At 39.1% G+C, this 143,472-nt stretch overlaps 2 protein-coding genes across 2 annotated transcripts; both read left to right on the forward strand.

Annotated features, from left to right (window-relative positions):
* Window positions 1-23,226: 23,226 nt before the first annotated feature.
* LOC142719269 (histone H2B-like) lies at window positions 23,227-23,583 on the forward strand. Its single transcript, XM_075848766.1, has one exon. The coding sequence runs from the start codon at window positions 23,227-23,229 to the stop codon at window positions 23,581-23,583; it is 357 nt and encodes a 118-aa protein (XP_075704881.1).
* A 9,104-nt stretch (window positions 23,584-32,687) lies between these two features.
* LOC142719270 (voltage-dependent L-type calcium channel subunit alpha-1C-like) lies at window positions 32,688-118,419 on the forward strand (the record flags this gene model as incomplete). Its single annotated transcript, XM_075848767.1, has 3 exons — window positions 32,688-33,614; window positions 110,963-111,278; window positions 118,314-118,419. Coding segments are annotated over exons 1-3 (471 nt in total), but the record flags the coding sequence as incomplete, so codon positions are not given.
* Window positions 118,420-143,472: the final 25,053 nt, after the last annotated feature.

Raw genomic sequence — 143,472 nt, forward strand, 5'->3', positions numbered from 1 at the left:
TTCTCATTTTTTGGGATGGTGACACTGACTTATTTAATGATTTCGTTCTGACACTTAACAACAATGACATTGGCATGAGATTTACTCATGAAATACATAAGAGCGAGATTGATTTTCTTGACCTTACGATCTCCTTGGACCCTGGCGGCAGTGTCCATACCGACATATTTCGAAAAGCCACTGCCACAAATAGCCTTTTACATTGGCAGAGCCATCATCCATTACCTCTGAAAAGAGGAATACCAATAGGGCAATATCTGAGAGCCAAAAGAAATTGTTCTGACGAACAATCTTTTCAGATCGAATGTGATACTTTATCCAACAAATTTGTGGCTCGGGGTTATCCAAAAAATGGCTGCACAGGGCCTATGCTAGGGCTAGGGCTACCGATAGACAGAATTTGATCCAGAATAACGGGACTAACCCTGCTAGAACTGAGTCATCCAGTGCCATACGCTGCATTGGAACATATGATGTTTGCTCCTCTCAAGTTGTGGACATCCTTAAAAAACATTGGCCAATACTCACCAGTGACCCTGATCTTAAAAAGGTCATCTCTGCAACTCCAAGTATTACGTATCGTAGGGGTAAAAACCTACGAGAATTTCTGGTGCATAGTCACTATTCTACCAGACGCAAGTCCCAACAAACCTGGCTAAAATCTCCAGTTAGGGGCTCCCATCCATGTGGTCGTTGCTCCTTCTGTCCTCTTATGCCTATGACAAAAGCCTTTACTAATCCCTCTGATGGGAAAGTGTATACGATCAAGCAGTTTATTAACTGCCAGAGTAGCGGGGTAATATATATTGCGAAATGCCCCTGTCCCAAGATATACGTGGGTAAAACCGTACAGGAACTGAGAAGGAGAATTTCTAGACATCTCAGTACTATCAACCATAAAGAAGATACTACATTATCCAGACACATGCACCAGCTACATGGTGGCGATACTAAGCTGCTTCAATTCTGGGGGGTTGCCCAGATGAAATTGGGACCAAGAGCTGGCAATTTAGACCGCATGTTATTGCAAGAGGAAGCACGATGGATTCATCGTTTGCATTCTCTTACTCCTTTGGGTCTCAACGAAGGTTTTACATTTGCGGCTTTTCTCTGAGATTGTTATATCAATACATTAAGTTCAGTGCTGCTAAATGCAGCGGCACTTATACATAATATGATTCTGTCCACTTTTAGCATGAGACACTGTACAGAATTACAGACAACATTCAACTATTGAGTTCTGGCGGACTCCTATTCTCATTATTTTATCTTGGGTATCCCCAAATCTAAAATCCAATGGATAAAGAACCATCCATATAAGTTTTGAGAAGTATTTATTTGTGCTTTTGAGTATCATGTAGTATACTGTATATGAATCTCTTCCCTTTATTATGTGCCTGCTTGAAATCATTTCACATGTAGATATTATAATCATGTTTACAGTGTCGTTTACTATAATGGCATATATATTTTACTGTACTTTTTGTATAGTTCTCATATCCCCGCCCTGAATAATCTGCGGTATGTGAGGATGCATCGGCATCCCTCATCCGTTCCGCAACAGTCTATTTTCAGACATTGATAACAGCATGGATCGGCACATAGATTGGTTTATTCACATCTCTCTACTCATACATTGGTCTCTAGCACAATAATATAAGCAACTTCACATTTTTAATAAGATGTGAACAGAAACTACTACTCACACATCTTCACTCCTATGGGTGGTTTACTAATAGAAGAGTCATTAAAGTCCTAGTGCGCATGCGTGGGCGTTCTTATCTGGACGTTCGTACCACTGAGCTGTTCATTTGCAGCTATAGCTGCCACTCAAGTGGTGGGCGGATAGTTCCCACCCATCTTCATTGCCATTGGTCCAATTTACTTACACACCCCTCGAACACGTCATTGGGGATTCCCATAACACTGAGAGTTTCTCGGCGCGCCGCCAGTAGCCCCATGAACCCCTGAGGACGCTACATCTGTAGCGAAACATGTCGGGGGGGCTCTCTGTTCTATTTTAACACATGCTGGAATTAGGGCAATACTAATTAACAATTTAAAATTTAAAAATCTAACTGCCTAGCAATCCGTTGTTGGTCTCAGTGACCGCTGAACCTGTCTGGATGTGAATACAGACGATAGATACATGTGTTCACTGGTATAGCTATTGTTTATTCAGACGGTACACTGCTACCACGGACTATACAGACGGCAGACACAGATGCGTATTAGCATAGCCACGCACGGCTATTATCCCTATCCATGCATTGAAAATTTTAACCTTATGTGTTGGTTTTGTCTGTATGTCTGTTTGCTTTAATAGCACAATAAAGATTATTAACCAATTTAACGGTAGTTGGGAAATAGGGTTTTCTCTGCCTTTGGCATTTGTTCTCAATTTTGTATATCAGACCTGCCAACTACCAAGGGCCCAACCCTCTCTATTTTTTTACCAACCAGGGCTAAGCCCTTCTCTCCAGGGGCCACAGAGCAGCCGCTTGGCCCCTTCTTATTGGCGGGGGGTCCCATTGATGGCGGACGGATAGGAGATCAATGTTTTTCCTGGAAAAGCCAACGGACATTGTAATCACTTGGTCTGTTATTGGTTGAAGCCGTGTCTGGAAAACGTATTAGACGCTTACTATACTAGTAAGAGGGCAAGTGGTGCGGCAATAAAGAGACCGCGCCGTGCCAGCTGCACCAGACGTGGAACATAATGTACCGCTGCGGCCATTAGAGTTCCTTTGTTTTAAAGGGCAATAAAACAATATGGCCGCCATTCTAGTCATCACCCAGGCAACACTGACGGTGGCCATATTGGTTGTGACCCAGCTTTCCCGGGGGGCAAATCAGCTTAGGTATGTAGCAGTGGTGGCGGCCATATTTATTGTCACTCGTTATTTCTTCGGGGGGATGTTTGCAGACCCATTCAGGTGTCCATTCCTGGTCGGGGGTAATGAATCAGCCATGTTGTATTTTTTATCACTTCACTCTCACTAATAAGTAATTTATGTTTGGTCCATTGCCTAGCAACAGAATTCATGGCCAGTGGGTGACAACAACTGATCTCAATGCTCTTTTGGAGATCTGAAGTTGTCACTCACATTCTCCCAGATGAGCAGGCAAATGGTCTGGGGTCTGTTTTAGTTTAGGGGTCTGGTCTGGGGTCTGTATTAGTTTAGGGGTCTGGTCTGGGGTCTGTATTAGTTTAGGGGTCTGGTCTGGGGTCTGTATTAGTTTAGGGGTCTGGTCTGGGGGTCGGTATTAGTTTAGGGGTCTGGTCTGGGGTCTATTAGTTTAGGGGTCTGGTCTGGGGTCTGTATTAGTTTAGGGGTCCGGTCTGGGGACTGTATTAGTTTAGGGGTCTGGTCTGGGGTCTGTATTAGTTTAGGGGTCTGGTCTGGGGTCGGTATTAGTTTAGGGGTCTGGTCTGGGGTCTGTATTAGTTTAGGGGTCTGGTCTGGGGTCTGTATTAGTTTAGGGGTCTGGTCTGGGGTCTATATTAGTGTAGGGGTCTGGTCTGGGGTCTGTATTAGTTTAGGGGTCCGGTCTGGGGTCTGTATTGGTGTAGTGGTCCGGTCTGGGGTCTGTATTAGTTTAGGGTTCTGCTTTTGGGTCTGTATTAGTTTAGGGGGTCTGGTATCGGGTCTGTATTTGTTTATCTGGTCTGGGGTCTGTATTAGTTTAGGGGTCTGGTCTGGGGTCTGTATTTAGGGGTCTGGTCTGGGGTCTGTATTAGTTTAGGGGTCTGGTCCAGGGGCTGTATTAGATTAGGGGTCTGTTCTGGGGTCTGTATTAGTTTAGGGGTCTGGTCTGGGGTCTGTATTAGATTAGGGGTCTGGTCTGGGTGTGTATTACTTTAGGGGTCTGGTCTGGGGTCTGTATTAGTTTAGGGGTCTGGTCTGGGGTCTGTATTAGTTTAGGGGTCTGGTCTGGGGTCTGTATTAGTTTAGGGGTCTGGTCTGGGGTCTGTATTAGTTTAGGGGTCTGGTCTGGGGTCTGTGTTAGTTTAGGGGTCTGGTCTGGGGTCTGTATTAGTTTAGGGCTTTGGTCTGGGGTCTGTATTAGTTTAGGGGTCTGGTCTGGGGTCTGTATTAGTTTAGGTGTCTGGTCTGGGGACTGTATTAGTTTAGGGGTCTGGTCTGGGGTCTGTATTAGTTTAGGGGTCTGGTCTGGGGTCGGTATTAGTTTAGGGGTCTGGTCTGGGGTCTGTTTTAGTTTAGGGGTCTGGTCTGGGGTCTGTATTAGTTTAGGGGTCTGGTCTGGGGTCTGTATTAGTTTTGGGGTCTGGTCTGGGGGTCGGTATTAGTTTAGGGGTCTGGTCTGGGGTCTGTATTAGTTTAGGGGTCTGGTCTGGGGTCTGTATTAGTTTAGGGGTCTGGTCTGGGGACTGTATTAGTTTAGGGGTCTGGTCTGGGGTCTGTATTAGTTTAGGGGTCTGGTCTGGGGTCGGTATTAGTTTAGGGGTCTGGTCTGGGGTCTGTATTAGTTTAGGGGTCTGGTCTGGGGTCTGTATTAGTTTAGGGGTCTGGTCTGGGGACTGTATTAGTTTAGGGGTCTGGTCTGGGGTCTGTATTAGTTTAGGGGTCTGGTCTGGGGTCTGTATTAGTTTAGGGGTCTGGTCTGGGGTCTGTATTAGTTTAGGGGTCTGGTCTGGGGTCTGTATTAGTTTAGGGGTCTGGTCTGGGGTCTATATTAGTGTAGGGGTCTGGTCTGGGGTCTGTATTAGTTTAGGGGTCCGGTCTGGGGTCTGTATTGGTGTAGTGGTCCGGTCTGGGGTCTGTATTAGTTTAGGGGTCTGCTTTTGGGTCTGTATTAGTTTAGGGGGTCTGGTATGGGGTCTGTATTTGTTTATCTGGTCTGGGGTCTGTATTAGTTTAGGGGTCTGGTCTGGGGTCTGGTCTGGGGTCTGTATTAGTTTAGGGGTCTGGTCCAGGGGCTGTATTAGATTAGGGGTCTGGTCTGGGGGCTGTATTAGTTTAAGGGTCTGGTCTGGGGTCTGTATTAGATTAGGGGTCTGGTCTGGGTCTGTATTACTTTAGGGGTCTGGTCTGGGGTCTGTATTAGTTTAGGGGTCTGGTCTGGGGTCTGTATTAGTTTAGGGGTCTGGTCTGGGTTCTGTATTAGTTTAGGGGTCTGGTCTGGGGTCTGTGTTAGTTTAGGGGTCTGGTCTGGGGTCTGTATTAGTTTAGGGGTCTGGTCTGGGGTCTGTATTAGTTTAGGGGACTGGTCTGGGGTCTGTATTAGTTTAGGGGTCTGGTCCGGGGGCTGTATTAGATTAGGGGTCTGGTCTGGGGTCTATTAGTTTAGGGCTCTGGTCTGGGGTCTGTGTTAGTTTAGGGGTCTGGTCTGGGCTCTGTATTAGTTTAGGGCTTTGGTCTGGGGTCTGTATTAGTTTAGGGGTCTGGTCTGGGGTCTGTATTAGTTTAGGGGTCTGGTCTGGGGTCTGTATTAGTTTAGGGCTCTGGTCTGGGGTCTGTATTAGTTTAGGGGTCTGGTCTGGGGACTTTATTAGTTTAGGGGTCTGGTCTGGGGTCTGTATTAGTTTAGGGGTCCGGTCTGGGGTCTGTATTAGTTTAGGGGTCTGGTCTGGGGTCTATATTAGTGTAGGGGTCTGGTCTGGGGTCTGTATTAGTTTAGGGGTCCGGTCTGGGGTCTGTATTGGTGTAGTGGTCCGGTCTGGGGTCTGTATTAGTTTAGGGGTCTGCTTTTGGGTCTGTATTAGTTTAGGGGGTCTGGTATGGGGTCTGTATTTGTTTATCTGGTCTGGGGTCTGTATTAGTTTAGGGGTCTGGTCTGGGGTCTGTATTTAGGGGTCTGGTCTGGGGTCTGTATTAGATTAGGGGTCTGGTCTGGGGTCTGTATTAGTTTACGGGTCCGGTCTGGGGTCTGTATTAGTTTAGGGGTCTGGTCTGGGGTCTATATTAGTGTAGGGGTCTGGTCTGGGGTCTGTATTAGTTTAGGGGTCCGGTCTGGGGTCTGTATTGGTGTAGTGGTCCGGTCTGGGGTCTGTATTAGTTTAGGGGTCTGCTTTTGGGTCTGTATTAGTTTAGGGGGTCTGGTATGGGGTCTGTATTTGTTTATCTGGTCTGGGGTCTGTATTAGTTTAGGGGTCTGGTCTGGGGTCTGTATTAGTTTAGGGGTCTTGTCTGGGGTCTGTATTAGATTAGGGGTCTGGTCTGGGCTCTGTATTAGTTTAGGGCTTTGGTCTGGGGTCTGTATTAGTTTAGGGGTCTGGTCTGGGGTCCGTATTAGTTTAGGGGTCTGGTCTGGGGTCTGTATTACTTTAGGGGTCTGGTCTGGGCTCTGTATTAGTTTAGGGATATGGTCTGGGGTCTGTATTTGTTTAGGGGGTTGGGTCTGGTCTGGGTCTGTATTAGTTTAAAAGACAGTATCTATTTAGGGGGTCTTGGCTCTTTATTAATTTTGGGGTGTGATTAAGGGGGTCCTATGAACTATTAATGCTGTAGTTTGCCGCTTCGTGCAACGCTTTTCAGAATTATGCAGACTGGTCTCCCAGTATCCCCTGCTTGTTCAGTGTCTGCACAGAGCTTGCATTGGGGATTTGCATTGTGGGAAGTTTTTACAGCGGGCTCTATATGGTCACACTCTCTCTTATACAGCCTACAGATACGGTTGGGGGATTATACCGCCCCCTCTCGGCATCGCTAGGTCTTGTGTAATAATAGTAAAGATGACGATAAGCGACAACCACGAATAAAACCACAGCGGTTTTGGCGTCCAGAGTGATCGTGAGTGAGCGGCCTATACTGGGGGTGAATGCTGGGACGGCAGCGCTCTGAGTCTACGTGATTCAGGCGAGCAGACAGACATCTTGGCATGAGGATAAAGGACGATTTCACAACACACGTTTGTTACAAAAATAACAGGAAAAAGTACAAAAAATCCATACAAATGACCCTATAAACTAAAATGGAAGGAGGCGCAAATCTGAAATCGAACGATCATTGAAGGGGAGGAGCTAATTTCATCACGTTAGAAGGCGGAGCAAAAACAAAGTCTTGTGATCAGAGGAATTTGGCGCAAATATAATAATGGATGACGGAAGTCATGTGATTATAAAAGAGCAAAAGTGAATAGGAAGTCACATGACCATGGAAGGGGCGGAGCAAATCTGAAGTCACACGATCATTTAAAGGGCAATTCTTCCAGGGCTGTAAATCCTGGTTACAATGGCGCTGTGCGGGGACGGGGACGGGTGACTACCTCTGGGGGAGTTGTTATGTAACCACATCGGTTATCACCCAGATTTCCTAGAAATAACTTTCCAGAAGGAGACGACTGCAGGACTTCTGGTTACTGGGAATTTTTGTGACTTTATGAGAGAAATTTCCTTTTAATAACTGATAGAAATCATATGTTCAGCCCCTAGAATGGTTGTAATAGTCCTTTATATCCGGCAGCTGCAATATTCTGCCGAAATATTCTGTGATCTGTTCTGTGCTGAGCCGTGTATCTAATCCTGTCATGTGTGATACTGGCTGCTGGGCTGTGTATCTAATCCTATCATGTGTGATACTGTCTGCTGAGCTGTGTATCTAATCCTATCATGTGTGATACTGTCTGCTGAGCTGTGTATCTAATCCTATCATGTGTGATACTGGCTGCTGAGCTGTGTATCTAATCCTCTCATGTGTGATACTGTCTGCTGAGCCACTGTATCTTATCCTATCATGTGTGATACTGTCTGCTGAGCTGTGTATCTAATCCTATCATGTGTGATACTGTCTGCTGAGCCGCTGTATCTAATCCTATCATGTGTGATACTGTCTGCTGAGCTGTGTATCTAATCCTATCATGTGTGATACTGTCTGCTGAGCTGTGTATCTAATCCTATCGTGTGATACTGTGCTGCTCAGCTGGTATATCTAAGCCTATCATGTGTGATACTGTCTGCTGAGCTGGTGTATCTAATCCTATCGTGTGATACTGTGCTGCTCAGCTGGTATATCTAAGCCTATCATGTGTGATACTGTCTGCTGAGCTGGTGTATCTAATCCTATCGTGTGATACTGTGCTGCTCAGCTGGTATATCTAAGCCTATCATGTGTGATACTGTGCTGCTCAGCCGGTGTATCTAAGCCAATTGTGTGATACTGTGCTGATCAGTCGGTGTATCTAAGCCTATAATGTGTGATACTGTGCTGATCAGTCGGTGTATCTAAGCCTATAATGTGTGATACTGTGCTGATCAGTTGGTGTATCTAAGCCTATAATGTGTTATACAGTGCTGATCAGTCGGTGTATCTAAGTCTGTCATGTGTGATATTGTGCTGATCAGTCAGTGTATCTAATCCTCTCATATGTGATACTGTGCTTGGTGTATCTAAGACTCTCATGTGTGATACTGTGCTGATCAGTCAGTGTATCTAATCCTCTCATATGTGATACTGTGCTTGGTGTATCTAAGCCTATCATGTGTGATACTGTGCTGCTCGGTGTATCTAAGACTCTCATGTGTGATACTGTGCTGCTCGGTGTATCTAAGACTCTCATGTGTGATACTGTGCTGATCAGTCAGTGTATCTAATCCTCTCTTATGTGATACTGTGCTTGGTGTATCTAAGCCTATCATGTGTGATACTGTGCTGCTCGGTGTATCTAAGACTCTCATGTGTGATACTGTGCTGCTCGGTGTATCTAAGCCTATTATGGCCACTTTTATGTCTTTTCCACACCGCTTCTCCAGCTTGAAGCGTCAGGACTGATCACACAGATTCTTTCCGGAGTCTACACGAGGACCTCAGGTTTTGGGGGGCTGCTCCCCTCCCGTTCCCAGGGCTGCACTTTGCTCTGCAGAATTATAAAGATTTTTCCTGAGTGATCCAGGGATTTAAGTAAGTGAACCCCTGGCAGACGATCAGAATGATATAATGCCACCCAGGCCGGGCTCTATACATCACTGCCGGCATTACAAACCATCGCAGGGATTAACCTCTCGTCTCCCGGAAATCCTGAGCAGCCTGGAATCCTTAGGGAACAGTCACACGTGGCGTCCATTGTATTTCTGCAGAATAAACCATAGGCAATGTATGCCTATGGGAAAAAATATTCCGCAACGCAAGTACTAGAGAAATCAGTTTGAGTTGCAGAATATTTTGCCCATTGGCATACATTGTAGATTCAAATAAATAAATACACACACACACACACACACTGCCCACATAACACTGCCATATAAAGCCCACATACAATACTGTACAGCCCATATAATACTGCCACATAACACCACCATACACATAGTGCCCACATAACACCGCCATATAACGCCCACATACAATACTGTACAGCCCATATAATACTGCCACATAACACCACCATACATATAGTGCCCACATAACACTGCCATATAACGCCCACATACAATACTGTGCAGCCCATATAATACTGCCACATAACACCACCATACATATAGTGCCCACATAACACCGCCATATCATATAGTGCCCACATAACACCACCATACATATAGTGCCCACATAACACCGCCATATCATATAGTGCCCACATAACACCACCATACATATAGTGCCCACATAACACCACCATACATATAGTGCCCACATAACACCGCCATATAATGCCCACATACAATACTCTACAGCCCATATAATACTGCCACATAACACCACCATACACATAGTGCCCACATACAATACTGTGCAGCCCATATAATACTGCCACATAACACCACCATACATATAGTGCCCACATAACACCGCCATATCATATAGTGCCCACATAACACCACCATACATATAGTGCCCACATAACACCACCATACATATAGTGCCCACATAACACCGCCATATAATGCCCACATACAATACTCTACAGCCCATATAATACTGCCACATAACACCACCATACATATAGTGCCCACATAACACTGCCATATAACGCCCACATACAATACTGTGCAGCCCATATAATACTGCCACATAACACCACCATACATATAGTGCCCACATAACACCGCCATATCATATAGTGCCCACATAACACCACCATACATATAGTGCCCACATAACACCGCCATATGATGCCCACATACAATACTCTACAGCCCATATAATACTGCCACATAACACCACCATACACATAGTGCCCACATAACACCGCCATATAACGCCCACATACAATACTGTACAGCCCATATAATACTGCCACATAACACCACCATACACATAGTGCCCACATAACACTGCCATATAACGCCCACATACAATACTGTACAGCCCATATAATACTGCCACATAACACTACCATACATATAGTGCCCACATAACACTGCCATATAATGCCCACATACAATACTGTACAGCCCATATAATGCTGCCACATAACACCACCATACACATAGTGCCCACATAACACTGCCATATAATGCCCACATCCAATACTCTACAGCCCATATAATACTGCCACATAACACCACCATACACATAGTGCCCACATCCAATACTCTACAGCCCATATAATACTGCCACATAACACCACCATACACATAGTGCCCACATAACACTGCCATACATATAGTGCCCACATAACACTGCCATACATATAGTGCCCACATAACACCGCCATATAATGCCCACATACAATACTCTACAGCCCATATAATACTGCCACATAACACCACCATACACATAGTGCCCACATACAATACTCTACAGCCCATATAATACTGCCACATAACACCACCATACATATAGTGCCCACATACAATACTGTGCAGCCCATATAATACTGCCACATAACACCACCATACATATAGTGCCCACATAACACCGCCATATCATATAGTGCCCACATAACACCACCATACATATAGTGCCCACATAACACCACCATACATATAGTGCCCACATAACACCGCCATATAATGCCCACATACAATACTCTACAGCCCATATAATACTGCCACATAACACCACCATACACATAGTGCCCACATAACACCGCCATATAATGCCCACATACAATACTCTACAGCCCATATAATACTGCCACATAACACCACCATACATATAGTGCCCACATACAATACTGTGCAGCCCATATAATACTGCCACATAACACCACCATACATATAGTGCCTACATAACACCGCCATATCATATAGTGCCCACATAACACCACCATACATATAGTGCCCACATAACACCGCCATATAATGCCCACATACAATACTCTACAGCCCATATAATGCTGCCACATAACACCACCATACACATAGTGCCCACATAACACCACCATACACATAGTGCCCACATAACACTGCCATATAACGCCCACATACAATACTGTACAGCCCATATAATACTGCCACATAACACCACCATACACATAGTGCCCACATAACACCACCATACATATAGTGCCCACATAACACCACCATACATATAGTGCCCACATAACACTGCCATATAACGCCCACATACAATACTCTACAGCCCATATAATACTGCCACATAACACCACCATACACATAGTGCCCACATACAATACTGTACAGCCCATATAATACTGCCACATAACACCACCATACACATAGTGCCCACATAACACTGCCATATAGTGCCCACATACAATACTGTACAGCCCATATAATACTGCCACATAACACCACCATACACATAGTACCACCATACACATAGTGCCCACATAACACTGCCATATAATGCCCACATACAATACTGTACAGCCCATATAATACTGCCACATAACACCACCATACACATAGTGCCCACATAACACTGCCATATAACGCCCACATACAATACTGTACAGCCCATATAATACTGCCACATAACACCACCATACATATAGTGCCCACATAACACTGCCATATAATGGCCACATACAATACTGTACAGCCCATATAATGCTGCCACATAACACCACCATACACATAGTGCCCACATAACACTGCCATATAATGCCCACATCCAATACTCTACAGCCCATATAATACTGCCACATAACACCACCATACACATAGTGCCCACATAACACTGCCATACATATAGTGCCCACATAACACTGCCATATAACGCCCACATACAATACTGAACAGCCCATATAATGCTGCCACATAACACCACCATACACATAGTGCCCACATAACACTGCCATATAATGCCCACATACAATACTGTACAGCCCATATAATACTGCCACATAACACCACCATACACATAGTGCCCACATAACACTGCCATACATATAGTGCCCACATAACACCACCATACACATAGTGCCCACATAACACCGCCATATAACGCCCACATACAATACTGTACAGCCCATATAATGCTGCCACATAACACCACCATACATATAGTGCCCACATAACACCGCCATATAATGCCCACATACAATACTGTACAGCCCATATAATGCTGCCACATAACACCACCATACACATAGTGCCCACATAACACCACCATACATATAGTGCCCACATAACACTGCCATACATATAGTGCCCACATAACACTGCCATACATATAGTGCCCACATAACACCGCCATATAATGCCCACATACAATACTGTACAGCCCATATAAATACTGCCACATAACACCACCATACACATAGTGCCCACATAACACTGCCATATAACGCCCACATACAATACTGTACAGCCCATATAATACTGCCACATAACACCACCATACATATAGTGCCCACATAACACTGCCATATAATGGCCACATACAATACTGTACAGCCCATATAATGCTGCCACATAACACCACCATACACATAGTGCCCACATAACACTGCCATATAATGCCCACATCCAATACTCTACAGCCCATATAATACTGCCACATAACACCACCATACACATAGTGCCCACATAACACTGCCATACATATAGTGCCCACATAACACTGCCATATAACGCCCACATACAATACTGAACAGCCCATATAATGCTGCCACATAACACCACCATACACATAGTGCCCACATAACACTGCCATATAATGCCCACATACAATACTGTACAGCCCATATAATACTGCCACATAACACCACCATACACATAGTGCCCACATAACACTGCCATACATATAGTGCCCACATAACACCACCATACACATAGTGCCCACATAACACCGCCATATAACGCCCACATACAATACTGTACAGCCCATATAATGCTGCCACATAACACCACCATACACATAGTGCCCACATAACACCGCCATATAATGCCCACATACAATACTGTACAGCCCATATAATGCTGCCACATAACACTGCCATACATATAGTGCCCACATAACACTGCCATACATATAGTGCCCACATAACACTGCCATACATATAGTGCCCACATAACACTGCCATACATATAGTGCCCACATAACACCGCCATATAATGCCCACATACAATACTGTACAGCCCATATAAATACTGCCACATAACACCACCATACACATAGTGCCCACATAATACAGCAAATCAATTGCTAAATAATTGTGGGTGGTTTTCAGTTGCTCGTAGGTTTTCTCCTGAGAATTGGGGGCCCTGGGTAATTAGTCGATCCACCACCCCCTGAAACTGCTCTGGTCACTCAGCTTTCCCCGAAACTGATATAACTAAGAAAATATGATATTAAGAGACTTCACAATTAAAATGCAAATGTTATTTTTTTCCTCGGTGACTCCTTTACATTATAACACGTCATTTGATTAGCTGATCTTATACCCCCAGTTTTCATTGCCCCCCCCTGTCCATGGAGCCCCCGCGGTGACATCAGTAACTTCCTGGAGGGGTCTTCTGACTCCGTCCTGTTATTATGTAATGTGTGTGCGTAACACTCACTCAGCTCTGCATTATCTCAGGCCCTGCTGGAAACTTAAACATGGCCAATCCTGTGTAAATACCAGCGCATGTAATTTATGGGGTTCCACCACGAATCCTACGCCAACAGATCCTGAATGTACTTTTATTCCAAAAATACCTGGTCATGGACGCCTGGAGTAAATAAAATATAATGTTTCCCAGACCCCTAAGCGCTGCGGACAGTGGGAGGTACTGGGAATGTAACAACCACAAGGAAAAGTGCCCTGGGCCCCCGAGCTCAGAACAGTCACATCACTTAAAGGGCCGGTCCAGTCTTATGTAAATGACATTACTTATCCTGTACTGATCCTGAGTTACATCCTGTATTATACTCCAGAGCTGCACTCACTATTCTGCTGGTGGAGTCACTGTGTACATACATTACATTACTTATCCTGTACTGATCCTGAGTTACATCCTGTATTATACTCCAGAGCTGCACTCACTATTCTGCTGGTGGAATCACTGTGTACATACATTACATTATTTATCCTGTACTGATCCTGAGTAACATCCTGTATTATACTCCAGAGCTGCGCTCACTATTCTGCTGGTGGAGTCACTGTGTACATACATTACATTACTTATCCTGTACTGATCCTGAGTTATATCCTGTATTATACTCCAGAGCTGCACTCACTATTCTGCTGGTGGAGTCACTGTACATACATTACATTACTTATCCTGTACTGATCCTGAGTTATATCCTGTATTATACTCCAGAGCTGCACTCACTATTCTGCTGGTGGAGTCACTGTACATACATTACATTACTTATCCTGTACTGATCCTGAGTTACATCCTGTATTATACTCCAGAGCTGCACTCACTATTCTGCTGGTGGAATCACTGTGTACATACATTACATTATTTATCCTGTACTGCTCCTGAGTAACATCCTGTATTATACTCCAGAGCTGCACTCACTATTCTTCAAGTGGAGGCACTGTGGGATACATTCCATATCTGGAAACAGTCAGCAAGCTTGTTGTCAGACACACCTCTGTACTCTAGCTCAGTTAGCGGAGGCTCCTATGCTCCAGGTTGAGCTCCTATACCCTGCAGACGTTTCCTCATTTCCACAGTCCAGTGTCCCGTCTCCTCCGCACAGTCCTCTCAGCCCGGCTCATGTGGTTTTTGGTGGACGTCTAACATTCCTCAGGATTTCTGAGATTCTTTTGCCAAGTTTTTCTCTGGGACACGATGCAGCCGCGTATAAATAAACAGCGGATTTTACTCCATTCAGGGTCAGCCGAGAGAGACTCTGCTCTGTATACAAAATATCCATCTCCTTCACTGGGACACGCGCCTTTTATATAAACCTATCCCACATGTTCGAAAGATGCTTTGTCTCCAAAAGACAAAGGCCAGCAACATGGCCGCCACCTCCGAGCAGAAACGCAAGTCACACGCAAGATTCGTCGTCTCAGGGGAAGAATCATCTCACGTCACTGAGGTCGGGGAGATGATATTTTAGATTTCATTTTGGTCGCGTTTCGTAAATTGAAACATTTAATATTAACATCTTATCCCTTTCAATTGTCCGGAAATACCAGCCAATATATATGGCTACCATAGGGAATAATATTGCAGAGCCCTGAGATACTATCTCCACTTACAATGATGGGCGTAGTAGTCAATCTCCCAGCTTTATACCCATCGGATCCTACAGAAAGAAGATAAGAGACCTGACGGACATTATCCTAGAGCTCATTGTCCTGCATCAGTTCTTCTCCGCAGATCCAGATTGCAATGTGGTCAATTCCTCGACCAACCTATTTAAGGAGCAACCCCGGCCCATCCTCCGTGGATTACAACCCCTGTTGGAGCTGTAATGGTGTCCATATTGGTTGTCACCCAGCTGTCCCAGAATCTTAATTCACTAGAAAACGTGATACTATATATTCATTAGGATTTTATATTTTCTATATATTGATGTAATACCTGTATAAAGATGATGACGACGTATATAGACGGCGAGGAATACAGCGTTGTACCTTAAATAACGTAATATCACACAATAGCATCCCATCTGTCATCTATAAGACAAAAGAGGAAAGATCCCTGGATAATGCATCAGCGGCAGCGCGGCCCATTCAATCTCCATTTTCCTATTGATCCCAGTAATTTCATTCCCATCTATTCAGGGTTGGAGGCCGCGGAAGATGCAATTATTGGATTTTTTTCATTGCGTTTGTATCAATCGTTGTTGAGTTGACACATCACTCACTGCGCTCCCTGGAATCTAAACTTGACCTCTCCATGTCGTGAAATTTCTAGTTTCTTCTCAGCCGTGTCTAAAGTGAAAAAAAGCTCCCATTGAATATAGACACGTCTCAAAGGTTTTTAAAGGGCAACTCCAGAATCAGCCCATATTAGCAGAACTAGCAAAGTAATAGACAAGAATATAACTACTATAATACTGCCCCCTATATACAAGAATATAACTACTATAATACTGCCCCCTATATACAAGAATATAACTACTATAATACTGCCCCTATATACAATAATATAACTACTATAATACTGCTCCTATATACAAGAATATAACTACTATAATACTGCCCCCTATATACAAGAATATAACTACTATAATACTGCTCCTATATACAAGAATATAACTACTATAATACTGCCCCCTATATACAAGAATATAACTACTATAATACTGCCCCCTATATACAAGAATATAACTACTATAATACTGCCCCTATATACAATAATATAACTACTATAATACTGCTCCTATATACAAGAATATAACTACTATAATACTGCCCCCTATATATAAGAATATAACTACTATAATACTGCTCCTATATACAAGAATATAACCACTATAATACTGCCCCTATATACAAGAATATAACTACTATAATATTGCTCCCTATATACAAGAATATAACTACTATAATACTGCCCCTATATACAATAATATAACTACTATAATACTGCCCCTATATACAAGAATATAACTACTATAATACTGCCCCTATATACAAGAATATAACTACTATAATACTGCCTCCTATATACAAGAATATAACTACTATAATACTACCCCTATATACAAGAATATAACTACTATAATACTGGCCCTATATACAAGAATATAACTACTATAATACTGCCCCTATATACAAGAATATAACTACTATAATACTGCCCCTATATACAAGAATATAACTACTATAATACTGCCCCTATATACAAGAATATAACTACTATAATACTGCCCCCTATATACAAGAATATAACTACTATAATACTGCTCCTATAAACAAGAATATAACTGCTATAATACTTCTCCTATATACAAGAATATAACTACTATAATACTGCCCCCTATATACAAGAATATAACTACTATAATACTGCCCCCTATATACAAGAATATAACTACTATAATACTGCCCCTATATACAAGAATATAACTACTATAATACTGCCCCTATATACAAGAATATAACTACTATAATACTGCTCCTATATACAAGAATATAACTACTATAATATTGCCCCCTATATACAAGAATATAAATACTATAATATTGCTCCCTATATACAAGAATATAACTACTGTAATACTGCCCCCTATATACAAGAATATAACTACTATAATACTGCCCCCTATATACAAGAATATAATTACTATAATACTGCCCCTATATACAAGAATATAACTACTATAATACTGCCCCTATGTACAAGAATATAACTACTATAATACTGCCCCCGGTGTACAAGAATATAACTACTATAATACTGCTCCTATATACAAGAATATACCTAGTATAATACTGCTCCTATATACAAGAATATAACTACTATAATACTGCCCCCTATATACAAGAATATAACTGCTATAATACTGCCCCTATATACAAGAATATAACTACTATAATACTGCTCCTCTATACAAGAATATAACTACTATAATACTGCCCCCTATATACAAGAATATAACTACTATAATACTGCCTCCTCTATACAAGAATATAACTACTATAATACTGCCTCCTATATACAAGAATATAACTACTATAATACTGCCCCCCTATATACAAGAATATAACTACTATAATACTGCCCCCTATATACAGGAATATAACTACTATAATACTGCCTCCTCTATACAAGAATATAACTACTATAATACTGCCTCCTATATACAAGAATATAACTACTATAATACTGCCTCCTATATACAAGAATATAACTACTATTATACTGCCCCGTATATACAAGAATATAACTACTATAATACTGCCCCGTATATACAAGAATATAACTACTATAATACTGCCCCCTATATACAAGAATATAACTACTATAATACTGCCCCCTATATACAGGAATATAACTACTATAATACTGCCTCCTCTATACAAGAATATAACTACTATAATACTGCCTCCTATATACAAGAATATAACTACTATAATACTGCCTCCTATATACAAGAATATAACTACTATTATACTGCCCCGTATATACAAGAATATAACTACTATAATACTGCCCCGTATATACAAGAATATAACTACTATAATACTGCCCCCTATATACAAGAATATAACTACTATAATACTGCCCCCTATATACAGGAATATAACTACTATAATACTGCCTCCTCTATACAAGAATATAACTACTATAATACTGCTCCTATATACAAGAATATAACTACTATAATACTGCCTCCTATATACAAGAATATAACTACTATAATACTGCCCCGTATATACAAGAATATAACTACTATAATACTGCCCCTATATACAAGAATATAACTACTATAATTCTGCCCCTATATACAAGAATATAACTACTATAATACTGCTCCTATATACAAGAATATAACTACTATAATACTGCTCCTATATACAAGAATATAACTACTATAATACTGCTCCTATATACAAGAATATAACTACTATAAGGGCATGACCACACATGGCGGAATTCCTCCGCAACTGTCCGCATCGATGCCGCACAGAATCTGCGTTGCAGATTCTGCAGCGGATCTGCACAAAATGTGCAGTACATTGATGCGGACTAGCTGCTGCAGACTGCGGGAAAAGTGCTTCCCTTCTCCCTATCAGTGCAGGATAGAGAGAAGGGACAGCACTTTCCCTAGTGAAAGGAAACGATTTTCATACTTACCGGCCCTTGTCTTGGTGACGCGTCCCTCTTTCGGCATCCAGCCCGACCTCCCTGGATGACGCGCCAGTCCATGTGACCGCTGCAGCCTGTGCTTTGCCTGTGATTGGCTGCAGCCGTCACTTACACTGAAACGTCATCCTGGGAGGCCGGACTGGAGACAGACGCAGGGAGTTCTCGGTAAGTATGAACTTATATGTTTTTTTACAGATACATGTATATTGGGATCGGTAGTCACTGTCCCGGGTGCAGAAACAGTTACTGCCGATCGCTTAACTCTTTCAGCACCCTGGACAGTGACTATTTACAGACGTCTCCTAGCAACGCTCCCGTCATTACGGGAGCCCCATTGACTTCCTCAGTCTGGCTGTAGACCTAGAAATACATAGGTCCAGCCAGAATGAAGAAATGTCAAGTTAAAAAAGCAAGACGTATCCGCAGCACACATGACATGTGCATGACAGCTGCGGACTTCATTGCGGAACTTTGAATCTCCATTGAAGTCAATGGAGAAATTCCGCCATGAGTCCGCCACTGCTCCGCAACAGACAGAGCATGCTGCGGACACCAAATTCCGCTCCGCAGCCTATGCTCCGCAGCGGAATTGTACGCATCGTGTAAACGAACACTGCTAATTTAAAGTGAAAGTCAATGGAGAAACGGCTCCGCTGCGGATTAACGCTGCGGAGTGTCCGCAGCGGAATTTAAGTGGAATTCCGCCATGTGTGAACCCGCCCTAATACTGCTCCTATATACAAGAATATAACTACTATAATACTGCCCCTACATACAAGAATATAACTACTATAATACTGCTCCTATATACAAGAATATAACTACTATAATACTGCTCCTATATACAAGAATATAACTACTATAATACTGCCCCTACATACAAGAATATAACTACTATAATACTGCCCTCTATGTACAAGAATATAACTACTATAATACTGCTCCTATATACAAGAATATAACTACTATAATACTGCTCCTATATACAAGAATATAACTACTATAATACTGCCCCCTATATACAAGAATATAACTACTATAATACTGCCCCCTACATACAAGAATATAACTACTATAATACTGCCCCCTATATACAAGAATATAACTACTATAATACTGCCCCCTATATACAAGAATATAACTACTATAATACTGCTCCTATATATACAAGAATATAACTACTATAATACTGCCCCCTATATACAAGAATATAACTACTATAATACTGCCCCCTATATACAAGAATATAACTACTATAATACTGCCCCCTATATACAAGAATATAACTACTATAATACTGCCCCCTATATACAAGAATATAACTGCTATAATACTGCCCCTATATACAAGAATATAACTACTATAATACTGCCCCTATATACAAGAATATAACTACTATAATACTGCCACTATATACAAGAATATAACTACTATAATACTGCCCCCTATATACAAGAATATAACTACTATAATACTGCCCCCTATATACAAGAATATAACTACTATAATACTGCCCCCAATATACAAGAATATAACTACTATAATACTGCCCCCTATATACAAGAATATAACTACTATAATACTGCCCCCTATATACAAGAATATAACTACTATAATACTGCCCCCTATATACAAGAATATAACTACTATAATACTGCCCCCTATATACAAGAATATAACTACTGTAATACTGCTCCCTATATACAAGAATATAACTACTATAATACTGCCCCTATATACAAGAATATAACTACTATAATACTGCTCCTATATACAAGAATATAACTACTATAATACTGCCCCCTATGTACAAGAATATAACTACTATAATACTGCTCCTATATACAAGAATATAACTACTATAATACTGCCCAATATATACAAGAATATAACTGCTATAATACTGTTCCCCATGGATGTGGAGAATGTAAAATGATTTGTATTATGCAGGTCTTCATGTGTGATTATATAAGCATTGTCAGAGCGTTTTGTTCCTGCGTTGCGCTCCATTATCTCGCTGGTATCAGGTGATAGGATTTTGCTCTCCGTCTTGTATACTTCTGATCATTCTTTCTACTTGATTTATTAATAATGACTCAGTTGTCAGCTGAATATTTGTACATAGTTTGGGAGGTGTTTGTGGAGGGAGTCGTGGGAATTTCAGCACGCAAAGAAGTTCATAAAAGTAAAGCGTGAACCTCATTTATGAAAGGTAAATTCAAACGCAGTTTGATGATTGTCACTTTGTATTATTAATATATATCATTTTGATTTCTGCCTAAACCACATGAATTTAAGGAGCAAAATGGCGCCATCTACAGTGGTGCAGGAGGTGAAGTTTAAATTGGACATGGAGAGGTTTTTGGTCCAGCTGCACCTTTAGCAGTGACCAGTACAGGGAATGTCAGGTATACTCAGATGCACCTTGTAAGAACATAACATGCAGTCCCATTGATTCCCCTTTAGAAGAAGACCTAACCGCAGCTACAAGCCCTGGACGGGTGTGCCTGCCACAATGACTCCTTTATGCTCCGGAGCTGCACTCCCTATTCTGCTGGTGGAGTCACTGTGTACATACATTACATTACTGATCCTGTACTGATCCTGAGTTATATCCTGTATTATACTCCAGAGCTGCACTCAATATTCTGCTGGTGGAGTCGCTGTGTACATACATTACATTACTGATCCTGTACTGATCCTGAGTTATATCCTGTATTATACTCCAGAGCTGCACTCACTATTCTGCTGGTGGAGTCACATTGTACATACATTACATATCCTGTACTGATCCTGAGTTACATCCTGTATTATACTCCAGAGCTGCACTCACTATTCTGCTGGTGGAGTCGCTGTGTACATACATTACATTACTGATCCTGTACTGATCCTGAGTTATATCCTGTATTATACTCCAGAGCTGCACTCACTATTCTGCTGGTGGAGTCACTGTGTACATACATTACTGATCCTGTACTGATCCTGAGTTATATCCTGTATTATACTCCAGAGCAGCACTCACTATTCTGCTGGTGGAGTCCCTGTGTACATACATTACATTACTTATCCTGTACTGATCCTGAGTTACATCCTGTATTATACTCCAGGGCTGCACTCACTATTCTGCTGGTGGAGTCACTGTGTACATACATTACATTACTTATCCTGTACTGATCCTGAGTTACATCCTGTATTATACTCCAGAGCTGCACTCACTATTCTGCTGGTGGAGTCACTGTGTACATACATTACATTACTTATCCTGTACTGATCCTGAGTTACATCCTGTATTATACTCCGGAGCTGCACTCACTATTCTGCTGGTGGAGTCACTGTGTACATACATTACATTACTTATCCTGTACTGATCCTGAGTTACATCCTGTATTATACTCCAGAGCTGCACTCACTATTCTGCTGGTGGAGTCACTGTGTACATACATTACATTACTTATCCTGTACTGATCCTGAGTTACATCCTGTATTATACTCCAGAGCTGCACTCACTATTCTGCTGGTGGAGTCACTGTGTACATACATTACATTACTTATCCTGTACTGATCCTGAGTTACATCCTGTATTATACTCCAGAGCTGCACTCACTATTCTGCTGGTGGAGTCACTGTGTACATACATTACATTACTTATCCTGTACTGATCCTGAGTTACATCCTGTATTATACTCCAGAGCTGCACTCACTATTCTGCTGGTGGAGTCACTGTGTACATACATTACATTACTTATCCTGTACTGATCCTGAGTTATATCCTGTATTATACTCCAGAGCTGCACTCACTATTCTGCTGGTGGAGTCACTGTGTACATACATTACATTACTTATCCTGTACTGATCCTGAGTTACATCCTGTATTATACTCCAGAGCTGCACTCACTATTCTGCTGGTGGAGTCTCTGTGTACATACATTACATTACTGATCCTGAGTTACATCCTGTATATACAGCAAATTATAAACTGGACACAGGCATTTTATTTTACTGTCTCTTCAAAACTGGGATTGAATGTTTAGCGGCTCGCCATTTGATTGGACAGCCCATTAATCAATGTAAGCAATCACAGGCCACCGTATTACAGCTCATTAGGGGCGGGGCTTAGCAACGGTTTCAGCAGCCTGTGACAGTTGACAGTTGACAACATGGCGAGAGGTTCTGCACAGCGGCGTAGAGGTGGGAGGAGAAGACCCTCGACTTTCACGGATCACCGTCCTGCCTCGTTTAATTCCTACATTATAAAAATACTGAAGGACGTTCAGCCCAGCAGCCAGATATCCGCGCAGGCCGTGGACGCCATGTCTTCCCTCGTTAACGTTCTACTGGAGAAGATCGCAACCGAAGCCGGGCAACTGGTGCACAGCAGCCGGAGACGCACGCTATCCCAGAGGGACATCCAGACCGCCACCCGCCTGCTGCTTCCGGACGCCCTGTCCACCTATGCGATGTCTGCCGCCGACCAAGCCGTGGCCGCGTACAATTTACGAAGTCGCCGTCAGTGACCGGCCGGATATGTTGGATTTGTTTGCTGTCGATGTTAATTCAGCCATTTCTTGAGGAAAACTTGTTAAAAATAAATAAAAAGTCATCATCACATTAAAGTCGACGCGTTTTGTTGTGATTTTGCCCATAGACATAAAGGGGATTCTGTACTATAGTGAAATGGCGCCCCTCGGAGGTTGGTACTGAGTGCAATTTAGGGATGCGGACCCAATTCTGTCATTAAACCCCACGGGTGTTGTGGGAGGGGCCCGAGGAGATGTGTAAAACAATTCTATAAGAAAATGCCTTCTTATGTTATTGGTGCCGATTTGATATAATATCCCCTAAATTGCGCTATAATGGATTATTGTTTTTTATTCGTCTTCACTTTTAGGGATCTGTTTTTATTTTTTTCTTAAAGGGCATGCCTGGTTTAGAAAACCGGCAACTTTAAAGAGCGTCTCTCTCTCTGGAGGACCCGACACGTCCGCATATTACACGGACACCCCATTGATTTCAATGAGAACTGTGTAATGCATCATTTCTCCTGTGGTGGCGCTGCAGGGAAATTGAACACTTGCTGATTACAGCTTCGTGGTTTAATTTGTCACCATTTTTAAGATCTCTGGTTTACAGACAGTGAATGGGAACATTCTTGTTTATATTCTGTAGGGAGGTGAGGGTATGTTACAATTGTATCCGGACTGATACATTGTAACAAACTATCAGGACAGGAGGGAGATTTGTGCTGATGAGGTGTTCACCTCACAGAGGATTGTCTGCTTTGATACAGTGTAACAAACCCTCTGCTGTGAGAAGTATTAGGGCTGTACAAGTTTTCAGCCTCTGGATCTAAACAGGAATGTTTCCATTCACTGACAGCAATTTGACTGGGGCTATACACAGCAGTCCGTGGCAACACATAGGGTTGTGCAACAGTTATACATGGATATGAAAAAGTGGAATTCCCCTTTAAGGACAAACCTAAGAATCGACCCTGTAACCTTGTATCAGTTATGGACAATAGTCTTCCCCTCCCCCCTCCATTCATTACAGCAGAACGTGGTTATTGTTACTTTTTGTTACATTGTTGCACCTATGTGTTATCAAGTCGGGTCATATCGATTATGGTCGCCGTTACAGTACACACAGGGGTTGTCACCAGGGTCAGGCTACAGGGTGAGCAAAAGGGGCAAATGAACCTGGACCCACAACAAGCCCTGTGCTATTATTTAGGAAATGTAAAGTTATTACTTGAACAAAGCAGGACACTATGATATTGTCACTAATGGGACTGTTATATGTTCAATATATGGCAGCATTATGTGTGCACTGTATGGCAGTATTATATAGACACTGTATGGCAGTATTATGTAGGCACTGTATGGCACTATTATGTAGGCACTGTATGGCAGTATTATGTAGGCACTGTATGGCAGTATTATGTAGACACTGTATGGAAGTATTATGTAGGCACTGTATGGCAGTATTATGTAGGCACTGTATGGCAGTATTATGTAGGCACTGTATGGCAGTATTATGTAGGCACTGTATGGCAGTATTATGTAGGCACTATATGGCAGTATTATGTAGACACTGTATGGCAATTTTATTTAGACACTGTATGGCAGCATTATGTGGGCGCTGTATGGCAGTATTATGTAGGCACTGTATGGCAGTATTATGTAGGCACTGTATGGCAGTATTATGTAGGCACTGTATGGCAGTATTATGAATGGTGTGTCACTGTGCACAGAAGCTGTCCGCTGGTTACAGACTTGTGTTCTTCCCTGATATATGATGGAAGGGAAATTTATAATTATACTAAAACCCCTTTTATAAAGTGACTCCGAAATGTCCTGCACCAGTCATGTTATTATGGACCTGGAGTCGCTCCTTGTATGAGACATTTTCACGCTGTAGAGTCCCACTCAGTAGGTCCTATGTTCTGGCAGGAATAGAAACGTGAAGTTCCCTGCTACAGAAAGCTAAAAATACTGACCAATATATACACAGGAAAATGGCCGACATTAAGGTAGCGAAAAACCCATGAAGCGCGTAGTTTGAAGCACAGAATATTAAGCAGCAATTCTCCCCCAGGCGACGCTTTATGGCGAGTAATTCTATTTACATTACTGAACATGGTGGCCGATCAGGTGTCAGAACTGACAGAGGTATCATTAGCGCGCAGGCTTCCATATAACTGCCTGAGCAGAGCCGTTCACTGTCAGATAGCGCAGGAGGGAGGCCGCCCCTCTGCTCCCATATATCCCCAGCTGTAAGACCTAAGTGCAGGCTCCATCGTCTGTGGGCCAAGTATTTATCTTATTCCCAAATAGTTCAATCTGGAGTCAGAGAAAGGGTTAAATCTACATAAAATGTGTAAATACTCTACTTTTAGTGACGTTGTCCAGATCAGGAGTTAAAACGTGAATTATACTCCAGTCACATCCAGAGCTGCATTCACAATTCTGCTGGCTTTTTGTTAGGCACCTTCAGCACTGCATTTACAGATCTCACCACCAACAACTTAGCCGACATTGTATAATCATTGCACTGTGCAGATATATGAACAATACTTCTCCCACAATGCACCATAACCGGATATGCCCTGTATTGCCACTAAACCAGGGGTAACAGCGAGATGTTAGGTTTTGTGGCTTGAAAGCTATTTGAGAGCCTGCAGTCTGAGAGCTAACAGGAAAGCAGCAGCGGGAAAAAATAGGTGTGCAGCCCTAGAGACTCAGAGCTAACGGGAAACCAGCAGGGGGCAGCTGAGAGATGTCAGAGCCTGCAGTCTGAGAGCTATCAGGAAACCATCAGAGGGCAGGAAAGAGAGGTGAAGTCCTGCAACCTGAGAGGTAACAGCAAACCAGCAGTGGGCATCAGATGTGTACGGCCCTACAGTTAGAGCGCTATTAGGAAACCAGCAGGGGGCAACAAAGAGAGGTGAAGTCCTACAACCTGAGAGGTAACAGGAAACCAGCAGCGGGCATCAGAGGTGCGCGGCCCTGCAGTCTGAGGGTATGTGCACACACACTAATTACGTCCGTGATTGACGGACGTATTTCGGCCGCAAGTTCCGGACCGAACACAGTGCAGGGAGCCGGGCTCCTAGCATCATAGTTATATACGATGCTAGGAGTCCCTGCCTCGCTGCAGGACAACTGTCCCGTACTGTAATCATGTTTTCAGTACGGGACAGTAGTTCCACGGAGAGGCAGGGACTCCTAGCATCGTACATAAGTATGATGCTAGGAGCCCGGCTCCCTGCACTGTGTTCGGTTCGGGACTTGCGGCCGAAATACGTCCGTCAATCACGGACGTAATTAGTGTGTGTGCACATACCCTGAGAGCTATCAGGAAACCATCAGAGGGCAGGAAAGAGAGGTGAAGTCCTGCAACCTGAGAGGTAACAGCAAACCAGCAGTGGGCATCAGATGTGTACGGCCCTGCAGTTAGAGAGCTATTAGGAAACCAGCAGGGGGCAACAAAGAGAGGTGAAGTCCTACAACCTGAGAGGTAACTGGAAACCAGCAGCGGGCATCAGAGTTGTGCAGCACTGCAGTCTGAGAGCTATCAGGAAAAAAGCAGGGGACAGCAAAGAGAGGTGAAGTCCTACAACCTGAGAGGTAACAGGGAACCAGCAGCGGGCATCAGAGGTGTGCAGCCCTGCAGCCTGAGAGCTATCAGGAAAACAGCAGGGGGCAGCAAAGAGAGGTGAAGTCCTACAACTTGAGAGTTAACAGGAAGCCAGCAGAGGGCAACAGAATTGTACAGTCCTGAAGTCTGATAAATAACAGGAAACCAGCAAGGGGCAGCCGAGAGACGTGAGAGCCTGCAGTCTGTGAGCTAACAAAAAACCAGCAGGGGGAGCACAGAGATGTGAGGGACTAAAGTCTCAGAGCTAACAGGAAACCAGCAGTGAGATGTGAAGTTCTGCAGCCTGAGAGCTAACAGGAAACCAGCAGCGGACAGCAGGTGTGCAGTCCTTCTGTCTAATAGATAACAGGAAACAGCAGAATTTTGAATGCAGCTCTGGATGTGTAATTTTTGTATTTCTTGAGTCCTGTACCCCCCTGGTCAGGACTTTCCCAGCATTCCTATTTACATCTGTGGCCCGTGCAGGAGAAGATTAATCCCCTTGAACCTCGGTCACAGTGCAGGCCGCTGCGGTACCCGGCTAATAGCTGGATGACTCTGATTTCATTAACCCCGTAGCTATTCATGTTCATACAGAGATTGATAAGTCATCCGTCAAATGCCTGTGAAGCCTCCTATACATCAGACGAGACGCATGGATGTTCTGCCAGGCACACGCGGCCAATTATACCAACGCAAAAGATTTAATTGTCGACGGCGCTCCCGTTCCCTGTCACAATACATTTAGGATACAGAGCGGGAAAAGCCGTACATCATCCCATGCAGCCGGCAACGTTCATCGCTACAGTCACATGTGCAACAAGGCGAATCTGACAAATATGTTTAAGGGTCCCGGTTATCGTGCAACATTAACTCCCAAATGATGCAGAACCCATAGAGGACCCGTAATATCCAGGGACATGACTGAGAAGGGACTGAATAGGATAATGTAAGGCCGAGTACACACCGCAGGTAAAGGGTCTGTCACCCCTCAACTGAATTACTGTGTATATTACATTACTGATCCTGCGTTATATCCTGTATTATACTCCAGAGCTGTACTCACTATTCTGCTGGTGGAGTCACTGTGTACATACATTACTTATCCTGTACTGATCCTGAGTTATATCCTGTATTATACTCCAGAGCTGCACTCACTATTCTGCTGGTGGAGTCACTGTGTACATACATTACATTACTGAACCTGTAGTGATCCTGAGTTACATCCTGTATTATACTCCAGAGCTGCACTCACTATTCTGCTGGTGGAGTCACTGTGTACATACATTACATTACTTATCCTGTACTGATCCTGAGTTACATCCTGTATTATACTCCGGAGCTGCACTCACTATTCTGCTGGTGGAGTCACTGTGTACATACATTACATTACTTATCCTGTACTGATCCTGAGTTACATCCTGTATTATACTCCAGAGCTGCACTCACTATTCTGCTGGTGGAGTCACTGTGTACATACATTACATTACTTATCCTGAGTTATATCCTGTATTATACTCCAGAGCTGCACTCACTATTCTGCTGGTGGAGTCACTGTGTACATACATTACTTATCCTGTACTGATCCTGAGTTACATCCTGTATTATACTCCAGAGCTGCACTCACTATTCTGCTGGTGGAGTCACTGTGTACATACATTACATTACTTATCCTGCACTGATCCTGAGTTACATCCTGTATTATACTCCAGAGCTGCACTCACTATTCTGCTGGTGGAGTCACTGTGTACATACATTACTTATCCTGTACTGATCCCGAGTTACATCCTCTATTATACTCCAGAGCTGCATTCACTATTCTGCTGGTGGAGTCACTGTGTACATACATTACATTACATATCCTGTACTGATCCTGAGTTATATCCTGTATTATACTCCAGAGCTGCACTCACTATTCTGCTGGTGGAGTCACTGTGTACATACATTACATTACTTATCCTGTACTGATCCTGAGTTACATCCTGTATTATACTCCAGAGCTGCACTCACTATTCTGCTGGTGGAGTCACTGTGTACATACATTACATTACTTATCCTGTACTGATCCTGAGTTACATCCGGTATTATACTCCAGAGCTGCAGTCACTATTCTGCTGGTGGAGTCACTGTGTACATACATTACATTACTTATCCTGTACTGATCCTGAGTTACATCCGGTATTATACTCCAGAGCTGCACTCACTATTCTGCTGGTGGAGTCACTGTGTACATACATTACATTACTTATCCTGTACTGATCCTGAGTTACATCCGGTATTATACTCCAGAGCTGCACTCACTATTCTGCTGGTGGGGTCACTGTGTACATACATTACTTGTCCTGTACTGATCCTGAGTTATATCCTGTATTATACTCCAGAGCTGCACTCACTATTCTGCTGGTGGAGTTACTGTGTACATACATTACATTACTTATCCTGCACTGATCCTGAGTTACATCCTGTATTATACTCCAGAGCTGCACTCACTATTCTGCTGGTGGAGTCACTGTGTACATACATTACTTATCCTGTACTGATCCCGAGTTACATCCTCTATTATACTCCAGAGCTGCATTCACTATTCTGCTGGTGGAGTCACTGTGTACATACATTACATTACATATCCTGTACTGATCCTGAGTTATATCCTGTATTATACTCCAGAGCTGCACTCACTATTCTGCTGGTGGAGTCACTGTGTACATACATTACATTACTTATCCTGTACTGATCCTGAGTTATATCCTGTATTATACTCCAGAGCTGCACTCACTATTCTGCTGGTGGAGTCACTGTGTACATACATTACATTACTTATCCTGTACTGATCCCGAGTTACATCCTCTATTATACTCCAGAGCTGCATTCACTATTCTGCTGGTGGAGTCACTGTGTACATACATTACATTACTTATCCTGTACTGATCCTGAGTTACATCCGGTATTATACTCCAGAGCTGCACTCACTATTCTGCTGGTGGGGTCACTGTGTACATACATTACTTGTCCTGTACTGATCCTGAGTTATATCCTGTATTATACTCCAGAGCTGCACTCACTATTCTGCTGGTGGAGTCACTGTGTACATACATTACATTACTTATCCTGTACTGATCCTGAGTTACATCCGGTATTATACTCCAGAGCTGCACTCACTATTCTGCTGGTGGAGTCACTGTGTACATACATTACATTATTTATCCTGTACTGATCCTGAGTTACATCCTGTATTATACTCCAGAGCTGCACTCACTATTCTGCTGGTGGAGTCACTGTGTACATACATTACATTATTTATCCTGTACTGATCCTGAGTTACATCCTGTATTATACTCCAGAGCTGCACTCACTATTCTGCTGGTGGAGTCACTGTGTACATACATTACATTATTTATCCTGTACTGATCCTGAGTTACATCCTGTATTATACTCCAGAGCTGCACTCACTATTCTGCTGGTGGAGTCACTGTGTACATACATTACATTATTTATCCTGTACTGATCCTGAGTTACATCCTGTATTATACTCCAGAGCTGCACTCACTATTCTGCTGGTGGAGTCCATGTGAGGCTGGATTTACACATATCATTTACTTCTGTTTTCTGTGGTGTTTTTTGTAAGATTTTTTTTATTTGTCCGGAATCGTTGCGACCAGATGTTACTTTACAGTCTATAGTAAAATATGAGGACGTCTACATTTACAGCGTTTTAGTTTGTGGCGTTTTCATAGCATTTTTGGGGTAATTTGCTGTTTTTTTTCAATCGCAGCATGCTCTGGGTGTTGTTAATACCGCGTCCCCTATATTGCCGCCAGCGTGGAGCGGGCTCTGTATCTGGCGCTCCATGGCTGGTTGCTTTGCTGATATCACAGGAGATGGCATTCAGGAGTCGCGCGGTGCCAGCTGGCAGAGGACGACGATCTGCAGCACTCGGGTCCGGCCATCGCCGGTTCTGTCATTTTTCTTAATTGCAGACTGCAGTTATATTCCTTGATCAATAAGAAAAAAATCCCTGGGGAGTCTGAGAGTAGGGGGGGGGGGGGGGGGGATAAATATCATATCTGTAGACCACCAGTAGATGGCAGCACGTGTCACAGCCAATATAAATTTACTGGTGATACATTATACTCTAGTCACATCCAGAGCTGCATCTAAGACTCTATGTCAGATCTCCCACAATGCACCACAGCAGAGCATGCCTTGTACAGACACTGAAACGCCATCATGCTTTATACTCTAGTTACACCCGGAGCTGCATCAACAATTCTCCTATCCGTCAGATCTCCCACAATGCACCACAGCAGAGCATGCCTTGTGCAGATGCAGAAACAGTAGAGGGCGGCAGTGAGAGGTGATTTCCTGTAGGAGCAACACGGAAGACAGCAGAATTGTGCACGCAGCTCTGGGTGTGACTAGAGTATAAGGAGCTGATGTTTGTTGCATAAGCTGCAAATGAGACAAAGACCAAGGTTTATGGGGCTCATCCTGAGTTACATCCAGAGCTGCATTTACAATGCAAAATGTGGGGCTGCTTGAATTATAACCCATATTGTACCATGGGGGGGGGGGGATGTAGTAGAAGAAATGGGGGGGTGCAATATTTTGGGGACTAAAAGGCTGCAAAGTGGGGTTCATCCTGTCCTATTAGCCCATATAATAAGGTAACGGTGCTTCAGGGACCCCATGGTTTAACTAGTGATGTCACGCTATAGTTTGGGGTCTTCGCTGGGTGGGAATGGGGTACAAGCTGTGGGTGGTGCTATATCAGGGGCTCTGCACTGAAGGGAGGGGGTCTCCAGTGCACCAGGGTGGGGCTGTATATTGGGGGGCTGAGGGAAGGCTGGGTAAGGGGGATGTAATATATTAGGGGGCACTAAGGGGAGGGTTTTCCTGTGTCTGGACAGGGGATACTGCAATAGTTTGGGGGTGCACCCACACAGGCAATTATATGAGGGGTTGTATCAATGATGGGGACCCCTGTGTCTTGATAGGGGGCACTGCAGTAGTTTTGGGGTCTCCAACAGATGTATACTAGGCCCCCCACGTATCCATACGTCTTGTACTATGGGGGGGGGGGGGCGCTTAGCATTGGAGACTTGGGGGCTCCGGTTTGTGAGGGGGGGGGGGTTCTCGGTGGAGGGGAGGCAGTGTTCGGTGGAGGGGTCTCACCGGTTTGGGGGGGGGCAGTGTTCGGTGGAGGGGGGGCAGTGTTCGGTGGAGGGGGGCAGTGTTCGGTGTGGGGGGGGACAGTGTTCGGAGGAGGGGGGGGGTCTCCCCGGTGTGAGGGGGGGCAGTGTTCGGTGGAGGGGGGGTGACTCCCCGGTGTGGGGGGGGCAGTGTTCGGTGGAGGGGGGGTCTCCCCGGTGTGAGGGGGGGCAGTGTTCGGTGGAGGGGGTCTCCCCGGTGTGGGGGGGCAGTGTTCGGGGGCCCCGGGATGCTGGGACTTGTGGGGGAGTATCCGCTGCTGGGGGAGGAGGAGGAGGAGGACGGCGCTCTCAGTCTCTCTCTCTCCTCTGCAGAAACGGCTGCTGCCAGCAGAGAGGACGGTGCGGCTTCATCATGTCTCCTCCCGGCTCCAGCACCGCCGCCACTCCAGCCTGGGGGGCCCAGAGCCCACCCTACTGACCCGACAAGGACTGCCATACAATAATGGGGATCAGGTAATAGCCCCCCAAGAACAACGAGGATCAGGGGGAGGATACAGAGACCCCCAGAATCCCTGGAGACAGAGCCCCCCACCACTGGAGACTGCACTCCCTATCATCCTTGGAAACAGAGCCCCCCCATCACTGGAGACTGCACCCCCATCATCCCTGGAGACAGAGACCCCCATCACTGGAGACAGAGACCCCCATCACTGGAGACAGAGCCCCCATCATCCAAACACTGGACGGCCCCCTTATCTCTGGTCACATACCCCCTATAACAGGAGAGAGCCCCCCACCCATCATCATTGTAAACAGACCCCCAATCCCTGGGGAGAAGCCCCCTAGTTGTATTACAGAGACAACCCCCATCACATAGAAGACATCTCAATCACTGAAGACAGCCCCCCATCATTATAGACTGCCCCCATCATTCTAGACAGCCCCCCATCATTCTAGACAGCCCCCCTGTACTAGAGACAGTCCTTCACTGTAGAGGGAACCCCGAAATCACTAGAGATCACCCCCCACCTTCACAGCACATAGACCCCCATCCTCGTCTTCCCAACTCGACATAGACTCATCTCCTAAACTGGGCTCCCAACCCGTCTCTGGACAAGACCCCCGTCTCCGGACCCGGCGCGGACCCCCATCTCGGGTGGACGAGGCCTTCTCTAGAGGATTAACCTGGAACCTTTATTTCTGGTCTTAAATGGTCAATGAAAGTCAGAGGATGTATATCCCCGAGGGAGACCACCAAGGTGAGCGGTCCGAGACCACCCCGACCCATGATCAGTCCTAGAGGTGTCCGTCACCATCTTATGTGTCGTGTCTCCTGATCTGTCCCTGTGTTGTCATCATCATCCTCATCATCTTCTTCATTGGGGGTTGTTGTTCTGTGTGTTGAATCCACAGGTCCTGGAGGTCCCTGAGTGACGTGGTCCCCGGTGTTGGGGGTGCGTTGGGTTATTTTGGGCAGATCTTACAGATTTAGGTTGATGTTTGATGCTGCGGTCCCCACCCTACACAGGAGTCAGTGTTTTGGAGGCCACCTCAAAAGGGCCCGGTGCTCGGTCAGGGTGGAGGATGGTTTCGGCCCGGTTGCTAGGAGAAGAGGCGGTCACCTCGCCGCCTCTTATAATGTACGGAAATCTACGCGGCCGTGGAGTTGTCCCTTCCATATGGTGGACGCTATAGACGTCTTGTAATGGGCATCACCCTTTGTATTGTGGGGCCAGACCCATAACCCCCCTCATTGTGCCCCTGAATTACCCCTCAAGTGTAATGCCCAGGATCAGGGTTTGGGGGGCACCTCGGGTGGGTAGTGAGTGATCGGTGGAGGATAATGCTGATCATATTATACAGATCGCCGTCTTCATCCTGTTTGCGCAAAACATAAACCTCGTTGCTTTCATCCAGCTGACGGGGGCAGAGTAACCCCTTAGTGCCAGCACCCCCTCCCCCGGTGTGTATATATATATATAGGGAGGGAGGAAAGTGTGCGGATAGTTGGGGGGGGGGGGATAACATTATCCAGAGACACCTGGGGGATTTCCAGATTTGGAAATACTGACCCTCAGCTATGAAGACACAGAGCGGCTTTAACCCCTTCCTGCGCAGCGTTCCCCTCATCCCACCTTCACCCCCTTCCGCTTCAGTTCCGATCGGCGAGTATTTGCCCCCTTGTCGGGATGCAATTTGATCGATTTGTTATTTTTGCCATTCTTATGTGTCTGAATCGTTGGGCCGGAGTGTCGTCATCTTTTCGCTTTCTGATTTTCCTCGGCAGACGTGAGAGGCAGCGGCAGGGTGAAGGTTTCGTGTACGGTTCCTTGCCGGGGGTCGGTGACCTCATGTCTGTTTTGTAAGCGGCTCATAATACGGAGAGGGGGAAATAAATCTTACAGTCACCGGCGTCGGAGCATCGATATGTGGTATGGTGAAAAAATGGCGCCACAAAATATGCGCTAGATTTACGAATGTAACGGCAACAATACTTACGAAGGAGGCGTGACCTGGTAGTTGTAATACCGCGAGCAATTATGTATAAAATGGCGCACGTTTACTACAGGCCGGGACTGGCACGCCGGCGTATCTTAGACAAATTGTATAAGTAGGTTGCGCCGCGTCACGACTTGCGCCAAGATCATCTGCGTCCCGAGCCCCGATGTGTCCGTATCTCAGGAGTCACTGGATGGGTCGGTCATTTTTCCTCGCAATTAGCACAGATTTATCTGACGGGGAAACGCGCAGCTAACGGCGCCGCCGCCAGTCCGTGAATTTATTACCTCAATTTCAGATCTTGCAGTAGAAAATTCTGACCTGGGAGTTTTGCGTATCTTGCGAGTATTAAGTAAGGTCAAGTGAGTTCCATACATGAGGCTACAAATATCATTATAGATATTTTTGAATTTAGCGATATAGAAAAATTTTGCACGGAAAGTAAAAAAAATTCTTACAAAATTCTTACAAAATTAAAATTATTACAAAATTAAAAAACAAAAAATTTGGTTCGATTTTATGAACAGAAATAAAGTAGTCAGAAGAGAAGGAATGAAGGAAAATAATAATGAGCTGGTTTTATCGCCGTCAATATCGTTGCTATGGAATGGCGTCAAATTTTTGAAAATGACAGCAAAAAAGGCTAAAGGGCTTATTATCAATTATAGGACGGAAGAAAGTGCAAGTAAACATCTTCACGTGTAGCGGATTCTGTAAAACGAAATAAAAAATAAATATAAAAAAAAAATTCTGCAGACCCTTTAAGTGTTAAAATAATAATAAAATGGTTGCGATATTTTCCACGCTCGTCCTGTACGTTGTCATCTTTTTTGAGCTATAATGAGGGGTTCGGATAGAAGTGACAGCTTTTTTCCCTCCGTCGTTAGCAGTTCGGGATTGAACGCCGGAACGCTGAAACTTTTTGCGCTCTAATGAGTGAGCGTTACCTTGGTAACTGATATAGTTAATATCGCAGGGTTAAGATGACGTAACCTTAAACTGCGCTAACGTGGTTAACCAATGCGGAAAAAAAAGTGCCGAACGTATTGATGAGAAGAGATGAAAGGAAAAGTTTTTATTTCGTCGTATCAATTTTTTCAAATTTTTATTCAAAAAGAAATGTAACATTTTTTATTTTCAAGTTTTAAAATTCTTTTTTTCTTAGTATTTCTAATAGACCGTAAGTGGCATTGTACGGCGGCCCACCTGTTACCGTCGCTCGTGTCCCGGAGGGGTCATTTATCATGTGCCATGTTTTGTTTTGTTTTTCCGTAATAAAAAGAAAGCCTCAGGTACGAATCAGCTGCAAAACCTACGTAAGCGAACGATGCGGGAAGATTCGTCACGTCAAATCCAAAGGGAATTTTTGTAATTAGTTTTTTTCAATGATGGGTTAAGTACAGACCCTATAGATACCATAGGAGACATCACCCCCAGTAAGATTCCCTTTCCTTTCGGAAATGAACATTTTTTTTTCCTTTTCACACCCCCGGTGTTGCTTGGATACACAGATCCCTCGGAGCAAGAATAGAATCGCGCTGAAACAAAAAGTTCTAGAATGATTGAAATCCTATATTGTTACGGGTTACGTAATGGGGGCGACGAATCAATCTTTGGCTTTACACTATGTTTAGATTTACGTATGACGTGGGGTGTAAGTCACCATGGGGTGATATGTGACGTGCCCCTTTAAATGTATCATATCTTACCATTGCCCTAATCATTATAAACCTGGTCACATGTGCTATTACGCTCCTGGATCCGTTCAGCAGAGCCGAGGGGGTCACAGGACACTTTCCTGGGGCACGGGGCCTACTATTCCAGCCTCTGGGGTCAGCATTTTGTGGATGCAATTCCGCTTGTCACTAGGAGCCTGGCCCTTTAAAGTGTAACTCCACCCATTCTGCATGGACTCATCCCATAATAGATCTTTATAGGCGATGGAGCGGTTTTCCTAGTACACAGCTCCAAATCCCCTGCAGAACGGGCGTAGAAAAAAATTGCAAAAGTCGCAATTTGCAAAAAAAAATTAGACTTTTGATGCATTTATGCTGCCTACTGCAATTTCCCAGAAAGTGGGTGGGGCTTAATAAAAGGGGCGTGACCTGCCGAACAAATTTACTATCATTTCTGCCAAAAGCTGGCATAAATTACAGCAGAAGTGTATGAGCTGGCGTAGATTTCCCTTTCAGGAGCACAGCCAGCCAGAGATGCGCCTCTTAATAAATTAGGGTCCAGCGCTCATCATTGTGTCATAGGAATCGCCATTCTTAATAAATCTCCCCCATAGAGTGACGTGATTCAATTCTATAGTCACCACTAGAGGGAGCTCACTGCATACATATTTATACAGGCACCACTAGGGGGAGCTCACTGCATACATATTTATACAGCCACCACTAGGGGGAGCTCATGGCATAATGATTTGTGCAGCCACCACTAGGGGGAGCTCACTACATACATATTCATACAGCCACCACTAGTGGGAGCTCACTGCATGTAAGATTTATACAGTCACCACTAGGGGGAGCTCACTACATACTGATTTATACATCTCCCATTGTACTCAATAATATCACAGTATGCAGTGAGCTCCCTCTAGTGGTGACTGCAGGAAAACTGAATTTTAGCATATAGCTCTATATCTATGCTGGGCATTTGGAGCTCTGTATCAGAAAAAAACAGCTGTGACCGCTACAATGATATATTATGAAACTGATCAGCAATTTCAAGGGTGGACAATCACTCTAAGTAGTTTGGTGCCCCCACCCCCGCATTACATTGTAGGTTGATCATCCTCTGCTGCACCCACTAAATGAGCCCTGACCGGGGGGCGCCAGGATTATGTGCAGATTATTATAAATGAGGAATAAATGGAAAAAGGGAACTGTCCATTATGGCGACTTCTATATAAGGGATATGGGCATGTTAAAGATGCGTTCAATAAACCACGCGCTTCGTTCTGTTTGACATCGGCGTTTTTTGGAGCGGTTCCTGTATGAGATTCTGATAGCCGGGCAGGAGGGGTAATGATTCGCCGGTGATTAATTAGGGATATTTACTAAACATGACATCGCGGCAGAGGACACAGATTGGGAGCCGTTATATTCGTCCGCGCAGGGGGCGGGAGTGACAGTCACTATGGGGCGACCAGATGTTTTCTGTGATGCATGAAAGTGGTCGTGTCTGAAGGATTACTCATTAGTGCCTCCTGTCAGAGTGAAGGTCTGTATATCCTATATGCTCCATGGTGGGAGCCAACCAATTGTACCGAGCTGCAGGTTGTCTTCTTTCTATATGCTGTGCAGGTAAATGCAGTCTATTGCTCCCTGTTATCAGTCATTTCAGGATGGCCAGAGATATCAGCCGCTCCTCTTATAACACTCCAGTACTATTATATCCTCCAGAGACATTACATCATATGTGACTGATATCAGCCGCTCCTCTTATATCACTCCAGTACTATTATATCCTCCAGAGACATTACATCATATGTGTGACTGATATCAGCCGCTCCTCTTATAACACTCCAGCACTATTATATCCTCCAGAGACATTACATCATATGTGTGACTGATATCAGCCGCCCCTCTTATATCACTCCAGCACTATTATATCCTCCAGAGACATTACATCATATGTGTGACTGATATCAGCCGCTCCTCTTATATCACTCCAGCACTATTATATCCTCCAGAGACATTACATCATATGTGACTGATATCAGCCGCTCCCCTTATATCACTCCAGCACTATTATATCCTCCAGAGACATTACATCATATGTGTGACTGATATCAGCCGCTCCTCTTATATCACTCCAGCACTATTATATCCTCCAGAGACATTACATCATATGTGTGACTGATATCAGCCGCTCCTCTTATATCACTCCAGTACTATTATATCCTCCAGAGACATTACATCATATGTGTGACTGATATCAGCCGCTCCTCTTATATCACTCCAGCACTATTATATCCTCCAGAGACATTACATCATATATGTGACTGATATCAGCCGCTCCTCTTATAACACTCCAGCACTATTATATCCTCCAGAGACATTACATCATATGTGACTGATATCAGCCTCTCCTCTTATATCACTCCAGCACTATTATATCCTCCAGAGACATTACATCATATATGTGACTGATATCAGCCGCTCCTCTTATAACACTCCAGCACTATTATATCCTCCAGAGACATTACATCATATGTGACTGATATCAGCCGCTCCTCTTATATTACTCCAGCACTATTATATCCTCCAGAGACATTACATCATATATGTGACTGATATCAGCCGCTCCTCTTATAACACTCCAGTACTATTATATCCTCCAGAGACATTACATCATATGTGTGACTGATATCAGCCGCTCCTCTTATATCACTCCAGTACTATTATATCCTCCAGAGACATTACATCATATGTGTGACTGATATCAGCCGCTCCTCTTATATCACTCCAGTACTATTATATCCTCCAGAGACATTACATCATATGTGACTGATATCAGCCGCTCCTCTTATATCACTCCAGCACTATTATATCCTCCAGAGACATTACATCATATGTGACTGATATCAGCCGCCCCTCTTATATCACTCCAGCACTATTATATCCTCCAGAGACATTACATCATATGTGTGACTGATATCAGCCGCTCCTCTTATATCACTCCAGTACTATTATATCCTCCAGAGACATTACATCATATGTGACTGATATCAGCCGCTCCTCTTATATCACTCCAGCACTATTATATCCTCCAGAGACATTACATCATATGTGTGACTGATATCAGCCGCTCCCCTTATATCACTCCAGCACTATTATATCCTCCAGAGACATTACATCATATGTGTGACTGATATCAGCCGCTCCCCTTATATCACTCCAGCACTATTATATCCTCCAGAGACATTACATCATATGTGACTGATATCAGCCGCCCCTCTTATATCACTCCAGCACTATTATATCCTCCAGAGACATTACATCATATGTGTGACTGATATCAGCCGCTCCTCTTATATCACTCCAGTACTATTATATCCTCCAGAGACATTACATCATATGTGTGACTGATATCAGCCGCTCCTCTTATATCACTCCAGTACTATTATATCCTCCAGAGACATTACATCATATGTGTGACTGATATCAGCCGCTCCTCTTATATCACTCCAGCACTATTATATCCTCCAGAGACATTACATCATATATGTGACTGATATCAGCCGCTCCTCTTATATCACTCCAGTACTATTATATCCTCCAGAGACATTACATCATATGTGTGACTGATCTCAGCCGCTCCTCTTATAACACTCCAGCACTATTATATCCTCCAGAGACATTACATCATATGTGACTGATATCAGCCGCTCCTCTTATATCACTCCAGTACTATTATATCCTCCAGAGACATTACATCATGTGTGACTGATATCAGCCGCTCCTCTTATATCACTCCAGTACTATTATATCCTCCAGAGACATTACATCATATGTGTGACTGATATCAGCCGCTCCTCTTATATCACTCCAGTACTATTATATCCTCCAGAGACATTACATCATATGTGACTGATATCAGCCGCTCCTCTTATATCACTCCAGTACTATTATATCCTCCAGAGACATTACATCATGTGTGTGACTGATATCAGCCGCTCCTCTTATAACACTCCAGCACTATTATATTCTCCAGAGACATTACATAATATATGTGTGACTGATATCAGCCGCTCCTCTTATATCACTCCAGTACTATTATATCCTCCAGAGACATTACATCATATGTGACTGATATCAGCCGCTCCTCTTATATCACTCCAGCACTATTATATCCTCCAGAGACATTACATCATATATGTGACTGATATCAGCCGCTCCTCTTATATCACTCCAGCACTATTATATCCTCCAGAGACATTACATCATATATGTGACTGATATCAGCCGCTCCTCTTATAACACTCCAGCACTATTATATCCTCCAGAGACATTACATCATATGTGACTGATATCAGCCTCTCCTCTTATATCACTCCAGCACTATTATATCCTCCAGAGACATTACATCATATATGTGACTGATATCAGCCGCTCCTCTTATAACACTCCAGCACTATTATATCCTCCAGAGACATTACATCATATGTGACTGATATCAGCCGCTCCTCCTATATCACTCCAGTACTATTATATCCTCCAAAGACATTACATCATATGTGTGACTGATATCAGCCGCTCCTCTTATATCACTCCAGTACTATTATATCCTCCAGAGACATTACATCATATGTGTGACTGATATCAGCCGCTCCTCTTATATCACTCCAGCACTATTATATCCTCCAGAGACATTACATCATATGTGTGACTGATATCAGCCGCTCCCCTTATATCACTCCAGCACTATTATATCCTCCAGAGACATTACATCATATGTGTGACTGATATCAGCCGCTCCCCTTATATCACTCCAGCACTATTATATCCTCCAGAGACATTACATCATATGTGACTGATATCAGCCGCCCCTCTTATATCACTCCAGCACTATTATATCCTCCAGAGACATTACATCATATGTGTGACTGATATCAGCCGCTCCTCTTATATCACTCCAGTACTATTATATCCTCCAGAGACATTACATCATATGTGTGACTGATATCAGCCGCTCCTCTTATATCACTCCAGTACTATTATATCCTCCAGAGACATTACATCATATGTGACTGATATCAGCCGCTCCTCTTATCACTCCAGCACTATTATATCCTCCAGAGACATTACATCATATGTGTGACTGATATCAGCCGCTCCCCTTATATCACTCCAGCACTATTATATCCTCCAGAGACATTACATCATATGTGACTGATATCAGCCGCCCCTCTTATATCACTCCAGCACTATTATATCCTCCAGAGACATTACATCATATGTGACTGATATCAGCCGCTCCTCTTATATCACTCCAGTACTATTATATCCTCCAGAGACATTACATCATATGTGTGACTGATATCAGCCGCTCCTCTTATATCACTCCAGTACTATTATATCCTCCAGAGACATTACATCATATGTGTGACTGATATCAGCCGCTCCTCTTATATCACTCCAGCACTATTATATCCTCCAGAGACATTACATCATATATGTGACTGATATCAGCCGCTCCTCTTATATCACTCCAGTACTATTATATCCTCCAGAGACATTACATCATATGTGTGACTGATCTCAGCCGCTCCTCTTATAACACTCCAGCACTATTATATCCTCCAGAGACATTACATCATATGTGACTGATATCAGCCGCTCCTCTTATATCACTCCAGCACTATTATATCCTCCAGAGACATTACATCATATGTGACTGATATCAGCCGCTCCTCTTATATCACTCCAGCACTATTATATCCTCCAGAGACATTACATCATGTGTGACTGATATCAGCCGCTCCTCTTATATCACTCCAGTACTATTATATCCTCCAGACATTACATCATATGTGTGACTGATATCTGCCGCTCCTCTTATATCACTCCAGTACTATTATATCCTCCAGACATTACATCATATGTGTGACTGATATCAGCCGCTCCTCTTATATCACTCCGGTACTATTATATCCTCCAGAGACATTACATCATATGTGTGACTGATATCAGCCGCTCCTCTTATATCACTCCAGTACTATTATATCCTCCAGAGACATTACATCATATGTGTGACTGATATCAGCCGCTCCTCTTATATCACTCCAGCACTATTATATCCTCCAGAGACATTACATCATATGTGACTGATATCAGCCGCTCCTCTTATATCACTCCAGCACTATTATATCCTCCAGAGACATTACATCATATGTGTGACTGATATCAGCCGCTCCTCTTATATCACTCCAGTACTATTATATCCTCCAGAGACATTACATCATATGTGTGACTGATATCAGCCGCTCCTCTTATATCACTCCAGTACTATTATATCCTCCAGAGACATTACATCATATATGTGACTGATATCAGCCGCTCCTCTTATATCACTCCAGCACTATTATATCCTCCAGAGACATTACATCATATGTGACTGATATCAGCCGCTCCTCTTATATCACTCCAGCACTATTATATCCTCCAGACATTACATCATATGTGTGACTGATATCAGCCGCTCCTCTTATATCACTCCAGTACTATTATATCCTCCAGAGACATTACATCATATGTGTGACTGATATCAGCCGCTCCTCTTATATCACTCCAGTACTATTATATCCTCCAGAGACATTACATCATATGTGTGACTGATATCAGCGGCTCCTCTTATTACACTCCAGCACTATTATATCCTCCAGAGACATTACATCATATGTGTGACTGATATCAGCCGCTCCTCTTATAACACTCCAGTACTATTATATCCTCCAGACATTACATCATATGTGTGACTGATATCAGCCGCTCCTCTTATAACACTCCAGTACTATTATATCCTCCAGACATTACATCATATGTGTGACTGATATCAGCCGCTCCTCTTATAACACTCCAGTACTATTATATCCTCCAGAGACATTACATCATATGTGTGACTGATATCAGCCGCTCCTCTTATAACACTCCAGCACTATTATATCCTCCAGACATTACATCATATGTGTGACTGATATCAGCCGCTCCTCTTATATCACTCCAGTACTATTATATCCTCCAGAGACATTACATCATATGTGACTGATATCAGCCGCTCCTCTTATATCACTCCAGCACTATTATATCCTCCAGAGACATTACATCATATGTGTGACTGATATCAGCCGCTCCTCTTATATCACTCCAGTACTATTATATCCTCCAGAGACATTACATCATATGTGTGACTGATATCAGCCGCTCCTCTTATATCACTCCAGCACTATTATATCCTCCAGAGACATTACATCATATATGTGACTGATATCAGCCGCTCCTCTTATATCACTCCAGCACTATTATATCCTCCAGAGACATTACATCATGTGTGACTGATATCAGCCGCTCCTCTTATATCACTCCAGTACTATTATATCCTCCAGAGACATTACATCATATGTGTGACTGATATCAGCCGCTCCACTTATATCACTCCAGCACTATTATATCCTCCAGAGACATTACATCATATGTGTGACTGATATCAGCAGCTCCTCTTATAACACTCCAGTACTATTATATCCTCCAGAGACATTATATCATATGTGTGACTGATATCAGCCGCTCCTCTTATATCACTCCAGCACTATTATATCCTCCAGAGACATTACATCATGTGACTGATATCAGCCGCTCCTCTTATATCACTCCAGTACTATTATATCCTCCAGAGACATTACATCATATGTGACTGATATCAGCCGCTTCTCCTATATCACTCTAGTACTATTATATCCTCCAGAGACATTACATCATATGTGTGACTGATATCAGCCGCTCCTCTTATAACACTCCAGTACTATTATATCCTCCAGACATTACATCATATGTGTGACTGATATCAGCCGCTCCTCTTATAACACTCCAGTACTATTATATCCTCCAGAGACATTACACCATATGTGACTGATATCAGCCGCTCCTCTTATAACACTCCAGTACTATTATATCCTCCAGAGACATGACATCATATGTGACTGATATCAGCAGCTCCTCTTATAACACTCCAGTACTATTATATCCTCCAGAGACATTATATCATATGTGTGACTGATATCAGCCGCTCCTCTTATATCACTCCAGTACTATTATATCCTCCAGAGACATTACATCATATGTGTGACTGATATCAGCCGCTCCTCTTATAACACTCCAGTACTATTATATCCTCCAGAGACATTACATCATATGTGTGACTGATATCAGCCGCTCCTCTTATATCACTCCAGTACTATTATATCCTCCAGAGACATTACATCATATATGTGACTGATATCAGCCGCTCCTCTTATATCACTCCAGTACTATTATATCCTCTAGAGACATTACATCATATATGTGACTGATATCAGCCGCTCCTCTTATATCACTCCAGCACTATTATATCCTCCAGAGACATTACATCATATGTGACTGATATCAGCCGCTCCTCTTCTATTACTCCAGCACTATTATATCCTCCAGAGACATTACATCATATGTGTGACTGATATCAGCCGCTCCTCTTATATCACTCCAGTACTATTATATCCTCCAGAGACATTACATCATATATGTGACTGATATCAGCCGCTCCTCTTATAACACTCCAGCACTATTATATCCTCCAGAGACATTACATCATATGTGACTGATATCAGCCGCTCCTCTTATATCACTCCAGTACTATTATATCCTCCAGAGACATTACATCATATGTGACTGATTTCAGCCGCTCCTCTTATAACACTCCAGTACTATTATATCCTCCAGAGACATTACATTATATGTGTGACTGATATCAGCCGCTCCTCTTATATCACTCCAGTACTATTATATCCTCCAGAGACATTACATCATATGTGACTGATATCAGCCGCTCCTCTTATATCACTCCAGTACTATTATATCCTCCAGAGACATTACATCATATGTTTGACTGATATCAGCCGCTCCTCTTATATCACTCCAGTACTATTATATCCTCCAGAGACCTTACATCATATGTGTGACTGATATCAGCCGCTCCTCTTATATCACTCCAGTACTATTATATCCTCCAGAGACATTACATCATATGTGTGACTGATATCAGCTGCTCCTCGTATAACACTCCAGTACTATTATATCCTCCAGACATTACATCATATATGTGACTGATATCAGCCGCTCCTCTTATATCACTCCAGCACTATTATATCCTCCAGAGACATTACATCATATGTGTGACTGATATCAGCCGCTCCTCTTATATCACTCCAGCACTATTATATCCTCCAGACATTACATCATATGTGTGACTGATATCAGCCGCTCCTCTTATATCACTCCAGTACTATTATATCCTCCAGAGACATTACATCATATGTGTGACTGATATCAGCCGCTCCTCCTATTACACTCCAGCACTATTATATCCTTCAGAGACATTACATCATATGTGACTGATATCAGCCGCTCCTCTTATATCACTCCAGTACTATTATATCCTCCAGAGACATTACATCATATGTGTGACTGATATCAACCGCTCCTCTTATATCACTCCAGCACTATTATATCCTCCAGACATTACATCATATGTGTGACTGATATCAGCCGCTCCTCTTATATCACTCCAGTACTATTATATCCTCCAGAGACATTACATCATATGTGTGACTGATATCAGCCGCTCCTCCTATTACACTCCAGCACTATTATATCCTTCAGAGACATTACATCATATGTGACTGATATCAGCCGCTCCTCTTATATCACTCCAGTACTATTATATCCTCCAGAGACATTACATCATATGTGTGACTGATATCAGCCGCTCCTCTTATATCACTCCAGTACTATTATATCCTCCAGAGACATTACATCACATGTGTGACTGATATCAGCCGCTCCTCTTATATCACTCCAGCACTATTATATCCTCCAGAGACATTACATCATATGTGTGACTGATATCAGCCGCTCCTCTTATAACACTCCAGCACTATTATATCCTCCAGAGACATTACATCCTATATGTGACTGATATCAGCCGCTCCTCTTATATCACTCCAGTACTATTATATCCTCCAGAGACATTACATCATATGTGACTGATATCAGCCGCTCCTCTTATATCACTCCAGTACTATTATATCCTCCAGAGACATTACATCATATGTGTGACTGATATTAGCCGCTCCTCTTATATCACTCCAGCACTATTATATCCTCCAGAGACATTACATCATATGTGTGACTGATATCAGCCGCTCCTCTTATATCACTCCAGCACTATTATATCCTCCAGAGACATTACATCATATGTGACTGATATCAGCCGCTCCTCTTATATCACTCCAGTACTATTATATCCTCCAGAGACATTACATCATATGTGACTGATATCAGCCGCTCCTCTTATAACACTCCAGCACTATTATATCCTCCAGAGACATTACATCATATGTGACTGATATCAGCCGCTCCTCTTATATCACTCCAGTACTATTATATCCTCCAGAGACATTACATCATATGTGACTGATATCAGCCGCTCCTCTTATATCACTCCAGCACTATTATATCCTCCAGAGACATTACATCATATGTGACTGATATCAGCCGCTCCTCTTATATCACTCCAGTACTATTATATCCTCCAGAGACATTACATCATATGTGACTGATATCAGCCGCTCCTCTTATATCACTCCAGTACTATTATATCCTCCAGAGACATTACATCATATGTGTGACTGATATCAGCCGCTCCCCTTATATAACTCCAGCACTATTATATCCTCCAGAGACATTACATCATATGTGTGACTGATATCAGCCGCTCCTCTTATATCACTCCAGTACTATTATATCCTCCAGAGACATTACATCATATGTGTGACTGATATCAGCCGCTCCTCTTATATCACTCCAGTACTATTATATCCTCCAGAGACATTACATCATATGTGACTGATATCAGCCGCTCCCCTTATATCACTCCAGCACTATTATATCCTCCAGAGACATTACATCATATGTGACTGATATCAGCCGCCCCTCTTATATCACTCCAGCACTATTATATCCTCCAGAGACATTACATCATATGTGACTGATATCAGCCGCTCCTCTTATATCACTCCAGTACTATTATATCCTCCAGAGACATTACATCATATGTGTGACTGATATCAGCCGCTCCTCTTATATCACTCCAGCACTATTATATCCTCCAGAGACATTACATCATATGTGACTGATATCAGCCGCTCCTCTTATATCACTCCAGTACTATTATATCCTCCAGAGACATTACATCATATATGTGACTGATATCAGCCGCTCCTCTTATATCACTCCAGCACTATTATATCCTCCAGAGACATTACATCATATGTGTGACTGATATTAGCCGCTCCTCTTATATCACTCCAGCACTATTATATCCTCCAGAGACATTACATCATATGTGTGACTGATATCAGCCGCTCCTCTTATATCACTCCAGCACTATTATATCCTCCAGAGACATTACATCATATGTGTGACTGATATTAGCCGCTCCTCTTATATCACTCCAGCACTATTATATCCTCCAGAGACATTACATCATATGTGTGACTGATATCAGCCGCTCCTCTTATATCACTCCAGCACTATTATATCCTCCAGAGACATTACATCATATGTGACTGATATCAGCCGCTCCTCTTATATCACTCCAGTACTATTATATCCTCCAGAGACATTACATCATATGTGACTGATATCAGCCGCTCCTCTTATATCACTCCAGCACTATTATATCCTCCAGAGACATTACATCATATGTGTGACTGATATCAGCCGCTCCCCTTATATCACTCCAGCACTATTATATCCTCCAGAGACATTACATCATATGTGACTGATATCAGCCGCCCCTCTTATATCACTCCAGCACTATTATATACTCCAGAGACATTACATCATATGTGACTGATATCAGCCGCTCCTCTTATATCACTCCAGTACTATTATATCCTCCAGAGACATTACATCATATGTGACTGATATCAGCCGCTCCTCTTATATTAGCCAATGTAAAGTTTCCTGTTGGTGGCCCTTTAAGTATACATATAGATCCACATTGAAGTTTATAATGTATGTTGATGTATACACTTTCTCTCCCGTTGCTACTATTATAAGAACTACAGGGCACAATTTTAGCCACTACAAAGTCCCAGTCAGGGGCAGTAAAATATCTTCAACCCTCTCAGCCATTCACAAGAGCTGGAAGTGGTCACATGACATTTTCCTGCCTATAAAACAAGATGAGCCCAAATTCCAAGTTAGGAGGGAGGAGCTAATTCCTCCTGACTGGCACTGTAGGGGGGACATTTAGGGCATGCTGGGAGTTGTAGTTTTGCAAAAAGGAAATGATTTCCCACGTGCTAAAAACTATTTTCTCTGTAATGTCGGCTCGTTGACCATTAGAAGAAGCTCAGAGCTGTTGTCACGGCCCCTCCCCCCGCGCCCCTTGATCGCTCATACTCTACATTTCTAAACTAATGAAATCTGTTGCATGATGGGAAGGAGATAAAAGTGCTATGTTATAAAATGTCTTCCCAGTAACTCAGGAAGGATTCCCGCACCAGCTTGGTAATATTAGGCGTGAGTGGAGTTGCCCTTTAAGGCAGTAGTCATCCAGGTGTGAGTAATTATCCATATCCAGGCCGTAAAATGGAATCCGGTCGTCGAGACGGTACAAACCCCATAAGGTCGTAACTGTAAGAATCCCGCGGTCGTCATCTGGTCAGTACATATGGCTGCCTCGTGGTTTGTTTACCGGAGCTTTTCTTTACTCAGTGTCAGAAAGATTTACAGTAAAGTGACGGGTACAATGTCCGCCAGATGTAGGGGGTAGTACCGCATTACTGCCGATCCTATAGAGTTAACCCTCGACCGTCATTGCAGTATATGACAGGAGATGAGGAGCGAGCGGGTAGATCATCTTGTTGGTATCTTGTTGCTAGGTAACAAGACAGAAGATATAGGCAAAGTTCAAACATGGCGGCACTGGTAACCACCATGTCGTAATAATCCTGAGTACCACAATCTGAGGTAAAATATGGCGGCGGCCAGAACACGACTATATGCTACCTCATGATCAGAAAGGTCGACCTTGTGGCGCCATATATGAACCTCGCCGTGTGGTGGTGTTTATTTACAGACGTGCGGTTTCTTCAGGTGTGTGGTGATGTTTTTGTTTTTTACAGGTTGCCATGCAGTTGTTTGCATAGCAACCATCACTGAGCGTGAGTACTGTTCTAAGAGAAAATGTCAGCGTTGCCCATAGCAACCAATCAGATCACTTCAAACCAGCAAGGGGAAAATGAAAGCTGTCATCTGATTGGTTGTTATGATTAACACTGGTTACTATGGGCAACAGGCTTCATGGGGTTTTTACTCGAGGTGGACGATCGTTCTCCATTATAAAATGGCGCTTGCGCGGTTTATCGTGTGGTAAAAACGTCGCCTTCTCTACATCACGTCCTTTTTTTCGGTACATTGGTTGTCTGAGGGCGGGCAGGGGTCTCACTACCATGGACATCAGGCTTCAGCTGGGATTTAGTGCATGGACATGGTCCCTAAAAGGCTGACTCCATATTAAACCCGAAACCCCACTATCCCCTCCCTCCATTTTGTCCTCCGGAAGCTGAGATACGAGGAGCTGTTTGCAGGGTCCTCCTTAAACATGGAGGGATGAAGGTCGTCACCGAGGATTTTCTGTCGCTATTGATTGATTTGGCGTTACGTATATTTATTTGTACCGATTCTTGGTGCGATCGGAACGTTATTTATGGGATTTCATCCGTTTGTGTATGGTGTTCAGGGATAGACGCTGTGGTTGGGCAGTCGGACCGCGCACAGTTGTCCTGGGGGTCTATCACCTGAATATTTCTTCCCCACAGTTATCATGTGATGGTCAGTAAACATGGAGTCGCGCCTCCGCCTTCACCCGTGAACAGTCCTATAAACACATTTTCAGTCTTTTTTTTTTTTTTTCCCTCGGTGGCCCTTTAAGAATTAAAGGCGTATACCCGTGCTAATTGATACCCCTTTTTGACGCTGCGCAGATGCTGCAGAAGCTCTTAGCAATGATTAACCGCTACGTTGGTGTTGATTGACGGCTCTTTTTTTTTACCCTGAGATAATTCCGCGCCTCAGTTTGATGGATCTGTGTGATTATCAGACTCGCCATTGTGTGTATAGGAGACTTGCTGAGACATCTGTGCAGGCGAGAATTAATTGGCTCGCAGTGGGAAGCGTCGAAAATTCACACGCTGCAGTGCGGCCGGCGAGCAGAACATGTGTCCTGAGTGAAGTGGGTCACGCTCCGAGCGCTGCATGTTCTATGGCTGCATTGCAGTCGGCTACCCTGTCCACCGGGGGACGGGCGGCGCATCTGCATTTAATCCAATGCCGACCGTAGAAGCCCCCCTGTGCTAAATACACCCCCCCCCCTATATATAATTGCCCCATTATATCTCTTCCTGTCGCTGTCAGGGGTAATTATTATTGATGCTGCACGGTACATTAGCGGTCTGGCCCTTTAAGAACCGCCGCTGTGAGATATTGGAGCATCCGACACTGCGCTCGTCGATAGTAACATCCAAGCTCTATGGTAACCTGGAGTCCGTGCCTCCTCTGGATCTGCAGTGGTTATGTAATTCTCAGGCTCTGGGTATATACAGTGTATCAGGGCAGCGTTACAATCGGCGCCTGAAAAAAACCGCCGTGCAGCCGTGTCCCCCCCCTCCCCCCTCATTTCCGGAATCTGTAGGAATTATTTCCGTTATTAAAAATATATATTTTTTTATCTTTTATTTTTTATTTTTTTTATAAATATAAATCTCCTTTTTTTTTTTCCGTTACAATTGCGGCTGATTGCGTTGTGGTAATTGAGACGAGAGCCGGGAAATGTCATCTTCATGAGTCACTGGAAAGTGGAGAAGGAATCTTAAATTCTTCTGACCTTGGAAAGGTCGTCATAGGCGGCGATGTGAACCTCACCAGGAGAGCCGAGGGCAAGGCCACTGCTGGACTACCACTCCCAGCCTCCCCTGCGGAGCCCCGCAGCTCCCCATAATCTGCAGCATCGTCATCTCCTTCTGTCACGTTGTTACATATTGTATTAAGCTGTTTCTTGGTTTTATCTGTTTCTGGGAAAGTTGGGTGGAAACCAATATGGCCACCATTTCATCTCCCACAGGGGTTGTCACCCAGCTTTTCAAGACTCCTGAATGACAAATGGTCCTAGTTATCTCCCCACCCTTTTATTGCTTTATATCTTGGCAGCTTTGTTGTTCAGGGGTCTGGAAAAGCTGGGTGATAACCCCCGAAGGAGCTGTAATATTCCTTCCCAGACTGCTATCCTCCACTACATATTGTTCTACAGATTTGCCATTCAGGAGACTGGTAAAGCTGGGTGACAAGCCCTGTGGGTGGCAATCATATTAGTTAGCTCTCTATACTCATTGATCTATAATACGGCAGATTTGCCATTCATTAGTCTGGGAAAGCTGGGTGAATCCTCTATAAGGCCGTGTTCCCGAGTAGCGTAAACGGAATTCTGTGCGGAAATTCTGCAGCATTTGGATGAGATTCAGAAATTCTTATGCCCACGTTGCGGTAAAAACCGCACGAATCCGCGACGTGTGAACTCAGCCTAATAATATTGGTTGTCATCCAGCGTAGCAGTGCTGTAATCTATCCGCGACCAAGGTGCCATTCTGGGGTTTGGGAAAGCTGGGTGACAACATTGGTTGACACTCTGCTTTCCCAGACCCAGATATAACGGCTAAACAGAAAATGAGTTGAGATTTTTTTTTTCTTTGTGGCTAATTTGACTTTATTATTTTCAAGATCTCTACATGCTGTCAGTGAAAGGGGACATTCCTTTTTACATCCAGTGGCTAAAAACACCTACAGACCTAAGAACTTCTCACTGCTGAGGGTTTGTTACAATTGTATCCAACCTAGGCAATGCTGTGTGTGCAGCAGCACAAATCTCTTTCCTGCCCCCGAAAGTTTGTTACAATGTATCAGCGCAGGGGAAATGGAGCATGGTCTAGTCTGGTGAGATTGTAACTCAATCCTCAGCTGTGAGGAGTATTAGGCTGGGTTGAATGCGTTTTTTTTGTCGTCAACCGCGGCAAAACCGCACAATTTCGTCTCGATCCGTGGCAAAAAAACGCATTTAAACAGGGACGTAAAAACGCAGCATCAGCTCTGTACAGGTTTTTAGCTTCTGGAGGTTTCACGAACGTTCTGATAGATTTAGGCTGTCCCTTCTTATTGTCTGTCAGGGAAGACACTGGGAATTTCCTCCCCTGCATTTTCACTGTTCTCTTTTGGGATTCCTCCTGCTCATAAAGGGAGCGATTCTAAAAATAATTGACAGAACCGCACGAGTTCTCAGGCAGCAGTTGTGGACAATACGGCGGAATCAGTGCAGCATGAAGGTAATTATCCCACGTACTCATCCAGGGGCCGGAGACGGGTGAAAAACCGTCATGTACCAAACATAGCGATCATTGCGTCAGATCTGCCGCGCGGCCTAAATAAGACCTCATAGTGCAGGAAATAGAGGAGCAGATCCGAAACAAGACGGCTGGACATCTGTCCACTATTAGTATATATCAGAGAATCAGGGAGGCCGTGTGTTGTATACAGTGCTGGCGAGCTTCTGGTCCCTAACTGGGACTTATTATAGGGGTCAGTGCACCTGGACCCACTAAATAGCCGTATTAATTCATCTTACATATGGCCACATTTAACGTATATGTCTACTTTGGATCATGTTATAGTTTCTATACAGATATAATCCACATGGACAGCGGCATCACTGTGTAAATACATTACATACATGAGTTACATCCTGTATAATCCTTCAGAGCTGTACTCACTATTCTGCTGGTGGAGTCACTGTATACATACATTACTTATCCTGTACTGATCCTGAGTTACATCCTGCATTATACTCCAGAGCTGCAGTCACTATTCTGCTGGTGGAGTCACTGTATACATACATAATTATCCTGTACTGATCCTGAGTTACATCCTGCATTATACTCCAGAGCTGCACTCACTATTCTGCTGGTGGAGTCACTGTGTACATACATTACATTACTTATCCTGTACTGATCCTGAGTTACATCCTGTATTATACTCCAGAGCTGCACTCACTATTCTGCTGGTGGAGTCACTGTGTACATACATTACATTACTTATCCTGTACTGACCCTGAGTTACATCCTGTATTATACTGCAGAGCTGAACTCACTATTCTGCTGGTGGAGTCACTGTGTACATACATTACATTACTTATCCTGTACTGATCCTCAGTTACATCCTGTATTATACTCCAGAGCTGCACTCACTATTCTGCTGGTGGAGTCACTGTGTACATACATTACATTACTTATCCTGTACTGATCCTGAGTTACATCCTGTATAATCCTTCAGAGCTGTACTCACTATTCTGCTGGTGGAGTCACTGTATACATACATTACTTATCCTGTACTGATCCTGAGTTACATCCTGCATTATACTCCAGAGCTGCAGTCACTATTCTGCTGGTGGAGTCACTGTATACATACATAATTATCCTGTACTGATCCTGAGTTACATCCTGCATTATACTCCAGAGCTGCACTCACTATTCTGCTGGTGGAGTCACTGTGTACATACATTACATTACTTATCCTGTACTGATCCTGAGTTACATCCTGTATTATACTCCAGAGCTGCACTCACTATTCTGCTGGTGGAGTCACTGTGTACATACATTACATTACTTATCCTGTACTGACCCTGAGTTACATCCTGTATTATACTGCAGAGCTGAACTCACTATTCTGCTGGTGGAGTCACTGTGTACATACATTACATTACTTATCCTGTACTGATCCTCAGTTACATCCTGTATTATACTCCAGAGCTGCACTCACTATTCTGCTGGTGGAGTCACTGTGTACATACATTACATTACTTATCCTGTACTGATCCTGAGTTACATCCTGTATTATACTCCAGAGCTGCACTCACTATTCTGCTGGTGGAGTCACTGTGTACATACATTACATTACTTATCCTGTACTGATCCTGAGTTATTATACTCCAGAGCTGTACAGATTCTATTTTGCCCTATTGGCGACAATCATCCTCTATATCATGATAGAGAACCCCGGCCCCTGACAACGCTGAATATAATATTATAGTGTATAAGTAAAACACGGCGCCCTGTCTTCATTACAGCCTCCAGGTCACATTTCCGGAATCTCAACATGATGCTGAGAAGTTCAATATTCGGCAGCCTTTAATATAAAACAAACTGCTCTGAACATGGTTTACTGTATACATTACTTATCCTATACTGATCCTGAGTTATATCCTGTGTTTTACTCCAGAGCTGCACTCACTATTCTGCTGGTGGAGTCAGTGTACATACATTACATTACTTATCCTGTACTGATCCTGAGTTACATCCTGTATTATACCCCAGAGCTGCACTCACTATTCTGCTGGTGGAGTCACTGTGTACATACATTACATTACTTATCCTGTACTGATCCTGAGTTACATCCTCTATTATACTCCAGAGCTGCACTCACTATTCTGCTGGTGGAGTCACTGTGTACATACATTACATTACTTATCCTGTACTGATCCTGAGTTACATCCTGTATTATACTCCAGAGCTGCACTCACTATTCTGCTGGTGGAGTCACTGTGTACATACATTACATTACTTATCCTGTACTGATCCTGAGTTACATCCTGTATTATACTCCAGAGCTGCACTCACTATTCTGCTGGTGGAGTCACTGTGTACATACATTACATTACTTATCCTGTACTGATCCTGAGTTACATCCTGTATTATACTCCAGAGCTACACTCACTATTCTGCTGGTGGAATCACTGTGTACATACATTACATTACTTATCCTGTACTGATCCTGAGTTATATCCTGTATTATACTCCAGAGCTGCACTCACTATTCTGCTGGTGGAGTCACTGTGTACATACATTACATTACTTATCCTGTACTGACCCTGAGTTACATCCTGTATTATACTGCAGAGCTGAACTCACTATTCTGCTGGTGGAGTCACTGTGTACATACATTACATTACTTATCCTGTACTGATCCTGAGTTATATCCTGTATTATACTCCAGAGCTGCACTCACTATTCTGCTGGTGGAGTCACTGTGTACATACATTACATTACTTATCCTGTACTGATCCTGAGTTACATCCTGTATTATACTCCAGAGCTGCACTCACTATTCTGCTGGTGGAGTCACTGTGTACATACATTACATTACTTATCCTGTACTGATCCTGAGTTACATCCTGTATTATACTCCGGAGCTGCACTCACTATTCTGCTGGTGGAGTCACTGTGTACATACATTACATTACTTATCCTGTACTGATCCTGAGTTACATCCTGTATTATACTTCAAAATGCAAATCATCAGAGCAAGTGCTGTGCTGCTACTGAACAAGCAGGAAATCCTGTGAGATTTCAGCTCTGAAGCTGCAGAATTGTGACTGTAGCTCTAGATCTTTTAGAGCTCTTTAATTAAAGGGGTTGTTTCATGAAGATAACACTTTTTCAAAAAGAAATCCGCATGGGTAGATCATCTGTTATCGTTGGGGAAAGCTCCGGTCAGCCATACATACGGCTGACATCAAATGAAATGCAAGCGATCCGCTCTTACATAGGGGCCCCCACTTTGTGACATCCCTAAGCCCTAATAGGACATATGGACAGGGGTCGTATCTGTATCCTTGGTGTCAAAAGACCAGAAACCGTAACACGATTTTTCTTAAAAATCGTATGGACCGTAGCAAAAGAAGTGTGAGTAAATGTTGAGAGTCCGCCAGTCTATACAGCTGACATAACTGGCGACGTCTACCAAGTCCTGCTCAGATTGATCATCCATTATGCTGTGTGTCGGCTGGTCAGGCCTGGTTAGTACAAGATCTTTACAGGGTGTGCAGAAGATTGTCTAGACAAGATACAGTTGTAACGAACCCTCAGCTGTGAGAAGTATTAGGTTTGTAAAGGTTTTCAGTCTCTGGATTTGAACAAGAATGTTTACATTCACTGACAACAAGCAGATATCTTGAACTTGAAAAAATCCTTAACCAAAATCCTCTGCTCCGGTAAACATGGCGGCCTGGGAGCTTGTTCTTTGTGACCTGTCGGCCATCGCTTCCCATGACTCCCGTCTAACCGTCCTTCATATAAAGCTCCAAATTCCCAAAACGGAGTGCAGTGCAGCGCCTCAGGGGTTAATTCCCAGGCTCCGGTCCGGACCGGTGGGAACGGCCGAGACATTTCCATGTTATAAACAGCTCAGAGTCGAGCGTCTGGGGTACGGCGGTCATACAGGGGTGGGACGCTCCGTAAAGTTATAAATAAAAGTCTACCGCCGTGTCGCTAAGAGCAAAATGGCGCAGTGGCGTCACAATATATGACGCTCTAAACGTCCGCCACATGGCGACAAATTACGATTCCCTAATTACCAATAGCTTGATATGAAAAAGGGGCGTGGCTAGGCAGTAATATTGCAACATATGTATCAACGCACTACATTTGCATCTCAAAATGGCGCACACGTCGGATGAGCTAAACCTTGCGCCATTTTTGCGAAGCCTTTAAGCAATTCAATGACATATATTGTATGTAGCTGAACCGCGACTTCCTAGCCACGCCAAAAGCAGTCGCAATGCATTAATAAAAATGGCGCACATTTCATCCTCCGTATTTTTTAAGCGATTGCGTCATTTTTCTGCGCTCTAGCGATGGATACTGGAGCCGCACATCAGTACATTCCGTCCACATATAGAGGAAATTCCTTCCCAGGCCAGCAGTGCGGAGGCAGCAGTGCCAGGCAGAGCCCTTATCATGCCGGGCGCCAGAGCGAGCGTTCTGCGAGGATAACCCTATTTGGTAAAGTGAAGGAGAGGCGGGAGAGACGGTTCCCAGCTGTATACACACGTCCCCTGAGAACGCGAGTGGCATGGGAACATCCATTACGGGGCCAGGAGACCAATGGGCTTTATGGTTAACCCCGTGCGTGCCACGACGTAGCAGGTCGCTGCCGTTAATAGATCACGTCTGATTACGTTCCCTATAAAATCTCCCTGTAGCTGCGCCAGATGTTAGGTGTAAAAACAATGGGGGACAATGAATTCCCGTTCACACAGGACGGTCGCGCGTTTCTGAGCCTCTGCCGTCCTTATATTTCCCCATTGACTTCAACTGAGAAAAAGACCCGAAACGCGTCATCACATGCATTTTTTATTTCTATTGCAGTGCCGTTTTTGAGGGGGGGATGGTTAACGCGTTTCTCATTCAATCTCAATATTTGTGAAGCAGCCCTCAATGTGTTGGCAGTGCCCGACGCCAGCTCACACTACTCCTTCACTTCTCCAGATGTTGCCCCCCTCCCTTCCCCCCCGTCTGGAGATTAATCCGTAAGATGTTGGAGGGGCAGATGGCGGAGGCAGGAGAGTTGTGAGTCGCTGTCATGTCTTCAGAGCCTGATCCTGCGCCATGGTCGCCGCGTCTCGTACACACGTTTTCCGTGTCATTCATAGGTCTCAGCGTGGTCTCCATTCTGTGCGGCAGGAGTGTGGGCCGCTATGTAAGACATTTAACAAACTACTACACATCGGGATTTAGACCTCATGATATCGCTGCAGACCTGGGATTTACAACGCGTTTCACTCCACCAGTGTGCGCCACATTAACCCTTGCAGCTGCTTAGTCATTGACTTGTATGTGACCTTCTTGGGTTATTTTTACTTAATTCTAGCAGTAGATATGATGAGACTGGGGTCACATGATGCAACTTTTGCGCAATTTAAGTAGCGCCGCTTTTCCTCGCACAAATTCAAGTCTTCATTGTTGCTGCTATGGCCGGGCTGCCGCAACATTTGCATCCTTAGGCCACTTTCCTTGGCAGCCATGTTATAGCGCCCCACTTCTATTTCGAGGATGCCACTATGGCATCCCCTTTCGTATAACTTGGACATGATGAGCGCGATTCCGATTATAATAGTATATTAAGACGTTGTGATTAAAGTAATTAGTATAGTCTATATTAAAAAGTTGCTTATCCCGCATACCGCAGAACCGCCATATACGGACAGCGCCTAGAACTGCGTTCATCCAGTTCTTCCTGATTCATGAATAGAATGACAGAAATACAGTGAAGACTGACACATCAGTAGAACAATAGAAAAGAGAACTATGCAGATTTATATGCCATTCTGGGTTTCTAGAAAGCTGTGTGACAACCCTTATAGGCAAGTAGGATTAGATTTAAATATAGAGCGGCAGAAGGTATCGTTCCTGCGTCCGTCATCTTAGATTTTGTCACTAGGGCGAGTGATTGGAAGTCACACAGTGATAATTCCTGACATCTCCCGCCGGCTCCATCCAAGACGTTATGTGATGGAGATTGGAGATCAGCCGAGGTTCAGCACATGGATAAGGACACCGCTCATCTCGTCTTATACACAGAGACGGGGGAGGGTTTATAGTGTGAGAATCGAGGCCTCGTTCACATCTGCGTTGGAGGCTCCGTCGCAGATCCGGCCGAGAATACCGGAAACAATAGCGCAGCACGCTACAATATTGTTTCTGGTAAAACCACAGACACCGACGGAAATTTGACGGGATCCATTGAAGTCAATAGGATCCGTTGACCGCCGATGGTGTCCTTCATTTCCGTTTTTTCCCTTGTTCTTCACTGACGGACGCAGAATAACGGAAAGGCCCGATGCAGGTGGAAATGCAGTCGCCCCTGTATAGTGATACGGGGGAGACGCAGGATAATAATAACATTGCTGCGAACACAAAACGGGTCTGGTTTATTCCTGATTATATTACACATCAGCAACGTTTACACAGAAAATAATTCACAGCCAGCAAGATGCCTGTTACTATGGCCGCAAAAATGTATATTACTTAAAGGACAACTCCGGTCATTGTTCAAATTAACATGATATAAGATACACTATAATACTGCCCCTTATATACAAGAATATAACTACTATAATACTGCCCCCTATATACAAGAATATAACTACTATAATACTGCCCCTATATACAAGAATATAACTACTATAATACTGCTCCCTATATACAAGAATATAACTACTATAATACTGCCCCCTATATACAAGAATATAACTACTATAATACTGCCTCCCATATACAAGAATATAACTACTATAATACTGCTCCCTATATACAAGAATATAACTACTATAATACTGCTCCTATATACAAGAATATAACTACTATAATACTGCTCCTATATACAAGAATGTAACTACTATAATACTGTCCCTTATATACAAGAATATAACTACTATAATACTGCTCCTATATACAAGAATATAACTACTATAATACTGCTCCCTATATACAAGAATATAACTACTATAATACTGCCCCCTATATACAAGAATATAACTACTATAATACTGCCCCTATATACAAGAATATAACTACTATAATACTGCCCTATATACAAGAATATAACTACTATAATACTGCCCCTATATACAAGAATATAACTACTATAATACTGCCCCTATATACAAGAATATAACTACTATAATACTCCCCCTATATACAAGAATATAACTACTATAATACTGCCCCTATATACAAGAATATAACTACTATAATACTGCCCCTATATACAAGAATATAACTACTATAATACTGCCCATATATACATGAATATAACTACTATAATACTGCCCCCTATATACAAGAATATAACTACTATAATACTGCTCCTATATACAAGAATATAACTACTATAATACTACCCCCTATATACAAGAATATAACTACTATAATACTGCCTCCTATATACAAGAATATAACTACTATAATACTGCCCCTATATACAAGAATATAACTACTATAATACTGCTCCTATATACAAGAATATAACTACTATAATACTGCCCCTATATACAAGAATATAACTACTATAATACTGCCCCCTATATACAAGAATATAACTACTATAATACTGCTCCTATATACAAGAATATAACTACTATAATACTGCCCCCTATATACAAGAATATAACTACTATAATACTGCCTCTATATACAAGAATATAACTACTATAATACTACCCCCTATATACAAGAATATAACTACTATAATACTGCCTCCTATATACAAGAATATAACTACTATAATACTGCCCCTATATACAAGAATATAACTACTATAATACTGCTCCTATATACAAGAATATAACTACTATAATACTGCCCCTATATACAAGAATATAACTACTATAATACTGCCCCTATATACAAGAATATAACTACTATAATACTGCCCCTATATACAAGAATATAACTACTATAATACTGCCCCCTATATACAAGAATATAACTAATATAATACTGCCCCTATATACAAGAATATAACTACTATAATACTGCTCCTATATACAAGAATATAACTACTATAATACTGCCCCCCTATATACAAGAATATAACTACTATAATACTGACCCTATATACAAGAATATAACTACTATAATACTGCCCCCTATATACAAGAATATAACTACTATAATACTGACACTATATACAAGAATATAACTACTATAATACTGCCCCTATATACAGGAATATAACTAATATAATACTGCTCCTATATACAAGAATATAACTACTATAATACTGCTCCTATATACAAGAATATAACTACTATAATACTGCCCCCTATATACAAGAATATAACTACTATAATACTGCCCATATATACATGAATATAACTACTATAATACTGCCCCTTATATACAAGAATATAACTACTATAATACTGCCCCCTATATACAAGAATATAACTACTATAATACTGCCCCCTATATACAAGACTATAACTACTATAATACTGCCCCTATATACAAGAATATAACTACTATAATACTGCCCCTATATACAAGAATAAGACTACTATAATACTGCCCCCTATATACAAGAATATAACTACTATAATACTGCCCCCTATATACAAGAATATAACTACTATATTACTGCTCCTATATACAAGAATATAACTACTATAATACCGCCCCCTATATACAAGAATATAACTACTATAATACTGCTCCCTATATACAAGAATATAACTACTATAATACTGCTCCCTATATGCAAGAATATAACTACTATAATACTGCTCCCTATATACAAGAATATAACTACTATAATACTGCCCCTATATACAAGAATATAACTACTATAATACTGCCCCCTATATACAAGAATATAACTACTATAATACTGCCCCTATGTACAAGAATATAACTACTACAATACTGCCCCCTATATGCAAGAATATAACTACTATAATACTGCTCCTATATACAAGAATATAACTACTATAATACTGCCCCCTATATACAAGAATATAGCTACTATAATACTGCCCCTTATATACAAGAATATAACTACTATAATACTGCCCCTATATACAAGAATATAACTACTATAATACTGCCCCTATGTACAAGAATATAACTACTACAATACTGCCCCTATATACAAGAATATAACTACTATAATACTGCCCCTTATATACAAGAATATAACTACTATAATACTGCCCCTATGTACAAGAATATAACTACTATAATACTGCTCCTATATACAAGAATATAACTACTATAATACTGCCCCTATGTACAAGAATATAACTACTACAATACTGCCCCTATATACAAGAATATAACTACTATAATACTGCCCCTTATATACAAGAATATAACTACTACAATACTGCCCCTATATACAAGAATATAACTACTATAATACTGCTCCTATATACAAGAATATAACTACTATAATACTGCCCCCTATATACAAGAATATAGCTACTATAATACTGCCCCTTATATACAAGAATATAACTACTATAATACTGCCCCTTATATACAAGAATATAACTACTATAATACTGCCCCTATGTACAAGAATATAACTACTACAATACTGCCCCTATATACAAGAATATAACTACTATAATACTGCTCCTATATACAAGAATATAACTACTATAATACTGCCCCCTATATACAAGAATATAGCTACTATAATACTGCCCCTTATATACAAGAATATAACTACTATAATACTGCCCCTATATACAAGAATATAACTACTACAATACTGCCCCTACATACAAGAATATAACTACTATAATACTGCCTCCTATATACAAGAATATACTATAATACTGCCCCCTATATACAAGAATATAACTACTATAATACTGCTCCCTATATACAAGAATATAACTACTATAATACTGCCCCTATATACAAGAATATAACTACTATAATACTGCCCCCTATATACAAGAATATAACTACTATAATACTGCCCCCTATATACAAGAATATAACTACTATAATACTGCCCCCTATATACAAGAATATAACTACTATAATACTGCCCCCTATATACAAGAATATAACTACTATAATACTGCCCCCTATATACAAAAATATAACTACTATAATACTACTCCTATATACAAGAATATAACTACTATAATACTGCCCCCTATATACAAGAGTATAACTACTATAATACTGTCCCTATATACAAGAATATAACTACTATAATACTGCCCCCTATATACAAGATTATAACTACTATAATACTGCCCCCTATATACAAGAATATAACTACTATAATACTGACCCTATATACAAGAATATAACTACTATAATACTGCCCCCTATATACAAGAATATAACTACTATAATACTGCCCCCTATATACAAGAATATAACTACTATAATACTGCCCCCTATATACAAGAATATAACTACTATAATACTGCCCCCTATATACAAGAATATAACTACTATAATACTGCCCCCTATATACAAGAATATAACTACTATAATACTGCCCCCTATATACAAGAATATAACTACTATAATACTGCCCCCTATATACAAAAATATAACTACTATAATACTAGCCCTATATACAGGAATATAACTACTATAATACTGACCCCCATATATACAAGAATATAACTACTATAATACTGCCCCTATATACAAGAATATAACTACTATAATACTGCCTCTGTATACAAGAATATAACTACTATAATACTGCCCCTATATACAAGAATATAACTACTATAATACTGCCCCTTATATACAAGAATATAACTACTGTAATACTGCTCCTATATACAAGAATATAACTACTATAATATTGCCCCTATATACAAGAATATAACTACTATAATACCGCCCCTATATACAAGAATATAACTACTATAATACTGCTCCTATATACAAGAATATAACTACTATAATACTGCCCCCTATATACAAGAATATAACTACTATAATACTGCCCCTATATACAAGACTATAACTACTATAATACTGCCCCTATATACAAGAATATAACTACTATAATACTGCCCCTATATACAAGAATAAGACTACTATAATACTGCCCCCTATATACAAGAATATAACTACTATAATACTGCCCCCTATATACAAGAATATAACTACTATATTACTGCTCCTATATACAAGAATATAACTACTATAATACCGCCCCCTATATACAAGAATATAACTACTATAATACTGCCCCCTATATACAAGAATATAACTACTATAATACTGCCCCCTATATACAAGAATATAGCTACTATAATACTGCCCCTTATATACAAGAATATAACTACTATAATACTGCCCCTATATACAAGAATATAACTACTACAATACTGCCCCTACATACAAGAATATAACTACTATAATACTGCCTCCTATATACAAGAATATAACTACTATAATACTGCCCCCTATATACAAGAATATAACTACTATAATACTGCCCCCTATATACAAGAATATAACTACTATAATACTGCCCCCTATATTCAAAAATATAACTACTATAATACTGCTCCTATATACAAGAATATAACTACTATAATACTGCCCCTTATATACAAGAATATAACTACTGTAATACTGCTCCTATATACAAGAATATAACTACTGTAATACTGCTCCTATATACAAGAATATAACTACTATAATATTGCCCCTATATACAAGAATATAACTACTATAATACCGCCCCTATATACAAGAATATAACTACTATAATACTGCTCCTATATACAAGAATATAACTACTATAATACTGCCCCCTATATACAAGAATATAACTACTATAATACTGCCCCTATATACAAGACTATAACTACTATAATACTGCCCCTATATACAAGAATATAACTACTATAATACTGCCCCTATATACAAGAATAAGACTACTATAATACTGCCCCCTATATACAAGAATATAACTACTATAATACTGCCCCCTATATACAAGAATATAACTACTATATTACTGCTCCTATATACAAGAATATAACTACTATAATACCGCCCCCTATATACAAGAATATAACTACTATAATACTGCCCCCTATATACAAGAATATAACTACTATAATACTGCCCCCTATATACAAGAATATAGCTACTATAATACTGCCCCTTATATACAAGAATATAACTACTATAATACTGCCCCTATATACAAGAATATAACTACTACAATACTGCCCCTACATACAAGAATATAACTACTATAATACTGCCTCCTATATACAAGAATATAACTACTATAATACTGCCCCCTATATACAAGAATATAACTACTATAATACTGCCCCCTATATACAAGAATATAACTACTATAATACTGCCCCCTATATTCAAAAATATAACTACTATAATACTGCTCCTATATACAAGAATATAACTACTATAATACTGCCCCCTATATACAAGAATATAACTACTCTAATACTGCCCCTATATACAAGAATATAACTGCTATAATACTGCCACTATATACAGGAATATAACTGCTATAATACTGCCCCCTATATACAAGAATATGACTACTATAATACTGCCTCCTATATACAAGATTATAACTACTATAATACTGCCCCTATATACAAGAATATAACTACTATAATACTGCCCTATATACAAGAATATAACTACTATAATACTGCCCCTATATACAGGAATATAACTACTATAATACTGCCCCTATATACAAGAATATAACTACTATAATACTGCCCCATATATACAAGAATATAACTACTATAATACTGCCCCCAATATGCAAGAATATAACTACTATAATACTGCTCCTATATACAAGAATATAACTACTATAATACTGCCCCCTATATACAAGAATATAACTACTATAATACTGCCCCCTATATACAAGAATATAACTACTATTATACTGCCCCTATGTACAAGAATATAACTACTATAATACTGCCCCCTATATACAAGAATATAACTACTATAATACTGCCCCCAATATGCAAGAATATAACTACTATAATACTGCTCCTATATACAAGAATATAACTACTATAATACTGCCCCTATATACAAGAATATAACTACTATAATACTGCCTCCTATATACAAGAATATAACTACTATAATACTGCCCCCTATATACAAGAATATAACTACTATAATACTGCTCCTATATACAAGAATATAACTACTATAATACTGCTCCTATATACAAGAATATAACTACTATAATACTGCCCCCTATATACAAGAATATAACTACTATAATACTGCCCCCTGTATACAAGAATATAACTACTATAATACTGCCCCTATATATAAGAATATAACTACTATTATACTGCTCCTATATACAAGAATATAACTACTATAATACTGCCCCCTATATACAAGAATATAACTACTAGAATACTGCTCCTATATACAAGAATATAACTACTATAATACTGCCCCTATATACAAGAATATAACTACTATAATACTGCCCCCTATATACAAGAATATAACTACTATAATACTGTCCCCTATATACAAGAATATAACTACTATAATACTGCCCCTATATATAAGAATATAACTACTATTATACTGCCCCTATGTACAAGAATATAACTACTATAATACTGCCTCCTATATACAAGAATATAACTACTATAATACTGCCCCCTATATACAAGAATATAACTACTATAATACTGCTCCTATATACAAGAATATAACTACTATAATACTGCCCCCTATATACAAGAATATAACTACTATAATACTACCCCTATATACAAGAATATAACTACTATTATACTGCCCCTATGTACAAGAATATAACTACTATAATACTGCCTCCTATATACAAGAATATAACTACTATAATACTGCCCCCTATATACAAGAATATAACTACTATAATACTGCTCCTATATACAAGAATATAACTACTATAATACTGCCCCCTATATACAAGAATATAACTACTATAATACTACCCCTATATACAAGAATATAACTACTATTATACTGCCCCTATGTACAAGAATATAACTACTATAATACTGCCTCCTATATACAAGAATATAACTACTATAATACTGCTCCTATATACAAGAATATAACTACTATAATACTGCCCCTATATACAAGAATATAACTACTATAATACTGCCCCTATATACAAGAATATAACTACTATAATACTGCTCCTATATACAAGAATATAACTACTATAATACTGCCCCTATATACAAGAATATAACTACTATAATACTGCCTACTATATACAAGAATATAACTACTATAATACTGCCCCCTATATACAAGAATATAACTACTATAATACTGCCCCTATATACAAGAATATAACTACTATAATACTGCTCCTATATACAAGAATATAACTACTATAATACTACTCCTATATACAAGAATATAACTACTATAATACTGCCCTTATATACAAGAATATAACTACTAGAATACTGCTCCTATATACAAGAATATAACTACTATAATACTGCCCCTATATACAAGAATATAACTACTATAATACTGACCCCTATATACAAGAATATAACTACTATAATACTGCTCCTATATACAAGAATATAACTACTATAATACTGCCCCCTATATACAAGAATATAACTACTATAATACTGTCCCCTATATACAAGAATATAACTACTATAATACTGCTCCTATATGCAAGAATATAACTACTATAATACTGCCCCTATATACAAGAATATAACTACTATAATACTGCCCCCTATATACAAGAATATAACTACTAGAATACTGCTCCTATATACAAGAATATAACTACTATAATACTGCCTCCTATATACAAGAATATAACTACTATAATACTGCTCCTATATACAAGAACATAACTACTATAATACTGCCTCCTATATACAAGAATATAACTACTATAATACTGCTCCTATATACAAGAATATAACTGCTATAATACTGCCACTATATACAAGAATATAACTACTATAATACTGCCCCCTATATACAAGAATATAATTACTATAATACTGCCCCCTATATATAAGAATATAACTACTATAATACTGCCCCCTTTATATAAGAATATAAGTAGTATAAAGCAGCCTCCTCCCCGCGGTCAGGATGTTGTTTAGGTGACACCTTTGGTTGATTTTCCGCTCATGTGATCGGATCAGTTGTGATAACGTTGTAAATCCGTTATTGATTTGCGCTCGGTTGATACTTTGATTTCTTGGTTCACAATGAAAGAAAAATGAATTCCGTCCTCATTGTTGCTCCGCGTTACAGGTAATTCTCACATAATGAGGTGTCATGGCCGCCGCCGAGCGCCCGTCTGTAGCTACACAACAGTCAATATAAAATAGATTTTATTGATTGTAATTAAGGGGCCGTAGTTAATCGCAGTCGGGTGAATGGCGCTCACGGATGGAAACGTTTACGGCAGTTTCGATAACTAATAATCGAAAGGTGAAACCTGTCAAGTTTATGTTACTTAATTAAATAATCGCTCGTATATAACGCCTGACGCCATTTTACCTGTGGCCGGGAGATCTGGGAGATATTAATCTGCATTATCAAATAAATATCAGCCATGAACTCCATGATCCATTAATCTGAATAGATCCGTCATTAATACATTTTTATAGTGGAGCGTTATAAAATCTCATCCGATACTGGCTACAGGGGAGTCTACTATATTACATACCAACATTTCCTATAGGACCAGGGGTTTCCTGTATGGCATCGGCCTTAGGGTCCATAATATATTACAGGGGTATTATAAGATACGATAAAAGGAGGCTGATATTATTATAACGCTCCAGTACTATTATATCCTCCAGACATTACATCATATGTGTGACTGATATCAGCCGCTCCTCTTATAACACTCCAGTACTATTATATCCTCCAGAGACATTACATCATATGTGTGACTGATATCAGCCGCTCCTCTTATAACACTCCAGCACTATTATATCCTCCAGAGACATTACATCATATGTGTGACTGATATCAGCCGCTCCTCTTATATCACTCCAGCACTATTATATCCTCCAGAGACATTACATCATATGTGTGACTGATATCAGCCGCTCCTCTTATATCACTCCAGTACTATTATATCCTCCAGAGACATTACATCATATGTGTGACTGATATCAGCCGCTCCTCTTATAACACTCCAGCACTATTATATCCTCCAGAGACATTACATCATATGTGTGACTGATATCAGCCGCTCCTCTTATAACACTCCAGTACTATTATATCCTCCAGAGACATTACATCATATGTGTGACTGATATCAGCCGCTCCTCTTATATCACTCCAGTACTATTATATCCTCCAGAGACATTACATCATATGTGACTGATATCAGCCGCTCCTCTTATATCACTCCAGCACTATTATATCCTCCAGAGACATTACATCATATGTGACTGATATCAGCCGCTCCTCTTATAACACTCCAGTACTATTATATCCTCCAGAGACATTACATCATATGTGTGACTGATATCAGCCGCTCCTCTTATATCACTCCAGTACTATTATATCCTCCGGAGACATTACATCATATGTGACTGATATCAGCCGCTCCTCTTATATCACTCCAGTACTATTATATCCTCCAGAGACATTACATCATATGTGTGACTGATATCAGCCGCTCCTCTTATATCACTCCAGTACTATTATATCCTCCAGAGACATTACATCATATGTGACTGATATCAGCCGCTCCTCTTATATCACTCCAGTACTATTATATCCTCCAGAGACATTACATCATATGTGTGACTGATATCAGCCGCTCCTCTTATATCACTCCAGTACTATTATATCCTCCAGACATTACATCATATGTGACTGATATCAGCCGCTCCTCTTATATCACTCCAGTACTATTATATCCTCCAGAGACATTACATCATATGTGACTGATATCAGCCGCTCCTCTTATAACACTCCAGCACTATTATATCCTCCAGAGACATTACATCATATGTGTGACTGATATCAGCAGCTCCTCTTATATCACCCCAGTACTATTATATCCTCCAGACATTACATCATATGTGTGACTGATATCAGCCGCACCTCTTATATCACTCCAGCACTATTATATCCTCCAGAGACATTACATCATATGTGACTGATATCAGCCGCTCCTCTTATATCACTCCAGTACTATTATATCCTCCAGACATTACATCATATGTGTGACTGATATCAGCCGCTCCTCTTATATCACTCCAGTACTATTATATCCTCCAGAGACATTACATCATATGTGTGACTGATATCAGCCGCTCCTCTTATATCACTCCAGTACTATTATATCCTCCAGACATTACATCATATGTGACTGATATCAGCCGCTCCTCTTATATCACTCCAGTACTATTATATCCTCCAGAGACATTACATCATATGTGACTGATATCAGCCGCTCCTCTTATAACACTCCAGCACTATTATATCCTCCAGAGACATTACATCATATGTGTGACTGATATCAGCAGCTCCTCTTATATCACTCCAGTACTATTATATCCTCCAGAGACATTACATCATATGTGTGACTGATATCAGCCGCTCCTCTTATATCACTCCAGTACTATTATATCCTCCAGAGACATTACATCATATGTGTGACTGATATCAGCCGCTCCTCTTATATCACTCCAGTACTATTATATCCTCCAGACATTACATCATATGTGACTGATATCAGCCGCTCCTCTTATATCACTCCAGTACTATTATATCCTCCAGAGACATTACATCATATGTGACTGATATCAGCCGCTCCTCTTATAACACTCCAGTACTATTATATCCTCCAGAGACATTACATCATATGTGTGACTGATATCAGCAGCTCCTCTTATATCACCCCAGTACTATTATATCCTCCAGACATTACATCATATGTGTGACTGATATCAGCCGCACCTCTTATATCACTCCAGCACTATTATATCCTCCAGAGACATTACATCATATGTGACTGATATCAGCCGCTCCTCTTATATCACTCCAGTACTATTATATCCTCCAGACATTACATCATATGTGTGACTGATATCAGCCGCACCTCTTATATCACTCCAGTACTATTATATCCTCCAGAGACATTACATCATATGTGTGACTGATATCAGCCGCTCCTCTTATATCACTCCAGTACTATTATATCCTCCAGAGACATTACATCATATGTGACTGATATCAGCCGCTCCTCTTATATCACTCCAGCACTATTATATCCTCCAGAGACATTACATCATATGTGACTGATATCAGCTGCTCCTCTTATATCACTCCAGCACTATTATATCCTCCAGAGACATTACATCATATGTGACTGATATCAGCCGCTCCTCTTATATCACTCCAGCACTATTATATCCTCCAGAGACATTACATCATATGTGTGACTGATATCAGCCGCTCTTCTTATATCACTCCAGTACTATTATATCCTCCAGAGACATTACATCATATGTGTGACTGATATCAGCCGCTCCTCTTATATCACTCCAGCACTATTATATCCTCCAGAGACATTACATCATATATGTGACTGATATCAGCCGCTCCTCTTATATCACTCCAGAACTATTATATCCTCCAGACATTACATCATATGTGTGACTGATATCAGCCGCTCCTCTTATATCACTCCAGCACTATTATATCCTCCAGAGACATTACATCATATGTGTGACTGATATCAGCCGCTCCTCTTATATCACTCCAGCACTATTATATCCTCCAGAGACATTACATCATATGTGTGACTGATATCAGCCGCTCCTCTTATAACACTCCAGCAATATTATATCCTCCAGAGACATTACATCATATGTGACTGATATCAGCCGTTCCTCTTATATCACTCCAGTACTATTATATCCTCCAGAGACATTACATCATATGTGACTGATATCAGCCGCTCCTCTTATATCACTCCAGTACTATTATATCCTCCAGAGACATTACATCATATGTGACTGATATCAGCCGCTCCTCTTATAACACTCCAGCACTATTATATCCTCCAGAGACATTACATCATATGTGACTGATATCAGCCGCTCCTCTTATATCACTCCAGTACTATTATATCCTCCAGAGACATTACATCATATGTGACTGATATCAGCCGCTCCTCTTATATCACTCCAGTACTATTATATCCTCCAGAGACATTACATCATATGTGACTGATATCAGCCGCTCCTCTTATATCACTCCAGCACTATTATATCCTCCAGAGACATTACATCATATATGTGACTGATATCAGCCGCTCCTCTTATATCACTCCAGTACTATTATATCCGCCAGAGACATTACATCATATGTGACTGATATCAGCCGCTCCTCTTATATCACTCCAGTACTATTATATCCTCCAGAGACATAAGGGGAGCGGCTGATATCAGTCACATATGATGTAATGTCTCTGGAGGATATAATAGTACTGGAGTGATATAAGGGGAGCGGCTGATATCAGTCACATATGATGTAATATCACTCCAGTACTATTATATCCGCCAGAGACATTACATCATATGTGACTGATATCAGCCGCTCCTCTTATATCACTCCAGTACTATTATATCCTCCAGAGACATTCCATCATATGTGACTGATATCAGCGGCTCCTCTTATATCACTCCAGTACTATTATATCCTCCAGAGACATTACATCATATATGTGACTGATATCAACCGCTCCTCTTATATCACTCCAGTACTATTATATCCTCCAGAGACATTACATCATATGTGTGACTGATATCAGCCGCTCCTCTTATATCACTCCAGTACTATTATATCCTCCAGACATTACATCATATGTGTGACTGATATCAGCCGCTCCTCTTATATCACTCCAGCACTATTATATCCTCCAGAGACATTACATCATGTGTGTGACTGATATCAGCCGCTCCTCTTATATCACTCCAGTACTATTATATCCTCCAGAGACATTACATCATATGTGACTGATATCAGCCGCTCCTCTTATATCACTCCAGTACTATTATATCCTCCAGAGACATTACATCATGTGTGTGACTGATATCAGCCGCTCCTCTTATATCACTCCAGTACTATTATATCCTCCAGAGACATTCCATCATATGTGTGACTGATATCAGCCGCTCCTCTTATAACACTCCAGTACTATTATATCCTCCAGAGACATTACATCATATGTGACTGATATCAGCCGCTCCTCTTATATCACTCCAGTACTATTATATCCTCCAGAGACATTACATCATATGTGTGACTGATATCAGCCGCTCCTCTTATATCACTCCAGTACTATTATATCCTCCAGAGACATTACATCATATGTGACTGATATCAGCCGCTCCTAGGGTCATGCCTACCAACTGTCCCGAATCCAGCAGGATAGTCCTGTTACTCCAGAAGGCCAGCACCATGTCCCGGTCCAATTGTATCTGCGTCCTGGGGGCAGGATGGCTGCATTTTACTGTGTGTGGGGCACTATGGTTGCAATATACTGTGTGAAGAGACACTATGGGAGCAAACAACTGAGAGGGGCACAATAGAGGCATTATACTGTGTGTGGGCACTATGTTGGCATTATTCTGCTTGTGGGGCACTATCGGGGAATTATACTGTGTGGGGGGGGGGCGCCATGGGGGCAATTTACTGTGTGTTTGTGTGTGGTGGGCAGGGCACTATATGGGCATTATACTGTGTGTGGGCACGATGGGAGCATGATTTTGTTTGGGGTCTCTTTGGGTGCATGATATTGTGTGGGGGTACTATAAAGGCCGAAATACTGTGTGGATAAACTATATGGGCATGTTTCTGTGTGGGGCACTTCTGAGGTACGATGTTGTGTGGGTCAGTATGGGGGCATTATACAGTGTGGGGGCACTAGAGGGGCATGATACTGTCTGGGGAATGGTAGTGTGTGGGTGCACTATGGGGGCATGACACTTTGTGGGTGCACTATGGGGGTATAACCCTGTGTGGGGCAATATAGGGGTATGACTGTGAGAGCACTATGAAGGCAGGATACTGTTTGGGGGCACTATTGGGGCATGTTGCTGTTTGGGGGCACTGTTGGGGCATGTTGCTGTTTGGGGGCACAAAGGACACTGGGTGTGTATAGACAGGGATTGGGTGGGGTGAGATGCATTAAAGCTTTTTACTGCAGTGCACTTGGAACGCCGCTAGATTTAGTCCCTCTTTTTGATGGTTGAGAGGTGTGGAGAAGGTTACTGGTCCTGTAATATCCTATCATATATTATTTTGTTGCACTAAAAGTCCCAACATACCCAACTCCCCGGATGATGATCCCTTAGCAGCTGAATATCCGCAAGGGACCTGAACATCTGCAATGTTACATTCACCCATCCCACGTAGAATTTATTCCGCTTCATAGGATTCCTAGGGGGACTCAATGTTCCTTGTCCTCATTTTTTTTTTTTAGAACATCTTGTTTTGTAGAGAAGTATTATAAGAAAAAGTATGTACAAGAATAGGGGGCGGGGCTGTGACAACCCCTCAGTAACAGGGGGCAGGGCTGTGACAACCTCTCACACATGATCTACAGGCTGGTTGTCAGTAGTAATAGATGAATAGCTGTTACTGTATATAAGATGTGTGGTCTCATGTCTGATCACAGTGTAATTATATTATATATCAGTGATGTCAGTAACAGGGGGCGGGGCTGTGACAACCTATCACACATGATATACAGGCTGGTTGTCAGTAGTAATAGATGAATAGCTGTTGCTGTATATAAGATGTGTGGATCTCATGTCTGATCACAATGTAATTATATTATATATCAGTGATGTCAGTAACAGGAGGCGGAGCTGTGACAACCTCTCACACATGATATACAGGCTGGTTGTCAGTAGTAATAGATGAATAGCTGTGACTGTATATAAGATGTGGGAATCTCATGTCTGATCACAGTGTAATTATATTATATATCAGTGATGTCAGTAACAGGGGGCGGGGCTGTGACAACCTCTCACATGATATACAGGCTGGTTGTCAGTAGTAATAGATGAATAGCTGTTACTGTATATAAGATGTGTGGATCTCATGTCTGATCACAGTGTAATTATATTATATATCAGTGATGTCAGTAACAGGGGGCGGGGCTGTAACAACCTCTCACATGATATACAGGCTGGTTGTCAGTAGTAATAGATGAATAGCTGTTACTGTATATAAGATGTGTGGATCTCATGTCTGATCACAATGTAATTATATTATATATCAGTGATGTAAGTAACAGGGGGCGGGGCTGTGACAACCTCTCTCACATGATATACAGGCTGGTGGTCAGTAGTAATAGATGAATAGCTGTTACTGTATATAAGATGTGTGGATCTCATGTCTGATCACAATGTAATTATATTATATATCAGTGATGTCAGTAACAGGAGGCGGAGCTGTGACAACCTCTCACACATGATATACAGGCTGGTTGTCAGTAGTAATAGATGAATAGCTGTTACTGTATATAAGATGTGTGGATCTCATGTCTGATCACATGTAATTATATTATATATCAGTGATGTCAGTAACAGGGGGCGGAGCTGTGACAACCTCTCACACATGATATACAGGCTGGTTGTCAGTAGTAATGGCTGAATAGCTGTTACTGTATATAAGATGTGTGGATCTCATGTCTGATCACAGTGTAATTATATTATATATCAGTGATGTCAGTAACAGGAGGCGGGGCTGTGACAACCTCTCACACATGATATACAGGCTGGTTGTCAGTAGTAATGGCTGAATAGCTGTTACTGTATATAAGATGTGTGGATCTCATTGCTTCACATGTACGACCAGGAATTAGTTAATAGAGTAATGGGGGTGGGGTTATGTAGTGGGGGAGGAGTCACCATTTTTAATTCTATACGTTATTATTCTCATTGTGATATTTCTCTGGAGTGTAAGACCAGCCGTCCACTCCTAGCACAGCAGCTGCAGATAATGCCCCTTATAATGCTGCTTATTTCGCTGTACGGGAAACCTCTCTCTCTAGTGACGGTCACAGGCGGCTTCATAATGTTGCTTTTCAGGATTGAGCTGAATCTGTGCAAGTAAAACATTATAAGCTGCTCCGTAGATAATACCTGTACTTATACCGCACATACACAGTGACTCATCCCCGCCGAGTCACCTAAGGATAGACCCAAGGACGTGTGTGCAAGCTGCTGCAGAGAGGGAAATATTCCTACCTGTACAGCTCCACATTACTGTCCATAGGGGGCAGTATTATAGTAGTTATATTCTTGTATATAGAGGCAGTATTATAGTAGTTATATTCTTGTATATAGGGAGCAGTATTATAGTAGTTATATTCTTGTATATAGGAGCAGTATTATAGTAGTTATATTCTTGTATATAGGGGCAGTATTATAGTAGTTATATTCTTGTATATAGGGGCAGTATTATAGTAGTTATATTCTTGTATATAGGAGCAGTATTATAGTAGTTATATTCTAGTATATAGGAGGCAGTATTATAGTAGTTATATTCTAGTATATAGGAGGCAGTATTATAGTAGTTATATTCTTGTATATAGGGGTAGTATTATAGTAGTTATATTCTTGTATATAGGGGTAGTATTATAGTAATTATATTCTTGTATATAGGGGGCAGTATTATAATAGTTATATTCTTGTATATAGGAGCAGTATTATAGTAGTTATATTCTTGTATATAGGGGGCAGTATTATAGTAGTTATATTCTTGTATATAGGGGCAGTATTATAGTAGTTATATTCTTGTATATAGGGGCAGTATTATAGTAGTTATATTCTTGTATATAGGAGCAGTATTATAGTAGTTATATTCTAGTATATAGGAGGCAGTATTATAGTAGTTATATTCTAGTATATAGGAGGCAGTATTATAGTAGTTATATTCTTGTATATAGGGGTAGTATTATAGTAATTATATTCTTGTATATAGGGGGCAGTATTATAGTAGTTATATTCTTGTATATAGGAGCAGTATTATAGTAGTTATATTCTTGTATATAGGAGCAGTATTATAGTAGTTATATTCTTGTATATAGGAGCAGTATTATAGTAGTTATATTCTTGTATATAGGGGGAAGTATTATAGTAGTTATATTCTTGTATATAGGGGCAGTATTATAGTAGTTATATTCTTGTATATAGGAGCAGTATTATAGTAGTTATATTCTTGTATATAGGGGCAGTATTATAGTAGTTATATTCTTGTATATAGGGGCAGTATTATAGTAGTTATATTCTTGTATATAGGGAGTAGTATTATATTAGTTATATTCTTGTATATAGGAACAGTATTATAGTAGTTATATTCTTGTATATAGGGGGCAGTATTATAGTAGTTATATTCTTGTATATAGTGGGCAGTAGTATATTAGTTATATTCTTGTATATAGGAGCAGTATTATAGTAGTTATATTCTTGTATATAGTGGGCAGTATTATAGTAGTTATATTCTTGTATATAGGAGCAGTATTATAGTAGTTATATTCTTGTATATAGGAGCAGTATTATAGTAGTTATATTCTTGTATATAGGGGCAGTATCATAGTAGTTATATTCTTGTATATAGGGGCAGTATTATAGTAGTTATATTCTTGTATATAGGGGCAGTATTATAGTAGTAATATTCTTGTATATAGGGGCAGTATTATAGTAGTTATATTCTTGTATATAGGGGCAGTGTTATAGTAGTTATATTCTTGTATATAGGGGCAGTATTATAGTAGTAATATTCTTGTATATAGGGGCAGTATTATAGTAGTTATATTCTTGTATATAGGGGCAGTATTATAGTAGTTATATTCTTGTATATAGGGAGCAGTATTATAGTAGTTATATTCTTGTATATAGGAGCAGTATTATAGTAGTTATATTCTTGTATATAGGGGGCAGTATTATAGTAGTTATATTCTTGTATATAGGAACAATATTATAGTAGTTATATTCTTGTATATAGGAGCAGTATTATAGTAGTTATATTCTTGTATATAGGGGCAGTATTATAGTAGTTATATTCTTGTATATAGGGGGCAGTATTATAGTAGTTATATTCTTGTATATAGGGGGCAGTATTATAGTAGTTATATTCTTGTACATAGGGGGCAGTATTAGGGCATGACCACACGTGGCGGATTTCCTCCGCAACTGTCCGCATCAATGCCGCACAGAATCTGCGTTGCAGATTCTGCTGCGGATCTGCACAAAATGTGCAGAAAATTGATGCGGACTGCGGGAAAAGTGCTTCCCTTCTCCCTATCAGTGCAGGATAGAGAGAAGGGACAGCACTTTCCCTAGTGAAAGTAAACGAATTTCATACTTACCGGCCGTTGTCTTGGTGACGCGTCCCTCTTTCGGCATCCAGCCCGACCTCCCTGGATGACGCGCCAGTCCATGTGACCGCTGCAGCCTGTGCTTGGCCTGTGATTGGCTGCAGCCGTCACTTAGACTGAAACGTCATCCTGGGAGGCCGGACTGGAGACAGAAGCAGGGAGTTCTCGGTAAGTATGAACTTCTATTTTTTTACAGGTTGCTGTATATTGTGATCGGTAGTCACTGTCCCGGGTGCAGAAACAGTTACTGCCGATCGCTTAACTCTTTCAGCACCCTGGACAGTGACTATTTACAGACGTCTCCTAGCAACGCTCCCGTCATTACGGGAGCCCCATTGACTTCCTCAGTCTGGCTGTAGACCTAGAAATACATAGGTCCAGCCAGAATGAAGAAATGTCATGGCAAAAAAGCAAGACGGATCCGCAGCACACATAACATGTGCATGACAGCTGCGGACTTCATTGCGGAACTTAGAATCTCCATTGAAGTCAATGGAGAAATTCCGCCATGAGTCCGCCACTGCTCCGCAACAGACAGAGCATGCTGCGGACACCAAATTCCGCTCCGCAGCCTATGCTCCGCAGCGGAATTTTACGCCTCGTCTAAACGAACACTTCTAAATTTAAGTGGAAGTCAATGGAGAAACGGCTCCGCTGCGGATTAACGCTGCGGAGTGTCCGCAGCGGAATTTAAGTGAAATTCCGCCACGTGTGAACCCAGCCTTATAGTAGTTATATTCTTGTATATAGGGGCAGTATTATAGTCGTTATATTGTATATAGGGGGCAGTATTATAGTAGTTATATTCTTGTATATCGGGAGCAGTATTGTAGTAGTTATATTCTTGTATATAGGGGCAGTATTATAGTAGTTATATTCCTGTGTCTAGGAGCAGTATTATAGTAGTTATATTCTTGTATATAGGGGCAGTATTATAGCTGTTATATTCTTGTATATAGAGGGCAGTATTATAGTAGTTATATTCTTGTATATCGGGGGGCAGTATTATAGTAGTTATATTCTTGTATATAGCGGCAGTATTATAGTAGTTATATTCTTGTATATAGGGGCAGTATTATAGTAGTTATATTCTTGTATATAGGGGCAGTATTATAGTAGTTATAGTCTTGTATATAGGAGCAGTATTATAGTAGTTATATTCCTGTATATAGGGGGCAGTATTATAGTAGTTATATTCTTGTATATAGGGGGCAGTATTATAGTAGTTATATTCTTGTATATAGGAGCAGTATTATAGTAGTTATATTCTTGTATATAGGGAGCAGTATTATAGTAGTTATATTCTTGTATATAGGCGCAGTATTATAGTAGTTATATTCTTGTATATAGGGAGCAGTATTATAGTAGTTATATTCTTGTATATAGGCGCAGTATTATAGTAGTTATATTCTTGTATATAGGAGCAGTATTATAGTAGTTATATTCTTGTATATAGTGGCAGTATTATAGTAGTTATATTCTTGTATATAGGGGCAGTATTATAGTAGTTATATTCTTGTATATAGGGCAGTATTATAGTAGTTATATTCTTGTATATAGGGGGCAGTATTATAGTAGTTATATTCTTGTATATAGGGGGCAGTATTATAGTAGTTATAGTCTTGTATATAGGGGCAGTATTATAGTAGTTATATTCTTGTATATAGGGGGCAGTATTATAGTAGTTATATTCTTGTATATAGGGGGCAGTATTATAGTAGTTATAATCTTGTATATAGGGGGCAGTATTATAGTAGTTATATTCTTGTATATAGGAGGCAGTATTATAGTAGTTATATTCTTGTATATAGGGGGGCAGTATTATAGTAGTTCTATTCTTGTATATAGGGGGCAGTATTATAGTAGTTATATTCTTGTATATAGGGGGCAGTATTATAGTAGTTATATTCTTGTATATAGGGGGGCAGTATTATAGTAGTTATATTCTTGTATATAGGGGGCAGTATTATAGTAGTTATATTCTTGTATATAAGGGCAGTATTATAGTAGTTATATTGTATATAGGAGCAGTATTATAGTAGTTATATTCTTGTATATAGGGGCAGTATTATAGTAGTTATATTCTTGTATATAGGAACATTATTATAGTAGTTATATTCTTGTATATAGGAGCAGTATTATAGTAGTTATACTCTTGTATATAGGGGCAGTATTATAGTAGTTATATTCTTGTATATAGGAGCAGTATTATAGTAGTTATATTCTTGTATATAGGAACAGTATTATAGTAGTTATATTCTTGTATATAGGGGCAGTATTATAGTAGATATATTCTTGTATATAGGAGCAGTATTATAGTAGTTATATTCTTGTATATAGGAGCAGTATTATAGTAGTTATATTCTTGTATATAGGGAGCAGTATTATAGTAGTTTATATTCTTGTATATAGGAGCAGTATTATAGTAGTTATATTCTTGTATATAGGGGGCAGTATTATAGTAGTTATATTCTTGTATATAGGGGGCAGTATTATAGTAGTTATATTCTTGTATATAGGGGCAGTATTATAGTATTTATATTCTTGTATATAGGGGTAGTATTATAGTAGTTATATTCTTGTATATAGGAGCAGTATTATAGTAGTTATATTCTTGTATATAGAGGCAGTATTATAGTAGTTATATTCTTGTATATAGAGGCAGTATTATAGTAGTTATATTCTTGTATGTAGGGGGCAGTAGTATAGTAGTTATATTCTAGTATATAGGAGCAGTATTATAGTAGTTATATTCTTGTATATAGGGGGTAGTATTATAGTAGTTATATTCTTGTATATAGGGGTCAGTATTATAGTAGTTATATTCTTGTATATAGAAGCAGTATTATAGTAGTTATATTCTTGTGTATAGGGGCAGTATTCTAGTAGTTATATTCTTGTATATAGGGGTCAGTATTATAGTAGTTATATTCTTGTATATAGGGGCAGTATTATAGTAGTTATATTCTTGTGTATAGGGGGTAGTATTATAGTAGTTATATTCTTGTATATAGGGGTCAGTATTATAGTAGTTATATTCTTGTATATAGGGGTCAGTATTATAGTAGTTATATTCTTGTATATAGAAGCAGTATTATAGTAGTTATATTCTTGTATATAGGGGCAGTATTATAGTAGTTATATTCTTGTATATAGAAGCAGTATTATAGTAGTTATATTCTAGTATATAGGAGCAGTATTATAGTAGTTATATTCTTGTATATAGGAGCAGTATTATAGTAGTTATATTCTTGTATATAGAAGCAGTATTATAGTAGTTATATTCTTGTATATAGGGGCAGTATTATAGTAGTTATATTCTTGTATATAGAAGCAGTATTATAGTAGTTATATTCTTGTGTATAGGGACAGTATTATAGTAGATATATTCTAGTATATAGGAGCAGTATTATAGTAGTTATATTCTTGTATATAGGAGCAGTATTATAGTAGTTGTATTCTTGTATATAGGGGGTAGTATTATAGTAGTTATATTCTTGTATATAGGGGCAGTATCATAGTAGTTATATTCTTGTATATAGGGGCAGTATTATAGTAGTTATATTCTTGTATATAGCAGCAGTATTATAGTAGTTATATTCTTGTATATAGGGGCAGTATTATAGTAGTTATATTCTTGTATATAAGGGGCAGTATTATAGTAGTTATATTCTTGTATATAGGTGGCAGTATTATAGTAGTTATATTCTTGTATATAGGGGCAGTATTATAGTAGTTATAGTCTTGTATATAGGAGCAGTATTATAGTAGTTATATTCCTGTATATAGGGGGCAGTATTATAGTAGTTATATTCTTGTATATAGGGGGCAGTATTATAGTAGTTATATTCTTGTATATAGGCGCAGTATTATAGTAGTTATATTCTTGTATATAGGGAGCAGTATTATAGTAGTTATATTCTTGTATATAGGCGCAGTATTATAGTAGTTATATTCTTGTATATAGGGAGCAGTATTATAGTAGTTATATTCTTGTATATAGGCGCAGTATTATAGTAGTTATATTCTTGTATATAGGGAGCAGTATTATAGTAGTTATATTCTTGTATATAGGCGCAGTATTATAGTAGTTATATTCTTGTATATAGGAGCAGTATTATAGTAGTTATATTCTTGTATATAGTGGCAGTATTATAGTAGTTATATTCTTGTATATAGGGGCAGTATTATAGTAGTTATATTCTTGTATATAGGGCAGTATTATAGTAGTTATATTCTTGTATATAGGGGGCAGTATTATAGTAGTTATATTCTTGTATATAGGGGGCAGTATTATAGTAGTTATAGTCTTGTATATAGGGGCAGTATTATAGTAGTTATATTCTTGTATATAGGGGGCAGTATTATAGTAGTTATAGTCTTGTATATAGGGGGCAGTATTATAGTAGTTATAATCTTGTATATAGGGGGCAGTATTATAGTAGTTATATTCTTGTATATAGGAGGCAGTATTATAGTAGTTATATTCTTGTATATAGGGGGCAGTATTATAGTAGTTATAGTCTTGTATATAGGGGCAGTATTATAGTAGTTATATTCTTGTATATAGGGGGCAGTATTATAGTAGTTATATTCTTGTATATAGGGGGCAGTATTATAGTAGTTATAATCTTGTATATAGGGGGCAGTATTATAGTAGTTATATTCTTGTATATAGGGCAGTATTATAGTAGTTATATTCTTGTATATAGGGGGCAGTATTATAGTAGTTATATTCTTGTATATAGGGGGCAGTATTATAGTAGTTATAGTCTTGTATATAGGGGCAGTATTATAGTAGTTATATTCTTGTATATAGGGGGCAGTATTATAGTAGTTATATTCTTGTATATAGGGGGCAGTATTATAGTAGTTATAATCTTGTATATAGGGGGCAGTATTATAGTAGTTATATTCTTGTATATAGGGGCAGTATTATAGTAGCTATATTCTTGTATATAGGGGCAGTATTATAGTAGTTATATTCTTGTATATAGGGGCAGTATTATAGTAGTTATAGTCTTGTATATAGGAGCAGTATTATAGTAGTTATATTCTTGTATATCGGGGGGCAGTATTATAGTAGTTATATTCTTGTATATAGCGGCAGTATTATAGTAGTTATATTCTTGTATATAGGGGCAGTATTATAGTAGTTATATTCTTGTATATAGGGGCAGTATTATAGTAGTTATAGTCTTGTATATAGGAGCAGTATTATAGTAGTTATATTCCTGTATATAGGGGGCAGTATTATAGTAGTTATATTCTTGTATATAGGGGGCAGTATTATAGTAGTTATATTCTTGTATATAGGAGCAGTATTATAGTAGTTATATTCTTGTATATAGGGAGCAGTATTATAGTAGTTATATTCTTGTATATAGGCGCAGTATTATAGTAGTTATATTCTTGTATATAGGGAGCAGTATTATAGTAGTTATATTCTTGTATATAGGCGCAGTATTATAGTAGTTATATTCTTGTATATAGGAGCAGTATTATAGTAGTTATATTCTTGTATATAGTGGCAGTATTATAGTAGTTATATTCTTGTATATAGGGGCAGTATTATAGTAGTTATATTCTTGTATATAGGGCAGTATTATAGTAGTTATATTCTTGTATATAGGGGGCAGTATTATAGTAGTTATATTCTTGTATATAGGGGGCAGTATTATAGTAGTTATAGTCTTGTATATAGGGGCAGTATTATAGTAGTTATATTCTTGTATATAGGGGGCAGTATTATAGTAGTTATATTCTTGTATATAGGGGGCAGTATTATAGTAGTTATAATCTTGTATATAGGGGGCAGTATTATAGTAGTTATATTCTTGTATATAGGAGGCAGTATTATAGTAGTTATATTCTTGTATATAGGGGGGCAGTATTATAGTAGTTATATTCTTGTATATAGGGGGCAGTATTATAGTAGTTATATTCTTGTATATAGGGGGCAGTATTATAGTAGTTATATTCTTGTATATAGGGGGGCAGTATTATAGTAGTTATATTCTTGTATATAGGGGGCAGTATTATAGTAGTTATATTCTTGTATATAAGGGCAGTATTATAGTAGTTATATTCTTGTATATAGGGAGCAGTATTATAGTAGTTATATTCCTGTATATAGGGGCAGTATTATAGTAGTTATATTCTTGTATATAGGGGGCAGTAATATAGTAGTTATATTCTTGTATATAGGAGCAGTATTATAGTAGTTATATTCTTGTATATAGGAGGCAGTATTATAGTAGTTATATTGTATATAGGAGCAGTATTATAGTAGTTATATTCTTGTATATAGGGGCAGTATTATAGTAGTTATATTCTTGTATATAGGAACATTATTATAGTAGTTATATTCTTGTATATAGGAGCAGTATTATAGTAGTTATACTCTTGTATATAGGGGCAGTATTATAGTAGTTATATTCTTGTATATAGGAGCAGTATTATAGTAGTTATATTCTTGTATATAGGAACAGTATTATAGTAGTTATATTCTTGTATATAGGGGCAGTATTATAGTAGATATATTCTTGTATATAGGAGCAGTATTATAGTAGTTATATTCTTGTATATAGGAGCAGTATTATAGTAGTTATATTCTTGTATATAGGGAGCAGTATTATAGTAGTTTATATTCTTGTATATAGGAGCAGTATTATAGTAGTTATATTCTTGTATATAGGGGGCAGTATTATAGTAGTTATATTCTTGTATATAGGGGGCAGTATTATAGTAGTTATATTCTTGTATATAGGGGCAGTATTATAGTAGTTATATTCTTGTATATAGGGGTAGTATTATAGTAGTTATATTCTTGTATATAGGAGCAGTATTATAGTAGTTATATTCTTGTATATAGAGGCAGTATTATAGTAGTTATATTCTTGTATATAGAGGCAGTATTATAGTAGTTATATTCTTGTATGTAGGGGGCAGTAGTATAGTAGTTATATTCTAGTATATAGGAGCAGTATTATAGTAGTTATATTCTTGTATATAGGGGGTAGTATTATAGTAGTTATATTCTTGTATATAGGGGTCAGTATTATAGTAGTTATATTCTTGTATATAGAAGCAGTATTATAGTAGTTATATTCTTGTGTATAGGGGCAGTATTCTAGTAGTTATATTCTTGTATATAGGGGTCAGTATTATAGTAGTTATATTCTTGTATATAGGGGCAGTATTATAGTAGTTATATTCTTGTGTATAGGGGGTAGTATTATAGTAGTTATATTCTTGTATATAGGGGTCAGTATTATAGTAGTTATATTCTTGTATATAGGGGTCAGTATTATAGTAGTTATATTCTTGTATATAGAAGCAGTATTATAGTAGTTATATTCTTGTATATAGGGGCAGTATTATAGTAGTTATATTCTTGTATATAGAAGCAGTATTATAGTAGTTATATTCTAGTATATAGGAGCAGTATTATAGTAGTTATATTCTTGTATATAGGAGCAGTATTATAGTAGTTATATTCTTGTATATAGAAGCAGTATTATAGTAGTTATATTCTTGTATATAGGGGCAGTATTATAGTAGTTATATTCTTGTATATAGAAGCAGTATTATAGTAGTTATATTCTTGTGTATAGGGGCAGTATTATAGTAGATATATTCTAGTATATAGGAGCAGTATTATAGTAGTTATATTCTTGTATATAGGAGCAGTATTATAGTAGTTGTATTCTTGTATATAGGGGGTAGTATTATAGTAGTTATATTCTTGTATATAGGGGCAGTATCATAGTAGTTATATTCTTGTATATAGGGGCAGTATTATAGTAGTTATATTCTTGTATATAGCAGCAGTATTATAGTAGTTATATTCTTGTATATAGGGGCAGTATTATAGTAGTTATATTCTTGTATATAAGGGGCAGTATTATAGTAGTTATATTCTTGTATATAGGTGGCAGTATTATAGTAGTTATATTCTTGTATATAGGGGCAGTATTATAGTAGTTATGTTCTTGTATATAGGGGGCAGTATTATAGTAGTTATATTCTTGTATATAGGAGCAGTATTATAGTAGTTATATTCTTGTATATAGGAGTCAGTATTATAGTAGTTATATTCTTGTATATAGGGGCAGTATTATAGTAGTTATATTCTTGTATATAGCAGCAGTATTATAGTAGTTATATTCTTGTATATAGGGGCAGTATTATAGTAGTTATATTCTTGTATATAAGGGGCAGTATTATAGTAGTTATATTCTTGTATATAGGTGGCAGTATTATAGTAGTTATATTCTTGTATATAGGGGCAGTATTATAGTAGTTATAGTCTTGTATATAGGAGCAGTATTATAGTAGTTATATTCCTGTATATAGGGGGCAGTATTATAGTAGTTATATTCTTGTATATAGGGGGCAGTATTATAGTAGTTATATTCTTGTATATAGGCGCAGTATTATAGTAGTTATATTCTTGTATATAGGGAGCAGTATTATAGTAGTTATATTCTTGTATATAGGCGCAGTATTATAGTAGTTATATTCTTGTATATAGGGAGCAGTATTATAGTAGTTATATTCTTGTATATAGGCGCAGTATTATAGTAGTTATATTCTTGTATATAGGGAGCAGTATTATAGTAGTTATATTCTTGTATATAGGCGCAGTATTATAGTAGTTATATTCTTGTATATAGGAGCAGTATTATAGTAGTTATATTCTTGTATATAGTGGCAGTATTATAGTAGTTATATTCTTGTATATAGGGGCAGTATTATAGTAGTTATATTCTTGTATATAGGGCAGTATTATAGTAGTTATATTCTTGTATATAGGGGGCAGTATTATAGTAGTTATATTCTTGTATATAGGGGGCAGTATTATAGTAGTTATAGTCTTGTATATAGGGGCAGTATTATAGTAGTTATATTCTTGTATATAGGGGGCAGTATTATAGTAGTTATATTCTTGTATATAGGGGGCAGTATTATAGTAGTTATAATCTTGTATATAGGGGGCAGTATTATAGTAGTTATATTCTTGTATATAGGAGGCAGTATTATAGTAGTTATATTCTTGTATATAGGGGGCAGTATTATAGTAGTTATAGTCTTGTATATAGGGGCAGTATTATAGTAGTTATATTCTTGTATATAGGGGGCAGTATTATAGTAGTTATATTCTTGTATATAGGGGGCAGTATTATAGTAGTTATAATCTTGTATATAGGGGGCAGTATTATAGTAGTTATATTCTTGTATATAGGGCAGTATTATAGTAGTTATATTCTTGTATATAGGGGGCAGTATTATAGTAGTTATATTCTTGTATATAGGGGGCAGTATTATAGTAGTTATAGTCTTGTATATAGGGGCAGTATTATAGTAGTTATATTCTTGTATATAGGGGGCAGTATTATAGTAGTTATATTCTTGTATATAGGGGGCAGTATTATAGTAGTTATAATCTTGTATATAGGGGGCAGTATTATAGTAGTTATATTCTTGTATATAGGGGCAGTATTATAGTAGCTATATTCTTGTATATAGGGGCAGTATTATAGTAGTTATATTCTTGTATATAGGGGCAGTATTATAGTAGTTATAGTCTTGTATATAGGAGCAGTATTATAGTAGTTATATTCTTGTATATCGGGGGGCAGTATTATAGTAGTTATATTCTTGTATATAGCGGCAGTATTATAGTAGTTATATTCTTGTATATAGGGGCAGTATTATAGTAGTTATATTCTTGTATATAGGGGCAGTATTATAGTAGTTATAGTCTTGTATATAGGAGCAGTATTATAGTAGTTATATTCCTGTATATAGGGGGCAGTATTATAGTAGTTATATTCTTGTATATAGGGGGCAGTATTATAGTAGTTATATTCTTGTATATAGGAGCAGTATTATAGTAGTTATATTCTTGTATATAGGGAGCAGTATTATAGTAGTTATATTCTTGTATATAGGCGCAGTATTATAGTAGTTATATTCTTGTATATAGGGAGCAGTATTATAGTAGTTATATTCTTGTATATAGGCGCAGTATTATAGTAGTTATATTCTTGTATATAGGAGCAGTATTATAGTAGTTATATTCTTGTATATAGTGGCAGTATTATAGTAGTTATATTCTTGTATATAGGGGCAGTATTATAGTAGTTATATTCTTGTATATAGGGCAGTATTATAGTAGTTATATTCTTGTATATAGGGGGCAGTATTATAGTAGTTATATTCTTGTATATAGGGGGCAGTATTATAGTAGTTATAGTCTTGTATATAGGGGCAGTATTATAGTAGTTATATTCTTGTATATAGGGGGCAGTATTATAGTAGTTATATTCTTGTATATAGGGGGCAGTATTATAGTAGTTATAATCTTGTATATAGGGGGCAGTATTATAGTAGTTATATTCTTGTATATAGGAGGCAGTATTATAGTAGTTATATTCTTGTATATAGGAGGCAGTATTATAGTAGTTATATTGTATATAGGAGCAGTATTATAGTAGTTATATTCTTGTATATAGGGGCAGTATTATAGTAGTTATATTCTTGTATATAGGAACATTATTATAGTAGTTATATTCTTGTATATAGGAGCAGTATTATAGTAGTTATACTCTTGTATATAGGGGCAGTATTATAGTAGTTATATTCTTGTATATAGGAGCAGTATTATAGTAGTTATATTCTTGTATATAGGAACAGTATTATAGTAGTTATATTCTTGTATATAGGGGCAGTATTATAGTAGATATATTCTTGTATATAGGAGCAGTATTATAGTAGTTATATTCTTGTATATAGGAGCAGTATTATAGTAGTTATATTCTTGTATATAGGGAGCAGTATTATAGTAGTTTATATTCTTGTATATAGGAGCAGTATTATAGTAGTTATATTCTTGTATATAGGGGGCAGTATTATAGTAGTTATATTCTTGTATATAGGGGGCAGTATTATAGTAGTTATATTCTTGTATATAGGGGCAGTATTATAGTAGTTATATTCTTGTATATAGGGGTAGTATTATAGTAGTTATATTCTTGTATATAGGAGCAGTATTATAGTAGTTATATTCTTGTATATAGAGGCAGTATTATAGTAGTTATATTCTTGTATATAGAGGCAGTATTATAGTAGTTATATTCTTGTATGTAGGGGGCAGTAGTATAGTAGTTATATTCTAGTATATAGGAGCAGTATTATAGTAGTTATATTCTTGTATATAGGGGGTAGTATTATAGTAGTTATATTCTTGTATATAGGGGTCAGTATTATAGTAGTTATATTCTTGTATATAGAAGCAGTATTATAGTAGTTATATTCTTGTGTATAGGGGCAGTATTCTAGTAGTTATATTCTTGTATATAGGGGTCAGTATTATAGTAGTTATATTCTTGTATATAGGGGCAGTATTATAGTAGTTATATTCTTGTGTATAGGGGGTAGTATTATAGTAGTTATATTCTTGTATATAGGGGTCAGTATTATAGTAGTTATATTCTTGTATATAGGGGTCAGTATTATAGTAGTTATATTCTTGTATATAGAAGCAGTATTATAGTAGTTATATTCTTGTATATAGGGGCAGTATTATAGTAGTTATATTCTTGTATATAGAAGCAGTATTATAGTAGTTATATTCTAGTATATAGGAGCAGTATTATAGTAGTTATATTCTTGTATATAGGAGCAGTATTATAGTAGTTATATTCTTGTATATAGAAGCAGTATTATAGTAGTTATATTCTTGTATATAGGGGCAGTATTATAGTAGTTATATTCTTGTATATAGAAGCAGTATTATAGTAGTTATATTCTTGTGTATAGGGGCAGTATTATAGTAGATATATTCTAGTATATAGGAGCAGTATTATAGTAGTTATATTCTTGTATATAGGAGCAGTATTATAGTAGTTGTATTCTTGTATATAGGGGGTAGTATTATAGTAGTTATATTCTTGTATATAGGGGCAGTATCATAGTAGTTATATTCTTGTATATAGGGGCAGTATTATAGTAGTTATATTCTTGTATATAGCAGCAGTATTATAGTAGTTATATTCTTGTATATAGGGGCAGTATTATAGTAGTTATATTCTTGTATATAAGGGGCAGTATTATAGTAGTTATATTCTTGTATATAGGTGGCAGTATTATAGTAGTTATATTCTTGTATATAGGGGCAGTATTATAGTAGTTATGTTCTTGTATATAGGGGGCAGTATTATAGTAGTTATATTCTTGTATATAGGAGCAGTATTATAGTAGTTATATTCTTGTATATAGGAGTCAGTATTATAGTAGTTATATTCTTGTATATAGGGGCAGTATTATAGTAGTTATATTCTTGTATATAGGGGCAGTATTATAGTAGTTATATTCTTGTATATAGGAGCAGTATTATAGTAGTTATACTCTTGTATATAGGAGCAGTATTATAGTAGTTATACTCTTGTATATAGGGGGCAGTATTATAGTAGTTATATTCTTGTATATAGGGGCAGTATTATAGTAGTTATATTCTTGTATATAGGGGCAGTATTATAGTAGTTATATTCTTGTATATAGGGGGCAGTATTATAGTTTTTATATTCTTGTATATAGGGGACAGTATTATAGTAGTTATATTCTTGTATATAGGAGCAGTATTATAGTAGTTATACTCTTGTATATAGGGGGCAGTATTATAGTAGTTATATTCTTGTATATAGGGGGCAGTATAGTAGTTATATTCTTGTATACAGGAGCAGTATTATAGTAGTTATATTCTTGTATATAGGGGCAGTATAGTAGTTATATTCTTGTATACAGGAGCAGTATTATAGTAGTTATAATCTTGTATATAGGGGCAGTATAGTAGTTATATTCTTGTATATAGGGGGCAGTATTATAGTAGTTATATTCTTGTATATAGGGGCAGTATTATAGTAGTTATATTCTTGTATATAGGGGCAGTATTATAGTATTTATATTCTTGTATATAGGGGGCAGTATTATAGTAGTTATATTCTTGTATATAGGGGCAGTATTATAGTAGTTATATTCTTGTATATAGGGGGCAGTATTATAGTAGTTATATTCTTGTATATAGGAGCAGTATTATAGTAGTTATATTCTTGTATATAGGAGCAGTATTATAGTAGTTATATTCTTGTATATAGGAGCAGTATTATAGTAGTTATATTCTTGTATATAGGGGGCAGTATTATAGTAGGTATATTCTTGTATATAGGGGGCAGTATTATAGTAGTTATAATCTTGTATATAGGGGCAGTATAGTAGTTATATTCTTGTATATAGGGGGCAGTATTATAGTAGTTATATTCTTGTATATAGAGGCAGTATAGTAGTTGAATCTCTTATAACTTGTCTTTACACCTGTCATGTGAGTGGAGTTGCGATTTAACATTGAGAACAATACTCTCGTTTCTCATATACATATACGTAGAAGATTAATGACTGGAATCATCGGCTATGTATGAAATCTTTATTGCTCTCATTATCAATAGAAGACTTTCAAAGTAGGAAATATTTTATTGCGAGTTTGGATGTAGGAAGAGATCTCAAGACACGGGAGGTGACTGTTGATATTTGCAGCTGAACCGCCAGCAAGACGGTGATCTGTAACCGCAGAATGGAGGGGGGAGGGGCAGGGATCATTTATATCATGAAATCGAGTTAGAGGTTGTGGAAAAAGCATATTCTAGGCCTGGTGTAGATCTATCGGTCTTGCGTCTCCGCCATCATTATGTTAGAGAGCCGGAGATCGATGAACAGTAATTGAATGGAACATTTGACGTTCAGCTCGGAAACACTCAGGTCCTCGCGTCTTACAATTGTCTTTGGGAAAAGTGGCCTTTACAGCTTTATGTACAGATTGCAATTCATTTACTCCCCACCCCCACCCCGTGTACTCAGAGGGCCGTGTAGTGCGATTCTATTTTGCCCGATTGGCGACAATCATCCTCCATATCATGATAGAGAACCCCGGCCCCTGACAACGCTGAATATAATATAATAGTAATATAATTATAGTGTATAAGTAAAACACCGCGCCCTGTTTTCATTACAGCCTCCAGGTCACATTTCCGGAATCTCAACATGATTCTGAGAAGTTCAAGATTCTGCAGCCTTTAATATAAAACAAACTGCTCTGAACATGGTTTACTGTATACATTACGTATCCTGTATTATACTCCAGAGCTGCACTCACTATTCTGCTGGTGGAGTCACTGTGTACATACATTACATTACTTATCCTGTACTGATCCTGAGTTACATCCTGTAATATACTCCAGAGCTGCACTCACTATTCTGCTGGTGGAGTCACTGTGTACATACATTATATTACTAATCCTGTACTGATCCTGAGTTACATCCTGTATTATACTCCAGAGCTGCACTCACTATTCTGCTGGTGGAGTCACTGTGTACATACATTACATTACTTATCCTGTACTGATCCTGAGTTACATCCTGTATTATACTCCAGAACTGCACTCACTATTCTGCTGGTGCAGTCACTGTGTACATACATTACATTACTTATCCTGTACTGATCCTGAGTTACATCCTGTATTATACTCCAGAGCTGCACTCACTATTCTGCTGGGGGCGTCACTGTGTACAATATTACATTACTTATCCTGTACTGATCCTGCGTTACATCCTGTATTATACTCCAGAGCTGCAGTCACTATTCTGCTGGTGGAGTCACTGTGTACATACATTACATTACTTATCCTGTACTGATCCTGAGTTACATCCTGTATTATACTGCAGAGCTGCACTCACTATTCTGCTGGTGGAGTCACTGTGTACATACATTACATTACTTATCCTGTACTGATCCGGAGTTACATCCTGTATTATACTCCAGAGCTGCACTCACTATTCTGCTGGTGGAGTCACTGTATACATACATAATTATCCTGTACTGATCCTGAGTTACATCCTGTATTATACTCCAGAGCTGCACTCACTATTCTGCTGGTGGAGTCACTGTGTACATACATTACATTACTTATCCTGTACTGATCCTGAGTTACATCCTGTATTATACTGCAGAGCTGCACTCACTATTCTGCTGGTGGAGTCACTGTGTACATACATTACATTACTTATCCTGTACTGATCCGGAGTTATATCCTGTATTATACTCCAGAGCTGCACTCACTATTCTGCTGGTGGAGTCACTGTATACATACATTACATTACTTATCCTGTACTGATCCTGAGTTACATCCTGTATTATACTCCAGAGCTGCACTCACTATTCTGCTGGTGGAGTCACTGTGTACATACATTACATTACTTATCCTGTACTGATCCTGAGTTACATCCAGTATTATACTCCAGAGCTGCACTCACTAGTCTGCTGGTGGAGTCACTGTGTACATACATTACATTACTTATCCTGTACTGATCCTGAGTTATATCCTGTATTATACTCCAGAGCTGCACTCACTATTCTGCTGGTGGAGTCACTGTGTACATACATTACTTATCCTGTACTTATCCTGAGTTATATCCTGTATTATACTCCAGAGCTGCACTCACTATTCTGCTGGTGGAGTCACTGTGTACATACATTACATTACTTATCCTGTACTGATCCTGAGTTACATCCTGTATTATACTCCAGAGCTGCACTCACTATTCTGCTGGTGGAGTCACTGTGTACATACATTACATTACTTATCCTGTACTGATCCTGAGTTACATCCTGTATTATACTCCAGAGCTGCACTCACTATTCTGCTGGTGGAGTCACTGTGTACATACATTACATTACTTATCCTGTACTGATCCTGAGTTACATCTTGTATTATACTCCAGAGCTGCACTCGCTATTCTGCTGGTGGAGTCACTGTGTATATACATTACATTACTTATCCTGTACTGATCCTGAGTAACATCCTGTATTATACTCCGGAGCTGCACTCACTATTCTGCTGGTGGAGTCACTGTGTACATACATTATATTACTTATCCTATACTGATCCTGAGTTACATCCTGTATTATACTCCAGAGCTGCACTCACTATTCTATACTACAGGATCAGTAATGTCCTATATCTACGCAGTGACTCGACCAGCAGAATATACAAATTTTGGCTGTATTTGTGGTTATGTTATAGGGGGGCCTGATTGTGCCCTTAGAGGGTGTTAGATGGATATAATCTTGTTCCTGCGTGGTGATTGGATGTGATCTGCTGTGATGTCAGTGATGGGGGCTGTGAGCAGGTGACCTCAGATGGCTGGTGTTGTCTGTTGGGGGGGGGGGGGGCTGTCTGACACCTTGTTCCATTGTCCTCATACGACCCTCCTCTCTCCGTCTGTATACGATGCGTCTTCGTGAGGCCCCGGTGTATACTTTATAGCAGACACTTGGGATCATTACGTGTCTGATATACAGATCTTATCACATCATTGTTAATGGCCGGGACAGAGAAGATTCTTAAAGGTTCCCAGGTCTCTGAGTGCGGAAAATACATGGAAAGATCTATAGATGATAATTATAGAAATCAGAATCACAGAAAGAATTACCAATGTATGTTATAAAGTAATCCACTGTCTCTAATCCTATCATGTGTGATACTGTCTGCTGAGCTGTGTATCCAATCCCATCATGTGTGATACTGTCTGCTGAGCTGTGTATCTAATCCTATCATGTGTGATACTGTCTGCTGGGCCCCTGTATCTAATCCAATCATGTGTGATACTGTCTACTGAGCCGTGTATCTTATCCTATCATGTGTGATACTGTCTGCTGAGCTGTGTATCTAATCCTGTCATGTGTGATACTGTCTGCTGAGCTGTGTATCTCTTCCTACCATGTGTGATACGGTCTGCTGGGCTGCTGTATCTAATCCCATCATGTGTGATACTGTCTGCTGAGCTGTGTATCTAAGCCTATCATGTGTGATACTGTCTGCTGAGCTGTGTATCTAATCCTGTCATGTGTGATACTGTCTGCTGAGCCACTGTATCTAATCCTATCATGTGTGATACTGTCTGCTGAGCTGAGTATCTAATCCTGTCATGTGTGATACTGTCTGCTGAGCCGTGTGTCCAATCCCATCATGTGTGATACTGTCTGCTGAGCTGTGTATCTAATCCTGTCATGTGTGATACTGTCTGCTGAGCCTCTGTATCTAATCCTATCCTGTGTGATACTGTCTGCTGAGCTGTGTATCTAATCCTGTCATGTGTGATACTGTCTGCTGAGCTGTGTATCTAATCCTGTCATGTGTGATACTGTCTGCTGAGCCGTGTATCTAATCCTGTCATGTGTGATACTGTCTGCTGAGCCGTGTATCTAATCCTATCATGTGTGATACTGTCTGCTGAGCTGTGTATCTAATCCTATCATGTGTGATACTCTCTGCTGAGCTGTGTATCTAATCCTATCATGTGTGATACTGTGTGCTGAGCTGTGTATCTAATCCTATCATGTGTGATACTGTCTGCTGAGCTGTGTATCTAATCCTATCATGTGTGATACTGTCTGCTGAGCTGTGTATCTAATCCTATCATGTGTGATACTGTCTGCTGAGATGTATATCTAAGCCTATCGTGTATGATTCTGTCCGCTAAGTTTGTGTATCTAATCCTATCATGTGTGATACTGTCTGCTGAGCCGTGTATCTAATCCTATCATGTGAGATACTGTCTGCTGAGCTGTGTATCTAATCCTATCATGTGTGATACTGTCTGCTGAGCCGCTGTATCTAATCCTATCATGTGATACTGTCTGCTGAGCTGTGTATCTAATCCTATCATGTGTGATACTGTCTGCTGAGCTGTGTATCTAATCCTATCATGTGTGATACTGTCTGCTGAGCTGTGTATCTAATCCTATCATGTGTGATACTGTCTGCTGAGCTGTGTATCTAATCCTATCATGTGTGATACTGTCTGCTGAGCTGTGTATCTAATCCTTTTATGTGTGATACTGTCTGCAGATCCGAGTATCTAATCCTATCGTGTGATACTGTGCTGAGATGTATATCTAAGCATATCGTGTATGATTCTGTCCGCTAAGTTTGTGTATCTAATCCTATCATGTGTGATACGTGAACAGATGTTGACAATTTAAAATACATGGAACTCAGTCTCTTCATTTGGTTGATTCTAAGAAAATGGGATTATTCCTCAGTACAATCACTCCGCAGGATAAGATACTTAGAACCCGGGTCCTGGAGATTAGTGGCGGTGCGATCACGCTACCAGGATCGGATGCGAGTTGTAGCGTTTTCTAGCAATTGTATTACAGCCTCGGTGCTGAAAAAATGAGAGGGCAAGAATTGAATTGCCCTTTAATCTTCTCCCTCCCCCTTGACTACCTCTGTGCCCGGGTATGACATCTGGTGTGTGTTATTTGGCACGGTGGTAGTAACGGTGCCATCGACTACTCTGGCAGATCACATGAGTGCCGGCTTCGCCAACTACTTCTTTGTTCCCCTTTAATATTTCCCCCTGTAAATTCTGATGACATCATCGGTATAATGTTCATCTTGATTTACAGACTTTTCTGCTGCTCCCATATTTCAGGCTCTGGTTTGCGGAGTCCAGCGATGATGGCACCAAACCTGAGAACTGTGCATGACAACACCCAGCGGATTCCACAAATTCATGTGAAAGTAGTAGGAGATTTATGTAATGACCATTAACCGAAACTGGTGCCCTTTAAATGGGGGTCATCCACCGATCTAATGACACTGACCACAAAACGCTTGTATGTGGTGACGAAACGTTGTACTGAGACGTTCCGTGATCATTAAGCAAATGTCACTTCTTGTTCTTCTCTTCTGCCGTCTGGAAATCCCTTTTGTCTGAGCGCGGCGTTCACTTCAATGAGAATGTGTGGAAGAAGGGGATGATGGGAGTTATCCACCTATTGCCGGGGATTTTTCTACGTCTCATCTCGACAATCCTTTTCAAATGTCCAATTAGGATATATGGATGTAATAGAGGAGGGTCCCCCCTTTGGGGAGCTGAAGATCCGCTCTGATGCATATTGGGTGAGATCATATAAGGGGGCGTAAGCGTAGTGAAGCTGGACGCACCCATCCCGACCCCAAGAAGATAACTGGGACACCTTCACCAACTGTAACCAATGGGGTCAATTCTAAAAGTTACTGGTGTCTGCATGTTCTCTTGTGTCTTCTCGATGAATACGAGTTACATCCTGTATTATACTCCAGAGCTGCACTCACTATTCTGCTGGTGGAGTCACTGTGTACATACATTACATTACTTATCCTGTACTGATCCTGAGTTACATCCTGTATTATACTCCAGAGCTGCGCTCACTATTCTGCTGGTGGAGTCACTGTGTACATACATTACATTACTTATCCTGTACTGATCCTGAGTTACATCCTGTATTATACTGCAGAGCTGCACTCACTATTCTGCTGGTGGAGTCACTGTATACATACATGACATTACTTATCCTGTACTGATCCGGAGTTATATCCTGTATTATACTCCAGAGCTGCACTCACTATTCTGCTGGTGGAGTCACTGTGTACATACATTACATTACTTATCCTGTACTGATCCTGAGTTACATCCTGTATTAGGGCGGGTTCACACATGGCGGAATTTCACTTAAATTCCGCTGCGGACACTCCGCAGCGTTAATCCGCAGCGGAGCCGTTTCTCCATTGACTTTCACTTTAATTTAGCAGTGTTCGTTTACACGATGCGTACAATTCCGCTGCGGAGCATAGGCTGCGGAGCGGAATTTGGTGTCCGCAGCATGCTCTGTCTGTTGCGGAGCAGTGGCGGACTCATGGCGGAATTTCTCCATTGACTTCAATGGAGATTCTAATTTCCGCAATGAAGTCCGCAGCTGTCATGCACATGTTATGTGTGCTGCGGATACGTCTTGCTTTTTTAACTTGACATTTCTTCATTCTGGCTGGACCTATGTATTTCTAGGTCTACAGCCAGACTGAGGAAGTCAATGGGGCTCCCGTAATGACGGGAGCGTTGCTAGGAGACGTCAGTAAATAGTCACTGTCCAGGGTGCTGAAAGAGTTAAGCGATCGGCAGTAACTGTTTCTGCACCCGGGACAGTGACTACCGATCACAATATACATGTATCTGTAAAAAAAAATGAAGTTCGTACTTACCGAGAACTCCCTGCTTCTGTCTCCAGTCCGGCCTCCCAGGATGACGTTTCAGTGTAAGTGACGGCTGCAGCCAATCACAGGCCAAGCACAGGCTGCAGCGGTCACATGGACTGGCGCGTCATCCAGGGAGGTCGGGCTGGATGCCGAAGGAGGGACGCGTCATCAAGACAACGGGCGGTAAGTATGAATTTCTTTTACTTTCACTAGGGAAAGTGCTGTCCCTTCTCTCTATCCTGCACTGATAGGGAGAAGGGAAGCACTTTTCCCGCAGTCCGCAGCAGCTAGTCCGCATCAATTTTCTGCACATTTTGTGCAGATCCGCAGCCGTAATCCGCAACCCGGATTAGGTGCGGCATTGATGCGGACAGTTGCGGAGGAATTCCGCCATGTGTGGTCATGCCCTTATACTCCAGAGCTGCACTCACTATTCTGCTGGTGGAGTCACTGTGTACATACATTACATTACTTATCCTGTACTGATCCTGAGTTACATCCTGTATTATACTCCAGAGCTGCACTCACTATTCTGCTGGTGGAGTCACTGTGCACATACATTACATTACTTATCCTGTACTGATCCTGAGTTATATCCTGTATTATACTCCAGAGCTGCACTCACTATTCTGCTGGAGGAGTCACTGTGTACATACATTACATTACTTATCCTGTACTGATCCTGAGTTACATCCTGTATTATACTCCAGAGCTGCACTCACTATTCTGCTGGTGGAGTCACTGTGCACATACATTACATTACTTATCCTGTACTGATCCTGAGTTATATCCTGTATTATACTCCAGAGCTGCACTCACTATTCTGCTGGTGGAGTCACTGTGTACATACATTACATTACTTACCCTGTACTGATCCTGAGTTATATCCTGTATTATACTCCAGAGCTGCACTCACTATTCTGCTGGAGGAGTCAGTGTGTACATACATTACATTACTTATCCTGAGTTACATCCTGTATTATACTCCAGAGCTGCACTCACTATTCTGCTGGTGGAGTCACTGTGTACATACATTACATTACTGATCCTGAGTTACATCCTGTATTATACTCCAGAGCTGCACTCACTATTCTGCTGGTGGAGTCACTGTGTATATACATTACATTACTTATCCTGTACTGATCCTGAGTTATATCCTGTATTATACTCCAGAGCTGCACTCACTATTCTGCTGGAGGAGTCAGTGTGTACATACATTACATTACTTATCCTGAGTTACATCCTGTATTATACTCCAGAGCTGCACTCACTATTCTGCTGGTGGAGTCACTGTGTACATACATTACATTACTTATCCTGTACTGATCCTGAGTTACATCCTGTGTTATACTCCAGAGCTGCGCTCACTATTCTGCTGGTGGAGTTACTGTGTACATACATTACTGATCCTGAGTTATATCCTGTATTATACTCCAGAGCTGCACTCACTATTCTGCTGGTGGAGTCACTATGTACATTACATTACTTATCCTGTACTGATCCTGAGTTACATCCTGTATTATACTCCAGAGCTGCGCTCACTATTCTGCTGGTGGAGTTACTGTGTACATACATTACTGATCCTGAGTTATATCCTGTATTATACTCCAGAGCTGTGTACATACATCACTTATCCTGCACTGTAATGGCGGCCGTCACTTGTCACCCCGCACTTGTTACCCGTATAACCGATTGCTGCTGAGTTGACTAATAAAAGACCTCGAACCGGGGGGACAATTTATGGATTTATGATTCGCAGTTGTGTCTTTTTTTCTGATTTTTGGGGTGCCCTTTTTGATTGGATTTTTTCTCGTGATGTCTATAGTGAGCGGCGACTTCCCAGGTTGTGCCGCTCGGTGTAATCTGATGTGGGTGGTGCACTTCCTCGCTGCCACCTCCGTACGCTGCAAATTTATAATCTACAGAAACATTATTTCCATTGTTCCATAGACATAAGACGGATTTCTCGCTCGTCTGTGTCACCGCAGATTTGTGTGGGTTTCCAGACTGTCGAGAGTCAAATCGACTCCACACAGTATCATGTACGATATATGATTGGCGGGCGATGGGCAGACGGCGCGTGTCTGTCACCTACATCTCGTGTCTCCTACTTTATAGGGGGAACAGTTGCCCATTGCAACCAATCAGATTCCAGCTCTCATTCATCAGAGGCTCTTTGGATGCTGAAAGCAGCGACCTGATTGGTCATTTTTTAACCAGTTTCGATCAATCTCACAATAAACGTAAACTGCAGATGTCACATCTCGTAATTCTCTTTCAGTTGGAGTTCATAGCAGAGCTGCACTTTTCTTGCTCTAAAGTTACATAATATATTATACTCCAGTCCCAGCCAGAGCTGCATTTAAATCTCTGTTGCTTTGCTGTTAGCTCGTGGCTGTATAACTGTAAATTTTTCTTTTTCTTACTTCCGTTGCTGTTCACAGCCTGCTTTGTTGCAGTGCATTGTGGAAAATGTAGTGTTTATACCCTCTGTCTGTATCACTTGCAAGACACTACATCATAGTTATGGGATCTGTAAGCACAGTGGTAATGTATTTCAGGAGAAATTTGAATGCAGGTTTGGAAGTAACTAGAGTATAGAACGCAAGACTTAACCTGACACCATTACTACTCAGTTGTTCCTCTGGGTGTATCTTTGCACTGACCTCATTGTAAATCGATAGGGACATTAGTGATGAGCACGATTATATGACTACCCAGACAGGGTTAAAGGGGTGGAGCTATGACTACCTATAAACGAAGAGAAGGATCGCTGTGATTAAAGTGATTAATTCGTTTTATATAAATAAAGCTTAATTATTGTACAGCTTGTATTATATTCCAGAGCTACGCTCACAATTCTGCAGACCTCAGAGCTGAAATCACTCACCATTTCTTGTTTGTGTGGTGTTTTTGCACAGGTTTTGCTTTGGTGATCTGCTTTTTGGGAAATAGTCTTTACACCCGGAGCTGAACAGTCATCTGATAAGCTAAGCTGTTAGGGAGCTGTTTGTCCTCAAGCTTGCTGACTGTTTCCATTACCTTTCAGCAGAATAGTTAATGCAGCTCTGGAGTATCATGGCTCAGGATCTGTGACCATGTTTATATATGTGCCGCTCCCCCCGTTGGATGTTTATAGGTACAGGACGTGGGAAGTAATCCGGTATTTACTCTCGCGCTCAGCGCGGCACATGAACAACAGGCGCCGTGTGTAGCAAAGTTCAAAGTCTTCATCTCCACGTCACTGTTCTGTGGTTGTTTTTAGCCTCGGAAAATCAATGTCAGATGTGATTAACTCTGTGTATGACTGGAGCTCCGGAACCTCATTATAGCAAACGTTCCAACACCCGCTGTACAGGGGGCAAGCTGCTTCATCTATGTATAATACTGGGGGCACATAGGGGGCTGGAAACTTAAAGGGACAGTAACCCTGATCCAGATCTTATAATAGTACTGGAGTGTTATAAGAGGCTTGAGCGGCTGATATCAGTCACACATATGATGTAATGTCTCTGGAGGATATAATAGTACTGGAGTGATATAAGAGGAGCGGCTGATATCAGTCACACATATGATGTAATGTCTCTGGAGGATATAATAGTGCTGGAGTGATATAAGAGGAGCGGCTGATATCAGTCACACATATGATGTAATGTCTCTGGAGGATATAATAGTACTGGAGTGATATAAGAGGAGCGGCTGATATCAGTCACACATATGATGTAATGTCTCTGGAGGATATAATAGTACTGGAGTGATATAAGAGGAGCGGCTGATATCAGTCACATATGATGTAATGTCTCTGGAGGATATAATAGGAGCGGCTGATATCAGTCACATATGATGTAATGTCTCTGGAGGATATAATAGTGCTGGAGTGATATAAGAGGAGCGGCTGATATCAGTCACATATGATGTAATGTCTCTGGAGGATATAATAGTACTGGAGTGATATAAGAGGAGCGGCTGATATCAGTCACATATATGATGTAATGTCTCTGGAGGATATAATAGTACTGGAGTGATATAAGAGGAGCGGCTGATATCAGTCACACATATGATGTAATGTCTCTGGAGGATATAATAGTACTGGAGTGTTATAAGAGGAGCGGCTGATATCAGTCACACATATGATGTAATGTCTCTGGAGGATATAATAGTACTGGAGTGATATAAGAGGAGCGGCTGATATCAGTCACACATATGATGTAATGTCTCTGGAGGATATAATAGTACTGGAGTGATATAAGAGGAGCGGCTGATATCAGTCACATATATGATGTAATGTCTCTGGAGGATATAATAGTACTGGAGTGATATAAGAGGAGCGGCTGATATCAGTCACACATATGATGTAATGTCTCTGGAGGATATAATAGTGCTGGAGTGATATAAGAGGAGCGGCTGATATCAGTCACACATATGATGTAATGTCTCTGGAGGATATAATAGTACTGGAGTGTTATAAGAGGAGCGGCTGATATCAGTCACATATGATGTAATATCTCTGGAGGATATAATAGTACTGGAGTGATATAAGAGGAGCGGCTGATATCAGTCACATATGATGTAATGTCTCTGGAGGATCTAATAGTACTGGAGTGATATAAGAGGAGCGGCTGATATCAGTCACACATATGATGTAATGTCTCTGGAGGATATAATAGTACTGGAGTGTTATAAGAGGAGCGGCTGATATCAGTCACATATGATGTAATGTCTCTGGAGGATATAATAGTACTGGAGTGATATAAGAGGAGCGGCTGATATCAGTCACACATATGATGTAATGTCTCTGGAGGATCTAATAGTACTGGAGTGATATAAGAGGAGCGGCTGATATCAGTCACACATATGATGTAATGTCTCTGGAGGATATAATAGTACTGGAGTGTTATAAGAGGAGCGGCTGATATCAGTCACATATGATGTAATGTCTCTGGAGGATATAATAGTACTGGAGTGATATATGAGGAGCGGCTGATATCAGTCACACATATGATGTAATGTCTCTGGAGGATATAATAGTACTGGAGTGATATAAGAGGAGCGGCTGATATCAGTCACACATATGATGTAATGTCTCTGGAGGATATAATAGTACTGGAGTGATATAAGAGGAGCGGCTGATATCAGTCACACATATGATGTAATGTCTCTGGAGGATATAATAGTGCTGGAGTGATATAAGAGGAGCGGCTGATATCAGTCACATATGATGTAATGTCTCTGGAGGATATAATAGTACTGGAGTGATATAAGAGGAGCGGCTGATATCAGTCACACATATGATGTAATGTCTCTGGAGGATATAATAGTACTGGAGTGTTATAAGAGGAGCGGCTGATATCAGTCACATATGATGTAATGTCTCTGGAGGATATAATAGTGCTGGAGTGATATAAGAGGAGCGGCTGATATCAGTCACACATATGATGTAATGTCTCTGGAGGATATAATAGTACTGGAGTGTTATAAGAGGAGCGGCTGATATCAGTCACACATATGATGTAATGTCTCTGCAGCTTATATCAGTGCTGGAGTGTTATAAGAGGAGCGGCTGATATCAGTCACATATGATGTAATGTCTCTGGAGGATATAATAGTGCTGGAGTGATATAAGAGGAGCGGCTGATATCAGTCACATATGATGTAATGTCTCTGGAGGATATAATAGTACTGGAGTGATATAAGAGGAGCGGCTGATATCAGTCACATATGATGTAATGTCTCTGGAGGATATAATAGTGCTGGAGTTATATAAGAGGAGCGGCTGATATCAGTCACATATGATGTAATGTCTCTGGAGGATATAATAGTGCTGGAGTGATATAAGAGGAGCGGCTGATATCAGTCACACATATGATGTAATGTCTCTGGAGGATATAATAGTGCTGGAGTGATATAAGAGGAGCGGCTGATATCAGTCACACATATGATGTAATGTCTGGAGGATATAATAGTACTGGAGTGTTATAAGAGGAGCGGCTGATATCAGTCACATATGATGTAATGTCTCTGGAGGATATAATAGTGCTGGAGTGATATAAGAGAAGCGGCTGATATCAGTCACACATATGATGTAATGTCTCTGGAGGATATAATAGTACTGGAGTGATATAAGAGGAGCGGCTGATATCAGTCACACATATGATGTAATGTCTCTGGAGGATATAATAGTACTGGAGTGATATAAGAGGAGCGGCTGATATCAGTCACATATGATGTAATGTCTCTGGAGGATATAATAGTATTGGAGTGATATAAGAGGAGCGGCTGATATCAGTCACACATATGATGTAATGTCTCTGGAGGATATAATAGTACTGGAGTGATATAAGAGGAGCGGCTGATATCAGTCACACATATGATGTAATGTCTCTGGAGGATATAATAGTACTGGAGTGATATAAGAGGAGCGGCTGATATCAGTCACATATATGATGTAATGTCTCTGGAGGATATAATAGTACTGGAGTGATATAAGAGGAGCGGCTGATATCAGTCACACATATGATATAATGTCTCTGGAGGATATAATAGTGCTGGAGTGTTATAAGAGGAGCGGCTGATATCAGTCACATATGATGTAATGTCTCTGGAGGATATAATAGTGCTGGAGTGATATAAGAGGAGCGGCTGATATCAGTCACATATGATGTAATGTCTCTGGAGGATATAATAGTGCTGGAGTGATATAAGAGGAGCGGCTGATATCAGTCACACATATGATGTAATGTCTCTGGAGGATATAATAGTACTGGAGTGATATAAGAGGGGCGGCTGATATCAGTCACACATATGATGTAATGTCTCTGGAGGATATAATAGTACTGGAGTGATATAAGAGGAGCGGCTGATATCAGTCACACATATGATGTAATGTCTCTGGAGGATATAATAGTACTGGAGTGATATAAGAGGAGCGGCTGATATCAGTCACACATATGATGTAATGTCTCTGGAGGATATAATAGTGCTGGAGTGATATAAGAGGAGCGGCTGATATCAGTCACATATGATGTAATGTCTCTGGAGGATATAATAGTGCTGGAGTGATATAAGAGGAGCGGCTGATATCAGTCACATATGATGTAATGTCTCTGGAGGATATAATAGTACTGGAGTGATATAAGAGGAGCGGCTGATATCAGTCACATATGATGTAATGTCTCTGGAGGATATAATAGTGCTGGAGTGATATAAGAGGAGCGGCTGATATCAGTCACACATATGATGTAATGTCTCTGGAGGATATAATAGTACTGGAGTGATATAAGAGGAGCGGCTGATATCAGTCACATATGATGTAATGTCTCTGGAGGATATAATAGTACTGGAGTGATATAAGAGGAGCGGCTGATATCAGTCACACATATGATGTAATGTCTCTGGAGGATATAATAGTACTGGAGTGATATAAGAGGAGCGGCTGATATCAGTCACACATATGATGTAATGTCTCTGGAGGATATAATAGTGCTGGAGTGATATAAGAGGAGCGGCTGATATCAGTCACATATGATGTAATGTCTCTGGAGGATATAATAGTGCTGGAGTGATATAAGAGGAGCGGCTGATATCAGTCACATATGATGTAATGTCTCTGGAGGATATAATAGTACTGGAGTGATATAAGAGGAGCGGCTGATATCAGTCACATATATGATGTAATGTCTCTGGAGGATATAATAGTGCTGGAGTGATATAAGAGGAGCGGCTGATATCAGTCACATATGATGTAATGTCTCTGGAGGATATAATAGTACTGGAGTGATATAAGAGGAGCGGCTGATATCAGTCACACATATGATGTAATGTCTCTGGAGGATATAATAGTGCTGGAGTTATATAAGAGGAGCGGCTGATATCAGTCACATATGATGTAATGTCTCTGGAGGATATAATAGTACTGGAGTGATATAAGAGGAGCGGCTGATATCAGTCACATATGATGTAATGTCTCTGGAGGATATAATAGTACTGGAGTGATATAAGAGGAGCGGCTGATATCAGTCACACATATGATGTAATGTCTCTGGAGGATATAATAGTACTGGAGTGATATAAGAGGAGCGGCTGATATCAGTCACATATGATGTAATGTCTCTGGAGGATATAATAGTACTGGAGTGATATAAGAGGAGCGGCTGATATCAGTCACATATATGATGTAATGTCTCTGGAGGTTCTCAGAACTGGATATGTGTGACATAAGTAGTTGTCATAGGGGCAGGAAGGTTTCTGTCACTTATCTTATTGATAAACACTACAGTCGGCCTCTCGTATGCCTGAAGCAGCTGACAACAGGGAGCAATAGACTTTATTTAACTGCACAGCAAATGGAGAGAAGATGTACTGCTGACGTCTTATACTCCAGTCACATCCACTGCTGTATTAAAAATGGATGTATATTATGCCCTGTTGCATTGTGGGAGATGTAGTCTATTGTATCACAGCTCAGGGTCTATTCATTCTTAGTGATCATATTTGCACAAAATTGACGCAAAGACCTCAACGTGTGAATGGACCCTTAGTTGTGTTGTTAGGGGTGTGTCTTTAAGTGCCAGCCAGCAGAATTGTGAATGCAGCTTTGGAAGTGACTGGAGTATAAGACATGATGTAACTCAAGATCAGCAGAAGATAAAGTATGTACGGGACCTCAGTTATAAGTCAGTATTCGGGGTGCTGCGTACCGTCACCTGTGTCATCCTGCGGGGTCTGGAACTCATCCTGACATTGAAAGGATAAGTAAGTGCCCCCTCGTCTGCAGTCGGATGCCGCACATTCCTTTATTTGCCACAACTTAGGGATATTTTTAGTCTTCAATACAAATGTGAACAAGGAGCCTGATCCCGCAATGATTGGCTGCAGACTGCGCCGGTCCAGAGACGGAACAGCCGCTGCCTGACTTTTACCTTCTTAGGAGCGACACGAGCGCTGGAGCCGGATCAAGAGGGATGAAGGATGTGGATGAGGAGGAATGTCGAGCAGCAAGCAGAGGATGTATCATGAGTCACTTACATATTGGAAAATAAAGTCACCCCAACTGCAGCCGCACCGCAATATCTGACATTCTCCAAAAATAGAACATGTCCCTTTTAAATAATAATAAAAATCGTCGCCAAATTAAAATTCTGGATTTGTTAAAACCTTTTCAGCCGTTTTTGAGTTACATCTGTATCTGGGAAAGCTGGGTGACTACTAATATGGCCGCGGCTACAGCAGCCATGGGGGTTGTCACCCAGCTTTCCCAGCAATCTGCCTAGTTATTGGGCAATATGAGGGCACGCTGTGGACAATAGTATTGGGACACACCTCGTAATCATTGAATTCGGGTGTTTCCTCCATCCCCCCGGTGTATAACATCCGGCGCTCGCCCTGCAGTCACAGCCGAACCTCACTTGGTATCCATATTAATGTCTATGGATCTATAATGGGACGTCATAAAAGCTCCTGTGGGTGGAATGTGGAGGTGTCCCAGTACTTTTGGCCATATCGTGTATATCACTTTATATGTAAGGAGATTCAGCATTCAGGGGTTTTGGAAAGCTGGGTAATGACCCCTGTGGCACCTGTACATGACATACACATTAGTCATCACCCAGCTTTCCCAGAGACGGATATACGTAAGATTATTGTGATGGTGAATAACTTTTCTTGTAGTTTTCTTGAATTAAATCATGTCTTATACTCCAGTCACAGCCAGAGCTGCACTTAGAATTCTGCTGACTGCCAACTAGAATCAATCAACACAGTGGTGAGAGACCTATCCCTAACAGGTTAACAGATCCTATAAGTCACTAATCTCTGCTGCATTGCACCGTGGGAGATGTAGTTTGCCATTCTGGACTCTAGGAAAGCTGGGTTCCGATTACTGTAGGAAGCGTCACCCTTATTAGAGGACATCTGACGCCAACCAATTATAATTAGAGACGACTTCCGATGAAACAAACGCGTGTGAAGGGGATTTTGTTTTTCCGCGTCTATTATCGACGAAAACCTGAATAATTTATAGAGAAATCTGCGTAATAGGGGGAGACGGGGCGGGGGAGGGGTCATTAGTCCGTCTGTGGACTGGCGCCATGTACAGCCTAATAGTTCCTTACAGGGACCTTACACCGAACGTCTATGTTATCCATGCAGTAAAATGTGAACTAGTGTTCTCTGTTATCAGTCAGTTCCTTCTACCTATGACCTTTGGGACAGTTTTTTCCTAAATGCCGGACTATTGGGTTTTTAGGACCGGCTGTTACTAAAGGATTTTTCTGGAAACGACACTCGGGGTCTCTTGGACATTGGCGCTGGCAGAGTGAGGTTTAGTGACACCGTCCGCTCCGGTGGGTGCAGTCACCTCTATATAGGATTGCAGTGGTTGGCACAGGGTTATAACATGTATATATGACACGTGTATTATATCCGTGTCCCGGGAGGACTCGCGTCTCCGTTATATCCTCCTCCTTGTCTGGTAAACATGTTTATACATCACGTCCGTAATTACAGCGGCCGTTACATCATCCCCTAGAAAACAACAGCGGCGGCTACTGCGCTATAATACAAAAGAAGAGCCTGAGAGGAGGCTGCGCTATAATGTGCAGGACGCTGCGCTATAATGTACAGGACGCTGCATATAATGTACAGGACGCTGCGCTATAATGTACAGGACGCTGCATATAATGTACAGGACGCTGCATATAATGTACAGGACGCTGCATATAATGTACAGGACGCTGCGCTATAATGTACAGGACGCTGCGCTATAATGTACAGGAGACAGTCAGTGTGAGGACACTGCATTATATAATGTACAGGAGACAGTCAGTGTGAGGACACTGCATTATATAATGTACAGGAGACAGTCAGTGTGAGGACACTGCATTATATAATGTACAGGAGACAGTCAGTGTGAGGACACTGCATTATATAATGTACAGGAGACAGTCAGTGTGAGGACACTGCATTATATAATGTACAGGAGACAGTCAGTGTGAGGACTGCATTATATAATGTACAGGAGACAGTCAGTGTGAGGACACTGCGTTATATAATGTACAGGAGACAGTCAGTGTGAGGACACTGCGTTCTATAATGTACAGGAGACAGTCAGTGTGAGGACACTGCGTTCTATAATGTACAGGAGACAGTCAGTGTGAGGACACTGCGTTCTATAATGTACAGGAGACAGTCAGTGTGAGGACACTGCGTTCTATAATGTACAGGAGACAGTCAGTGTGAGGACACTGCGTTATATAATGTACAGGAGACAGTCAGTGTGAGGACACTGCATTATATAATGTACAGGAGACAGTCAGTGTGAGGACACTGCATTATATAATGTACAGGAGACAGTCAGTGTGAGGACACTGCATTATATAATGTACAGGAGACAGTCAGTGTGAGGACACTGCATTATATAATGTACAGGAGACAGTCAGTGTGAGGACACTGCATTATATAATGTACAGGAGACAGTCAGTGTGAGGGCACTGCATTATATAATGTACAGGAGACAGTCAGTGTGAGGACACTGCATTATATACTGTACAGGAGACAGTCAGTGTGAGGACACTGCATTATATAATGTACAGGAGACAGTCAGTGTGAGGGCACTGCATTATATAATGTACAGGAGACAGTCAGTGTGAGGACACTGCATTATATAATGTACAGGAGACAGTCAGTGTGAGGACACTGCATTATATACTGTACAGGAGACAGTCAGTGTGAGGACACTGCATTATATAATGTACAGGAGACAGTCAGTGTGAGGACACTGCATTATATAATGTACAGGAGACAGTCAGTGTGAGGACACTCATTATATAATGTACAGGAGACAGTCAGTGTGAGGACACTGCATTCTATAATGTACAGGAGACAGTCAGTGTGAGGACACTGCATTATATAATGTACAGGAGACAGTCAGTGTGAGGACACTGTTGAACACTTCAGCTGTCAATGACTTATAGTTTGGTATTGTATTCTTCTTGAGTAATTTCTTCTACTACAGTCACATCCAGAGCTGCACTCAGAATTCTGCAGGCTGCCATTTGGTGCTTAGATCTGTTTAGATCTCCCACAATACACTGCATACTCTGGAGCAGTGGATTTGTGGGAGATGCAGAACATGCTCTCTCCAGACACTGAACAAGCAGGGGTCCGCAGTAAGATGTGAGCTCCTGAAGTTTGAAAGCGAACAGAAAACCAGCAGAATTATGAATGCAGCTCTGGATGTGACTGGAGAATTAGATCCAAAATAACTCCATACTGAACATAAACTGTAAGGCTCCACATCATGTAACAGCTTTTCTTTTTCTTCTTCCTTTTCAGGCTCTAATTACACGAACCCCCTTCCTGCGCTGGGCACCATGAATTCTACCCCCGGCCTGGCGACAGAGCATAATGCATCTCCAGGTGCTGCCCTCTCCTGGCAGGCCGCTATCGATGCTGCACGTCAGGCTAAGTTAATGGGCAGCACAGCCAATGCCACCATATCCACGGTCAGTTCAACGCAAAGGAAAAGACAGCAATACAGCAAGCAGAAAAAGCAAGGGGCCACGACGGCGACGAGGCCGCCACGGGCGTTACTCTGTCTCACCCTGAAAAACCCCATCCGCCGAGCCTGTATCAGCATCGTGGAGTGGAAGTATCCTTCCCGGAAGGTCATTGTTATGGGGAACAGTTTTCAGGGGGTTCTTCTTTCTTGAATATTGAATTGTTTAGGCCACACCCCCGACTAACTCAGACCACACCCCCGAAGAGCAAAGTCATGGTGCAGAGTATAAGGCCGCTTCTGAAGTCGTCTTCTATCAAGTTCTTAAAAATTCTGTTCCACCATTTCTGTTCTGTTTCCGGAAAAGCTGGGTGACAACCAATATGACCTGCGTTACAGCTCCCACAGGGGTTGTCACCCAGCTTTCCCAGACTCCTGAACATTGAACAATGTGGCAATGGAGAATAGATCACTGCATTAAGCAGATTTGCCATTCAGGAGTCTGGAAAAGCTGAATCATAATCAATGTGACCTTTTTTTTTATTATTGTAACTCGCACACAAGGGTTGTCTAAGATTTTCCCGACAGTAAATCTGCCTAGTAATAAAGCAGGTGAGGAATATATCACTGCATACCTACGCTGATTTGCCATTCAGGACCCAGGGAAAGCTGGCTGACAACCCCTGTTTGAGCTATAATGGCTGTTATATTAGTTGCCACGCAAGTTTCCCGGAAGCAGACAGAAATGGCTAAATATCGGCGTCTGACCTTGAGTTACCTCATGTCTTGTACTCCAGTCACATCCAGAGCTGTAATCAGAATTTTGCTGGCTTTCATTTGGAATCAGTCAACGCCGTGCTGTCAGACACACCCCTCACAGTTTAGCTTAGATCATTTTTCTATCCATGATACCTGTGGACACACTAATAGCGGCCATGTTGATTATCACCCAGCTTTCCCAGAACCGGATATTACAAAGAACCGGCTGGATACAATTATGATATGATGTTTTCTTACTGCAGTGGGGACACTTGGCCCCCTCAGGCACTAGGGCCCGGGTGCGACTACTTTCTCCGCACCTTCTACAGCTACGCCGATGGCGACCTACGGCAGCGAATGAACCCGTTCATATATTTACAAGGAAATTCACTTAACCCCTTAAGGACGCAGCCTAGTTTTGGCCTTAAGGCTCAGAGTCCATTTTTCAAATCTGACATATTTCACTTTATGTGGTAAGAACGTTGGAATGCTTAAACCTATCCAAGCGATTCTGAGATTGTTTTCTCGTGACACTTTGGGCTTCATGTTCGTGGTAAAATTTGGTCGATATATTCAGTCTTTATTTGTGAAAAATTGCAAAATTTAGAGAAAATTTACAAAAAATAGCATTTTTCAGAATTTAAATGCATCTGCTTGAAAAACAGACGGTTATACCACCCAAAATAGTTACTAGTTCACATTTCCCATATGTCTTCTTTAGATTGGCATCGTTTTTTGAACATTATTTTATTTTTCTTGGACGTTACAAGGCTTAGAACATAAACAGCAATTTCTCATATTCTTAAGAAAATTTCAAAAGCCTTTTTTTAAGGTACCTCTTCAGTTCTGAAGTGGCTTTGTGGGGCCTATGTATTAGAAACCCCCATAGAACACCCCATTTTAAAAACTAGACCCCTTAAAGTATTCAAAACAGCATATAGAAAGTTTTTTAACCCTTCAGGCATTTCACAGGATTTAAAGCAAAGTGGAAATTAAATTTGCAAATTTCATTTTTTCTGCTGAATTTCAATTTTATTAAATTTTTTCTGTAACACAGAAGGTTTTACCAGAGAAATACTACTAAATATGTATTGTCCAGATTCTGCAGTTTTTAGAAATGTCCCACATGTGGCTCTAGTGCGCTCGTGGACTAAAACACAAGCCCTAGAAGCAAAGAAGCACCTAGTGCATTTTGAGGCCTCTTTTTTATTAGAATATATTTTAGGCAGCATGCCAGGTTTGAAGAGGTGTTGAGGTATCAAAACAATGGAAACCCACCAAAAGTGACCCCATTTTGGAAATTACACCCCTCAAGGAATTCATTTATGGTTTTTGTTATCATTTTGACCGCACAGTTTTTTCACAGCACCTATTTGAATTGGGCTGTGAAATGAAATATATGATATTTTTTCCAATAAGATGTCATTTTTGATCAAAATTTCTTATTTTCACAGGGAACAACATACCCCATTTTGTTGCCCAATGTGTCCTTAGTGCGGCAATACCCCATTTGTGGTGATAAACTGCCGTTTGGGCCCATTGGAGGGCTCAGAAGGAAAGGAGCGCTATGTGTTTGTTGGAGTCCAGATTTTGCTGGATTGGTTTTCGGGTGCCATGTCGCATTTGCAGAGCCCCAGAGGTATCAAAGCAATGGAAACCCACCTGAAGTGACCCCATTTTGGAAACTACACCCCTCAAGGAATTCATTTATGGTTTTTGTTATCATTTTGACCGCACAGTTTTTTCACAGCACCTATTTGAATTGGGCTGTGAAATGAAAAAAATTATATTTTTTCCAATAAGATGTAATTTTTGATCAAAATTTCTTATTTTCACAAGGAACAACATACCCCATTTTGTTGCCCGATTTGTCCTTAGTGCGGCAATACCCCATTTGTGGTGATGAACTGCCGTTTGGGCCCATGGGAGGGCTCAGAAGGAAAGGACCACCATTTGGCCTACTGGAGCTTTTCTGGTGCTAAGTCATGTATGCAGAAGCCCCTGAGGTACCAGTAGAGTTGAAATCCCCGAGAAGTGACCCCATTTTAAAAACTACACCCCTTAAGACATTCATCTAGAGGTGTAGTGAGCATTTTGACCCCACAGGTATTATGTAAAAGATAATGCGCAGCAGTTGGTGCAGAGTGAGATTTGCAATTTTATATATATATATGGCATGTCAGTGTCCAATATATTGTGCCCAGCATGCGCCACCGGAGATATACACCCCTTAAATTGTAATGTGGGTTCTCCTGGGTACGGCAATACCCTACATGTGGCTGTTATCAGCTGCCTGGGCATACGGCAGGGCTCAGAAGGGAAAGATGAGGGGGGTAAGCTGGGCGGAGTGCATCAGGGTAAATTAAAAATCAAGGGATGTATGATACATTTTAAAACAATCTTTTATACAGAGCCCTGGTTTTTTGGGACACGTGTCACATTGGTATATTGTGTTCTTCCTTATCCCCCTCTTATAGCAGACTCTGCACCTCTTTTGACTCTTTCCCTTTCCACCGGTTTGGGGAACTTCTCCTGGAAAGTGTTTCCCTGGTACGATGCGTGTGGCCTCGCTTCCAGAAGTACTGGGTGCCCCCCCCCCCTTCCTGGTCCCTAAAGATTAGATCTTGAAATTCCAGGAAAGTTCCCCTCTGGCCTGCACATTGACGTAGCACGTACGCATTGTACAAAGCCATCTGTATGATGTGCCCGGCCAGCTTCTTATACCACACCGCATGGCGCTGTAGGGCTTCAGGACTTGATTTGACAAGTCCATCCCTCCCATGTACCTATTGTAGTCCAGGATGCAGTCTGGTTTAGGGGTGGCCTTTCCTTCATATAGCCTAAACCTGTAGGTATACCCTGATGCACACTCGCACAGCTTATACATCTTCACGCCATACCTTGCCCTCTTACCCGGCAGGTACTGGCGGAATTGAACCCTCCCTTTAAAATGTACCAGGGACTCATCAATAGAAATACACTTCTTGGGGGTGAATGCTTGGGAAAACCGGGCACTGAAACGGTCTAATAGGGGTCTCCGTTTATATAAACGGTCAAAACTGGGGTCATCTCGGGGTGGGCACGGCTCATTATCAGTATAATGTAAGAAGCGAAGTATTGCCTCATTTATTTATTTTTTTAGGTTCCAGTTCAGTTCTGAAGTTGCTTTGAGGGGCCCATATATTAGAAACCCCTATCAAACACCCCATTTTAGAAACGAGACCCCTCAAAGTATTCACAACAGCATTTAGAAAGTTTATGAACCCTTTAGGTGTTTCACAGAAATTTAGAGCAAAGTAGAGGTGAAATTTACTTTTTTTTTTTTGTCAGAAAATCCTCTTTATACCATTTTTTTTATAACACAAAAGGATTTATCAGAGAAACGCAACTTAATACGTATTGCCCAGATTCTGCCGTTTTGAGAAATATCCCACATGTGGCCCTAGTGCGGTAATGGACTGAAGCACCGGCCTCCGAAGCAAAGGCGCACCTAGTGGATTTTGAGGCCTCTTTTTTATTAGGCACCATGTCCGGTTTGAAGAGGTCTTGTGGTGCCAAAACATTGGAAACCCCCCAAAAGTGACCCCAATTTGGAAACTAGACCCCTTGAGGAATCCATTGCAGTTTTCATGTCATGCATGCGGCTTTTTGATCAGTTTTTATTCTATTTTTAGGTGGCGTGGTGACTAAAAAAACAGCAATTCTACTATTGTTTTTTTATTCTATTTTTTTACAGCGTTCACCGTGCGCTATAAATGACATTCACTTTATTCTGCGTGGCGATACGATTACGGCGATACCAGATGTTTATAGTTTTTTTTTATGTCTTATGGCGTTTGCACAATAAAATACGTTTTGTAATAAATCACTCACTTTTTGTGTTACCTTATTCTAAGAGGCAGAACTTTTTTATTTTTCAATCAATAAAGCCGTGCGAGGACTTATTTTTTGCGTAACGCACTGTAGTTTCGATCAGAACCATTTTTCGGTACATGCGACTTTTTGATCTCTTTTTATTCCATTTTTTGGAATTGTGGTTCGGTTTATTTTTTTATTTTTTTTACGGCGTTCACCGTGTGGGATAAATAACAAAATAATTTTGTAGTTCAGGCCGTTACGGACGCGGCGATACCAATTATGTATAGTTTATTTGTTTGTTTATATATTTTTATTAATAATAAATGACTGATAAGGGAAAAAGGGGGATTTTTACTTTTAATACTTTTAAAACTTTTATTTTCTTATTTTTACACATCTTTTTTTAACTTTTTTTTAACTTTTTTACTTTGTCCCACTAGGGGACTTGAGGGCAGGAGGCCCTGATCGCTATTCTAATACACTGAACTACATGCGTAGTGCAGTGTATTAGAACTGTCAGCTACTCACTGACAGCAAGCATAGTGGGTCCTGACGTTGTCAGGACCCACTAGGCTTCCGTCTATGGCATAGCCGGACGCCATTGTTTGGTGTCCGGTTGCCATAGTCACCATCGCCGGCCGCTATCGTGTAGCAGGCCGGCGATGGCGGATTAACACCTAAGAAGCCGCGATCGCTATTGAACGCGGCTTCTGAGGGGTTAATCGGCGGGGGAGCTCCGCGATCGGTCCCGGCACATTGAGCAGTGATAGTCTGCTGTCGGAAACAGCAGCTATCACAGCTCATGAACGCGCCCCGCGCGAACGGCGCCGTGTTTACTCCATGACATACTATTATGTCATGGAGCGCGAACGATGCACTTACCATGACATAATAGTATGTCCTGGAGTGTTAAGGGGTTAATATAGTACGGGGCGGCCAGAAGGAAGAGTTTAATCAGGGAGCGCGGAGACGCCGGACTTAGCGAGGATCATGTGTTTATTCTGGCACACGCGTGCTGGCACCATATGACATGTGACTGGGGGGGTCTTGGTGTGAACGGGCAGATCAGAGGGGCAGATGTTCTTTGTCAGGGCGCAGGAGCTGAGGATTAACTCACTGCTGTCTACACAACAAGAAAGTCCTGAGGTGCCGCCCTGTGCCCGCTGCTGCATGGCAGTTCGCAGTGCCAACCTCGTCCTCAGGGGGTAAATAGGAAAATAAAATAGGCCTCATGTATCAAAGCCTTGTTTAGCATAGCAACCAATCACAGAGCAGCTTTCATTTTTCCTGAGCAGTGTAAGAAATGAAAGCTGAGTTCTGATTGGTTGCTATGGGCAACACTTTTACTGTCATGTAGTTTTGATGTATGAGGCCCAGTTTTCTTCGTGATTTTGTAGAGTACGCGGTTTATATAAAGTCATACGTTTTTTTGTCGCGCAGTATGGCTGCCATTAGCGAATGTGTTTTTTCTTAAAATGTCTCTCTAATTTCAATCTTCTACCCGTGGAAAGACGCCAATGCACACTAGGCCTAAGCAACGATACGATGCCCATAGAGTATCCTGCACAGGTCCAATCAATCAGAATAGAACCCGCGCATGACAGTCTCCGGACGATGTATGATTACCGTGGCAACTGTACTGTCCAGCGCGTCTCTCCGGGAGTTCAAGATTGGAGGGAGACTTAAGGGTAGGCCGCAGTTTTTACATGCGGTTTTCTATGTGAAGTTGCGCACGAATCCTTGGTAACATGCGACTAACAGAAAAATTCAGACCGTTTATTTCTCATAGGGAACAACTTGTCACATTACAGCCGCCATTTTATCACGGTTCACATCAGAACTGATTGTATAGACAGAACCGCAAAAAAAGCGTGACAGAAACATATGGCCGCTGTGGTAATTTACCGCAACAGCAATTATTTTCAAAACCTTTTACAGTCGTTTTTTAATCGGATCTATTTCTGGGAAAGTTGGGTGACCAGCTGTAACGCCAGCCATAATGGTTGTCACTCCAGCTTTCTTGGGGCCCTGACGGTCAGGATCTGCCTAGTAATACAGCAGTACGGGGGCAAGGTCACGTGTCACTGCCTGCGTCAGCAAACTTACCATTCAGGGACGTGGAAAAGCTGGGTGACAACCCCTGTAATGGTGTCTGCAAGGGAGAACCGCAGGAGGGACGACTCAAGGACTTCAACACCAAGAAAGAAAATGTCCGCTCGCTGTGCGGCTGCCTCACTCGCAGCTTTCATGTATCTACAGCTGAGGTTTCGCTGCAAATGTTTTTTATTATTTCCATATTCTCCAGTTACATCTAAAGCAGATTTATAGGTTCGGTTGGTTGCCCTTGGAAACAGACAGCAGATTAGCTCCACCCCATTGTCAGACATGTGACCTTACAACTCACCTTTATGTAACTATCACCTCCCACAATGCACTGCTCTCTGGTATCAGTAAACCAGCAGAAATCCTAATTTAGCTTTAGATGTGAACGGAGAATAAAACCGTTCAGAATTAGAGTGCTCCTTTAAGATGTGACTCTTCAGCTGTCTTTCCTTAACCTTTTACCTCCAGACCCTTTGAAATCATTATTTTACTGACTATTTTTGCCAACTGTGTGGCCTTAGCTGTGTATATTCCCTTCCCGGAGGACGACTCCAACGCCACCAACTCCAACCTGGTAAGTGCCACGTGGAATTTTCTTTTTTTTCTTGCCCGCCGTGGTAGTGACGTTTGAGAAATGTTCTGACCTCTTTAAGGAGCTTGTCGTTTGATGTTCAAGATGGCGTCTGTTCAGATTTCCTATTTTTTTTATTCATATACTGTCGCCGGCACTAAACCAGATGTCTTCACTCTGTGTGATATACAGTGGAATAAAGTCTATTGCTCCCTGTTATCAGCCATTTCAGGCTGGAGAGAGGCTGATTGTACAGCGGGTATAAGTTATACATCTTCCTGTATATAGTGATATGGAGCATGCTGGTATAACCTGGGTATCTTCTGTATATAATTATATATGTACAGCTGGTATAAGTTATACATCTTCTTGTATATAGTGATATGGAGCATGCTGGTATAACCTGGGTATCTTCTGTATATAATTATATATGTACAGCTGGTATAAGTTATACATCTTCCTGTATATAGTGATATGGAGCATGCTGGTATAACCTGGGTATCTCCTGTATATAATTATATATGTACAGCTGGTATAAGTTATACATCTTCTTGTATATATGGATATGGAGCATGCTGGTATAACCTGGGCATCTTCTGTATATAATTATATATGTAGAGCTGGTATAAGTTATACATCTTCTTGTATATAGTGATATGGAGCATGCTGGTATAACCTGGGTATCTTCTGTATATAATTATATATGTACAGCTGGTATAAGTTATACATCTTCTTGTATATAGTGATATGGAGCATGCTGGTATAACCTGGGTATCTTCTGTATATAATTATATATGTACAGCTGGTATAAGTTATACATCTTCTTGTATATAGTGATATGGAGCATGCTGATATAACCTGGGTATCTTCTGTATATAATTATATATGTACAGCTGGTATAAGTTATATATCTTCTTGTATATAGTGATATGGAGCATGCTGGTATAACCTGGGCATCTTCTGTATATAATGATATATGTACAGCTGGTATAAGTTATACATCTTCCTGTATATAGTGATATGGAGCATGCTGGTATAACCTGGGTATCTTCTGTATATAATTATATATGTACAGCTGGTATAAGTTATACATCTTCTTGTATATAGTGATATGGAGCATGCTGGTATAATCTGGGTATCTCCTGTATATAATTATATATGTACAGCTGGTATAAGTTATACATCTTCTTGTATATAGTGATATGGAGCATGCTGGTATAACCTGGGTATCTTCTGTATATAATTATATATGTACAGCTGGTATAAGTTATACATCTTCTTGTATATAGTGATATGGAGCATGCTGGTATAATCTGGGTATCTCCTGTATATAATTATATATGTACAGCTGGTATAAGTTATACATCTTCTTGTATATAGTGATATGGAGCATGATGGTATAACCTGGGTATATTCTGTATATAATTATATATGTACAGCTGGTATAAGTTATACATCTTCCTGTATATAGTGATATGGAGCATGCTGGTATAACCTGGGTATCTTCTGTATATAATTATATATGTACAGCTAGTATAAGTTATACATCTTCTTGTATATAGTGATATGGAGCATGCTGGTATAACCTGGGTATCTTCTGTATATAATTATATATGTACAGCTGGTATAAGTTATACATCTTCTTGTATATAGTGATATGGAGCATGCTGGTATAACCTGGGTATCTTCTGTATATAATTATATATGTACAGCTGGTATAAGTTATACATCTTCTTGTATATAATGATATGGAGCATGCTGGTATAACCTGGGTATCTTCTGTATATAATTATATATGTACTGCTGGTATAAGTTATACATCTTCCTGTATATAGTGATATGGAGCATGCTGGTATAACCTGGGTATCTTCTGTATATAATTATATAGGTACAGCTGGTATAAGTTATACATCTTCCTGTATATAGTGATATGGAGCATGCTGGTATAACCTGGGTATCTTCTGTATATAATTATATATGTACAGCTGGTATAAGTTATACATCTTCCTGTATATAGTGATATGGAGCATGCTGGTATAACCTGGGTATATTCTGTATATAATTATATATGTACAGCTGGTATAAGTTATACATCTTCTTGTATATAGTGATATGGAGCATGCTGGTATAACCTGGGTATCTTCTGTATATAATTATATAGGTACAGCTGGTATAAGTTATACATCTTCCTGTATATAGTGATATGGAGCATGCTGGTATAACCTGGGTATCTTCTGTATATAATTATATATGTACAGCTGGTATAAGTTATACATCTTCTTGTATATAGTGATATGGAGCATGCTGGTATAACCTGGGTATCTTCTGTATATATTATATATGTACAGCTGGTATAAGTTATACATCTTCTTGTATATAGTGATATGGAGCATGCTGGTATAACCTGGATATCTTCTGTATATAATTATATATATACAGCTGGTATAAGTTATATATCTTCTTGTATATAGTGATATGGAGCATGCTGGTATAACCTGGGTATCTTCTGTATAGAATTATATATGTACAGCTGGTATAAGTTATACATCTTCTTGTATATAGTGATATGGAGCATGCTGGTATAACCTGGGTATCCTCTGTATATAATTATATATGTACAGCTGGTATAAGTTATACATCTTCTTGTATATAGTGATATGGAGCATGCTGGTATAACCTGGGTATTTTCTGTATATAATTATATATGTACAGCTGGTATAAGTTATACATCTTCTTGTATATAGTGATATGGAGCATGCTGGTATAACCTGGGTATCTTCTGTATATAATTATATATGTACAGCTAGTATAAGTTATACATCTTCTTGTATATAGTGATATGGAGCATGCTGGTATAACCTGGGTATCTTCTGTATATAATTATATATGTACAGCTGGTATAAGTTATACATCTTCTTGTATATAGTGATATGGAGCATGCTGGTATAACCTGGGTATCTTCTGTATATAATTATATATGTACAGCTGGTATAAGTTATACATCTTCCTGTATATAGTGATATGGAGCATGCTGGTATAACCTGGGTATCTTCTGTATATAATTATATATGTACAGCTGGTATAAGTTATACATCTTCCTGTATATAGTGATATGGAGCATGCTGGTATAACCTGGGTATCTTCTGTATATAATTATATATGTACAGGTGGTATAAGTTATACATCTTCTTGTATATAGTGATATGGAGCATGCTGGTATAACCTGGGTGTCTTCTGTATATAATTATATATGTACAGCTGGTATAAGTTATACATCTTCTTGTATATAGTGATATGGAGCATGCTGGTATAACCTGGGTATCTTCTGTATATAATTATATATGTACAGCTGGTATAAGTTATACATCTTCTTGTATATAGTGATATGGAGCATGCTGGTATAACCTGGGTATCTTCTGTATATAATTATATATGTACAGCTGGTATAAGTTATACATCTTCCTGTATATAGTGATATGGAGCATGCTGGTATAACCTGGGTATATTCTGTATATAATTATATATGTACAGCTGGTATAAGTTATACATCTTCTTGTATATAGTGATATGGAGCATGCTGGTATAACCTGGGTATATTCTGTATATAATTATATATGTACAGCTGGTATAAGTTATACATCTTCTTGTATATAGTGATATGGAGCATGCTGGTATAACCTGGGTATCTTCTGTATATAATTATATATGTACAGCTGGTATAAGTTATACATCTTCTTGTATATAGTGATATGGAGCGTGCTGGTATAACCTGGGTATCTCCTGTATATAATTATATATGTACAGCTGGTATAAGTTATACATCTTCTTATATATAGTGATATGGAGCATGCTGGTATAACCTGGGTATCTTCTGTATATAATTATATATGTACAGCTGGTATAAGTTATACATCTTCTTGTATATAGTGATATGGAGCATGCTGGTATAACCTGGGTATCTTCTGTATATAATTATATATGTACAGCTGGTATAAGTTATACATCTTCTTGTATATAATGATATGGAGCATGCTGGTATAACCTGGGTATCTCCTGTATATAATTATATATGTACAGCTGGTATAAGTTATACATCTTCTTGTATATAGTGATATGGAGCATGCTGGTATAACCTGGGTATATTCTGTATATAATTATATATGTACAGGTGGTATAAGTTATACATCTTCTTGTATATAGTGATATGGAGCATGCTGGTATAACCTGGGTATCTTCTGTATATAATTATATATGTACAGCTGGTATAAGTTATACATCTTCTTGTATATAGTGATATGGAGCATGCTGGTATAACCTGGGTATCTTCTGTATATAATTATATATGTACAGCTGGTATAAGTTATACATCTTCTTGTATATAGTGATATGGAGCATGCTGGTATAACCTGGGTATCTTCTGTATATATTATATATGTACAGCTGGTATAAGTTATACATCTTCTTGTATATAGTGATATGGAGCATGCTGGTATAACCTGGGTATCTCCTGTATATAATTATATATGTACAGCTGGTATAAGTTATACATCTTCTTGTATATAGTGATATGGAGCATGCTGGTATAACCTGGGTATCTTCTGTATATAATTATATATGTACAGCTGGTATAAGTTACACATCTTCTTGTATATAGTGATATGGAGCATGCTGGTATAACCTGGGTATCTTCTGTATATAATTATATATGTACAGCTGGTATAAGTTATACATCTTCTTGTATATAGTGATATGGAGCATGCTGGTATAAGCTGGGTATCGTCTGTATATAATTATATATGTACAGCTGGTATAAGTTATACATCTTCTTGTATATAGTGATATGGAGCATGCTGGTATAACCTGGGTATCTCCTGTATATAATTATATATGTACAGCTAGTATAAGTTATACATCTTCTTGTATATAGTGATATGGAGCATGCTGGTATAACCTGGGTATCTTCTGTATATAATTATAAATGTACAGCTGGTATAAGTTATACATCTTCTTGTATATAGTGATATGGAGCATGCTGGTATAACCTGGGTATCTTCTGTATATAATTATATATGTGCAGCTGGTATAAGTTACACATCTTCTTGTATATAGTGATATGGAGCATGCTGGTATAACCTGGGTATCTTCTGTATATAATTATAAATGTACAGCTGGTATAAGTTATACATCTTCTTGTATATAGTGATATGGAGCATGCTGGTATAACCTGGGTATCTTCTGTATATAATTATATATGTGCAGCTGGTATGAGTTATACATCTTCTTGTATATAGTGATATGGAGCATGCTGGTATAACCTGGGTATCTTCTGTATATAATTATATATGTACAGCTGGTATAAGTTATACATCTTCTTGTATATAGTGATATGGAGCATGCTGGTATAACCTGGGTATCTGCTGTATATAATTATATATGTACAGCTGGTATAAGTTATACATCTTCTTGTATATAGTGATATGGAGCATGCTGGTATAACCTGGGTATCTTCTGTATATAATGATATATGTACAGCTGGTATAAGTTATACATCTTCTTGTATATAGTGATATGGAGCATGCTGGTATAACCTGGGTATCTTCTGTATATAATGATATATGTACAGCTGGTATAAGTTATACATCTTCTTGTATATAGTGATATGGAGCATACTGGTATAACCTGGGTATCTTCTGTATATAATTATATATGTACAGCTGGTATAAGTTATACATCTTCTTGTATATAGTGATATGGAGCATGCTGGTATAACCTGGGCATCTTCTGTATATAATTATATATGTACAGCTGGTATAAGTTATACATCTTCTTGTATATAGTGATATGGAGCATGCTGGTATAACCTGGGTATCTTCTGTATATAATTATATATGTACAGCTGGTATAAGTTATACATCTTCTTGTATATAGTGATATGGAGCATGCTGGTATAACCTGGGTATCTTCTGTATATAATTATATATGTACAGCTGGTATAAGTTATACATCTTCCTGTATATAGTGATATGGAGCATGCTGGTATAACCTGGGTATCTTCTGTATATAATTATATATGTACAGCTGGTATAAGTTATACATCTTCCTGTATATAGTGATATGGAGCATGCTGGTATAACCTGGGTATCTTCTGTATATAATTATAAATGTACAGCTGGTATAAGTTATACATCTTCTTGTATATAGTGATATGGAGCATGCTGGTATAACCTGGGTATCTTCTGTATATAATGATATATGTACAGCTGGTATAAGTTATACATCTTCTTGTATATAGTGATATGGAGCATGCTGGTATAACCTGGGTATCTTCTGTATATAATTATATAAGTACAGCTGGTATTAGTTATACATATTCTTGTATATAGTGATGTGGATCATGCTGGTATAACCTGGGTATCTTCTGTATATAATTATATATGTACAGCTGGTATAAGTTATACATCTTCTTGTATATAGTGATATGGAGCATGCTGGTATAACCTGGGTATCTTCTGTATATAATGATATATGTACAGCTGGTATAAGTTATACATCTTCTTGTATATAGTGATATGGAGCATGCTGGTATAACCTGGGTATCTTCTGTATATAATTATATATGTACAGCTGGTATAAGTTATACATCTTCTTGTATATAGTGATATGGAGCATGCTGGTATAACCTGGGCATCTTCTGTATATAATTATATATGTACAGCTGGTATAAGTTATACATCTTCTTGTATATAGTGATATGGAGCATGCTGGTATAACCTGGGTATCTTCTGTATATAATTATATATGTACAGCTGGTATAAGTTATACATCTTCTTGTATATAGTGATATGGAGCATGCTGGTATAACCTGGGTATCTTCTGTATATAATTATATATGTACAGCTGGTATAAGTTATACATCTTCTTGTATATAGTGATATGGAGCATGCTGATATAACCTGGGTATCTTCTGTATATAATTATATATGTAGAGCTGGTATAAGTTATACATCTTCTTGTATATAGTGATATGGAGCATGCTGGTATAACCCGGGTATCTTCTCTATATAATTATATATCTACAGCCGGTATAAGTTATACATCTTCTTGTATATAGTGATATGGAGCATGCTGGTATAACCTGGGTATCTTCTGTATATAATTATATATGTACAGCTGGTATAAGTTACACATCTTCCTGTATATAGTGATATGGAGCATGCTGGTATAACCTGGGTATCTCCTGTATATAATTATATATGTACAGCTGGTATAAGTTACACATCTTCTTGTATATAGTGATATGGAGCATGCTGGTATAACCTGGGTATCTTCTGTATATAATTATATATGTACAGCTGGTATAAGTTATACATCTTCTTGTATATAGTGATATGGAGCATGCTGGTATAAGCTGGGTATCGTCTGTATATAATTATATATGTACAGCTGGTATAAGTTATACATCTTCTTGTATATAGTGATATGGAGCATGCTGGTATAACCTGGGTATCTCCTGTATATAATTATATATGTACAGCTAGTATAAGTTATACATCTTCTTGTATATAGTGATATGGAGCATGCTGGTATAACCTGGGTATCTTCTGTATATAATTATATATGTACTGCTGGTATAAGTTATATATCTTCTTGTATATAGTGATATGGAGCATGCTGGTATAACCTGGGTATCTTCTGTATATAATTATAAATGTACAGCTGGTATAAGTTATACATCTTCTTGTATATAGTGATATGGAGCATGCTGGTATAACCTGGGTATCTTCTGTATATAATTATATATGTGCAGCTGGTATAAGTTACACATCTTCTTGTATATAGTGATATGGAGCATGCTGGTATAACCTGGGTATCTTCTGTATATAATTATAAATGTACAGCTGGTATAAGTTATACATCTTCTTGTATATAGTGATATGGAGCATGCTGGTATAACCTGGGTATCTTCTGTATATAATTATATATGTGCAGCTGGTATAAGTTATACATCTTCTTGTATATAGTGATATGGAGCATGCTGGTATAACCTGGGTATCTTCTGTATATAATTATATATGTACAGCTGGTATAAGTTATACATCTTCTTGTATATAGTGATATGGAGCATTCTGGTATAACCTGGGTATCTGCTGTATATAATTATATATGTACAGCTGATATAAGTTATACCTCTTCTTGTATATAGTGATATGGAGCATGCTGGTATAACCTGGGTATCTCCTGTATATAATTATATAAGTACAGCTGGTATTAGTTATACATATTCTTGTATATAGTGATATGGAGCATGCTGGTATAACCTGGGTGACTTCTGTATATATTTATATATGTACAGCTGGTATAAGTTATACATCTTCTTGTATATAGTGATATGGAGCATGCTGGTATAACCTGGGCATCTTCTGTATATAATTATATATGTAGAGCTGGTATAAGTTATACATCTTCTTGTATATAGTGATATGGAGCATGCTGGTATAACCTGGGTATCTTCTGTATATAATTATATATGTACAGCTGGTATAAGTTATACATCTTCTTGTATATAGTGATATGGAGCATGCTGGTATAACCTGGGTATCTTCTGTATATAATTATATATGTACAGCTGGTATAAGTTATACATCTTCTTGTATATAGTGATATGGAGCATGCTGATATAACCTGGGTATCTTCTGTATATAATTATATATGTAGAGCTGGTATAAGTTATACATCTTCTTGTATATAGTGATATGGAGCATGCTGGTATAACCCGGGTATCTTCTCTATATAATTATATATCTACAGCCGGTATAAGTTATACATCTTCTTGTATATAGTGATATGGAGCATGCTGGTATAACCTGGGTATCTTCTGTATATAATTATATATGTACAGCTGGTATAAGTTATACATCTTCTTGTATATAGTGATATGGAGCATGCTGGTATAACCTGGGTATCTTCTGTATATAATTATATATGTACAGCTGGTATAAGTTATACATCTTCTTGTATATAGTGATATGGGGCATTCTGGTATAACCTGGGTATATTCTGTATATAATTATATATGTACAGCTGGTATAAGTTATACATCTTCTTGTATATAGTGATGTGGAGCATGCTGGTATAACCTGGGTATCTTCTGTATATAATTATATATGTACAGCTGGTATAAGTTATACATCTTCTTGTATATAGTGATATGGAGCATGCTGGTATAACCTGGGTATCTTCTGTATATAATTATATATGTACAGCTGGTATAAGTTATACATCTTCTTGTATATAGTGATATGGAGCATGCTGGTATAACCTGGGTATCTTCTGTATATAATTATATATGTACAGCTGGTATAAGTTATACATCTTCTTGTATATAGTGATATGGAGCATGCTGGTATAACCTGGGTATCTTCTGTATATAATTATATATGTACAGCTGGTATAAGTTATACATCTTCTTGTATATAGTGATATGGAGCATGCTGGTATAACCTGGGTATCTTCTGTATATAATTATATATGTACAGCTGGTATAAGTTATACATCTTCTTGTATATAGTGATATGGAGCGTGCTGGTATAACCTGGGTATCTTCTGTATATAATTATATATGTACAGCTGGTATAAGTTATACATCTTCTTGTATATAGTGATATGGAGCATGCTGGTATAACCTGGATATCTTCTGTATATAATTATATATGTACAGCTGGTATAAGTTATACATCTTCCTGTATATAGTGATATGGAGCATGCTGGTATAACCTGGGTATCTCCTGTATATAATTATATATGTACAGCTGGTATAAGTTATACATCTTCTTGTATATAGTGATATGGAGCATGCTGGTATAACATGGGTACCTTCTGTATATAATTATATATGTACAGCTGGTATAAGTTATACATCTTCTTGTATATAGTGATATGGAGCATGCTGGTATAACCTGGGTATCTTCTGTATATAATTATATATGTACAGCTGGTGTAAGTTATACATCTTCTTGTATATAGTGATATGGAGCATGCTGGTATAACCTGGGTATCTACTGTATATAATTATATATGTACAGCTGGTATAAGTTATACATCTTCTTGTATATAGTGATATGGAGCATGCTGGTATAACCTGGGTATCTACTGTATATAATTATATATGTACAGCTGGTATAAGTTATACATCTTCTTGTATATAGTGATATGGAGCATGCTGGTATAACCTAGGTATATTCTGTATATAATTATATATGTACAGCTGGTATACGTTATACATCTTCTTGTATATAGTGATATGGAGCATGCTGGTATAACCTGGGTATCTTCTGTATATAATTATATATGTACAGCTGGTATATGTTATACATCTTCTTGTATATAGTGATATGGGGCATGCTGGTATAACCTGGGTATCTTCTGTATATAATTATATATGTACAGCTGGTATAAGTTATACATCTTCTTGTATATGGTGATATGGAGCATGCTGGTATAACCTGGGTATCTTCTGTGTATAATTATATATGTACAGCTGGTATAAGCTATACATCTTCTTGTATATAGTGATATAGAGCATGCTGGTATATCCTGGGTATCTTCTGTATATAATTATATATGTACAGCTGGTATAAGTTATACCTCTTCTTGTATATAGTAATATGGAGCATGCTGGTATAACCAGGGTATCTTCTGGATATAATTATATATGTACAGCTGGTATAAGTTATACATCTTCTTGTATATAGTGATATGGAGCATGCTGGTATAACCTGGGTATCTTCTGTATATAATTATATATGTACAGCTGGTATAAGTTATACATCTTCTTGTATATAGTGATATGGAGCATGCTGGTATAACCTGGATATCTTCTGTATATAATTATATATGTACAGCTGGTATAAGTTATACATCTTCTTGTATATAGTGATATGGAGCATGCTGGTATAACCTGGGTATCTCCTGTATATAATTATATATGTACAGCTGGTATAAGTTATACATCTTCTTGTATATAGTGATATGGAGCATGCTGGTAAAACCTGGGTATCTTCTGTATATAATTATATATGTACAGCTGATCTATGTTATACATCTTCTTGTATATAGTGATATGGAGCATGCTGGTATAACCTGGGTATCTTCTGTATATAATTATATATGTACAGCTGGTATAAGTTATACATCTTCTTGTATATAGTGATATGGAGCATGCTGGTATAACCTGGGTATCTTCTGTATATAATTATATATGTACAGCTGGTATAAGTTATACATCTTCCTGTATATAGTGATATGGAGCGTGGTGGTATAACCTGGGTATATTCTGTATATAATTATATATGTACAGCTGGTATAAGTTATACATCTTCTTGTATATAGTGATATGGAGCATGCTGGTATAACCTGGGTATCTTCTGTATATAATTATATATGTACAGCTGGTATAAGTTATACATCTTCCTGTATATAGTGATATGGAGCATGCTGGTATAACCTGGGTATCTTCTGTATATAATTATATATGTACGGCTGGTATAAGTTATACATCTTCCTGTATATAGTGATATGGAGCATGCTGGTATAACCTGGGTATCTTCTGTATATAATTATATATGTACAGCTGGTATAAGTTATACATCTTCTTGTATATAGTGATGTGGAGCATGCTGGTATAACCTGGGTATCTTCTGTATATAATTATATATGTATAGCTGGTATAAGTTATACATCTTCTTGTATATAGTGATATGGAGCATGCTGGTATAACCTGGGTATCTCCTGTATATAATTATATATGTACAGCTGGTATAAGTTATACATCTTCTTGTATATAGTGATGTGGAGCATGCTGGTATAACCTGGGTATCTTCTGTATATAATTATATATGTATAGCTGGTATAAGTTATACATCTTCTTGTATATAGTGATATGGAGCATGCTGGTATAACCTGGGTATCTTCTGTATATAATTATATATGTACAGCTGGTATAAGTTATACCTCTTCTTGTATATAGTAATATGGAGCATGCTGGTATAACCTGGGTATCTTCTGTATATAATTATATATGTACAGCTGGTATAAGTTATACATCTTCTTGTATATAATGATATGGAGCATGCTGGTATAACCTGGGTATCTTCTGTATATAATTATATATGTACAGCTGGTATAAGTTATACATCTTCCTGCATATAGTGATATGGAGCATGATGGTATAACCTGGGTATATTCTGTATATAATTATATATGTACAGCTGGTATAAGTTATACATCTTCCTGTATATAGTGATATGGAGCATGCTGGTATAACCTGGGTATCTTCTGTATATAATTATATATGTACAGCTGGTATAAGTTATACATCTTCTTGTATATAGTGATATGGAGCATGCTGGTATAACCTGGGTATCTTCTGTATATAATGATATATGTACAGCTGGTATAAGTTATACATCTTCTTGTATATAGTGATATGGAGCATACTGGTATAACCTGGGTATCTTCTGTATATAATTATATATGTACAGCTGGTATAAGTTATACATCTTCTTGTATATAGTGATATGGAGCATGCTGGTATAACCTGGGCATCTTCTGTATATAATTATATATGTACAGCTGGTATAAGTTATACATCTTCTTGTATATAGTGATATGGAGCATGCTGGTATAACCTGGGTATCTTCTGTATATAATTATATATGTACAGCTGGTATAAGTTATACATCTTCTTGTATATAGTGATATGGAGCATGCTGGTATAACCTGGGTATCTTCTGTATATAATTATATATGTACAGCTGGTATAAGTTATACATCTTCTTGTATATAGTGATATGGAGCATGCTGATATAACCTGGGTATCTTCTGTATATAATTATATATGTAGAGCTGGTATAAGTTATACATCTTCTTGTATATAGTGATATGGAGCATGCTGGTATAACCCGGGTATCTTCTCTATATAATTATATATCTACAGCCGGTATAAGTTATACATCTTCTTGTATATAGTGATATGGAGCATGCTGGTATAACCTGGGTATCTTCTGTATATAATTATATATGTACAGCTGGTATAAGTTACACATCTTCCTGTATATAGTGATATGGAGCATGCTGGTATAACCTGGGTATCTCCTGTATATAATTATATATGTACAGCTGGTATAAGTTACACATCTTCTTGTATATAGTGATATGGAGCATGCTGGTATAACCTGGGTATCTTCTGTATATAATTATATATGTACAGCTGGTATAAGTTATACATCTTCTTGTATATAGTGATATGGAGCATGCTGGTATAAGCTGGGTATCGTCTGTATATAATTATATATGTACAGCTGGTATAAGTTATACATCTTCTTGTATATAGTGATATGGAGCATGCTGGTATAACCTGGGTATCTCCTGTATATAATTATATATGTACAGCTAGTATAAGTTATACATCTTCTTGTATATAGTGATATCGAGCATGCTGGTATAACCTGGGTATCTTCTGTATATAATTATAAATGTACAGCTGGTATAAGTTATACATCTTCTTGTATATAGTGATATGGAGCATGCTGGTATAACCTGGGTATCTTCTGTATATAATTATATATGTGCAGCTGGTATAAGTTACACATCTTCTTGTATATAGTGATATGGAGCATGCTGGTATAACCTGGGTATCTTCTGTATATAATTATAAATGTACAGCTGGTATAAGTTATACATCTTCTTGTATATAGTAATATGGAGCATGCTGGTATAACCTGGGTATCTTCTGTATATAATTATATATGTGCAGCTGGTATAAGTTATACATCTTCTTGTATATAGTGATATGGAGCATGCTGGTATAACCTGGGTATCTTCTGTATATAATTATATATGTACAGCTGGTATAAGTTATACATCTTCTTGTATATAGTGATATGGAGCATGCTGGTATAACCTGGGTATCTGCTGTATATAATTATATATGTACAGCTGATATAAGTTATACCTCTTCTTGTATATAGTGATATGGAGCATGCTGGTATAACCTGGGTATCTCCTGTATATAATTATATAAGTACAGCTGGTATTAGTTATACATATTCTTGTATATAGTGATGTGGAGCATGCTGGTATAACCTGGGTGACTTCTGTATATATTTATATATGTACAGCTGGTATAAGTTATACATCTTCTTGTATATAGTGATATGGAGCAGGCTGGTATAACCTGGGTATCTTCTGTATATAATTATATATGTACAGCTGGTATAAGTTATACATCTTCCTGTATATAGTGATATGGAGCATGCTGGTATAACCTGGGTATCTTCTGTATATAATTATATATGTATAGCTGGTATAAGTTATACATCTTCTTGTATATAGTGATATGGAGCATGCTGGTATAACCTGGGCATCTTCTGTATATAATTATATATGTAGAGCTGGTATAAGTTATACATCTTCTTGTATATAGTGATATGGAGCATGCTGGTATAACCTGGGTATCTTCTGTATATAATTATATATGTACAGCTGGTATAAGTTATACATCTTCTTGTATATAGTGATATGGAGCATGCTGGTATAACCTGGGTATCTTCTGTATATAATTATATATGTACAGCTGGTATAAGTTATACATCTTCTTGTATATAGTGATATGGAGCATGCTGATATAACCTGGGTATCTTCTGTATATAATTATATATGTAGAGCTGGTATAAGTTATACATCTTCTTGTATATAGTGATATGGAGCATGCTGGTATAACCCGGGTATCTTCTCTATATAATTATATATCTACAGCCGGTATAAGTTATACATCTTCTTGTATATAGTGATATGGAGCATGCTGGTATAACCTGGGTATCTTCTGTATATAATTATATATGTACAGCTGGTATAAGTTATACATCTTCTTGTATATAGTGATATGGAGCATGCTGGTATAACCTGGGTATCTTCTGTATATAATTATATATGTACAGCTGGTATAAGTTATACATCTTCTTGTATATAGTGATATGGGGCATTCTGGTATAACCTGGGTATATTCTGTATATAATTATATATGTACAGCTGGTATAAGTTATACATCTTCTTGTATATAGTGATGTGGAGCATGCTGGTATAACCTGGGTATCTTCTGTATATAATTATATATGTACAGCTGGTATAAGTTATACATCTTCTTGTATATAGTGATATGGAGCATGCTGGTATAACCTGGGTATCTTCTGTATATAATTATATATGTACAGCTGGTATAAGTTATACATCTTCTTGTATATAGTGATATGGAGCATGCTGGTATAACCTGGGTATCTTCTGTATATAATTATATATGTACAGCTGGTATAAGTTATACATCTTCTTGTATATAGTGATATGGAGCATGCTGGTATAACCTGGGTATCTTCTGTATATAATTATATATGTACAGCTGGTATAAGTTATACATCTTCTTGTATATAGTGATATGGAGCATGCTGGTATAACCTGGGTATCTTCTGTATATAATTATATATGTACAGCTGGTATAAGTTATACATCTTCTTGTATATAGTGATATGGAGCGTGCTGGTATAACCTGGGTATCTTCTGTATATAATTATATATGTACAGCTGGTATAAGTTATACATCTTCTTGTATATAGTGATATGGAGCATGCTGGTATAACCTGGATATCTTCTGTATATAATTATATATGTACAGCTGGTATAAGTTATACATCTTCCTGTATATAGTGATATGGAGCATGCTGGTATAACCTGGGTATCTCCTGTATATAATTATATATGTACAGCTGGTATAAGTTATACATCTTCTTGTATATAGTGATATGGAGCATGCTGGTATAACATGGGTACCTTCTGTATATAATTATATATGTACAGCTGGTATAAGTTATACATCTTCTTGTATATAGTGATATGGAGCATGCTGGTATAACCTGGGTATCTTCTGTATATAATTATATATGTACAGCTGGTGTAAGTTATACATCTTCTTGTATATAGTGATATGGAGCATGCTGGTATAACCTGGGTATCTACTGTATATAATTATATATGTACAGCTGGTATAAGTTATACATCTTCTTGTATATAGTGATATGGAGCATGCTGGTATAACCTGGGTATCTACTGTATATAATTATATATGTACAGCTGGTATAAGTTATACATCTTCTTGTATATAGTGATATGGAGCATGCTGGTATAACCTAGGTATATTCTGTATATAATTATATATGTACAGCTGGTATACGTTATACATCTTCTTGTATATAGTGATATGGAGCATGCTGGTATAACCTGGGTATCTTCTGTATATAATTATATATGTACAGCTGGTATATGTTATACATCTTCTTGTATATAGTGATATGGGGCATGCTGGTATAACCTGGGTATCTTCTGTATATAATTATATATGTACAGCTGGTATAAGTTATACATCTTCTTGTATATGGTGATATGGAGCATGCTGGTATAACCTGGGTATCTTCTGTGTATAATTATATATGTACAGCTGGTATAAGCTATACATCTTCTTGTATATAGTGATATAGAGCATGCTGGTATATTCTGGGTATCTCCTGTATACAATTATATATGGACAGCTGGTATAAGTTATACATCTTCTTGTATATAGTGATACCGAGCATGCTGGTATAACCTGGGTATCTTCTGTATATAATTATATATGTACAGCTGGTATAAGTTATACCTCTTCTTGTATATAGTAATATGGAGCATGCTGGTATAACCTGGGTATCTTCTGTATATAATTATATATGTACAGCTGATCTATGTTATACATCTTCTTGTATATAGTGATATGGAGCATGCTGGTATAACCTGGGTATCTTCTGTATATAATTATATATGTACAGCTGGTATAAGTTATACATCTTCTTGTATATAGTGATGTGGAGCATGCTGGTATAACCTGGGTATCTTCTGTATATAATTATATATGTATAGCTGGTATAAGTTATACATCTTCTTGTATATAGTGATATGGAGCATGCTGGTATAACCTGGGTATCTTCTGTATATAATTATATATGTACAGCTGGTATAAGTTATACATCTTCTTGTATATAATGATATGGAGCATGCTGGTATAACCTGGGTATCTTCTGTATATAATTATATATGTACAGCTGGTATAAGTTATACATCTTCCTGCATATAGTGATATGGAGCATGCTGGTATAACCTGGGTATCTTCTGTATATAATTATATATGTACAGCTGGTATAAGTTATACATCTTCTTGTATATAATGATATGGAGCATGCTGGTATAACCTGGGTATATTCTGTATATAATTATATATGTACAGCTGGTATAAGTTATACATCTTCTTGTATATAGTGATATGGAGCATGCTGGTATAACCTGGGTATCTTCTGTATATAATTATATATGTACAGCTGGTATAAGTTATATATCTTCTTGTATATAGTGATATGGAGCATGCTGGTATAACCTGGATATCTTCTGTATATAATTATATATGTACAGCTGGTATAAGTTATACATCTTCTTGTATATAGTGATATGGAGCATGCTGGTATAACCTGGGTATCTTCTGTATATAATTATAGATGTACAGCTGGTATATGTTATACATCATCTTGTATATAGTGATATGGAGCATGCTGGTATAACCTGGGTATCTTCTGTATATAATTATATATGTATAGCTGGTATAAGTTATATATCTTCTTGTATATAGTGATATGGAGCATGCTGGTATAACCTGGGTATCTCCTGTATATAATTATATATGTACAGCTGGTATAAGTTATACATCTTCTTGTATATAGTGATATGGAGCATGCTGGTATAACCTGGGTATCTTCTGTATATAATTATATATGTACAGCTGGTATAAGTTATACATCTTCCTGTATATAGTGATATGGAGCATGCTGGTATAACCTGGGTATCTCCTATATATAATTATATATGTACAGCGGGTATAAGTTATACATCTTCTTGTATATAGTGATATGGAGCATGCTGGTATAACCTGGGTATCTTCTGTATATAATTATATATGTACAGCTGGTATAAGTTATACATCTTCTTGTATATAGTGATATGGAGTATGCTGGTATAACCTGGGTATCTTCTGTATATAATTATATATGTACAGCTGGTATAAGTTATACATCTTCTTGTATATAGTGATAAGGAGCATGCTGGTATAACCTGGGTATCTTCTGTATATAATTATATATGTACAGCTGGTATAAGTTATACATCTTCTTGTATATAGTGATATGGAGCATGCTGGTATAACCTGGGTATCTTCTGTATATAATTATATATGTACAGCTGGTATAAGTTATACATCTTCTTGTATATAGTGATATGGAGCATGCTGGTATAACCTGGGTATCTTCTGTATATAATTATATATGTACAGCTGGTATAAGTTATACATCTTCTTGTATATAGTGATATGGAGCATGCTGGTATAACCTGGGTATCTTCTGTATATAATTATATATGTACAGCTGGTATAAGTTATACATCTTCTTGTATATAGTGATATGGAGCATGCTGGTATAACCTGGGTATCTTCTGTATATAATTATATATGTACAGCTGGTATAAGTTATACATCTTCTTGTATATAGTGATATGGAGCGTGCTGGTATAACCTGGGTATCTTCTGTATATAATTATATATGTACAGCTGGTATAAGTTATACATCTTCTTGTATATAGTGATATGGAGCATGCTGGTATAACCTGGATATCTTCTGTATATAATTATATATGTACAGCTGGTATAAGTTATACATCTTCCTGTATATAGTGATATGGAGCATGCTGGTATAACCTGGGTATCTCCTGTATATAATTATATATGTACAGCTGGTATAAGTTATACATCTTCTTGTATATAGTGATATGGAGCATGCTGGTATAACATGGGTACCTTCTGTATATAATTATATATGTACAGCTGGTATAAGTTATACATCTTCTTGTATATAGTGATATGGAGCATGCTGGTATAACCTGGGTATCTTCTGTATATAATTATATATGTACAGCTGGTGTAAGTTATACATCTTCTTGTATATAGTGATATGGAGCATGCTGGTATAACCTGGGTATCTACTGTATATAATTATATATGTACAGCTGGTATAAGTTATACATCTTCTTGTATATAGTGATATGGAGCATGCTGGTATAACCTGGGTATCTACTGTATATAATTATATATGTACAGCTGGTATAAGTTATACATCTTCTTGTATATAGTGATATGGAGCATGCTGGTATAACCTAGGTATATTCTGTATATAATTATATATGTACAGCTGGTATACGTTATACATCTTCTTGTATATAGTGATATGGAGCATGCTGGTATAACCTGGGTATCTTCTGTATATAATTATATATGTACAGCTGGTATATGTTATACATCTTCTTGTATATAGTGATATGGGGCATGCTGGTATAACCTGGGTATCTTCTGTATATAATTATATATGTACAGCTGGTATAAGTTATGCATCTTCTTGTATATGGTGATATGGAGCATGCTGGTATAACCTGGGTATCTTCTGTGTATAATTATATATGTACAGCTGGTATAAGCTATACATCTTCTTGTATATAGTGATATAGAGCATGCTGGTATATTCTGGGTATCTCCTGTATACAATTATATATGGACAGCTGGTATAAGTTATACATCTTCTTGTATATAGTGATACCGAGCATGCTGGTATAACCTGGGTATCTTCTGTATATAATTATATATGTACAGCTGGTATAAGTTATACATCTTCTTGTATATAGTGATATGGAGCATGCTGGTATAACCTGGGTATCTCCTGTATATAATTATATATGTACAGCTGGTATAAGTTATACATCTTCTTGTATATAGTGATATAGAGCATGCTGGTATATTCTGGGTATCTCCTGTATACAATTATATATGGACAGCTGGTATAAGTTATACATCTTCTTGTATATAGTGATACCGAGCATGCTGGTATAACCTGGGTATCTTCTGTATATAATTATATATGTACAGCTGGTATAAGTTATACCTCTTCTTGTATATAGTAATATGGAGCATGCTGGTAAAACCTGGGTATCTTCTGTATATAATTATATATGTACAGCTGATCTATGTTATACATCTTCTTGTATATAGTGATATGGAGCATGCTGGTATAACCTGGGTATCTTCTGTATATAATTATATATGTACAGCTGGTATAAGTTATACATCTTCTTGTATATAGTGATGTGGAGCATGCTGGTATAACCTGGGTATCTTCTGTATATAATTATATATGTATAGCTGGTATAAGTTATACATCTTCTTGTATATAGTGATATGGAGCATGCTGGTATAACCTGGGTATCTTCTGTATATAATTATATATGTACAGCTGGTATAAGTTATACATCTTCTTGTATATAATGATATGGAGCATGCTGGTATAACCTGGGTATCTTCTGTATATAATTATATATGTACAGCTGGTATAAGTTATACATCTTCCTGCATATAGTGATATGGAGCATGCTGGTATAACCTGGGTATCTTCTGTATATAATTATATATGTACAGCTGGTATAAGTTATACATCTTCTTGTATATAATGATATGGAGCATGCTGGTATAACCTGGGTATATTCTGTATATAATTATATATGTACAGCTGGTATAAGTTATACATCTTCTTGTATATAGTGATATGGAGCATGCTGGTATAACCTGGGTATCTTCTGTATATAATTATGTATGTACAGCTGGTATAAGTTATACATCTTCTTGTATATAGTGATATGGAGCATGCTGGTATAACCTGGGTATCTGCTGTATATAATTATATATGTACAGCTGATATAAGTTATACCTCTTCTTGTATATAGTGATATGGAGCATGCTGGTATAACCTGGGTATCTCCTGTATATAATTATATAAGTACAGCTGGTATTAGTTATACATATTCTTGTATATAGTGATGTGGAGCATGCTGGTATAACCTGGGTGACTTCTGTATATATTTATATATGTACAGCTGGTATAAGTTATACATCTTCTTGTATATAGTGATATGGAGCATGCTGGTATAACCTGGGTATCTTCTGTATATAATTATATATGTACAGCTGGTATAAGTTATACATCTTCCTGTATATAGTGATATGGAGCATGCTGGTATAACCTGGGTATCTTCTGTATATAATTATATATGTATAGCTGGTATAAGTTATACATCTTCTTGTATATAGTGATATGGAGCATGCTGGTATAACCTGGGCATCTTCTGTATATAATTATATATGTAGAGCTGGTATAAGTTATACATCTTCTTGTATATAGTGATATGGAGCATGCTGGTATAACCTGGGTATCTTCTGTATATAATTATATATGTACAGCTGGTATAAGTTATACATCTTCTTGTATATAGTGATATGGAGCATGCTGGTATAACCTGGGTATCTTCTGTATATAATTATATATGTACAGCTGGTATAAGTTATACATCTTCTTGTATATAGTGATATGGAGCATGCTGATATAACCTGGGTATCTTCTGTATATAATTATATATGTAGAGCTGGTATAAGTTATACATCTTCTTGTATATAGTGATATGGAGCATGCTGGTATAACCCGGGTATCTTCTCTATATAATTATATATCTACAGCCGGTATAAGTTATACATCTTCTTGTATATAGTGATATGGAGCATGCTGGTATAACCTGGGTATCTTCTGTATATAATTATATATGTACAGCTGGTATAAGTTATACATCTTCTTGTATATAGTGATATGGAGCATGCTGGTATAACCTGGGTATCTTCTGTATATAATTATATATGTACAGCTGGTATAAGTTATACATCTTCTTGTATATAGTGATATGGGGCATTCTGGTATAACCTGGGTATATTCTGTATATAATTATATATGTACAGCTGGTATAAGTTATACATCTTCTTGTATATAGTGATGTGGAGCATGCTGGTATAACCTGGGTATCTTCTGTATATAATTATATATGTACAGCTGGTATAAGTTATACATCTTCTTGTATATAGTGATATGGAGCATGCTGGTATAACCTGGGTATCTTCTGTATATAATTATATATGTACAGCTGGTATAAGTTATACATCTTCTTGTATATAGTGATATGGAGCATGCTGGTATAACCTGGGTATCTTCTGTATATAATTATATATGTACAGCTGGTATAAGTTATACATCTTCTTGTATATAGTGATATGGAGCATGCTGGTATAACCTGGGTATCTTCTGTATATAATTATATATGTACAGCTGGTATAAGTTATACATCTTCTTGTATATAGTGATATGGAGCATGCTGGTATAACCTGGGTATCTTCTGTATATAATTATATATGTACAGCTGGTATAAGTTATACATCTTCTTGTATATAGTGATATGGAGCGTGCTGGTATAACCTGGGTATCTTCTGTATATAATTATATATGTACAGCTGGTATAAGTTATACATCTTCTTGTATATAGTGATATGGAGCATGCTGGTATAACCTGGATATCTTCTGTATATAATTATATATGTACAGCTGGTATAAGTTATACATCTTCCTGTATATAGTGATATGGAGCATGCTGGTATAACCTGGGTATCTCCTGTATATAATTATATATGTACAGCTGGTATAAGTTATACATCTTCTTGTATATAGTGATATGGAGCATGCTGGTATAACATGGGTACCTTCTGTATATAATTATATATGTACAGCTGGTATAAGTTATACATCTTCTTGTATATAGTGATATGGAGCATGCTGGTATAACCTGGGTATCTTCTGTATATAATTATATATGTACAGCTGGTGTAAGTTATACATCTTCTTGTATATAGTGATATGGAGCATGCTGGTATAACCTGGGTATCTACTGTATATAATTATATATGTACAGCTGGTATAAGTTATACATCTTCTTGTATATAGTGATATGGAGCATGCTGGTATAACCTGGGTATCTACTGTATATAATTATATATGTACAGCTGGTATAAGTTATACATCTTCTTGTATATAGTGATATGGAGCATGCTGGTATAACCTAGGTATATTCTGTATATAATTATATATGTACAGCTGGTATACGTTATACATCTTCTTGTATATAGTGATATGGAGCATGCTGGTATAACCTGGGTATCTTCTGTATATAATTATATATGTACAGCTGGTATATGTTATACATCTTCTTGTATATAGTGATATGGGGCATGCTGGTATAACCTGGGTATCTTCTGTATATAATTATATATGTACAGCTGGTATAAGTTATACATCTTCTTGTATATGGTGATATGGAGCATGCTGGTATAACCTGGGTATCTTCTGTGTATAATTATATATGTACAGCTGGTATAAGCTATACATCTTCTTGTATATAGTGATATAGAGCATGCTGGTATATTCTGGGTATCTCCTGTATACAATTATATATGGACAGCTGGTATAAGTTATACATCTTCTTGTATATAGTGATACCGAGCATGCTGGTATAACCTGGGTATCTTCTGTATATAATTATATATGTACAGCTGGTATAAGTTATACCTCTTCTTGTATATAGTAATATGGAGCATGCTGGTAAAACCTGGGTATCTTCTGTATATAATTATATATGTACAGCTGATCTATGTTATACATCTTCTTGTATATAGTGATATGGAGCATGCTGGTATAACCTGGGTATCTTCTGTATATAATTATATATGTACAGCTGGTATAAGTTATACATCTTCTTGTATATAGTGATGTGGAGCATGCTGGTATAACCTGGGTATCTTCTGTATATAATTATATATGTATAGCTGGTATAAGTTATACATCTTCTTGTATATAGTGATATGGAGCATGCTGGTATAACCTGGGTATCTTCTGTATATAATTATATATGTACAGCTGGTATAAGTTATACATCTTCTTGTATATAATGATATGGAGCATGCTGGTATAACCTGGGTATCTTCTGTATATAATTATATATGTACAGCTGGTATAAGTTATACATCTTCCTGCATATAGTGATATGGAGCATGCTGGTATAACCTGGGTATCTTCTGTATATAATTATATATGTACAGCTGGTATAAGTTATACATCTTCTTGTATATAATGATATGGAGCATGCTGGTATAACCTGGGTATATTCTGTATATAATTATATATGTACAGCTGGTATAAGTTATACATCTTCTTGTATATAGTGATATGGAGCATGCTGGTATAACCTGGGTATCTTCTGTATATAATTATGTATGTACAGCTGGTATAAGTTATACATCTTCTTGTATATAGTGATATGGAGCATGCTGGTATAACCTGGGTATCTGCTGTATATAATTATATATGTACAGCTGATATAAGTTATACCTCTTCTTGTATATAGTGATATGGAGCATGCTGGTATAACCTGGGTATCTCCTGTATATAATTATATAAGTACAGCTGGTATTAGTTATACATATTCTTGTATATAGTGATGTGGAGCATGCTGGTATAACCTGGGTGACTTCTGTATATATTTATATATGTACAGCTGGTATAAGTTATACATCTTCTTGTATATAGTGATATGGAGCAGGCTGGTATAACCTGGGTATCTTCTGTATATAATTATATATGTACAGCTGGTATAAGTTATACATCTTCCTGTATATAGTGATATGGAGCATGCTGGTATAACCTGGGTATCTTCTGTATATAATTATATATGTATAGCTGGTATAAGTTATACATCTTCTTGTATATAGTGATATGGAGCATGCTGGTATAACCTGGGCATCTTCTGTATATAATTATATATGTAGAGCTGGTATAAGTTATACATCTTCTTGTATATAGTGATATGGAGCATGCTGGTATAACCTGGGTATCTTCTGTATATAATTATATATGTACAGCTGGTATAAGTTATACATCTTCTTGTATATAGTGATATGGAGCATGCTGG

This window comes from Rhinoderma darwinii, unplaced genomic scaffold (assembly GCF_050947455.1).
Source record: "Rhinoderma darwinii isolate aRhiDar2 unplaced genomic scaffold, aRhiDar2.hap1 Scaffold_473, whole genome shotgun sequence".
Lineage (NCBI taxonomy): Eukaryota > Metazoa > Chordata > Amphibia > Anura > Rhinodermatidae > Rhinoderma > Rhinoderma darwinii.

Excerpts from the sequence above, each read along its gene's own strand:
- LOC142719269 (XM_075848766.1), top strand. The coding sequence starts at position 23,227 with ATGGCGAGAGGTTCTGCACAGCGGCGTAGAGGTGGGAGGAGAAGACCC.